General features: G+C 39.6%; 1 protein-coding gene across 6 annotated transcripts; it reads right to left on the bottom strand.

Annotated features, from left to right (window-relative positions):
- Positions 1-14839: 14839 nt before the first annotated feature.
- On the bottom strand, positions 14840-109516 carry PPP1R12A (protein phosphatase 1 regulatory subunit 12A). Of its 6 annotated transcripts, none has more exons than XM_079991814.1 (25): positions 109087-109514; positions 82010-82140; positions 68364-68482; positions 56871-57030; positions 56173-56317; positions 53354-53428; positions 51749-51837; positions 50999-51156; positions 48326-48444; positions 43298-43510; positions 42152-42369; positions 40786-40953; positions 40202-40375; positions 35768-35858; positions 34771-34968; positions 34192-34342; positions 33029-33147; positions 31738-31803; positions 30352-30368; positions 28094-28220; positions 26971-27075; positions 24362-24409; positions 23165-23215; positions 21336-21466; positions 14840-16985 (listed from the first exon to the last, which is right to left on the bottom strand). In XM_079991814.1, exons 1-25 carry the CDS (start codon positions 109321-109323, stop codon positions 16970-16972), a joined length of 3126 nt encoding a protein of 1041 aa, XP_079847940.1. In that variant the 5' UTR covers positions 109324-109514; the 3' UTR covers positions 14840-16969. The 6 variants fall into 6 exon arrangements, with proteins under 6 accessions (XP_079847940.1, XP_079847942.1, XP_079847944.1 ...); XM_079991816.1 differs by lacking the exon at positions 21336-21466 and adding an exon at positions 23879-23909 and having other exon boundaries at positions 109087-109513; XM_079991817.1 differs by lacking the exon at positions 14840-16985 and adding an exon at positions 23879-23909 and having other exon boundaries at positions 21351-21466; positions 109087-109513.
- Positions 109517-111085: the final 1569 nt, after the last annotated feature.

Here is a 111085-nt window from a genome sequence, read left to right as displayed (position 1 = left end):
TTTTAAAGTTTTATTAATTTTGTCTTTGGTTTTTTAATGATGGTTTTATGTATATTTGATTTGAAATGGTTGGTGGGTTTTAGTTATGCTTAATTTGTAATTTTATTTGTACACCACTTGAATAATTTTGTTGTGATCAAGTGGCTGATAAATTTTCTAAATCAATCAACCAATCAATCAATCAATCAATCAATAAAATTATGGACTGGCTAGTTATATAGTTCCACTGCTGAGATTAGGGTGGACTGATTTAAATTAGTAAGGGGGGAAATCTATTGTATAAATCTTACATTTCCTAAGCAAATCATGTATGCTAATTGGTTGCTGTAGCAGGTAATTTGCTTGCCACTGAATAGAGTGTTTATACAACCTAAGTATAATCCAAAAACGTTGGACATATAATCCACATACTTTTTACACTATAGAACTACATGCTTAGAAGCAAGACAAACAGACAATTGTGAAACAGGGCAATTTTTGTTTGGCTCTTTGTAATAATTAAATGTCCAGAACTTTCTAAAAATAGACACGGGGACAAAAAATTGTTTGATAACAAGTTGAAAAGTTAGGGCATAACCCAGTCAAAGTGAGTTTAGTAAGACTAAAAGATGTGCTCAAATGACTGGACTGTTTGGCTGATTAGTAATAAATATTCAGAGTTTACTACAATATCACCTATGATATGTCAATGTGTAATTTTAATTGCTTTACTTCTGTCAATATTTTATCATAGATAGAGCCATGCCAACCTTTAACTCAAGCATTTGAAAGAGGTTCATTTATTCAGTTTTAAGATGGTTAAGTATAGGTTTTTTAATGTAGGTCAGATTTCACTTTAACAGTATAATCCTATGCATGTCTACTCAGAAATAAGTCTCATTGTCTTCAGTGGAACTTACTCTGAGGTAACTTGTTATAGGATTGCAGCCTAAAACATTTTTTAAGGCTATGTAACTGATTTTTATGACATTTTAAAAATCACATATATTAATCTAAAATCACATATCTTAATCTAAAATCTAGTGGTTCTTTCCTCTCTCTTGAACTAAAAGAAAGCAATAGTCACAGAAAAATATTTCAAAAAGTAAGATGTGTTTAAGAGGGCAATCCTGTGCACACTCACTTTCTTATCAGTAAACAGGAACAGTGATCTACTGCTTTTGAACTAATAGCGCCATATGTTGTTGTAAGTAGGTATTTCCCAACCCTTAAAAAGTTATTTTTTAAATTCCAAAAATGCTCAGTGACCCCTATAGTCTGTTATTGATTAACTCAAGTTATGCTGTGGTGAGGTTGGTTTAAGTCCCCAGTGCAAAAATGCTGACATGAGATGTTTGCATCTTAATAGAGGTAGCACTTACTGAGAGCTTTCGGGGATAAAGTCCTAAATAAATGTATCATTTTGCATATTTTCTTCACCCACATCTTGGAACATAATAACACTGGATTTTTTCCTGCCAGCCCTTCTTAGTTATTTTTCTCTCTAAACATTTAAGCAGAAGTAGGTTTTGTTTTGGTTTTGTTTTGTTTTAAAAAATGCTAGGAACACTTGTGTTGCCATTACTTATGGGCACTTCACAGATGACAGGTTAACTATAAAGAGGGATTCTTTGTGCAGGAAGAAGGAAAAAACCATGTCTTCAATCTGCTTTCGTAGTCCCGAAGGCATATGTTCGGAAGTAATGTTTCATAATATAGTTAGGGCATAATAAATATATATGGAATATGGACAGTGCCTCTTTCCAAGCTTGAAGGGTTGCTGCATCTAAGTTGAGATACACCAATTTATATTATTCAGTACAGCAGACTGTAGGATTTGTAGGATTAGTGCAGGTGGCACTGTTCATACAGGGCACACGGCACAAACTCTGCAATGTTCTACCTCATTAGTTCAGATTCTGCTTCCCATATGTGTGGTTCAGTGCTGACCTAGCAGCATGGAAAGCCCCTAATTTATAACTCCTCTTGGGAAAGTAATTTGTCTTTCCACAGTTTAGAAAGACTGTGGCTGCAACTATTTGCATGCTTACCTGCAAGGAAGCCACACTGAACAAAGTGGACTTAGTTCTAAATAAGCAATTGTGGGCAAATAGCAGGTGGCGCTGTGGGTTAAAGCCTCAGCTCCTAGGGCTTGCCGATCGAAAGGTCGGCGGTTCGAATCCCTGCGGCGGGGTGCGCTCCCGCTGCTCGGTCCCAGCGCCTGCCAACCTAGCAGTTCGAAAGCACCTCTGGGTGCAAGTAGATAAATAGGGACCGCTTACCAGCGGGAAGGTAAACGGCGTTTCCGTGTGCGGCTCTGGCTCTGGCCAGAGCAGCGATGTCACGCTGGCCACGTGACCCGGAAGTGTCTCCGGACAGCGCTGGCCCCTGGCCTCTTAAGTGAGATGGGCGCACAACCCCAGAGTCTGTCAAGACTGGCCCGTACGGGCAGGGGTACCTTTACCTTTTTAGCTTGAAAGGGTAATGCAATCTTGCTGAAATATCACAAACATAGTGTAAGTGCATGTAGCAGAATAGGATGTAGAGTGATCAGGATATTGCTGTTCATAACACTATGTCCCTCCCCTTGCCTGCAGAAGCAAATTAAAGTATTCAAAGCAACCATTGTTGTTGTTGTTGTTGTTGTTGTTGTTGTATTTGTATTTCTTTATATCTCACCTTCTTCCCTGATAGGGACTCAAGACTGCTTACAGATAAAATGGGAAGAATTAAAAACATGGGGGGGGGGACGACTCGTAATCAAAAGCCAATTGAATGTAATAGAATTAAAACAATGTTTCTCTCTTTGTGTATAAGCATACAGATCATTACAATGAAAACACCAGCCCTTTCCTTAGAAACAGACAGTTCCCAAAAGCCTGTTGGAACAGGAAAATCATCACCTGCTGGCAGAAGGACAGCAGAGTTTGCATTGTGCTGCTAAGATTACCATAATCTCAGTATAGGCCACTTTTGGAAAAGGAAATATAGGATGACTTGCAATTTAGCATACAAAAACCATTACTTGTGAATTTGCAATAGCCAAATAATGTGTTCAAGAATGCATATACTAGGGTACTATGTGTAAATATATTGGTGAAAATAGCATACAAAATGCATTATGTTAGGGGGAAATGCTGTGCAAAAATACAAGGAGACATTTGCACTAAAATGCTGAAGATACTTCGTGAAGACATTTTTTACATAAATTTGCAAACTGATGTGCAAATGTGGAAAACTGAACTTAAGGGTGGGGAAAATGTCTAAACCAGAGAAACTGAAATCGACATATTCACACATCCCTAGGAGAAAGCAAGTGTGCTGATAAGCCCACTGTTTAAAATTGCTCTGTACTATTTAAGCAAGTAAAGATCTTGTTTTGAGACAGAGGTTTGTTGGGACTTGAATATATACCCTGAGCTGTAACGCCTTGCACATGTGCTGCATCAGGAAGATTGTGGGCAACATATGGCAGGCAGTCTCTCAAAGAAAGATGTGCTCTCACAAGCCCACATTCCCAGCATGTTTGCATTCCTGTCTCAGTGACGTCTACGCTGGCTTGGTCATGTCCACAGAATGGAAGGTGGCAGGAGGACATGCTCTGCTGGGAGCTGATGTCAGGCACCAGGCCCATTGGCAGACCAACTCTGCATTACAAAGATGTCTGCAAACATGACATGAAGGCTGGCAACATCTCCCCACCATGTGGGGAATCCCTTGCGGACGACTGAAGTGCCTAGAGACAATCATAAAGGCAAAGACCCCCAAAGTGGAGAGCTGCTTATCAGGGTCTGGAAACGTCATGGGGAGGTGCTCCCCTGTGACCCTGGTCAGTGAGGTGGTGCCTTCCTTACAGGCCTCTGGGATGCTTCCAGAGCCCTCTTGCTTACTTCCTAGAGGCTGGTAAGGAAAGTGCCACCATGCTTTGGGAAGGTGGCACAAGGACTGTGGGGTGCTTCCAGAGCCCTTGCATTACCTGCTCAATGCCTGGTAAATGTGGAAAAGCCACTGGGTGGGTTTCTTCCCGCTCTCCGTTTATTTATTTATTCATCCCACCCACCCATGCAAAGCTGAAACCATGTAAGTAAAAGCAGCCTAAGTTGCGGGTTTACTATGTTTCCCTTTCTTTCCTATAGAGTTTATATCCACTGGTTCTCTCCATTCCACTAGATTTCTGTTACCATCACTATATCAATTCCGTCCTCCAAGACAAAGCACTCCAGTTTTTCCCCCTTGGCTCGTAGGCTTCTAACATTAGCATATAGATGTTTATGCACTGTGTCTCTCTTTGAGTGTCTTTAGCCAGCCATGCTTTGATCTCTCTGAGTTGCTATCCTGTGCCTGTGCACTCCCAGTGCCTTATTTACCATTAAAAAAAAAGAAGATTCTGGGGGGCTTTCAACATTCTATCTAGCAATCTAAGTTTTGCTTCCAGGACCTCTCGACTACATTTTTGCTTGTCATTGGTGCCAACATTCACTTCTGACCCCTCCGCAGCATTATCTACCAGACAATCTAGATCAGGGGTTGTCAACCTGTTCCCTACCGCCCACTAGTGGGCGTTTCAGGATCCTAGGTGGGCGGTAGGGGGGTTCTACATCACAAGCTGAATCCTCCTTCTATCGAGCACTGGTGGGCGGTAAGGGAATTTTACCATCAAGAAAGATGCATTAGTGGGCAGTAGGTATAAAAAGGTTGACTACTCCTGATCTAGATACCGTATTTTTTGCCCCATAGGACGCACTTTTTCCCCTCCAAAAATGAAGGGGAAATGTGTGTGCGTCCTATGGGGCGAATGCAGGCTTTCGCTGAAGCCTGGAGAGCGAGAGGCATCGGGGCGCACCGACCCCTCTCACTCTCCAGGCTTCAGGAAGCTGTCCACAAGCCTTGCAAGCCCGGCGGGAGTTCCCGCAGGCTTACAAGGCTTGGGGCGGCAGCCTGCAGCCCGAAGCACGGGGAGCCCTCCGGAGGGCGCCCCGTGCTTCGGGCGGGTGTGCGCAAGGCTTGGGGCGGCAGCCGCGGCTGGGGGGGAATATATATATATATATATATTTCATTCCCCCCCCCAAAAAAAAACCGAGGTGCGTCCTATGGGCTGGTGCGCCCTATAGGATGAAAAATATGGTACTTGCACATACTTCTTTAGGGGGGTTATCCTTGGAATGAGGGAATTGCTACTTATCCATAGGTCCCTTATATAAGGGATCATTTCTCTCTTTCTCAGAGATACATATTTCTAATCTGGCACAAATAATAGTTTTGTTTTGAGTTATTGGAAGACAAGCACTTTAATTTCCTTTTATCGGGTTGCTTGTCCATATTGCTGAATGCCCAATTCTATTCCAACAATTCCATCGGAATTGAACAGCTGTATAATTTAATGTTTTTGTTAAGAAACAGTGCCTTGAAGAGGAATTCATTTTCATCTCTACCAGGCATGCGAGACATTATTTATCTGTGTTCTAACTTGTTTAATTGGCTCAATTTTAAACACAGCATTCCAGCTGTTGCCACCTTACAGCTTCAAAGGGGAACATACCCAAGATATTAATATCCAATCTAGCAGTTACTATCTTATTGTCTGTTTCAATCTGAATCATGTTTTTACTAGTTACTAGAAACCTAGCCTTCCTTCTCTTCCCATCCCCATCCCTCCCAATTAACCGCTCTGAATCTTTTCATACTTCACTGTTCTGTATTCATCTTGATCTTGGAAGAAGATTGCTGAGACCGTTTTGTATTATGCTCCTAACAGTTCATTTGATCTTGGCTATCAGTTAAAGCTTAATCAACTATCATTCAGACATTGTAATGCTCACTAGAATAATACCTAGCACCCCTAAGCAAGAACTAGCTAAACAATGAAGCCAGTTTTGGTTAAACTTCTAAAAACATAATTTTAGAAGGCAGCCCTGTTCAGGGAAGTTTTTAATCTGTGATATTTTAGTGTATTTTTTGTTTTTATGGAAGCCGCCCAGAGTGGCTGGGGAGACCCAGCCAGATGGGCGGGGTACAAATAATAAATTATTATTATTATTATTATTATTATTATTATTATTATTATTATTATTTTAGCAACTTGATGGTCTGTGCAAAAAGCTTCAGAAATACCCTATTATATTCCATGCATCAGTCTCATAGAAAGATTCTCCAGGCTTGGAAGGTGATTACTTGCTGCATAGTCTTTTCTTTCAGCTTTTTTATTTTTGAAAAGGCCCTCATAGCAATTCTAATCAGACAGGGAACTAGGTTGTGTTGACTCTAGCCCACACAATGAACTAATCATTTGTAGCAAAGTGGGAAGTGCAATACTTGTGTAGCTGGAGCTTATAGATTAAAAATACTGCATGGGAAACATTAAAGTGATTGCATGGCTGCAGTCCCACCTAGTGCACCTCTACCTATGTTTCCCCTCCTGAAAACTGTGCCTTGGTGTGGCCAGGTAATTCCATTACAGAAGCACACTATACTGCAGAACACGCACACTTCTTTTAGAGCTGAATAGACACTCCAAAATTACAGTGCCATTCTTTAATACAGTCTTGGATTCTGCTTTATGACTTGGCTAATTATTGCTTTGCCAAGGATTTTTTTCCAATTAAGTTTGGGAATGTTTCTTCAAAGGATGCAACTGACCTCTGCTTTGCATGCAAAAGTCCCAGGTTCAATTCCTGGCATCTTCAGGGTTGGGAAAGACCCAGCCTTGGAGAGTCATTATTACTTGGTGTAAACAATACTGACCTCGATGGACCAACTTTGTAGGCAACTTCCTCTTTTCCCACTTTGGCAGAAGCATCTACATCTTTTAAGCAGTGGCAAAGTCTTCTTCACTCCTACAAATGCCTTTGGATGAAATCAGTGGTTTTTTTCTGGGGGGACGCAGGGTTATGCATACCCCTAAACATTTTGTGAATCTAAGTTTTGCCTCATTGAGGGGCAGTCTTCCAATATGAGTAGGAAAATGAGAGTACCGTACCCCTAAACATTTTTTTTTAAAGAAAAAAAGCACTGGATGAAATAAAACTAAAGACAGCCCCTTCATTTTTATATAGTTTGGAGCCTTTGAAATTAAAAGGACATTGGTTTTAGTAACGGAGCGTACAATGAAGTAGTGGCTCCATTAGGGGACCTGGAATATGAGCAATGTTGTCAAAAGAAAGAAGGAAAGAGAAAGGATAGTAAGTGAAGATTCTCAGTTACAGTGACTGGTGTACTACTTATTTACATTAAAGCAATGGAAGCAATATGATCACCACTCTGATAGAAGGGAAGTATCCTGGTTACACCCAATGGCTGGCACAAGCACTCACAATTCTTTCAATGACTCGGCATGGAGGTGAAACCACAACACTGCCGTTGTAACCAGAACTCTTCCATTATAACCATATCCTCTAGAAAGCTGGATCGTACCAGCTGCATTGCATAGGGGTAAGTAGGTACATCTCTTTTCCTTCAGGGGCTCCTCTGAGGTGGCTAGCTTTATCAGATGGAGAAAACAACACAACACATGAACAGCTCAGTCAGCAGGCAACCTGTTTCAAACACCAGTAAAAAGCATAAAAATCAATATGCTGCACAACAACCCAACAACGATTTAGAGCTTGAGAAAAGTTTAATATGTAGGTCAGGTTACCCAAGGTAGACTGAACTGCTACAAAGCTTATTCTTTTTTTTTTTACTATTTGTATTTATAGACTGCTTACTGTCCAAATATCTCAAGGCGCTACTATTTTTCTCCTACCTTTGTGCACCTGTCTCTCTGTGCTTGCTTTTCTCATCAGCTAGCCCAACCCATACACTCAATATGCCAGCAAGTTTGGAAAACTCAGCAGTGGCCAGAGGATTGGAGAAGATTAGTCTACATCCCAATCCCAAAGAAGGGCAGTGCCAAAGAATGCTCCAACTACTGCACAATTGCACTCATTTCACACGCTAGCAAGGTTATGCTTAAAATTCTACAAGGCAGGCTTAAGCAGTATGTGGACCGAGAACTCCCAGAAGCGCAAGCTGGATTTCGAAGGGGCAGAGGAACCAGAGACTAAATTGCAAACATGCGCTGGATTATGGAGAAAGCTAGAGAGTTCCAGAAAGACATCTACTTCTGCTTCATTGACTATGCAAAAGCCTTTGACTGTGTCGACCACAGCAAACTATGGCAAGTTCTTAAAGAAATGGGAGTGCCTGATTACCTCATCTGTCTCCTGAGAAATCTCTATGTGGGACAAAAAGCTACAGTTAGAACTGGATATGGAACAACTGATTGGTTCAAAATTGGGAAAGGAGTACGGCAAGGCTGTATATTGTCTCCCTGCTTATTTAACTTATATGCAGAATTCATCATGCGAAAGGCTGGGCTGGATGAATCCCAAGCTGGAATTAAGATTGCCGGAAGAAATATCAACAACCTCAGATATGCAGATGGCACAACTTTGATGGCAGAAAGTGAGGAGGAATTAAAGAGGAGAGCGCAAAATATGGTCTGAAGCTAAACATCAAAAAAACGAAGATCATGGCCACTGGTCCCATCAGCTCCTGGCAAATAGAAGGGGAAGAAATGGAGGCAGTGAGAGATTTTACTTTCTTGGGCTCCATGATCACTGCAGATGGTGACAGCAGTCACGAAATTAAAAGACGCCTGCTCCTTGGGAGAAAGGCGATGGCAAACCTAGACAGTATCTTAAAAAGCAGAGACATCACCTTGCCAACAAAGGTCCGTATAGTTAAAACCATGGTTTTCCCAGTTGTGATGTATGGAAGTGAGAGCTGGACCATAAAGAAGGCTGATCGCCGAAGAATTGATGCTTTTGAATTATGGTGCTGGAGGAGACTCTTGAGAGTCCCATGGACTGCAAGAAGGTCAAACGTATCCATTCTTCAGGAAATCAGCCCTGAGTGCTCACTGGAAGGACAGATCCTGAAGCTGAGACTCCAGTACTTTGGCCACCTCATGAGAAGACTCCCTGGAAAAGACCCTGATGTTGGGAAAGATTGAGGGCACAAGGAGAAGGGGACGACGGAGGATGAGATGGTTGGACGGTGTCCTCGAAACTACAAACATGAGCCTGACCAAACTGCGGGAGGCAGTGGAAGACAGGAGTGCCTGGCGTGCTCTGGTCCATGGGGTCATGAAGAGTCGGACACGACTAAACAACTAAACAACAACAAGCCCAATCCATGGTCCATTATGGGAAATCTCAAAAGCAACATGGCACATTAAAAAACAACCAGCTGTCTTTTTTGTAAAGGAACGGCTTGAGACCAATATTCTGATATTACAGGTCTCTGCATTGATGAAGAGAGTAACCACTGCTAATGTATCTATTGTTTATGAAGCAAGTCCATGCCTCTGTACTCCCTGTGTAGTGCTGTCTCCAAAACAGCTTAATGTTGATGCAGGATTGTGCTGAAATAAACCCTGGTAGTTGAAATGGGGCTCAGAAATATGTGAACATAAGGATATGAAACAACAGTATTATTCTTTTAACAGCAAAAAATATTATGACATTTCTAAGCCTGCTTCATCATATGTATGACAGCAGGCATATAAACTTAGGCTGTAATATTGCAGCATATATCAAGTAACTTTCCAGTGAGACTTTATAAAAATATTTTCAGAAGAGGATCATCAAGGAGTGGGATAGTGGCACTATATTGATTCTGCATCTTATGTTTGCTAGAGGGTATATTATATTTCATTGCAACTACTTTGAAAGCTCAGTAACCTGTTAATGATCCATTAATTTCAATACATTCAACCTGGAGAGCTATATTCATTAAAAGCTGTTATTGAGATAAACTATTTTGTTATTAGATATGCAAATACAGTGTAAGGTTTTGCTTAGAAAAGGCCCTTGCTGTGAAACTATGACTTGGAAAGGCTCATGGGTGCCACCTGCTGTCTGAATTTAAAATTACTTCCCAAATCTTACAGGAATTAATACGAGTCCTAGCGAGAATGCCTTGCTGTAACATGACTATTTCAGCCCTGCTACAATTTGAAGCCAAATAAGCACTTTCACTTAAAAACAAACAAACCAAACCCTACCAGCAGCAGTTAAGATTTCATCCACTGTTAAAAACAGACAGGAGCAGGAGACAAACATAATGTCAGGTTTCTCAGACTCCTTCACAGCATACATAACATATTAATCCAGGGAGATTTAATAGGAAACAGCTCGTTTTCAAAACCACACAACGTTCCTGCAGTGACCACAGCAGTGCTGACTTAGAAAAGTGTTTGTTTTTTTTTAAATGTAACTGGCAAGCTGGAACAGAAAAGGTACTCCATACCATGTGACTAGGCAGGACATCACATCTACAATATATTTTAGAAAGTTGTGTGTTCTCTGTAGCTCAGTTGGTTAGAGCATAGTGCTGATAATGTCAAGGTTGCAAGTTTGATCGCTGTATGGGAAACTGCATATTCCTACATTGCAGGGGGCTGGATCATTTGGTCTACGATTCTACACATTTTAAAGTCAGGTATGCAAAACTACAAGCTCCTGCTCCAGTTTAAGCCTAAAACCAAGACTAATCCAATAAAACATTAATCACATACTGGTTTTGCCCAACTAGGACCATTTATTAAAATTCACGTGTAAGTTTCACAATTTTTGGAAGATGGAATTAAAATTCTATGCCATGTGGCTACTCAGTCCATAGTGGCTGTAGTCCAATAGAAAGACCATCATTTGTCATCACCATCAGACTATGGCATAAGTGAGAAGTATTTCTTCACCACTCACTTCCCAGAGTGTCACCAGTTGTAGTGCCAGGGGAGTTTAAATGGTCTCTTGGTTAATGGTTTGGAGATTCCTTGTGCTCTTAACTGGTCCCTCTTCACTATTAATATACTAAGAGTACAGTACAACTGAAGATTTAAAAGAAGTGGGACAGTTTGCTGCAGCATCCGGGTTACTAAATGCAACATATCTGATTTCAAGACACCACATTTGATTGGATATATACTATTTATATTAGATTGTCTTAACACCAAAATGGACTGTTGAATTCCCTCCTGCTTATGGACCAGCATAGCTGCCTTTGAAAACCATAAAAAGCAAAGGCACTGTGGATTAAAAATAAATAAATCATGCAATAAAATTTGTGTTCTGGTTTCAACGTATTTCCATGCATCACATTTTAAGTACAAATGAGCTTGTCCTCCCAAGGCAAAATGAACTTCACATTAGCCTTGTTGATGAGCATTTTATGCAGCAATATAATATACAATGGATAGTAGTTCTTAAGTTAACTATTATAACCCCCAAGTCTTCTTGGGAGATGAGCACCAATTTACGAGGGCTGCAAAGCCAAACTGTTCTAACTTTCAACCCATCCAACAGGTGACCACACAAAGGTAGTAAGAGTGATATACATTTTTTTTTATCTGATCAGCACTAGCTTAAAATGCAGGGATGTCATAATTGGGATCAGCTGGTTCAGTGATTGTAGCAGCAGCCCTCCCCCCTCCCATTCATTGACAAAACTTGGATTCCTTTAAAATTGTGTGCCTGACACTATACATTCATAAATGTTGCTTATGGTATTACCCTAATGCTCTCTATTTCCCCCTCAGCTTCTCAAGACTGATAACCTACACATATGCACCCCTCTTCACAGAAAAGGTTAAAGGGAAAAAAGTCGCAAAATGACTTTTGCTCACTACTGCACAATAAGCAATGGTATTTAAGAGAAAAGTTAGTTATTTAAAGACCAAGTTTTTCTTACAGTTAATAATTTTAAAAATGGCAAAATGTAAAGTTTCACTTAAGAACGTGATAATAAGAACGGTCTTTCCTTCTTTCTGGAGCTCTAGTGTGGTGCTTTTAGAAGCACTATTTGTTTATTTGATATCACTCAAGGGTTGCTAGACTGGTTTTAAATCATGGAACATTCATGCCTATCAACTGTTTTTCTCTACATAAGGCAAGAGCTTCCCTCCACAGAAAAGTTTATGACCTTATGTTCTGAGCATCTCATTTATCAGCAGGCATACTGCCCAGCATAACATTCCCACATCACACAGCAGCGTGTGCGAGACTTCTTGTCCACTTCCGCTCCACTGGAATACTGTAATCACTTTAGTTGGTATAATAATAATAATAATAATAATAATAATAATAATAAACACTAACCCTGTGTGGGGAATTATGGTTCAATTTGCTTAGAAAATGAGCAGTTACTCTGCTCTGGAATGCATTGCTGTGCATAATGCACAGGTGCAATCCAGCTGGTTTAATTTCTTTGGAAAATGCAGGTAAGATTCCCCACCGTGAGATTTTCAGTCCTCTTAACATACACAGTGAAACTAGATTATATGCTCTGTTTTATTCTGAAAATGTCAGTTTTTGCTCCATTACCCACATTCTGCAAATGGAATAAATTGTGGATTGGGGAAAGTCAACGAATGGGTCCCTTCTGACTCTATAATTCTACAATTCTTTGAAGTGGGTGACACAAGGGTGAAGCAGCAGCAGGATATGGACAATGGGACCACAGACAAGAGCAAACTGAATGCAACTCACTCTAAATTAAATCCGCATAGGAATTGGTTACTGGGCTGGTCACTTGTTATCTCCCATTCCCACAGAAGCATGTTCTACAAGAGACGTATCAAACACTTTTTCAGTCTAAGAGATTAGAATGTTGCTTCCTTTTTAAATGTGAAAGGGCCAATAAACATTCAGATGTAGTTTAAAATATGCTCCAGGAGAGAGTAGAAACTTTTATGCCCAAATTCCAAGCCTAGAAGTCATCAAAGCAGGAAAAGGGCACTTTATTCATTCTGATAAAATCCCTTCAGCATAACCAACACAAATCTGTAACTATAAGCAGTTCTGTGGCTATCAAGTGAGTTGCCCTATTTGAAGAGCAAAAAAGAGGACACATTTGCTGACTTCTACTTTTAACTATGGATCACTATGATGACTCTAATTTTACATATGGTACCTATAAAAAAGATGATGTGTCCTGGAAAAAGAGAGGACATATGGCAACCCTAAAAAGGTACCATACCCCACAAAAAAAGGTTTTCTTTGAGAATATCAGATACGTATTACACATGGGAGCACACAGTACTTATGTAAGGAGAAATTTACAACTCTTTACACTGCTTCCAGAGTTGGTGGGTGGGTGTTGCATGTTAATGGTGGGTATAAGTATAAATAAAAGCATACTGGATTAACTAATCCAGAATCAAGACTGCGCTGTTTCAATATTCACAATAGCTGTCTCAGATTAGAACTCCCAATAGTGGGAAGTCTACTCAGAAGTAACCCCTACTGCATTTGGTGTACACCAAGGGTTGTACCCTGCAAGGCCCACTTGAGAGGGCTGAAAACTAGAGGCACAGCGGTCACAAAATGGTGATGCAGGGGCACAGCCAGTCACAAACCAGCATCAGCTGGTTGACATTGCTTACTACTGATAAATCCATTTTTCGAAATTGCTGACTTGTCATAGCCTTTTTCCTGCAGCAAGGAGTTCCGCACCTTAACTTTCAAGTGAAGTACAGGCAGAATTTGCTTAAAGGGGTTTTCCATTCCAAACTCTAAATGCCTGTCAAAGTATCTCCTGAAATTTCACATTCAACTTGTACCTTACTTCCCCACACTGACCCCCAGCAAAAAAACCTTACCAGTTTTATCCATCCCTCCTTCCTCATCCTTTTACATTCACTTATTCCGATAACTGCTTTCCTCGCTTACCTTTCTCTTTTTCTCTGTTTATTGATAACAACAAATAATATTAGCCTTTTATCTTATTTCTTTCAACTCCTCCTGGTCCTTTCCCCTCAGAGAAAGGAGACCTACCTACCTATCTTCTGTCCTTCTTGCTTTTCCATGTCCTTTGTGACTTGAGCACACGTGCGTGCGCGCATGCACACACACCCCACACCCACACACCAGAAACCCACAAAGAGGGGCTTCTTTTCCCCAGGTTCTACAAGCAGGAAAAATAAAATATTCAGTTATTCTAAAATTATATAAGAAAATAGGAAAACTAACATTTAAAAGCCAAGAAAAATGAGGAAACAAACAGGAAGAAAGGAATCTTATATGGTATTGAAGAGTGACGTTAACTCAGGAAGTTTTGCAGGTGCATAAAACAAGGACAGGGGTAACATTCAATTACTAGGTTTCCCATAGGTTAAGACAGATTATGAAACACAATGCTTCCTTCAACCCATTTTGCCTCAAGTCCTGTTTAGATCTTGCCATTATTCTAATGTGCAGCCAAATCCATGTAGTTAACATCTCAGCTATGTTCATTACTGCTTGAACTCCAGAACAGTAAATGCCCTCCATCATGGGATAAACTGACTGCATGTTCCACAATTAGCGTCCTCAAACAAACAAGTGACAGTTCTCTGATGATTCAACACTTCTTTCATAGTCCAGTATCCAAACACCACAAGCTTATTTCCAGCAGGGATCTAAATGAAAATCTGAACTTAACATTAAAACATGTGCTGGGATGGAGGAGCAGTTGCTACTGTAGCTAAAGGAATTTATATCAAGCCTCTGGTATGTTCAGCTACAAAATATTCTAGTGAGTTAAGCAACATTCTAAGATCATGCATTCTTACCATGGTACAACACATAAAAAAACTGGTTTCCATGTAGTTTCTCCATGCAGACAGGTTTATGTAAAATATATAAACATTTTTCAGTTTTGTTACAGATTGCATAAATATGGCATTTTTACTGTTGCATTTACAGCTGTGCAAACACAATTTGATTACAATCTCTGAAAAGTACTTTGCATCCCAGTGAAGCAATAAAAAAATGCCCACAAAGAATTTAAATACCAAATTCACGTTTAAAATGTCTTCTCAGTAAAATCCACACATTTAAAATAGTTTTATTCATTTTATTTGTATATGTCAAAATACATTTTTTTTGCAAAATAGTGGGTTTTGCAAGTAGTTTCATGCAGATGCAAGGTCTGCTCAATACTACCAATAAAATCAACGTAACACAGTAGCCATTCAGTTTTTAAAGAATAAATAACCTATATATAAAACACTAAAATATTAGATACACATTTAATCATTCACAGGCATCCAAAACTTGACCAAATATAATCCACAGTATGCCTAACAATTCAACAACACTATGCAGTGTGTTGCAGCCATTCAGATGGATATTTTCTCTGCTTGGTTTGTATTAGCTTAAGACCATGAAATATGTCCACCTTCAAACTTATGACTCATACAGACCTACTGTAACAAGATATCCCAGAACTAGCCTTGTACCTTTAAAATCAAGAATCCTGAGCTTGGTAGTAAGAGCAAAACCTTACATCTTCAAAAAACCTCCCTCCCCCCTCCCCAAATCACCCAACCCTATGAAGGGGACTCACGTCCTCCTTGCCCCAACAGTTGTTCTCTTTTGCCCACCCCAAAATGAAGTGAGTCCCATCCCCAAGAAGTAGGAAGTAGAACACAATGACCTTTTAAAATGAAGGGGTACAAATTCACATTTAATATAGTATACAATATAATCAATAATACAATAGCTACTACAAGCTTTACAATATACAATTTATTTTAATGGCTGAGCTGTTCAGTGGTTTTTAGGCAATAGTCTGTAGGCCAGAAGATGGTTATATTTAGTAGGTTTTAGTGAAAATATAAAAGCTGTTTGTTTTCTAACAAAAGCTATCTTCACTGGAGTACTTTTTAAAAGGCCACTGAAATGTATAAAATGGTCTGAACGTGGTGGTATCAACTTAGATGCCTCTTCACATGGCATTAGCAGTGCACGTAAATGAATAGGTTAGGGCTTTCAAATGACTTAAAGATTACTTTGGCTAGCACAACAGTTTCAGACAGCACTCAAACACAGATATGTGAAATGTAGTGAAGAAGTTATACTTAAGTTTTATTATGGGTGATCACTCAAATAAAAAATGGAAGGGGATAAAATACTGTTTTTAGTTTCAATTTTTTTGTAAAGACTGACTCCATACAAAGTAGAATTTATAAATTTAAACCAAATGGACTTTGTTAAACACTACTGTGGAGCAGCCTATTTTGTTTTAACACACAATTGCAATAGGGAAATATATTCAAGCATGTCAAGTGGTGGTCTGAAAACTCCAAACAATATACATTAATATATACAGCATCACTTAGTACCTGCTAAAATGAATGTGATGGTTACAGGATCTAACAATTTGCACTACAAACCTTTTTCTTTTCTTTTAAAAAGTGACCAATAAAGGCAGGAGACAGGAGTTTTAAAATAACCAATCTACTTGCAACTGACTTTTAAAGCAACTTTTATAGGAAATAATGCATATTGCACAACAGTGAAAGCAAAGGTTCCACAAAACCTCTCTGTTTTGGGGTGGCTGGCTGGACAATACAGGCTTAGTTAGCTACATGTTGCATTTTTAAAGGGGTGTGTAAATGTAAAGCTGTGAAAATACTGTACAACAAAAAAATCTGGTATATGAATAATTAGAAGGAAACACACACAAATCCAAACTTAAGATGTAAGAGAGAAAAACTGCAGGATAGGAAGGGAAAAAAAACCAGGAACCGTGACACAACAAAATAAAAGTAACTGTCTGTGGTAGCAGAAAGCTTTTTTTGATGCATGTGTTTATGTACAACTAAGGCTTACTGGTTAAATATCTGAGGCTTATCTGGCCTTGAACACTTTCCTTATATGCAGTAGCTGTAAACAAGATTTCTCAGTCATTATGTCTTCTCAGCAGCTGCTTTAACACATGAAACAATGATCTTGGTTAAAAAAACACACACACCCAGGTAAGAGGGCATTTGGCAGAATATCTGAAAATGACAGTCTCCAAGAAATCTTCCCAGACTTCCAGTGACTTCCATGCTATGGTCCACTGGAGATACTAATTATGTGCAATCCCATGATTTGCAGCTGGAGTAAACAATTTTATTTGGAAAGCTTGCTGATAACTCTGATCAAGGCCCCATTTTCATCTTTTAGCCTCTGGTTATCGGCCTTCAGGTCTGGTAGCATCTATCAGAGAAAAACAGAGAGTAAAGTGTGCAACGCTTGACAAATAACAATATACTAAATACAAAGTCTCTTCAAAGACAAATAGTCCTCCTTTCCTGCAAACGCCAAATGGTTTGCTTATTTAATACCATTTATAAACCAATTGATATTAAAATATTGCTAAGCAGGCTAGTGAATTGAATATGTGGCTATCTGTTTAGAACTCAAGGTCCATCCGCAGCAGCAACTTACTATTTTATAATCACTGAGAAATGAAATATAAAACAAACCCAACCATATTTAGTCAAGTCACTCACATGGGGTAGTGGAAGAAAAGGGTTTTTCATAGGTGCTCCTCTAGGTAAAATAAGCATGCATATATTTACTTAATTTGTAATTAGCTTTTTGTGGGGTACAGTTCACACAGCCCTGGGTATACATTAACTGAAGCAAGATTCACCAGACCTGGGCACTGGAACCCATTTTGGATGTCCTGCCTCAGGTTTCAGAGTTGTAACAAAGAAAAGTGATTCAGAGAATGCGTAGAGAGCATTCTTCACAACTACACCCTTGTCTCCAAACATTTGGGAGTAAGGGTGAGAGGGTGTCGAGAGAAGTGACAGTTATACCACAGGACTTCACTTCCAGACAGCTCTGAGCATATCTTAGAAACTGACATGTCCACTATTGCAAAATCCAGCATAGACACAAAATTGTGTGTTTTGTTTTTGTTTTTTTTAAAGATAAGACAAGTAAGTTATAAGATATGCCGATATGTGGCATTTGTGCAAACCTGGCAATGTTACTGAAATAAATAGGTATTAAATGCTCACTTAACTGACAATCTGCTAAACCTCATCATGCCTTTTATTTCTAATCCTATTATATAGTCACTGCTTTGTTCCAAGTGGTATGATAATGCTCTTACCACACCTGCTATAAGTTTATGAAGTTTCAATATGCATCTAGTCAGCAGATAAATTATCATCTAAGTTTTAAAGAAGTCATCCTTATAGAACATTTTACTGCCAATCCACTCGGGAGCTGAAAAACTTGTCTTTTAAATTTCCCCCTAGAAACCAGAAAAAATAGGCTCAACATCTTCCTGTGGAACCCATTATATTACGTTGAAAAATACTGGTATGTTGGATTTAAAATGGGACAAGAAGCACTTGGAATGGCACAATACTACAGTGGTGCCCCGCAAGACGAATGCCTCGCAAGACGGAAAACCCGCTAGACGAAAGGGTTTTCCGTTTTGGAGGTGCTTTGCAAAACAAATTTCCTATGGGCTTGCTTCGCAAGACGAAAATGTCTTGCGAGTTCCTGCGGGGGTTTTTTCCTCCCCCCCTTTTTTCTAAGCCGCTAAAAGCCGCTAATAGCGCTAATCCGTCAATGGGCTTGCTTCGCAAGACGAAAAAACCGCTAGACGAAGAGAATCGCGGAACGGATTCTTTTCGTCTTGCGAGGCACCACTGTATTTCTGCTCTTACTAAACTCTTGAAGGTAAGGGAAAGCTTCAATATCAAGTCCAGTTCCTAATGAGGTAGGTACAATTGTAAGAGTGAAGAACAGAGCCAGGGTTTTGAGTATGGAGAAAGAATACAAGAGTTTAAATACTGTTTTCTTCTTTTTTGCATCATGGTTCCCCCAATATTTTTTACAGAACTAGAAAGGGCACAATGTGGGGAGCGGATGGATGAGAATGACTGGCACTGATGTGATGCCACAAGATCAACTGTTAAGTCCAGGGCACAAACAAGCATCTGGCCAGAAAAAAACACACACCCAAAGATGGAAAATTGCCTTTGCTTAACCAAGCACTTTCGACATGTGACCTCAGAAATTGGAAGCCTGACAATCAGACCCACCATCTTGAACAAAAGAGATGTTGTTAAACTACAAAGACACTGTGTGGCTAATGGTCAGGGACGATGAGGGGCTGTAGCCCAACAACACCTGAGAAAAGTTGGCTTAGAGGCTTCTTCCTTTTGCCTATAACAGGAAGTAGAAGAGGATGAATGTAAACCCAGACAAGATGGAGGTACTATAGGCAGGCAATACTGGTACTCAGGTTCACCAGCAGCATTGTTTTCCTGAAGAAATCAAACATGGTCCAAGACATTGATGCCAGAGGCTGCAATCCTAACCCTCACTTATCCGGGAGCAAATCCCACTGACTTAAATAGGACTTACATCCAGGTTGGTTTACTGTAATGTACTTTATGTGAGGCTACCATTAGAAGCTTCAACTGGCTCAGGATGCTGAGGGCAGAGATTTGTTTGGGCCTGGCAGGACAGACCACATCAGGTCAGTTTTCTCAATGTCATTGGCTTCCAGGCAAAATTGACAGTGATCACTGTGACATCTAAAACCTGAATAGCCAAGCCTGGGCAAGGCCAGCTCAGGAATTGTCGCCTCACATGAATTCTGCACTCCCTTTCTGAGTCCTTATTGCATTTCTATTGGCAAATAAACAAGAAAGGGGATGTTTTCAGCTGTGGTACCCTGACTATGGAACAATTTCCCCAAATAAATTGAACTGGCTCCACCTTAACCTGCAAATGGGTTCTTGTTTACACTTAATAATACATTTTCAATTTGGCTGTTGAATGATTTTCAGGATGCTTTTTAAAGCCCTTTGTTATTCTTAGGGTGGTTCTGGATTTTGTGCTTCATTTCTTATTTGTAAATGCCATAAGTTTGAGATTTTTTTGTATTGAAAGGAGGATATAAATGGCAAAATAAATAAACAAAGGAAAAAGAGTTCTTGCAAGTCGCTCAAATAAGCAAGGTTACACCATGCATAATATCAAAATACTTTGTATTAAAATGTTTTGTATTGATTTTTTTTGCAAAGCATCAAATGCCAAATGTTAATAAACATATTCTTTGAAAAATCAAAACTGCATTTAAAATAAATTATTATACACATGTGATCTGTTTGGATTGGGTCTTGATATGTATATGATCATATTCTAGAATGCATGAGGTATCTCTAATAAGGTACATTCACAATAGTCATTTTGATACCTGCTTAAAGTATTTTTCTTTAGGCAAGCCTATTCAGACATGTAGAAATTACATGTGTTTTATTTCTTTTTAGCTACTGTTGATTGCAAAGGTAAATTTTCAGTTTCACAGTAATGAGACTTAACTTTCAGCTATAAAAGCTCATGCCTCCTCTATGGCATTGGCATGGCACATGTTAATCACTTGGAGGAAAATCTAGGCTCATATAAAAAAATTAATTCTGGTGTATTTACGAGCTGCCTCAAACAGTTAATGCAAAATATTGCAACTGATCATTTCTTCTGTACTATTATTATTATTATTATTTCATCTGACACATTGTTTTTCCAACCACTCACTAGAACTTGGTACTGATGCTTTTATTCAATTAAGTTTTACTCAGAGCAAACCCATTAAAATTAATGGAACTAAATTAGTCATGCTCATCAACTTCAATGGGTCTACTCTGATGGACCCCGAGTATACAACAATGTTAATTTTTTTTTTAAAAAAAAGTTTACTATGACAATTTGGGAAAGATAACACAACCCTGTGACATTTTCCACTTTAAGTAGTCAGCTGGTACCAGAGGTTTCCAATTAGCACAGATGAGTCTTATGTTTTTCAGTAAGTTTATATTCAGATGTAGTACTTAGCTTCCAGTGAAGTATCAATTCAACTATTCAGATTAGGGTTTAGTTTTTCAGCTCCTCAATATTCTAATACATATCCAAGGAATGGCGCATCTCTGAACTGTGGTAGGTAGTAAGGCCCGCAGATTAACATCAAAGTAATCTGCCAACACGGATGCATTCATCATATACATATGCCATGCTAAACCACAGCACAGCGTGATAAATGAATGTATCGCAATAAGCCTCAGGCTCAAGCACTCCATCCCTACCCTCTCCTCCCGCCGTGTGACTGGGAGGAAGTGTTTGGAAGCTTTTTGCTTCACTACAGTTTGCCATGTCATATGCCCCTGATAAACTGTGGTTAATAGAAACTACAGCTAGTTTCAAACAAGCCAGTTTCAAATCATAGTTTCTAAAGCTGGCTTATCTAACACTTGCCATAGTTAGGATTAATCAGTTCTTGGTCCAGACAACATGGAAAGCTGTGGCTATTCAGAAGAGGAAGTGAAAGTTTCTGAACTCCTTTGCAACTAAACAGCATCAATATATCTGTTAGTAATAGGGTAAAATTGGAATACTGGAAACTGTATTTAAGCTGCACTTATAGTCAAGCAATAAGCCAGTCTTCAGACACACAAGCATTAATAGTGAGAGATGCAGGCCATAGCACTCACTGAAAGTCAACACCTGCCCAGCTACAGAAAAAAGAAAAGGGGAAATTACAAGTCCACAGAATGCCGATGCCTGCAGGCACCTGACAGCTTGGTAACCACTCTGGTCAAGGCCCTATTCTCAGTCAGCAGTCGCTCATTTAAATGCCTCAAAGCCTGAACATGCTTTACTTGAAATGTATTCTGCAGGAATCAAAGAAACAGGAGCCAATGAGAGAAATGCAATTGTGGCATGTTGAAAAGGTATCACAGGTGAAGACAACTAAAAGAAAAAAGAAAGAGATGTAAAGATAATCCTTTCTTTGGCAGCAGATTGTTCTGTGTGAAACTAAGAAACTACCTAACTATATATAGGGAATCAGTGACTGTGCAAAGGCTGGTGCCAAATGTGTTGCTCTGCTTTCTTTTAGATCACATCAGTGGGCTGAGAGTGGGGGGTTGTCGTCTGGGCAGCCCAGGACCTCAATACACAGTGCCCAGGCTTGAGCCCTGGAGAAGTCACTTTGGTGCAGCAAAAACAATGCAGGAAGCGCTGTGACTTCACCCCGGAGAGGCTGCTGGTAGCATTTCAAGCATTAAACAATCTGGGCCCAAATCCCTGTGTCCCTATATGACTACAGTGGAACTTCTGTTTCGAGTGTCTCAAAAGCCAAACGTTTCGGTTTTCTAACGCCAAAAACCTGGAAGTAATTGCTTCCGTTTTCATATGTGCCTCAGAAATCGAACGTGTTTTCAAATTTTCTCAATGGATTTTGCCGACTACTCATTGCGTCTCGGTTTTTGAACGTTTTGGAAGTCGAACGGTCCTCCGGAATGGATTACATTCAAAAACTGAGGTTCCACTGTACTAAGATCCTCAGATGACTGAGGAGTTTTTTTAAAAAGGCAGGAAACAAGAGAGAGCTCAAAGAATCCTTTTTGAAATTATACCTATATTGGTATCTGGACATCTATATGCTATAATTGCTGATGGGTGCCATTTCAAGGCTGCTGAAATGACGCAGAAACTAAGACAACTATCTGTCTTCTCAGTCTGGTTCTCCCCTATCCAGGAGTGGGGAGGGAAGGAGAGCCTATCTGCCTTGTTATACTGAGGCTTCCTTTTTTATTAAGCCAATCAGCGTCTTTCCAATGGGGTGTAGGAAGAAAGTCATATTGTGCCTCAGGAATCAAACATGCCCATCTCTAATTTGCATGTACATATGTGGTGTGTGTGTGTGTGTGTGTGAGAGAGAGAGAGAGAGAGAGAGAGAGAGAGAGAGAGAGAGATGGAGAGTGAGATGGACATACAGACAGCATATTTCTTCATTAGGTCCCTGTGAATTAAAGGTTGGATAAGAGAGAGAAAAACCAAGTGATAGGTTTAGAAATTTTTGTGACCTTAACTTCACTCTGACTGTAGCCTAAAGGAAATACTACCCTTGATACGAAGACTGTCTGATAGCAGAGGAACCTGTATTTTCACAAATCAAAAGGACTTCATTATTCAATTTAAAAATGTTTTGCCTATACTTTAAACACACACACTTGGGAAAAGTATAGCCATATTCAACCAATATAGGCTTTTGTTTTTTAATAGAACCATATGTCTCAATAGTATCTGAACCAACTCAGACAATCTCAGGTAAAAGTCCTCTACTACTGTAAACAAAACTGTATGGCACAATATTCTATCCTTTACAAAAGCTGCATTCTATTAGACATCTTTCACATGAGCTGTGATTACATGGCTGACCATGTAATAAAAAGACATTGAAAATCAGAATAATGTTATTCTGTAATTTGATGCACTCCTAATCAATACATAAAAATAAGAATGTGCACACTGTAACCTATAAACAATGCTACTGCCCTAAATAAAAATAGTTGAAGCACGCTTACTTTGAGTTCCTCTTCCATTTCAGATATCCGCCTTTCTAGAGCTCTTCTTTCCTACAGAAAACCATTTGCATTAATAACACAATTTGGATATATATTTTAAGCATCATCTCTGTAGAGCAATCTCAGATTTTGAAGATTAAACAACCATAAGCACAGTGAGGACAAGAAACTTGCGAGGCCAGTGATGTGTAAAAAAATACTTTGAATTTAAAATCAAGACAACAGAACTAATTTCGGTCAAATTCTACCAGTTAAATACATTCTTTATATAAAGTTGACCAGGCAATAGTTTTTGTAACATCAGTTGGGTATTACTCCTTTAACTGTATTTTGTGGTAGTTTAGCATACAAGAAACGCAGAAAAGATACCAACTGCCTTAAGGAAAAGGAAGCACAAAGCATTACGTTCCACAGACAGGCAAATGTTAGTTTGCATTCTGTACTACACCCAAGTAATACTAATTGTGTGTGTGTGTCCTAGTGCATATTCTGTTATCATTCATTGGACAACAGGTCTTAAAGCTAAAGTATTGCTTTGTGTTAAGACAATGCGGTGAGTCTCATTAAAAAGCAGTGGCTGTATCCAGTATCTGACATTCAAACATTTTCAAAGTGTGAAAGACAAAAGCAAATTGCTACAAAGTATACATTCAACAGTGTTATGCAAAACAAGCAGCATCAGCTGAGGTGTGTAAAACTTTGGTTAGATCATACCGCTGCGAGGATACTGACTCTTGTCGGTCACCTTTCAGATACAAACCATTTGAATTTAGTTTAATCATAGTTAAGTGAGTTCCTAAACATATTTTACCCAGTTTTAGCAATTAATTTCAAGAGCTTAGTACAGTCATAATTCATTTTGGTCAGTCTGTCATTCATTTAACTCTCTGTGATAAGAACCAAGTTTCGTTTAAAAAAAAACAACCGATTTAAGCCATTTCCACCAATCGTATGTTTTTTAAAAGTTGCCAGACCAAATCCAGCAAAGAATTTTAAATTTAACTATTTGATTATTATTGCTCTTATATCAATACATAAAGTGCATCCCTTGTGCACACACAGACTGTCCAGAAATCTAGTTGCCTAACTAAATTGTTGCAGTTTGTTCTTTTTTGCATACTGCTTCCCAATTCAAATTATTATTTTATAAGAATATTATATAAACCTAGAGGACCAAAAGCCCAGGAAAAAACTTACCCTTTTTTCCATTTCTAGCAGAGACCTATCAGCAAATCTTTCCTGCCTCTGAAATAGATAAGTGATCACACGCAATGTCACTCACAAGAAAAATAAAGGAGGTAAATGGACGTGGGGAAAATGCAATTTAGAAAAATATTGTTGCATTACTAGTGGTGGGTAGAATCCAGATTAAATTTGACAGTGAAAACGACAGAACCAACTCATTTCTAAGGGAATTAATGTCCGCTGTGTCTGAATCCAACCCAATATTTATTCATTTTTTTCTGTAACGTGAACTTCAAAGAGTGCCTGAAATTCATGGGCACTCTCAGATTCATAGGTTTGCTGAGTATAATCTCAACAGGAAACCATAAATACTTTTTTGGGGGGAAATAGAAGATACAGAAAACTATGTGGTAGGCGCCAGAAAAATGGTATTCAACATCACAAGCCATCCTTTAATAAATGGCTACTGATGATCTATACACAAATTTAATATAGATTTCTGATACAGGGCCAGAGTTACATTTACTAATAATTTCAAATAACACTATAACACAGAATATGGCCCATCTAGCTAATCAAATCAGGTCAGATCTCCAATGTCAGAGTGAACATGAACGAATACACTAAAGGGTCTTTATAAGGATATGTGCACATTCAAGCCTCTCTCTGCCTGTTTTAGTAGTCATTAATCAGGTGGCTGGAATAATCACTTAACATTTCCCATCCTGCTTCTAAACTTGTTCTCAGGAAGTTTCTGCCATCATATATCAATTTCAATTAATAGAAGTTGCTGCTCAAGGACAAACACACTGCTCCTTTTGAAGGTATAAGCTTAAAATCAGTCTCTATCAGCAGCAACTTCCTTACACTCCATGAACTCACCACCTTACCTTTTACCCATATAAGTTAATGATTATTGTTCACTTCTATGGAACAGTAATACTAGGGATAAAACTTGACACCTAACATTAGCTGTCCATTGAGAAGGGCCAGATGGTTTGTAGGGGGAAGACTTCCAATTCATCTCTACAATATCAAGGACACTGTCTTCCCATCATAATCACATAAATTTTGAAGTCGTTTATGCAGCAATGAAAGCAGAAATGTTCAAGGGTTAAAGACTGGGCCTTGTTTGGACATAATGATTAACTATGGTATAGTGTTGAACGAGCCTGCTATGCCTCCACCTCCAGTTTTCACTTCCAGCTTTCACTAACCACAGTTTATCATCAAATCCAAACCTGGGCAAACAGCGGTTAGCATCAACCACAAGTCTATCGAAACAAGCCAACTTCAGACCGTGGTTATTAAGAAAATAGCAAATTTCCCCAAACCATTCCTAACAGGCACCTGAGTGATCATTCTAAAGCTTTCAGTGTCAAGACAGTGAATGAGCTAGATAACTTTACTCCAGATATAATAGTCCTACATTGCCTCATTTTCTTCACATGGTAACATATACTACTTCCTACTTCACCAGCTCCACAGATAAATTTATGTAACCAGATCCTATGCATATTTACGAAGAAGCAAGTTCCACAGTGTTCAATAGAGCTTATCCAAAGTGTGTGTTAAGAAAGTAAGAGACAGAGAGAGGGGAAGAAATTACTCTGGTTGAATAATGAGCTTTTTCAGATCTTTCTTTCAGGTTCTCCCTGTTTTAAAGTAGACCACATTTGCTGAAGAACAGTAGTCTCTCTTGTATCTATTTTGCCTTCGTTATCTTTTGCTGTCTACAAAAAGAGCTGAGAGCCATAGTGAGGCCCGTTTACTTTGCTGCCCAAAGCTGGGATCCCAACTTGGAATTCTCTTGAGCACTTGGAGGACCCAAGGAATTGGGGTTGTAAAGAAGGATGAATTAATTACTCCCCAGCACCTTTGTTTCACTCTCTTTACAATCCTAGGCCCTGCATCCACCAGAGGCAGAAGGATGCACAAATCAGTTTGGGCTCACTACCTCCTTCCCTGTGCCATGCCATTAGTGGACTCTTAGCAACCCAAAACCATGGAGAGAAAGGCAGCAACAGCACAGCAACAATGATGAAATGTAAAGTAACAATTTACAACTTTGCCCTATGCAAGTTGTGTATGAAGTACAATTCTGGACACTTATGACGTTTAAAAGGAACTATTAAAAAACTGTTTTCCATATTTTTGGAAAATGCAAAGCTGATCCTTGGTGACACACATTTTACTGAACCTAGCCATGCTTCTTCTGTGGTGGCGCCTCATTTATGGAACTCCCTTCCTAGACATTGGACTATTGGCCAGCCTTCAAAATGGCTTTGGAGACCCATCTGTTTTGTTTGGCTTTTAACAATGATGATTTTATTAAGGTTGCTGCTAGATTTCAGAGTATAGAGTTAAGGCTGCTTGTTACTAGATTTCCTGATAAAATATTTTTCAGGCCAGCAAAAATCTGAAGGGTTCTCTAATTTGTACTTACTGCTCTGCCTATTATTTTGACATTTTATTGTTTGTAATCTGTTTTAAACTGTATGAGAGAAATTTGTGATTTTATTTGTTATATGTCTGTAAGCTGCCTAGAGAGGATATCATATAAGGCTGCCTGAAGAGCCTTTGAAGAAATAAAATTAAATTGAGAGTTTAGAAATACAAACCTGAGTTGCCTTTTCCAACTGTAGTTTGAGATCCGTCAGTTCCATGTTGGTATCATGCAATTGTGCTTTCAATTTTTCATTTTCAGCTACAATCTGTTCATAAAGCTAAGAAATATGCAATACTTTTATAAATCACGCACTCCTTCAAACTTCTATCATAACTGCATGTATAAATTGATAATTGTAGAGACATAAAATTTAACTCCTAGGATTAGAAGAGCAGTAGGCAAGGAGCAACTGTTTAGATTTCTGGGTTCTGTGTATGGCTGAGCAATATATGGTTTTCAACATTGTGATATATCACCAACTAAACACTGAGATATTCCAATATATCACAATGTCTGAAATAAGGATTTAGCCTAACTTCTATCCTCTATGCTCTGGAAACCTCTAGGTTCGATTACTGCAATGTTTTATACGCAATGCTGCTTCTGAAGATAGTTCAAGAACTTCAGCTGGTGCAGAATTTAGTGGCCAGGTTGCTCACTCGCACAAGACGGCTTGAGCATATTACACTGATCCTGCACTGATTGCCAATTAGTTTTCAGGCCCAATTCAAAGTGCTGGTTTTGACTTATAAAGCCTTAAGCGGTTCAGGACCACAATATCTCAAAGACCACCTCTCCCCATAAGAACCAAGCTGGACCCTGCAATGATCAACTTTCCCCATACACCACAGTCACCTCTCTCCATTCAGGCAAGCAAGAGACATTATACTGGTTCAAGGACAAATTCCAGTTAGGCAAAAGCACTAGAGAAGGGTGAAGGGCTGGTGAGGGGAGCATCCTAGGAAAGGGGTGTAGCCTGGGGAGAGTCCAATAGGTGACATAGGGTGGCCTTGTGGCTCACATTCAGTCCTGGGCCTGAGGTTCCCCATCCCTGTTCTAAATGAGAAAGGAGGTGGGGTAAAGTGGCCATGCATTTGAAGTTGCTTTACAAATAGCACCTTAACAATGGCCTCAATCAAAATTTACCTCAAAACCAATACTATAGAGCTTGAAATTGCAGTCCCCTTATAGTCCCCAGAGTGTATGTCAAACTGAATTAAGAGAACCATACAGAATGACTTCACAAACTTGTAATAAAATCATCTTGTTAACACACAACTCATAGGGTCAGATACCTTTTTAAAATCTGTTGTATCTTCTTTTTCTAGCTTGCTGGAATATGATTTGCGATCTTCCAAGTAACTGTATCCAGTCCGTCCTAGTACTGAATCGTAACGATCTCCTGATGATCCTGTGTCATATCTTCCAAAAAAGAATAAAAGTTCAATGTCTCACAGCTCTATTCAGAATTACAACAAACTATGGTCTGAGATAGCTCTAATTTAAAAACTAAGTCACAGTGGCTTCATTTGCACATCAGAACTGTCTGCAGTTAATTGTTTAGCATGATCATGCAGGTGGCTCCTCCCCTAGCGCGAGGGACAAATCACAATCTCTGGTGTATTGTAATGTCTGAGCTTGGGATCATGATTTGTTTCACTCCAAACAAATCAGAATGTGAAGCCAATATTTGTTCTTAGCTTACCAAGGTGGGGATTGGGGCAACGAAACAAGCCTGATCCCTCGTTCAGATATAATGCTACATGAAAGATCATGGTTTGCTGTTCCTGCTGGCACTTTGGAAGGAGCAAAGCTGCAGTGATTTCCATGTTCATGGGAAACTAATAATGATGGTTTACTGTGACATGCAAAACTCGGCCCTACATGCAAAAAACAATTTCTACTATTTTTCCTTAGTTGTCTCCTCAAAGGGTTCCAAGATTCAATTATAAACCACTTCACCTTGTTGTACCTCCGGCAACACAACCACAGATATGCTGCCTTGTTGCGATCAATCAGTAATGCTAAAAAGGGCAGCACAACTGAGAACATTCTTCTTTTTATTTGCTCTTAGTTGTGCAGCACAATGCTTTCTCAGCCAGCTTTCTGCCAAGGAGCATTTCCCTCTTCCTGATGTCTCTGTATTAAGAAGCGTTGTTTTTTTCAGTCCAAGTTGAGCAAAGATCTAGGGGGTGGGACATTTTTCTTCCTGGCTTTGTCAACTCAAAACCACGGCCCACACTCCAAAGCAATGTTCCCACCAATGTTGCAGTTTCCATATCTCTTTTTTTGGGGGGTGAACGTTGACCAGATAAATGTCCCAAAAGAAAGAAGTCCCTCTAAGGGCACCCATAGCTACTCTCCATGCAAAAAGGGAAAGCATCATTTCATTATTGGCAGTGCTACCCCATCCCTGGCACCACTTTCCATTTTATCACATCTCCTGGCTGCTATTTTCATGACCTACATTCCAATTTTCCTCAATTTCAGCCACTAGTGATAATTGCTACCTTTGCTTTTCATAACTCTGTTTATATTTTTTTAAAAAATCTCACTTTTCTTTATAAAACAGAATTCAAAGTGGCATACAAACAAGTTTTAAAACACCAGTCTTTGGGGAGAAATGGGAGACCACAGGTTAAGGCTAAAAACCTGAAAGTTATTCATTTGATTCAGTTTCTTTTATAGAAATTGTTCGATAAATAAAAATCATGTAATCCAAATGCCTGCCTTTATTTTGAATGGAAACTGGTTTAACACACAGGGGCAGAAAGATCAATAGAGAAATCATGGCTTTCGGGTAGAATTCAGCAAGACTGAAGACAATAGAGTTGGTGCTCTATTTTTGTCTTTCTCATATTATGGATTTCTGTTATGCGACACGATGGCTTCAGAGGGTGGAATGCCAACTATGACTTGTAAATTGGGACATTTCATTAACTTCATGGTTTCAACATTCTCAAACTATGATTTGTCAAATTTGAACATTGTGACGAACGATAGTTAAGCTCTGAAAATGATGATTTGACATGACATCTGAATTAAGTCACTGACACATTAATATTATAACTCAACTAAAGATACGGTGTGAATTCAAATAATGTGTATGCAATCTTCTACTTCTCTCCATTTTATACAAAAGCAAACGTGAACTAGGGTATGATATTATCAGGGAACATCTCCACTTGGGGACTTCCCAAAAGCTGAATCTTACAGATAAATGGTTAAAATCCCCTCGATTTAGGTGTGGCAAAGCATACAACCTTCATCATGTTTGTAACCAATGAATCATATTGCTTGGCTATGTCATGGTGCTGCCATGCTGACGGTCAACATGCTAGCATAATAACAACTGTTGAAACTGGATGTAATCTTCTACAGTTTTGGTATTTATGGAGAACTGAGCTGTGGGCAGCTTCTTGCATCGCATCATTTGCAAAGTGCCTTTTTCCATAAAAGCATGCTTAACCTCTCATTTCATTAACAACATTAAACAATCAAGAATGTTATACTTCACATCATAAGGAGAGGTAAACGTGAAGAGTACACGTACCTTGAAATGCTTTCACCCTGAAGGAGGAAGAGGAAACAAATATTTTAAAAGACTGCACCTATGTTTAACAAGCAAATTATTCACAGCTTACTAGACAATTAATGAGAATTTAAAGTAAGCTCAGCAATTAAAATAAAATGGACCATAAAATATACTGTATGGCAGAGGTGTGGAACCACCAGCCTACATACAGGTCCATTCAGGTCAGCTAGGGGTTCTAATTTGCCCTGAGAGGCCATTTTCCCCAAACCACTCAGCTGCCAGATCCCTGATGTCATATGTGACATCAGGTATATGGCAGGTAAAGGCGTGTCTGCTGTTACTTTGAAGTCCATTTCCAAGCCGTGTGTATTGAAACTTATCGCAAAACAGTCTTCAAAGGAAAGTTCTTTTCAAGTTGTCACCCAATGTCATAACAACATCAGGTGATTGATAGGTGGGCAGTACCACTCACGGGTCAGAATTGATACTTGGGATTGAGGGGAAGGAAGGATCTGGCTCACTGGCGGTATGCAGTTATCTACCCCTGCTGCATGGAATCATAGGCTAGAATCCAAATAGTTAACTTAAATACACCAAGGGATTGGGCATGCCCAAAGGCATTTTGGACTTCTTTCTTTGAATAACAGACCTTCCAAGCCGAAGAGCATTTCAAAGACTTCTATTATTTCAAAAGTAATTTGCAATGCAGCTTAGGGAACTGCTGTTTGAGTGATACAAGCCCAAAGTCTCCATAGCCACATGAAAGTAACTGCATGTTTGGATCCTAGCAACAATTTGCAGAATCTTCACAAGAACACCAATATTAGAAATATAGACCCCATGTTATGACAAAATTCTAAAGAGTTAATGATTCTGTCTTCCTGTTCTTTTAGTATTCTATGTATTCCAACTGCTCTCTCATTTTTCAATGTGGACAGTCCACTATGTGGTGATTTTAAATAAACCTTACACCATTCTTTTGTTTGAATGTATTTTGTAGGGTCCACTTAGAGCTTATTCAAGTGACATGTTCACATGAAACAGGTAATGTTGGCATTATCACAGCAAAATGTATGCAATCTCAGTTAATGCACTATTACTGAATTTAAACAGGATGCAATACCTGTGGGAGTGTAGCTTTTGTAAAATATGGCACTCAAATGAGAATCAAAATGAAAGAGAACAGGGGAAAAGATACATGGAACAGCACTGCAATATGAAAACAACTTTGTGCGCTATGAAAGATAATCAACAGGTTACGCTTCTATGAAGGCCAAATAAAATTATCACATGATCTCTGAACTTAATGTTTTAACCCCAGAAGACACAATTTTCTTCACAGAACCTTGAATAAAATCGTAGCATGAGATTATGTCTTTTATGCAAGGAAAACAGAACAATTACCTGTGTTTCTTTTTTGTTTGTTCCCTCTTCTGAATCAGATGGGTGTTCTTGTTCATTTTCATCACTCTGAGGGAGGAAACCCATTTAAAATCAGTATATATTTACATTCTGGCTCAGGACAGAACAACTTAGAAGGAGGGCTTCCTCCAAACAACATTTTCAGCCTTCAAACTGCTTCAAACAAGCAGATATAGTTTGTCAATAACAAAATTCTATCCTAGTTGCTCACCACCACTCACACATTTATACTGGAATATAATCTATATTTGTACTCTTCTAAAACAAAATTTCAACTATTTTTGTCCAATTCTGGGACAACTTACTGTAATCAACTTATTTTTTTAAAATAAAATGATAGACACCCTTTCCCTATAAATAGCGGATACGCAGAATCTGTATTTTCAGATTTTATTGGGGCTACTGGGTAGTTGTTTTTATTTTTATTAGGTATTTAGTGGTTCTATATCTTAATTTTATTTTGTGAACTGCACTGAGACCCCTGGGTATAGGCGGTATATAAATAACAACAACAACAACATACAAACAGCAATTTATGGGTGGCAAGTCCATATTAATGTTTAAGCAGTTAACTTACATACAAGAACTTTTACTTAACTACTTTATAGCATCTCATTGCAACATCTCATTCATCTCATTGTTTCTGATTTAAAGTCACACAAATAATCATCCAAGCCCTAATTAACTAAAATGCATGCTTATCCAATGTATTATGAATTATGTATGCATTACAATTAATGTCACACATTTTCCATATTACAGGGGGGTATAGTCAAAGCTTGCATTGAGTAGATCCACTGAAATTAATAGCCATGACTAACTTGGGTCCATTACTTTCAATGTGTCTATTCTAAGTAGAACTTAGTTGGGTACTGATTTTACTTTAAGGCAATAACTAATAACTGAATTCATTAATTGTCCAAAAAAGCTGTGATATCAGCGATGAAGAAGTCTGTTGTCTCACTAATAAAAAAAATCATGTACATATTGTGGATGGGTTGGTGATTCATGAAACAGTTTGAACGTCTAGATCTGACAACTGGGTATAACCACCACACTTCTAAAACAAGATTGATAGCTGTGTTAAGCGTTAGATCAATAGCTTTAAAATACATGACTCTCACCTATGTCTGAAACATAGATCTGCAATATGAAAACAAAAACCCAATTTCCACAGCTTGTTTTATCAACTATGTTGCCTCAGTTCATTGAATTCTCCCTGAACTGTTTCTAAATACAGATCTATATGCAATTTAAATGGGTTTTTACTTACATCCTGAGTCCAAAAAGAAACTCCTGTAGATCTTCGTTTTTCTCTTGGCCGTCGCCTTTCCCTTATTGATTTTGTCTGTGATTTATCTTCTTCTTTTTCTTCTTCTTTCTTCCCTGTTTCTATTTAAATAGCAATGCATTGAGATTTTAATGAAGTCCAGTAAATATACTAATTTGCAACACATTACATTTCTGTTGTCATTCCTGAAGCAAGACATTCAGGATTCATGTTTATGAAAATCCTAAAATGCTTTTGAGAATATGGTAAATGTAGTTCACTTTTAACATGCCATTATTCTCTTTATACATTGTTCCATCATTTCTAACTATAATATTTCATTGTAGTGTTATATGGATTTAACCTTAAGAATCAAAGCCTAACACATATGCATACATTATGACATCTACAAACACATATTCATCAAAGCAACCAGAGCACACTTATTCAGGTAAGTATTTGTTTAGCCAGAAGCATCAAGAATTCAGCGTGCAACAGACTCTTTCAGAGAGATTTGTGTTCAAATTAGCTAGATTTGCTTTTCTTTGTATGGTAATGCACTTAATGAAATCCAGCAATTTTCAGACCATGGTAAGGTGCCACTTCCGTAAACTAAGATTTAAAGTAACATGTCAGAAAGATCAAAGTTTAACCTTTCAAACTGATTGTTCAGCTCCAAAATGCTTTTATTAACTTATATAAGAATTATTAAGCAGGGCTGCACAAGCATATAACATTCCTTTGCTATCATGCACTTTATCCAGGTGTTTACCCTTGAATTAACATAAGAAATCACAAACATCCAGGTACTTGTTAATTCACTGCTCCAGTCTTCAGGGCTGAAAAATGAATCTATATTAAGGCAACACATACTCAGCCTCACTCTAAACTTTTTCTTTTTTAAGAAAAGTTGTTCCTATAACAATTCAACATTAAAATTTAGAGCCCATGGAATTATGGGAACTGAGGAGAAAGTTTAGATTTGATCTACAGAAAGCAATTTAAAAGTATAATTACTGAGGAATTGCTGAAATACTGATTCTGCAGGAGGATTCCCAACTGTTTTACCAATTACTCATCTAAAGTATACCAAACTTTCTTGAAGGGGGCAGTGGTTTATTTGATAACACCAACACAGAAAAAGAAAAAAATAAGAGAAGCCTTACCTCTCTCATTTTCTTTTGCTCCACTTCTGGAGTAAGCAGAAGTTATACCTATAAGGCTGTTTGGTCTGTTTAGTTGGCTTGAAGAACTAGATGTGGCAATTGAAGAAGTTGATGAAGTAGTTGAAGGTGTAGTTCTATAGCGATGATATGGCTAGTCAACAGGGAGAAGTCCATATCAGTTTTGAAATATTAGGAAGCATAGAAATGCAAATTAAATCATTTTCATCAAGTATGCTACCTCCTACAATTTCAGAATGGCCGCCTACCCTGCTCCGCATGAGTGGCAGTTGCAGCCCCTTGCAAGCTGCCCTTCATTCCCAGGGCAGTTAGGAGTCACATCCCCAACAGCCAGCCATTGTAAATTCCCGGACCAGCTGCATTGCAGGGTGTGATAGCTCACCAAGACTAAAGTTTAAATTGCCCAATCATGGGCAGCCAATGGGGCGGAGCCTGGTCGGTGGACCTGAGTGCAGAAGCTCCCACTCTGATGCATTAACTGGGGATAAAATCCAACTGTACCTAGCATTCGAAGCACAGTTGGCCGATTCATGCCTGTGCAATAAGAGAAACATGAAATACCTCCTCTATGGTCCTTGTGTATCTTTGTCTATAATCATCATCTTTAGATTCAGATTCTTTCTTTTCTTCCTGTTTTTCTTTGTCCTGTTTTTCTTTTTCCTCCTTTTCTTTTTCTTCATTTTCTTGCTCTCTGGTTCGTGTACCACGACTTCTGCCAATAGTTTTTTCGGCTTCTTGAAGATCAGTCAGCGTTACCCCCTTTAGAAGAATTGCACCCCAAAAAAGGATAACATGTCAAGTCTCCAGTATCTAATTTGACTTCTGCTGACATTCAAACAATAACTTATTAAAGGTAACTGGTATTTTGTAAAAAACAAACAAACAAACAAACAAACCAAACCTGAGGCTACACCCCATTTCCTAATCTCATAGTTCATTCTTTCTTGTTTGTTTTGTCCTCATTTTTCATAGCATCTAAAAGCTTTTCCCTTGTATTTTTAATGCTGTTTCAAAACAACTGGAAGGGACGGTATTTTATGTGATAAAAATAAATGGATGCTTAAAAAAAACTTTCCCCCTGATTGCATGCTTTGGGGAAAATATATTTTCCTAGCCCAGAACTAATTGTGTGCATGTGAATATGTAGATTAAAGTCAGAATGCAAATACTTAACTTGCTTTTCTGAAGAGGAGCTGTATTTCGCTGTTGCACTAAAAAATAAATAAATGATAATACTTGCCTCTGGGAAAGTTGTGTGAGTGTCCTGGAACATGCCTAGATCCTAGTGAGGCAGAGGGAAAGGCCTGTTCCAGACAGGCATGCAGGGATGAAGAATTCTGGGGGTTTCTGGCTTCACATGATTTTGGGTTTACACATGAAACCCTGGAACCAAACCCTCGCATAACCTGTGAGTTGCCTGTATATTATTACATACTTCCATTTTCATATTTTCATTCTCTCTCTTCCTCTATGAACAGAAACCAATTCATAGGTATTGTACCGTCAGTGTACTGGACTAACACATATCCCCTAAATATAACATATATGATCACTGTACCTGAGTGGATCTTCTGGACTGCCTTGCTTGCCTTGATCTAGCTTTTCTTTGGGATTCAGATTCTTCATCCCGAACTGGAGTGAGGTATGACCTGGAGTTAAAAGATTTGCTAGCTAGTAATCAATGTATAAAGTAATTGCATTTTTTGAAAATAATTTGATAGAAAAAGGAGCAACCGAAGCCTCTCGGCTAAGTCACAAATAAATTAGGAAACTGAAGTTTTCAAACAATAACAAGGTTCTTTTGTGGCAACAAGATCACTGCTTGCGTTTTGGTGTAATTCTGCACTGAGCACATACAAGCTCTTCATATTCTGATAATACAATTACATTACAGTATCAAGTCAGCACTTTAACCTAAGGATCAGCAACAGAAATACCCAGGATCAAACTGAGCCTTCTGAGAGGTATTACCTGCCACTTACTAATACAGATGCAACAGTGCTTTTAATGAGTTCATGGTAACTGGCTATGGGATGTAGGTGTGGGAGGGCCCTGACTGGGAATCTTTATTATTCCCTCCAAATGGTACTCCAAGTGAACTAGTTGCTGATGAACCATACTAGCAAATGTTTTTATTTTCAACCAACTTGAAGTGTTGCTGCTTTACAAAACTGGTTTTAAAAACATCATTTCATACTATTAGATCTCTCAACACTCAATCAAGCAAGGATTCCACGGCAATGGCCTAGTTTAGATGCAATGGGATACCATGATTCCCAATTACAAGAAGGTGTTGCAACAAGCTTGCTCCTCATCTCTCCTTTAACCGTAAGAAACAACTGGACACTTCCTTTGGGTTTTTGAATAAACCATAGCTATGTTCAAACTCAGGAAACTGGTTCATTCTACATGTACTTACTTAACAAACCAGAACCCAATTGTGATTGTAGGTCAGGACTTGTTGAATCCAACCTGCTGGAACAGACTACCCTTTCCTGACTTTAAATTTAATGGGGAAAAGCATGTCAGGGCACTAAGCTAAATAGTAGAAAGAGACCTCATTATTTATAAAGTAAACATTTCTCGAATTACCCCAAATACCACCTTCAAATTAATGTCTAACATAAGGAGAATACATCTTGATAGACATTAACAAAGTATTCAGCTCATCCAGAAAGCTTATGGTATGTACATTTCTGAACATTTTGCTGTGCCACTTCCTTTCATTGATTTTCTGCCCTGCTTTAGATGAGATATCTTAAAGATACCAGACACCCAAGTGTTAAGTATACTGCACTAACATACATACATAAATGCATTAAGCCTTACAGTTAGCTATTATGTTTATGCCTCATAACCTTTGCCTCAGCTATGACCATTTAAAGTATGACCATTTAAAGAAAGTGGGGAAATAGGAAGAGCAAACAAACACTCCTCAACATATTCTTAGCAGTAGGCAATTTTGTCATCCTAGGTTATTCTAAGCAGCCAACAAACTCACATAATCAAACACTGAACTCTGAATGAAAAAACTGAACTACTTTGGGACCATGTAATAACTGCCACTATGTACAGTCATTGGAAAAAGAAAGTGCACCCTCCTTGAATTCTGTGGTTTTACATATCGGGACGTAATAGCAACCATTTGTTCTTTACCAGGCCTTAAAATTAGGTAAATACAACCTCGTATGAACAATAATTCATGACCCATTACAACGTGTCATGATTTATTTAACAGAAATAAAGTCAAGATGGAGAAATCATGTGTGGAAAAACAAAGTACACCCTTACTGCTGCCATAGCAATGAAGAGGCTAAGTAGCAGACAGGGGCTGCTAATAATATACCCTTGCTTATTTGAACAGCAGCAAGTGTGCCCACCTCTATAAAAGCTGGGGTTTGGGCAGTCTGTCGGTCTGGAGCATTCAGGTGTATTTTAACACAGTGCCAAGGAGGAAATATGACACCATGCTCTTAGAGAAGCAAGTGCTGCTGCCCATGAAACTCCGAAGGGTTCCAAGGCCATCTCCAACCAATGTTAAGTCCCTCATTCTACAGTGAGAAAGATTTTCAAAAGTGGAAAACATTCAATACAGTTTCCAATCATTTCAGGAGTGGACGTCCCAGCAAATTCACCCAAAGGTCAGATAGCGCAATGCTCAGAGAAATTGCAAAAACCCCAAGAGTTACATCTCAGGCTCTACAAGCCTCAGTTAGCATGTTAAAAGTTCGTGACAATTCAATTAGAAAAAGACTGAACAAGCATGGTTTGTTTGGAAGGGTTTCCAGGAGAAAGCCTCGTCTCTCTAAAAAGAACATAGCAACATGGCTTTGGTTTGCAAAGTTGCACCTGAACAAACGACTAGACTTCTGGAACAATGTCTTTTGGACGGATGAGACCAAAGTGGAGATGTTTGGCCATAATGCACAGCGCCATGTTTAGCCATGTGTGGAAAACTACGTACACCTTACGATTCAATAGCTTGTAGAACCACCATGGTTAGTTTTTCCACACATGGCTTTTCCATTTTGGCTTTATTTCTGTTAAATAAATAATGACATGGCACAATATCATGTGTTGTTGTTCATCTGAGGTTGTATTTACCTAATCTCAAGACCCGCTAAGGAACAGATGATTGTTATTACATCTTCATTTGTAAAAACACAGAATTCAAAGAGGAGGTAGGCACTTTCTGGACAACACATTTTAAAAATCAAGGTAATTTAGACCACCAGCAGAAATCTAAATGTGTTATTTCATCCTGTGCAACACACATGCAAAACCTTGACACACTGGTGAGAGTGAAGAAAGAAACTGAATGCCTGAATTTTGAACTTCCTTGCTTTTTCGGCTCCTCTCAGGCTTTTTAACTATAGTATTTTATTTTATTTTATTTTAAAACCCACACTTGTTGCAATAAAATTTAGTCATCACATACACCTTGCATTTAATCCTAGATATATTATGCAACTTTTAATGAATAAAGTTGCCTGGTTCGCCAACTTTATTCCTATTATTTCCAGACACGATCCTTCTTCAAAGCATACAATGTGCATTGTGGCAATACTTGATTTGTCTTCCACATTAAATTGATCTTTAAAAGGAACTAAGAATGCAGTCTCAGAGCATTCATGTTTGTGTGCATTTATGCCAGAACAAACTAAGAACATTGCCACACCTTAAAAACATAATAGGTTAAAGGGCATGGGCTTTCAGAATAACAACCTACATCTTCAGATGAATGAAACAGGAAGATAAGCTGGTTTGTGTATATACACTTTGAAAAGGCCTAGGTTTATTCTAAATTCTGGTGTCTCTTCTTCTCCACACCAAAATATACATCCTCTTCTCTCCCTCCCTAGAATATTTTGTGAGGTCAGTGGACAAGCAGGTTTGTTTGTTTGGCAAGATCAAATGGTCCCTAATATGACACTTTGGGCTGCTTTGACCATTCTTCAAAATAGAATACTTGGCTCTCTGTATCGAAGGCTACTTCCTAAAGAGATATTGTGCGCCACTTTCTATATCTAGAGTACCTGATACATCTACTGACATGTATTTACAGGCATTACAGCAGCCTTTTTGCCTTCTTTATTTTTTTGATGTATCATAGTATTTTAATATTCTTTTGGAAGCCGCCCAGAGTGGCTGGGGAGGCCCAGCCAGATGGGCGGGGTATAAATAATAAATTATTATTATTATTATTATTATTATTTCTGAGAGGGGAAATGCACAGCAAGTTCAAACCACAGCATTTTCCTTAACACACAAAGTCACTTGGGAAGAAAGATGACAAAAGGGATTTGGGGCCCAAACGACACATTTCCACAGGAAAAACCAGAAAACATAAAAACAGCAATGTAGAAGAAAAGGTGCTCTCAGACACTGACATGGACAACTTGTTGCATTTACGTTTATCACGGTTTAAATACATATGGTGTTTCCATATTGACCAGAATCTTATATGTTTGGAAACAGTTCTTCCCATCTAAACAGCTGATAAATTCTTCTCACAATTCATGAAACTGAAAAACTTTTCTCAATTCTCTACAGATAAAGAACTGCTGTAAATGTGGAGACACTGAACATGCATAGCATACCACTCTTTACCTTAGTTGTTGTTGTTTTTTAAGTGGCATAGAACCATGGGAACTAGGTGAACAGGGAAGATGAAAAATGACTTCCCATTTTTAAAATTGTATTCCCTGTTTTATTGTATTTTTGATTTTTTGTTGGAAGCCACCCAGAGTAGCTGGGGAAACCCAGCCAGATGGGTGGGGTATAAATAATAAATTTTTGATGATGTTGATGGTGATGATGACGATGGAAGCTGAGGATTGTCTACGTGTTTCCCATCACATATATTACATGTGGGCAAAATATCAACGGATCTACAATTGTATTGATGCATCTTTTGTGAGTAGGCATTTGTTCACCTCACACTAATGAATCACAGCACAAGTGAAGTATCATTCTCAGAACTTTTACACACCTGCGTCTCTCCCTGACCTCTGAAGTTGAGGACACAGTGCCAGAAGTAGTTGTAGTCAAGGCTGTGGTAGTCGCAGTATTTACAACTGATGGTGCAACAGGAACGGTCACTGCCGTAGGAACATTGTCTTTGTCTCTCTCAGTACTATCCTCAGCCCATAAACGATTTGAGGTACTATAGCATCATAGCAACAACACAAAAAGAGAAAAGGAAACAGCTAAACAATGAAAGCACTTTACTAAAACAGTGTGATACAAAGGGATGGATTTTTTCTTTTTTAAAAAACATACAAATTTGAGATTGGTTTTGCTACAGAAGTATCTACATAGCTCCTGGGCAGCTTTACTAAAAGTAAAGCTTTGACGATATTTTCACCCCATTCCTATATATTATTTTTTACCTGTTTACAGACATGCATAGCTATTGCTTTATAATGCAAGCTTCATTTTAAGCCAGATTACATACTGACCACAGTTAACAGCAAAAATGAAAAAAATCCAGAGCCCAGTACCTTCTACACAAAAATGCATGCACATACATAAAGCACACAGTGGACATAACACAAACAACATTGATGGTCCCACCTGCTTTGTATGCCTGCTGTTGCTGAACCCGTTGTAACCTTTGTAGCAGTGCTTGTGCTGGAAAGCAGGCTTTTCTGAAGACCAGCGGGGGAGGTAACTGTTGATACTGACGTAATACTTGGAATACTAGAACTAATCAAGTCATCTTGTCTTCTACCAAAGGAACCACTGAAAAGTCATTTGAATTTTCAAAAATAAGCACTGTGTATTTATTAAGTTATAAATCACCATCCATTCTTCTACCAGTTTGATGGACCCCCGATTTCCATCTACTGAATAGCTCCAGATATTTGTAAAAAAGGTAAGCATAATTACAAGAACTCTCATTTCCCTCTCATTTCCATAAAAAGACTACAAAGATTGTATACCCAATTTTAACATCATACCAATATATCTGCTTGCAATCTTAAGGTAAAGGTACCCCTGCCCGTGCGGGCCAGTCGTGTCCAACTCTAGGGTTGTGTGCCCATCTTACTTAAGAGGCCCGGGGCCAGCGCTGTCCGCAGACACTTCCGGGTCACGTGGCCAGCATGAAAAGCTGCATCTGGCGAGCCAGCGCAGCACACGGAAACGCTGTTTACCTTCCCGCTAGTAAGCGGTCCCTATTTATCTACTTGCACCCGAGGGTGCTTTCGAACTGTGCTAGGTTGGCAGGCGCTGGGACCGAGCAACGGGAGCGCACCCCCGCCGCGGGGATTCGAACCGCCGACCTGACGATCGGCAAATCCTAGGCGCTGAGGTTTTACCCACAGCGCCACCCGCGTCCCGCTTGCAGTCTTATGGCACACTTAATAGCACTGTGTTGTTGCTATTACAGCCCATCACTTACATACAGAAAATCTAATTGCTGATTAAAAGTATCATCAACTAAAATATATGAGCCAAGCTGAGTCTTACGACATCACTTACTCACACCAAGCATGACCATCACTGAAGGGAAAGGATGCTGCCACAGTTGCTTCATGAACAGTTTAGCATTAAGAGGCAACAAGGAAGCTGTTATAAGAACTGACAGTGCAACTTTTCTGGAAGCAAATAACTGAAGAAGCTGTGACTAGCAGTCTTCATCCATTTGGGATTGGAAAACACCAGAACCATAATTCCCCAAACACTGATTTCCTCTTTTAGTTGATGGCTTTGTAGTGTTTATCCAATGAAGCTCTCGCCATTTTCAGGTAAATAGCTAATGTATAATACACAAAGCAACTACACCTAACCTTCTTTTAAGAACATGAATATTGATGTCCTTTATATTACTATTTGAAAATGAAGACAGTATAAAATTCATTATGTACCACCATGCATTTCTATAAAAATACCTGGAATTCTTTATACTTTTAACATCTACAAAACATACACTATTTACCTTCTTTGATAGGTTGTGTTTAGTGGTGAAGATCCTTCATTTGAGATATTTTTCTTTGCATCTTCTTCCCATTTTCTTCTTGTGTAAGAACCACTACCACGTATTAAACTGGCTGATGTATCCCTGTTTTCTTTCTCTTCAATGTCAGATGTACTGGCCAGCCGTCTCGGAATTGTAGGAGCAACATATGCAAGCCTAGTTCCTTTTGTATCTTTATCCTGCAAGAGACATTTTTTAAACAAAGTTTACAAGTCTGACTTACGATTACGATTTTTGAAAGGTCAACTGCATGTGTAGCCAACATGACCCCAATTTTAATTACATACATACATACATACATACATACACACACACACACACACACACAACTTGCTCCCATCAATTTATGGGCCATATAGTGAAAAAGTGTTAAAACAGGCACACTGTTTCTAGAGGTTCTAGTTCATGTGTAAAAATAAGCATCTAGCAATAAATATTCTAAAGGGAGGTTGCCACTTACGCTTTACATATTTTACTGTAAACAATGTCGAATAGAAACTTTGGCATTTGAGAAAACAAATAATTAGTTGTCAAACCTGAACTAAATTACACAGAGCCTAACACACATGACTGCTAATTGTACAGAATTATGCTTCCTACACAAGTTGTGTGGAAAGTCTGGCCTTCCCATCACTGAACTACACTGAAAGTGATCTACTGCAAAGAAAGAAAGAAAGTAGTTAAACCTTGTACACAGAGTAACCACACATTAGGAAGCATCTCCTATTTGAAGGATGGAAAAAATGCCACACCATTCTTGAAAGCACATCCTTTCCCCCCGGAAACTTTGCCCAAGGAACTAGATGAAAAATGCAGAAAGACATACAAAGATCACTGAACCCCTGTCTTTGATGAACGGAAATCTTTCATGGTACACCACATACCAACTACTAGTGCCTCTTAAGACTTCACCAGGAACTAGGCACATAAGTTCATGATTTGTCTTCACAGCTTTTAGGAGTAGAAACTTTATTCCATGATATGTGGAAGTCAGAATTTGGTAAGGAATTCATCATCTTCAGACACTGGTCTTTCTTTTTTAAAAAATAAAAAAAACCATCACCATCCATAATTTAATTACGTCGTGTGTTCTGGAAAAAATGTTACCTTGTCTTTGTTGTCTAATGAAGAGGACAATCTAGGGCTTGAAGCTGATCGCATAACTCCTGTCGAATCCTTTTCTTTCTGAGTTTCTTTGCTAGCTGTAATCTCTGCCAGTGCCCCATAACTGCCAGTCTTTCGAAGACCTAGTCTCCATGAAGCAGGAGACTCATCTTTTCTCTCTTCTTCTTTGGGAGAAACCTTAGTTGAAGTTGGGAACTGTAAAACACAGGGTTGCTTTTCTGTAAGTCTTGTTCTTCCAAGTGTCCTCTGTGCAGTCAAACATTTGGAAGTGTACATACACAGGCCACAAAATGAGTAATTCCACAACTTTGACAGGAATGGAGTACGTCTGTGCCCTTCTCGCTGACATATTTGCCCTTGTGAGCATGAACCATGGGGCTAATATATTTCTCCGCAGTTCACATGAGATCACCACTGGTAGCAAACCACAAGTAATTTTTAAGACAAGTTGAATTTCTATGCTAGAGAAGGAGGGTAGGATGTGCAACTGCACAGAGCACACTTGGAGAACAGGGATTACAGGCAAGCAACCCTGTTATCTCCTTTGTGATCTTTGTGAAGTCCCACATTTGACAAGCAAGTAAGCAACATGGTCTAGTACAGATTTATCCACCATGGACTCTAGACTCAGGGAAAGCAGTAATGGGCCTTGGCATTGCTTCACTCCCTTCTTATTGAATTCCAACACTGCCCCAGATGCAAAGTCACTTTTGGTGTGTTTAGGTATTGGGGAAGAATGCTAGCCATTCATCTGAACAGCTCTCTTTTTACTTAGCTTTGTACTCTAACACAATGGTTGTCCATTGTGATACATGGTTTAGAGCAACATGAACTTTGATTTCGCACAGCTGCTACAGAAATCCACCCTGAACCTTGCTGCTTACCACTGTGTTCTGTTCAGCAGTCACTAATATTCCTTGCAGAAATGTGCTCTGACCCAAAACCTAAGTTCCAGTAAGCCTCCTTCATGAATCCTTGATTAAATCTGCTAGTGCCCAGGTTGTGGCCTTCCTCAAAATAGAGGCAAGGGAAGGAATTATCTTTACTACAAGGTATACACTTCTTAAAACCTGCCCTATCACCAAAAGTCATTTAATTTAAACTGTTAAATAAGATAGCAGGGGAAGGGGGGCACTGGGAGAAAGATAAACAGAACCTGCCAAGTCATCCAAGGTAACACAATGCAAAGCTTGCTAGCTGCAATATTTTGTGGCAGTTAAAGACATTCACCCAACCTCGGATTATGTAGATGAGGGCAAACATGGCTGCCAAGGTAATAGGTACAAGCAAATGACTTCTGTCAAAGCCTAAGAATTTCTACATGGTGGCCTATGTTTGCTCACAGCAGAAAGTGGGACTATACAGAGGTCACAGAAGAAAGACACATTCTCAACCTCAGTATTATTTTTAATTCCAGGATTCCATGCTTCATGGTATATTTCAAAATGAAATTCCCTATGGATGTATATTGTATGTATGTGGAAAAGGAAGCAAGACCTCACACAATTTCCTGGACAAGTTAATAAATTCCAAACACTTGGTAAATCAACTTTTCAAAGGTTAGCTTTGTAAACATTACACTATAAACTACAAATTAACAATGAGATGCAAAAGAGACACACCATTTAATATCATGCAGCTACAGTGCCAATATTTGAATTAACACTTGTTATTTTGCAACCTGGAGGGGGAAACCACACACAGAGCCCTCACCAGAGACTTTTCACCTTTACTGGGAACAAGAATAATGCCAGTTTTACGTAAGCCCTGCCTCCATGATGCAGGATCTACAGAGTCCACCACAGGCATGATAGCAGGAAGAAAGTCATACTAAAGCCAATTGGGACAAGACATATAAAAGAGATATAAAGATTGAACAAAAAAATATGTTGGCCTTTAATTTAAAATTCTACATGTTTTAATCCCTATTTACTTTTTACAGAACTGCAGTAAAAGCAGTCAGCTTTTTTCAGCACATATTCACAGAATTATAGCCATATATGAGCAGAGATGTACAAAAGTCAGAGGAGGTCCTATCTCTGACCTTTGAACAGGGAAGCAGGAAATTCAAGAGGGATACAGCTCTAGCCCTATGTATTTTTTCTCTTGTGAAAGAAAGCAGCATGGAGATTGGAAAGGAAGAGAGGGGTAAAAGCATATGCACTGGAATGGAGAAGCAGAAGGAAAATGAAGAAAGGAAATAGATTGAAAGATAGGCAGTATGTTTGTTTTGCACCCATACTTTAGGCACCAGAACTCTTACCTATGCTTGTAATTTAAAAAGCATGAAAATTAGTACTTGTGCTTAAACAGGTGGACACACCTCTGTTCCATGACTACTTTCCTTGTTAGTCCTTTACATGATTACTTTAAGACAGGGTGAGGGCAGAATCAGCTGTGCAGTACATGAGTAACCTCACAACTGTTTATACATTTTCTTACAGGCTTTCTTTCTCAAAAATCCCAGCCAGACACAGATTAGGGGACCGAGGAGAAGGACTTTCCGGTAGCAGGCTAGATATGTATTTGTGGTCATTTATGAGAATGTACACATGTGTACATTAGATAGGTAGGTAGGTAGGTAGGTAGTAGAATAGATAAATATATATAACACCAATGGGCTATACTCAATTTCTTTATGAGTAGAAATCTGCTCTCACAGTGGGACTTTGCTACTCATGAAAAGCCTCTCCAGATGGTCACAGGATTTTCAGAAAGGGTCCTGGTGGAAAGTGGAAGCTGCCCAAAATCAGGTAGAGGCAGGTTGCCAAGTAGGAAGTTACTTGTATAAGCTACCTTCATCTGATTCTGGCCAAGTCCTCTTTCCTACTGCAGTCCTTCTCACCACATCCAAGGTGTTTTCCTGAGGGTCCCCCAAACAACAAGATTTTTGAGGGATTCCAGAAACTGTAGTGTGAGGAGACGTGTGAAAGACCCATTTTATAAGTGGACTTTCCCTCAGACAGGACTGACTACAATTCCATAGTTGAAATAAAAACATAATTTTTTCACATTTAAAATGAAAATACAGGAAAATCTATCAATTTAGGTCAATGAGCATCTTGGCTTCTGTAAGAATATTACTCATTATATTGAATTGTGCTAGCATTCCTCTAATCACATATATGGTGGTGATTCACTGCTGTCTCCGTTTCAGAATTGGTATTTCACAACAATATTGTAAACAGTTGTTACAGCACCAACACTCATCCATATCACGACACCTCATCCCACCAGCTCCACGCTGCTGCCACCACTTTCTCACACAATCAATGTGGGATTCTCCTAGACATTTGTCCAATCAAGAAAAAACAGCAGGAAAAGAAACATACAGCCTCCTCTGTGTTAAAAAGGTGGCTACATGTACAAAGCTGCAGTCTTTCTTTAATGAAAGCAACCGGTTGAGAAGATATACCTTCAGGGCTTTTTGATTTTTTTTTTATCATCTATGCACACCTTTCTGTAGAAAGATACTCTACAAGGTGTTCCATAAAAATATCTATTGTGTGAATTTGTTCCTTGAAAGACTCCCTTATTCCTTACATACCTGGCAGGTCACTGCAGGGAGAACTTCTCCTGCAAGACCCAAATATCTCAGAAACCCACTCAACAGTAACTCAGAGCAGGGTTTTAAGTGTGGCTGCCCTTGTTCTGTGGAACAGCATTCTTGTCGAGATACGACAGGCGCTCACTATCTGTACTTTCTGGAAACAATCAGATCTTTTTGTTCCAACAAGCCTTCTCAGCTGGATGAACAGGTCTCTGCCACGGGTATCTATTTGGTGTTTCCCCCCCTTTTAATTCCTTTTTAATACTGTTTAAAATTGTTTTAGCTGCTTATATTGCATTCTCTACAGCACCTTGAGACATATATGGAAGGTGAATAATAAATTAATAAGAATGAATTTTAAAAATGATGTCTCAAATTCTTATTTGCAATTTACCTGAAAATATCAATTTGAGGCTTTGGGGGGCATTAACTCATATCTAGTACTTGACCTGAAGGTGCATCTTAGGAGGAAAGCATTGCAGGTCTTAAAAAGAGAGAGCTCAAAATCACAGTGTAAAAAAAAAAAAATACTCAGGCAACAAGTATTAAAACTAGATCTTTCTCTTGGGATAACACAACAAGCACAGGTATTTACTGACTGTTCCTCAAATGAAGCAAACTAAGAACTTTTGCAGAATTGACATCATCTCTATGTGTTCTAATACAGAAAGCTAACAAAGTAATTAAAAGTGACCAACTCTGTTTATTCTACATGAAGTTTGCCCTCTACATTTTAACAACCTTCCTGACTAAGCCAAAAGGATGAAAACCACATTTGTTTGAAAACGCACACCAACTTCATGAACGGCTACATGTAGACTACAGTAAACTAAGGTGGTAAGGCCCCAATCTCAAGCAAAAAGAGGTGTACAAAAAAAAAATAAAAAATGATGTTTTTATTAAGCCCAATGCATTTAAAAAAAAACAAAACCCTCTTCTTCAGGGAACTTAGGAACATCAAATCTGAGCCTGGTATCTGGAGTTACAACTTGCTCCCATTTCAAATGAACATGCCATGGATTATATCCAATAGGCCCCCTCTTTGATTGGAGACTTTCACAAAAAGAGAATGAAGCAATTTTGCCAATTCCCGTCACCTTCTATGCTGTTCCCACCCAACTGTCTGAAACCGATTTGGGGGAAAGATGGAGGGGGAATTGGAATTGGCAAAAATGACCTCCCCTCCCATCCGCTGAGGAAAGCTTCCGCTGGTCAAAATGCCTTCAGCAACACCACTGGATACAAGCCTATAATCTTATTTGGCTTAATATCTGAAACCTTGAGAGCCAGTGTCAGTCAGTGTAGGCAATACTGAGTTAGATGGGTCAATGATCTGACTCAATGTAAGGCAGCTTCCTATGCAACAGTTGATCAATCAAGGCATTTTAATATTGCGAAGAGTTCATGATATAATGTGTACACTTTACTCTTAACTAAACAACCGAAACAAATTGTTTTACCTTCTTAATGGGGGATGTAGGTGTCACTTGACCAGTAGTAACTGATGGTGTTGTCACAGCTATAGGAGCAGCTTGCACGTTGGTGGTATTTGAATTATTTGTTGTAGGTTTGTTCTTGTCTGTAAATAAATCATTTAGAGGATAAAGTAATTCAAAATCCATTTAAAGATAACTAATACTTTTTACATTACAGAGGCCCATTCTGCACAATAAAGTTTACAGGCACCGGGGGTGGGGGGTGGGGGGTGGGGTAGACACTGCCCAGAAGATACACCAAGTAACTTCAGGTTTTGTTCCAAACTATTTGAAAGTATACTTAAAGAACACTAGTAGTTGGAGAAGATGATCAGGCTATGCATCTAACTACAGTGGTAAAAGGTAAAGGTAAAGGTACCCCTGCCCGTACGGGCCAGTCTTGACAGACTCTGGGGTTGTGCGCCCATCTCACTTAAGAAGCCAGGGGCCAGCGCTGTCCGGAGACACTTCCGGGTCACGTGCCAGCGTGACATCGCTGCTCTGGCGAGCCAGAGCCGCACACGGAAACGCCGTTTACCTTCCCGCTGGTAAGCGGGCCCTATTTATCTACTTGCACCCGGAGGTGCTTTCGAACTGCTAGGTTGGCAGGCGCTGGGACCGAGCAGCGGGAGCGCACCCCGCCGCAGGGATTCGAACCACCGACCTTTCGATCGGCAAGTTCTAGGCGCTGAGGCTTTAACCCACAGCGCCACCTGCGTCCCTAAACTACAGTGGTACCTAGGGTTAATTACTTAATTCGTTCCGGAGGTCCTTTCTTAACCTGAAACTGTTCTTAACCTGAAGCACTACTTTAGCTAATGGGGCCTCCCGCTGCCGCCGTGCCACCAGAGCACGATTTCTGTTCTCATCCTAAAGCAAAGTTCTTAACCCGAGGTAATATTCTGGGTTAGCGGAGTCTGTAACCTGAAGCGTATGTAACCAGGGGTACCACTGTACATTTGTTGTGGAACACTACCCAAAAATAAATAAATAAATCAGTGTTTTCCTGATATGAGAACAGTAGCTCCATAAAAGAGCACTGAGAAGCATGGACTTGAAACAAAAAATTCCCAGCTATTTTAGTTTTAAAAATGTTTCTAGTCATTATGGCTATAGACAAAATTGTAAGGCTATGAGAATAAAAAAAATCACATGAAATATACAAGAACTGAGAACCATGATTCCCCATCATCTCTGAACCTGGATACAATTTCATTAGCACCACTTAAGGCAGTACTAAATATATACCACAATGAAAATAGTTTTATAAAATCATTTTAAAATACAGAAAATCTCCTGCAATAAAAATGCTTACAAATTATGGGGACAATACCGTCTGACACCTTGTGCACATCCTCACAAGCCTAACATTGCATGCAGTAGAAGCAAGACTACCAGGGCTGGTGGGTGTTGACCATTTAGGAGCCTTCCTCCTTCTGTTTTATTAAAAATATTTTCACCCCATCTTTCCATTAAAAAAAATACACACTTGGCACATGGAAGGGAATGGATGTGGAGAGGGGCTGGAACTTCCCCAGTGTCTGTTTAAAAATATAGAGCTGTGTTTAAATAACTGTACTTTAATAACAGTTTCCCAAGAAAATGCAGTGGTGTGTTTGCTTTTTAGTATTTCTCCACTTCAACAAGGGAAATTTAAGCCCTTTTAACAGTCCAATGTTTATTTCTCAAATCATTCAAAGCTCCTTTCATTTAAATATTAAATTTAAATTCACACTACACAAAATATACACCAGAGCAGGCTCTACTCCACCTAGAATATTCCAGGTTCCAAAACATTTTATTGTGAATCCACCTTTAAATGAGTAAGAGGGAAAGGAGAAGGTACAAATTTGGAACACAGAGATTCAGCTCCAGGGAAAAGCCTAAGTTCTCTAGCATGCCAAATAAAGTATGATGAAAGCCTTGTTGATATTTAAAAACCTCTAAGTTTACATAAATTAATTCTTGTGTCACAGTCATATTTTCCTGGCACAAGACTGCATAGTAGCAACAAAGAAAACAGAGTAATGAGAGTCATATAACTCAAGAAATGCTGAAGTGATGAGTCTGAAACTTTTAAGCTGTTAGTGGAAGACATGCATATATATTAAATTGTGCTCCTCCAGCTTATAGCTGTTATTTAAGTGAGATAAATAGATCCCTTTTGATTCACTATTTTAAAATTAACCTTAAAATGTGTTTTAAAAAACCATGAATATGAGGAAAAGGCAAGGAACAGGGGCGTTTCTAGACATCTGCATGGCTGAAATTGCATTGTCGTAGTGCTATTTAGCTTTCTGATGCAGAATCTGAGTTTTTCACAGCTAATTAGCACATTCTTGACATCTTCCAGATAAGATATATATAGATTTATTACATATTAATTCTAATAGATGTACTATGTGTGAGTTTGCTCTGTACAGTTTCTAGTTACTGTATTACCACGTTAAGGTTTCTGGACAATCAAGTGACATAAATATAGTTAATTTTGTTTAAAATGACGTATCTCGTGGTTTGCACATTAATGAATTTTATACTTGTCCCTAAATGACCTCCAAACTTGAAGAAGCATGAAGCAATGAGGAAGTAATCCAATGGTGAATTAAACTAAACTGAATTTAAAAGCAATTGTAGAGCAAAATTGTTGTTCTATAATACCTGTTTCTGCTTCAGATTCGGAGTCTTCTTCCTCATCTTCTTCACTAGAGCAACTGGACTCATCTTTCTTTCCTTCTTCCTCTTCATCAGCTTTTTCTTGCTCTAGAGACTCAATGTTTGATGCATTCTTATCTTGCTCAATGATCAAAGTCTCTTTACTGGAACAACATTGTTTTGAAGCATGAGATATTTATTGCATTATTGGCTTCAGAAAAAAAGATACCAGGGTGGGCTGTGACAGGAGCACAGATATGGACTCAGTGTTATTATTACAACTCCACTTCTTCCTATGTTTCTTCAGTACAGGTAACTTGCCTCTTACATTAAGGTTCAGTTCCAGGGCTCCATGTACATATGCAAAAATGAATAAAGACAAGAATCCCCAGGACACACTCCCTCACCGCAAGGTGGAGGGCTGTCTATCTGGCTTCCGGAAGGCGGTATGAGGGCTCTGCCTCCTGCTGCCTTCTCAAAGCCCAGTAAGCACTTGTCCAGCTTTGGGAAGAAGGTGGGAGGGCTCTAGGACCCTGCTAGAGCCCTTATACTGCCTTCCCAAAGCCAGGTAAGTCTGGGACCACAGTTTTGCACAGGTGTGTGGGGGGGATTAAATAAATGGAGGGTGGGTTTCCTCTGCAAAGCTGTGATCAGTAAAATAAGTGTAAGACCAGTTACCTATACCTTCTCCAAGTAAACATGTAACCGTCTTCAACATTCCCCCTACACAGAGTTTATTTTAACTAATCTACTTACTTTTTAAACGGTTTTTGAGATTGATTATTGTCCATGTTTGCTGTAGATTCAATAAGGGGTGATTTCTTCTCCTTTTTTTCACTATGAAGCTTTAAGAGATATGAAAAGATTCAATTAGATTTCTACAAGTGCTGATGCAAACACAAAAATATTTCAAGTCACCTGAAGCAGTATAACATAAAAAAGCATTTACAAGATTAAGATCTCAGGACAAATGTTAAGTGACAAATATTAAATAGCTATGTAATAAACTCCTTTAACATTTCAACATTGCTAACACGTTTTAAAGACGATTAATAATAACAGCTGTATTTGCACATCACACTAAACTATAGCTCCAGTTAACCTTTGTCTCCCCCTCCACATTACACATGGCTGGGGAAGATGACTTTGGAAGCTGTTACTTTCAGTTTTCTTTCCTGGCCATTTGCCATGTTTCCTGCACTCTGTACTCAGATTAATTATAATTATTGTTAGTTTAAACAAACCAGGCTCAGAAATGAAAATGGCTTTCTTGAAAATGACTGAAGTAAATGTTAAAACACAATTTGCTACACCAGATGACATAATTAAAAAATGGATAATTAAAGCCCAAAGTAGAAGCTACCTAAATTCTCCTCTCAGTAACTTGGGGGCGGGGCGGGGTGGGGCGGAGAGAACTCTTTAAGCTATGGCTCATGTGATATACAAATGTGGCCAATGTGTTTCAATCTTTGAACATTTCTGAATTAAAGCATCAGAAACAAAATCTGCAATATCAAAGTAACCACATCATTTGATACAGTGTAAGGCTAGGTATACTGCATAAATTTCCTTTTCAGTAAGATTTATCATTTACTGTGTTTTCTTCATCATAAAAATTAGCACAAGGACACAGAAATTGACTGTGTCCAGGTTTACAAGGGAACATCCTCAGTTCATTCACACTTCTGATAAAATATGGACTCAACCATTGAACATATGCCAACTATTTTTTAAAAGGCCACCACCAGGACGTTCAGAACTACTCATCTGCACTTCCATGAATGGGAGCGCATGCAGGAGCAAAATTATGTCACAGTCACTGTTGCTTAGCATTCAAACTTTTAAGTCCCCGAGAGATGAACAGTTATTGCTAGGCATGCAGAACCATCACTTAACCTTCTTATTTGGAGGGAATTTTATAGCTGCTCATTAACAGCTACAGTAGTGCTTCCCTTCTTATGTAAAGTAATTGTAGATTTTTAGTATGAGAATCCTCACGCTCAGAGTTCTGGTTACTACCTAACTCTCTGCATAGTATGGGAGAGTGGTAATGGGAAAGAACATCAGTGCACTATTCATGTTTTAAAAAAATACCAAGCACCTATTCCATAAAGTGAAATACACATAAAATAAAGATTATGGTCTTTGGCTAAAACAAGACACTTATGAATTGAACATAAAATAAAGAATAGGCTTAGTGGTAGAGCACAATGCTTTGCATTCAGATAATCCCAAATTCAATCTTGGTATCTTCCATTAAATATCCTCAGCTTAAGACTCTGGTAGTCAAGAGTAGACAATACCAGGCTAGACAAACCAATGATCTGATTAGTTTGTTCTCACAATACTGAAAGAGCTCACCATATTTTGTTTCTTTTGAAGTTCTTCTAAATATCCTAAAATGTCTTCATCTGCTACATCAAATGCTGTCTGACCCTGCAGGAGAAATAAGCAACAAAATTAAATTATGGTACCATTAACGTGTCATACAGGAAGGGAGTATGCCACCAAGCTAAGCCCAACACAAAGAATGGGCATGAAGTGTGCACTTTGGGGGCATGAAGGGAGAAGAGTTTAATGTGAAGACTGACTTTTATTATTTAGACAATCAGTCTAAAGTAGACCATGGCACTACATAGCAATTCCCTTCTTCTACAGTTACTAAATAATGGGAACCATGGGGACTGTTTCAATCAAAGGGCCACAAATACAGTCAGTTTCAAGGTGATCATTCTATTGGCATGTGTCAAAATTGTTCCTTTTGTGTGTGTCCTGCAAATGACTGTGAATTGGACAATAGTTTCCAAGTCACAGGAAGTAACAGCTCCACATTAGTCCAGTATAAAGTAGACTGTCACTCCTGGTGATTCGGAAAATTTAATTTCTGTTTAAATTCCTGTAGACGTTCAGGAAGTTAAAGAAGGGGAAATGATTTACTTAAAACACTTTGTTCATGTCCAAACACTGAGTTATAAAGAATTCTCCAAATGAGTAAAGGAGTAAGGCAAACATGTTAAGAGTTTTCTTGGCTACTGCTTGTTTCTCTTATGTGTGAGAGCCTTAAGAGAAAAGGTTACAGTGAGCAACTTTGAATTTAGATATACCTTTAAGATAGAGATCTTAAATAGAAAGTCATATGTTGGAAATAGTCCTCACTGAGTTAACTAGAGTGGAATACACTTTCTTTGCCTATCCCATATTTATTTAACCTTCTTGGGAAGAAAGTTATTCTTCTCGTTTCCCCTTTATACATCACATTATACTCTAATACAGTACAACTTACTACAAAGTCTGCCAAATTTGCACACAACTTTCTTATGCCACACCTCTAGCAATGTTCTGTTGTAGCTTGTCACTCATCTTTCAACTCAATGCCTTACATCATACATACTGCTTATGGTTGATTCGTTTTATCCAATGGTGGCATTGCCTCTGCAGAAAGACTTCCACTCACACAAGGACAAGACAAGCGATTTTTGCCAATTCCTCAGCTGATTCTCCCCCCAAAAGCTGTACTTGAAGATTTGCAACTATTTTATAATAGAAGGGACATGCCAAGGATTGCAATAGCAAGGGGGATTGGTAAAATCTTGGTGTCCTGAGGGGTGAGGGCAGTTTTATGATATAGCTCACAAATCATGAGTTCAAAGGAAAATAATTAGAGCTGCAACTCTTTAGCAAACCTTAGAAGCTTATTTGAGTCCCAGCCTTTAGAGATGTAAAACAGTTCCATTAACAAAATCTACTAGTTGAATAATGTCAAAACTGCTCATAGACAGATAAATCTCCTCAAAACTTAAATGCCACCCTCTCTCTCCCCTGAGTATGACAGCACTGTGATATGAGTGTCTAAGCTTATTGCAAACTTTGTAATCGAGTGTAATGCTTTTCAAAATAAATCTTCATAAAAAGTTTAAGATACAGCTCTTCTCTGTAAATTTGGCTGGAGTAGCAGTTCAGAAATACTTGTTTCCAAATAGGCCCATAGGGTGGGGAAACAAGATAGGAGATTTGGCAAGGGGCTGGAAAAGCTTCAGCAAAAGGGAGAAGAAACCAGATGGTGCTTATAAGAATGAAAACAAGACAAGACATGCCATCAGAATTCATTCAAAAATCTAGCTCCACTTGAAACCTTCAGCCAACAGATCTTTTACTTTAGCCATTCAGTCCTTATATTCTTCCCCGCGCAATCACCTACATTTGTTTTAACACATTTTAACATAAAAATCATTGGGGAAAGATGTGTACTTTTGTATTTTAAAATTAGAACTACTCAAGATACAAAAAGGACTTTCTGGAATTATGCAGTTGTTTCCTGAACAGTATGTTCCCCTTAATGAAGTAAAAATGTGTATGTTTAGTAACTGTACTTAAATTAACTGATTTCTTGCATTTTATTAAGGATTAAAAATTGGTTGCATTCACCCAGGCCTGTCCTTCCAAGCGGAATATATTAGATCACCTGAAGAGGCAAGCTACTACTAAATTTGGAGACATGCTAGGATTTTTATTTATAAGCTAACTAAGATACGGAAAACATCTGGCCATGATAAAGAATGACTTCAGCCATACTGTATTCTCACACTGATACACAATACAGTCAGCAATTATGTAAGGACATTAAGAGCTGCATCACACAAAGCCCTATACAGCTTGGGTCACAAGTGTGTCTCCCAATGTCTCCCATCCTCAGCTTTAAGATCTGTGGAGGGGTGATTGAGAACTGTTTTTGTATACATTATGGCTTTAACAGTAAATGCAATGATTCTAATACCCAATAACTCAAATTGTGTACAAACTGCTTTATAATTATAGCTAAACCATGATTTAAATAAGTACTTCAAACAATAGTGAACTAATAAAGTGACTTTTTATTTCATTATTCTTTATAAAGTATTTTTAAATGATCTCACTGCAGCTCAGATGCACATCTGAACTGCCAATGGTCACATTAAGGTAATCCCTTGGTGAAATTCAAATATATTTTATATAGCAACTAAAAATAGTTCAAATTTCAAACCAGCATTTTCTTTTTAGACAGCTAGGATCATTATAAATTAGTTTCACTTGTTTCTAAGATGTACAGCTAAGTAGCAGTAGCAAATACAGAATTCATAACCCACTTTTAATCAATAGATCAGTAACAACACATTTTGACAAAGATTATGCAAAAGTCCTACCACTTTGTTGACAGTCTCCATATCGCACAAGTTTTCCACTAATATTCGACATGCTTCTTCTTTACCCCAATGAGCAGCCGCATGAAGTGGTGTCCAGCCATCATAATCTTTAATATTTACATCATAGCCAGCCTGTATTAAAAGCCTGAATAAATTTGATAAATTAAATTAAAAACAGCAAAACAACTGAAATAAAGTGCTATAAGAATTTTAAAAATTGAAGGATTTGCTGGCATTTTCAGAGCATTGAACCATGTGAAGGGTTTAATGAGCATAGAAATTGCATTACACTGGTACCTTGGTTCCCAAACAGCTTTAGTGTTGAACAAATCAGCTCTTGAACACCACAAACCCAGAGGTAAGTGTTCCGGTTTGCAAACATTTTTTGGAAGCCAAACGCCCAATGCGGCTTCTATGACTTCTGCTTGAGTGCAAGAAGCTCCTGCAGCCAACTGGACGATGTACCTTGGTTTTTGAACAGTTTTAGGAGTCGAACGGACTCCCAGAACAGATTAAGTTCGAGAACGAAGGTACCACTGTATTTTCTCACATGGACCACCATATTGACTAAAAAGGTTGTACACAGAAAGACTTTAAAAAGTCACAATGTTAACATATAAACCAAGGATCTGCAGAATAGTCTAAACTACAAAAATTTGTAACTACAAAGTGTGAATCTGCATTAGAAATTAACTTACTTTAATACTTCTGTATACCCTTTAGCAGCAGCTACATGGAGTGCTGTGCCACCAGATTTTGCATGCCGAACATCATTTATATGACCACTGTTAAGCCACTGTCTTGCATCTCTAAGCATTATTCGTTCTTCTTCTTTACGAGCTGCCTCTATATCAACCCCTGAATGGAAAGAAATATTTTCATTTCTAAATATGTACATAAATTCTTATTCAAATGACATAAACACTGACACAAGATATCACAGGAGCCTCGCCCAGCATTATGGAAGCTGACTGCAATAATCAGCCGCCTCTGCTCCACTTTGGAGGGAAAGAGAAATGAGGAAGGGCAATGGTACTCCTTCACCCACTGAACCATTTCAATACTGTATTCCTTTTCATAAAACAGAATATATAATGCCTTGGCAGAGTCATGGGCTCAAAGTTCAGTGTGGAAACAGGACCAGTAGCCAAGCATCAGCACACATTTTAATATAGCAGAAAGCTAGCACGGAACTACAACCGGTATTCAAGTTGAGCCACCTAATGATTTCGCAGCATTCATGGGATGTATGTGGTGTGGAAGAGAGGAAAGTAGGGGCAATGCCAGTCTGTGCCATACACTGCTGGAGGTGGCATTCCCCCCAGAAGAGTCAGGGCATCTCATGAGAAAAAGAAGACCTAGATTGGTTGGATCCTGTCCAGCAAACTGGTTGAGCCAAGACATCCAGCATAAAAGCAAAGCAGGTCAGAGAGACAAAGGTCATAAAAGGTAGTCTAGATGCGTATGATATTGGTGGGAGAAACAGGTAAAAAAACTTGTGTGGATTAGGACCTGAGAATTCCTTATTTCCATACTCTTCATTTCCAGAAGATACAGCTATCGTCTTCAGTGTTCTCTAGTTTCCATGGCTAGGCAGCAACTCTGAATGCACTGCCTGTGAAACTAAATCACAATATAACAGTTCTGGTGGTCTACTTTAGGGCATCTCCCCCACCCCTGGAATGGGAATTAGTTCCTTCACCTACAGGAAAACCTCCCATGTCCAGCACAGGTTAAATGGGACGGCGAAATGTATTATAGATTCATTCGTATTTAAAATTATTTAATGTTCAACCCTTCCATGTAGTGGAAAAAAATATGGCCATGCCAGTTTAAACAGGCAAAAGACATAAGACACAAAGGAATACAAAGGAAAAGTGGGTAGAGAAAGGCACAGTATCTCAAGGACTGTCTTTTCCCACATGTGCTAAACTGGGGTTTGCATTTGTCATCCAGGGCCTTTTCCCATTTGCCGTCTTTTCATTGGTGCCCCCCCCCCCACGTTCTGCAGGGAGGCACACCTGGCAATATCATTATCTATTTTTAGGTGTCAGGAAAGAAACATTTCTTTAAACCCAAGCTTTCGTCCTTAATTTGGAAAGTATTGTGTGTATTTCTGGCCTCTTTATTTCTGGCTTTGTCATGTACATTGGTATTGGTTTTATACATAGTTTTAATGTTTATATTATTTTGTAAGTTGCTTCAGGTCACTTTTTATTTTAAAAAAGCAAATAATAAATGCAATACAATGATTATTGTTATTGTTACTATTATTTTCAAGCGACATCCCTCAATCAATTTATGCATGTAAATCGGCGTAAGTTAATAAGTAACTCCAAAAATTCATATATCCATTGTGCATTGAGAAACTCATATTTATATATTTTAATATTTAGCATTGTTTAAGAATACAAGTTTAAGGTACAAAGTACATTCTAAGAAGGGTCCACAGATGGCAATATTGCATCTCTAGCTCAGTGTTCAATTTATTCCTTTAAAAAATGTTATTTGCTCTCTCTCTACACTACAAAATCATTTTACATAAATGTTTTTTGGGGGGACTAATTAGCTACCTTTACTAGTTAATCAGCTGAAATGTTTTAGCTTAATTCTAAAATATATTGCTCAGGATGCATTTTAAAACATTTCAAAATTCTAATTCTCAGCATTTGTTAGCCTGCCAACAAGTATTGCTGTGTCACAAGCTCGGGCACTTACCAACCTAGCATAATCAATCTTTAATGCTTAAAGTTGGAAAGAAGAAAGAGTTTATATACTGACCAGTGGCAAGTGAGTAAGTCAGCTATGCTATGGTTTCCATTATTTCTAGAAGTAAAATTCAGGACACAGAAGTTGGTGAGCTTTTGGGGAGGAACTGTTGAGCTTTCTTTAGGCAGTCAACCTCAAAATCCTGGACATTTTGCCTATTTTCCTAAATTCCCCCCGGATGCTATTTTCAGCAGTTAAATCCCAGACATGTCCGGGAAATTCCAGACATATGGCAAACCTAAGCTATGCAGTTACTCCTTTAAAAATCCTCTCCAGACCCAGAAGACTGTAATAACCCAGTCATATCACTTTGGGGGCAAGATGCTCAAGCAAGTGGCGGTTGTCTAATGTTAATCTCCCTTGCTTGAAACATATTATCTAGATCCATTTCAATCCTGTTTCAGGTCTGGATTTGGCACTGAGAGCCTTAAATTTCCCTGATGCATGACCTCTGTAAAGAGACACAAATGGGGCTTTGATCATTCTCTTCGATCTTTTGGCAGCTTTTGATACCATCAACCAAGGAATCCTTCTAGACAGGAGACTCTGTGACTAGGAGGCATTGCTTCTATTTGTAAAGTCAATTCCAGAAGGCAGCATTGTGGAACTTCTGCTCAACCTCACCATTGCTGCCACCACCACATCCTTTTAGACATCCATATAAAGTGGCTGGGTGACTTCATCCAAAGATTCCAGCTCACATGTGATATTCCAGTATGTTGCCATTAACATTCTGTCCCATATCAACACAACAGTCTATATGCAAGCGCACATCCACAAACACAAAATGATGCAGAGTTGCAGTACTTGCTACTGTTTTGGACAGACTCTTGTCACTCAGATAGCTTCATTACCAGCCAACTAGTACTGACCACTTCCAGTGCTTGGAATGAACTAGCTCAAAAATTTCTGAACTACACCTAAAAGTAATCGTTGAGTGAATTGCGTTCATTTTGAGGTAGAACCTGGACACTCAGCTTTCATTTAAAGATAACTCTCTCTATATATATATGGGTTACACCACAGAGCCTAGGGCTTGCTAATCAGAAGGTTGGCAGTTCAAATACGCGTGACGGGGTGAGCTCCCGTTGCTCGGTCCCAGCTCCTGCCCAACTCACAGTTCGAAAGCACGTCAAAGTGCAAGTAGATAAATAGGTACCGCTCCGGCGGGAAGGTAAACAGCGTTTCCGTGCGCTGCTCTGGTTTGCCAGAAGCGGCGTAGTCATGCTGGCCACATGACCTGGAAGCTGTACGCCGACTCCCTCAGCCAATAAAGCGGGGTGAGCACTGCAACCCTAGAATCTTCCGTGACTGGACCTAATGGTCAGGGGTCCCTTTAGCGCGCGCGTGTGTGTGTGTATATATATATAAAAAACTTAGAAAGCAAATGTGGAGCCAAGGCTCCAAGGTTTATTAGGCAGATGCTGCTGTTGCCAATGGCAATTACTCACTGTTGCTAAGCAATCAGAAGAATGGAATGTGAAGCATTTCCTGTATCTTTCCTACTGAAGAGATTTACTCTCTTCCAATGGGAGAAGCCTGCAGCAAGAAGCACAGGTACAGAAGCAAAGCAAATGATGCCTTGTGCATGGCTGTGTTGCTGACATAAATGAAACAAGTTAAGCCTCTTCTACAACTGAAATACAATTATATGCAAAGCTTTACCTGTGGCTATTCTGGCACACATCCTATTACTTGTGCGTGGCCCTTTTCTTTCTTTTTCTTTTTACTTTTGGACCCTACACTCCAACACAGCTTCTATGTATATTGCCCAAAGAGGATTTTTTAAACTTGGTTTTCAGGCTATGTGTATATATACATATTGCCTTTTCATTCTGCTTCATGAATATAACCAAGATGGCTTTTGCCTACAAAAGTTCATTCCAATGAACTAACTCATACTCGAGGTATCACAGCATTCTTGATCTTTTAACATGTTTTATGGGCAACCACAGCTACAGTAAAACCTTTCATCTGGCTATTTTGAGGTTCAAACAACACTAACACAATTCTGTTTCTAAAGACCCCATCGAGGTCCTGCATTCCTTAGTATTAATAACCTTTGTAAGTTTAAATGCATCCCACAAGCCTACTAATTCTATTTTATATCTATGATCATATAAATGCTGACATTTTCTTTAAAAGGTCCTCATCTTTGCATTTCAGAGATCTTATTTTTATTTATTTTATTATATGGTTATCTGCAGAAATGGCATAATAAGTGACCAATCTCCAAGAAGGGGCCGCTGTGTTACCATGCCTTGAGGTGACTATTCCTTGAGGCTGCTATTCACTGCGTAGACCACTGCATTCTATTCTAGCAGGCCTATTCTGTTCTACCAGGCCTACCAGGGAATCAATATTACACACCAACACACAGTGGTCTATTGATATTTGTTTTAATTTTCTTTTTGCTTTTAACTTGCTTTTAACTTTTTATTATTTTATTGTTTGGCTGTACATTTCTGATACAGTGGTATACAAATATTTTTAAATAAATAAAAATAAGTCCTTCTTTCTTTGGTAATCATTCGTAGCTGTGTAAGATCGTCCTTCATGAACACGGTCTTATTAGTGTGTCTGTAAGTGACTGTGGAGGCCAATTCTGGATCCACACGCCCTTGCACAGTGGGTACATAGGTTTTCGGGCAGGAGTTGATCATAGTGAGGATTTGCCAAATGTGTCTTCCTCTTAGCTCATTTCTCCCTTTCGTCCGGAGTTTGTGCTTCTTCAAAGTCCATGGTAAAGGCTATTCTCCAATTGGAGTGCTCGCAGTATAGTATAGACAGACATAGCTGCTCTGTCTGTCAAGGATCAGGACTGTTGCTATACTATTTATTTTTACAGTAGATACATATTTAATGCTCTTATAGAAAAAAGGGACCCACTAGGAACCCTTTTCTATCTTTCTACTTTTACAGTGATGTTTAGTCTTAATGAACTTGATATTTGTAGATAGTCTGCAGAAAAACCCACCCACAGTGAATCAAAATGTTTCACTTAAAACAGATGCACGTATTAAGGCAGGTCACTGGGAGAAGGGATTTGGCAGTTACCGTATTTTTCGTCCCATAGGACGCTCCGTCCCATAGGACGCACCTAGTTTTTTTGGGGGGGGAAATAAAGGGGGGGGAATTCCTTTATTTCCCCCCCAAAACCAGGGAGTTCCCGCAGGGCTCCCCAGGCTGCGGATGTCTGCTTCAGGGCACCTCGTGCACTGGGCGGCAGGCTGCTATCCGCAGCCTAGGGAGCCCTGCGGAAGTTCCCGCAGGGCTCCCCAGGCTTGCTGATAGCTTCCTGAAGCCTGGAGAGCGAGAGGGGTCGGTGCGCACCGACCCCTCTCACTCTCCAAGCTTCAGCGAAAGCCTGTATTCGCCCCATAGGACGCACACAGATTTCCCCTTCATTTTTGGAGGGGGAAAAGTGCGTCCTATAGGGCAAAAAATACGGTATTTCCTTAAGAACAATCAGCAATTATTTATTGTGTAAGATGCTTTTAATAGCTTCAACAGTAAATGCTATATGTGCTATTGTTAATGCCACATCGATGTACAGAGGTACCTCAGTTTTTGAGCGCCTCGGAAGCCAAACATTTCAGAAGCTGAATACCAAAAACCTGGAAATAAATGCTTCCATTTTTGAACGCGCGTCAGAGGTTGAACAGCTTCTGTTGCGTGTTTTTCAATTTTCTCCACTGAACTTGCAGCCAGCCCTTTGCACCTCGGTTTTCAAACGTTTCAGAAGTCAAACGGTCTTCCAGAGCAGATTACATTTGAGAAGCGAGGTACCACTAGACTCTGTTACTTAAATTCCCTGGATTTAACAGTGCATATATTAAACATAGGGCCTTACAACCTGAAGCACAGTCTCAGCCCAGAGCTCATCAACAAAAGTGCAGGGACATCCATTTATTAACTCTGATATCTCTGTTTAAGCACACTTGCTGACCAGCAGCGTTATAAAAGCAAAATGTGTACAAACACAAACATCTGAACCAACTATAGAAATCTAAAGGTGTACCTCACTTCCCATCCCTGTCTTGATTACAGAAGAATCCATTTTGCCTCCCTTGGTGGTCGAGCCATGAGAGAGAATGCATAGAATTCTTAAACCTGCTCTTCTAGATTGGCACTAGAAGCTCTCTGCTCAATTATCTATGTGTCTTCTCAACACAGACCTGAATGATTTATCAAAACATGTCAAGTCAATTCTCCCACTTTCAAATCAGAAGGACATATTTCTACTCCTAATAATTATTCAGAAGCTACCAACAGCTGACTAGCAAAAAAGATTTGAGCAGTAATATCATCTTCAAGGGAGAAAAGATCAGAACTAAAGATTACCTAATACTTGATCACATTATTCCACTGAAAAAATGATTAAATATATAGGTTTGACTCCTAGGATAGGCTAAAACAATTAAGTTTATGCCAGGAAAGCTTACTGTCTCTTCACCTATGCAGCCAACTGCACCTCCCCACAAAAGCCTCTCCAGAGAGCAAAGGGGTGCTGAACCATTTGGGATAGGGTGGGAATTTTAATTCCATTAGCTTTGTTAAGTCAACTTATCTTAGAATTCAAGTCACAAGATTCATTCTCACATTAAGGTTTTATACAACCATAGCCAAAATATTGTATAGGCAAGTGGATGATAACATTATGATGCCTATTTTTAAAAACGAACTATAATTAATTAATTCTGTTCTCTTTAAGATCTGAATTGTCTTCATCCTTAAAGCAATCACTAAGACTACAAATTAGGTAAGGTAAAGGTAAAGGACTCATGGACGGTTAAGTCCAGTCACATTCGACTATGGGATGAGCCAGATCTCACAGAAACACCATTTACCTTCCCACCACAGCAGTACCTATTTATCTACTTGTGCTCGTATGCTTTTGAATTGCTAGGTTGTCAGGAGCTGGGACAAAGCAACAGGAGCTCACCCCATTATGCGGATTCAAACTGCCAACCTTACGATCAGCAAGCTCAAGAAGTTCGGTGGTTTAGACCAGAGTGCCACCTTTACTAGACATTAGATAAGACATGGGACCTTACACAAGACATGCAACCTTACATTACTATAGTTCTGTATCTAGCCTAGAATAAATGACTAAACAACAACAACGCAAATATTTAATAAGTATGTTTGCTTCAGACATGAATCTTAGAAAGCTTGCAGAAAGCTTTAAACTTTAAAGCTTTAAACTAGTATTGGCACAAAAGAAATATTTTCTTTTACTTTTATCAAACATGAAAGACAAAAGCCCTCTGAATAGTCCTTTCATGATATATATTACACAACGAAGGATTCTGATTTAGAACAGCAGTAGGCAATTTGAAATACTACGCATGATTTTCCCCCCAATGCATTAACCACTGAAAAACATTGTCTGCATTTTCTTGCACTGGAGCCACACTTGCATGTTAAGCAGCAAATGTTTTGACTATTTTATCAGCCTAGATGAAAATGTATTCTGATAATCTCCTTGCATTTCAGCATTACAGTACTCAAAGATGCCTTGCTGGAACCTGAAGATGTTCTTTCAATTATTGCTGATTACATACTAGCTTATCAGGTTTGATAAGATGGTAAGGGTTGAGATGTTCCAGTTCTTTCTGCAAGTCCACAGCTCTACTAAATATCCTACCCTGCTCCCACCCAGCCACCCATTCAATGAAGTCACTGCCTCAGTTGAAACAAGAAGCTGAGCTAAAATTGCCTTCCCAAAGGTGTCCAAACCTAATTCTCCCCAAGTAAAACACTGCACCTAAGAACAGTTCTCTTATTAGTCTGACTCACACCTGACAGAAACTTAGAGAAAGTTTCCCATCTAGATACAAAGCACACTAGAACATATAACTTAAAATCTGACAATAAAGAAATAGAAATATGTCAATAATCAGATTTAAAAAAAAAAAAAACTTCGGCTGTAAAGTGAACTGAATGAAGTTGAATTTTAGGGAAAATATTTGCAGGAGTGTTCTATTAAAGTCCTATACAAAACCTTTCCTTTCCCACTTCTTAGATAAATGCCCCAGCATCTTGGTTTCTCTACCGGCAAACCAAGTTTAGGCCTGAGCTATCTCTGACCTCTACCACTTTTACAGCCTTACCTGGAAAAGGCACAAGTTGAATGTGGAACATTCTGCATTCAAAGCATGCTCTCCGCTACCTTGCTGGGTTCTCCTCTATCAATTCCCCTTTCAGCTCATTAAAAAGCTGCATTTTTAATAATGCAGCAGAAATTTCATCAAATGAAATTTTTAGATTTGTTCATCAATCTTACTCAGTTATAACTCTGGACACAATAAGAAAGGCCCTAGGGTCACATATCCATATAGTAGATCCTTAAGAACCTATGATCCTTCCTGCCTTCTTCGTACAATTCCTTTAACCCCTTATAAATATATATACGCATGTGTGCGCGCACACAGAGAGATTATTATACATGATGAATTAATATCAAACGAATATGTAATTGTAATCACTTTCGGGGAGAAAAAACATAGCCGACAAGCATAGTGCCATATTTATAATATGGGAAGAATGTGTATAAAAAGTGCAGCTCAGAACTTCCGGGTCGGCGCCATCGCCGAATGGCGGACTCCCTCCGAGCTCCGGAGGGAGTCGGCTGGGTAGGGGTCGGGTCCTGCAGTGCCGGCGACGCGGGGACCCTCAAAAACCATGGGCGGAGATGCCCATGGACTTGGTGACTCGGCGGGCACCATTTGCGCCCCCCCGACCCGCGAAGGAGCCTTTTTAAAGGCTGCGGAGCGGGTGACGGGGGGGTGTGGTGCTGTGAGTCCAATGCTTCCCCTGCCCAGCGAAGCCGCATGCCATTCGGTGGAGAGCAACGACTTCTTCTTTGAAAATTTCGGATTTGGACTAAAAGGAACAACCCGTGAGTAAATTGATTGGACTTAAAAGGGAAATTTGATCTTTGAATTTGGAGCGAGTGGGGGGAGTGCAAAAAGGAAGTCCGCCCCCCCCCCCCGTTGTAGATGGCTCAACGCAAGGATTTGACAACTAAGATCGAGAGATGAACTTGTTTACCTGAAGAAAAAAAATTTTAACTTCACGAAGGGAAATTACAATAATTGTGCTGGAGGAGAAGACTGATTTGTGGGAACTAAAATGCAACCCCCCCCCCCCCCGGGAACCGGGAACGATCCGCTATGAGAGACTGGTGAAGAGACACAGAAACTTTGACAGCTGTTAAAGTAGCTGTCAAAGCAGGAAAATAAAAGAGAACTTTGTTACGATGGCTTTGCTGGTTAGATTTGTTACAATTTGGACATAAATTATTGGAAATAAAGGCAACAAGTTATTTGACTTTTGGGTCTGATTTTGAAAGAAATTAAGTTACCATATTCCCTCTAGAGGGAGGCTGGGACATTGCAACAGTAGCAGCAAGTGGAAAAATACTATGAATTTGAGCAGGATCTGTTATCTCTTGGGAAAGCTGCAAAAACGAAGCATTATTTTGTCTACAGAGGTTTCTATACTAAAGGAGACAATGGATTTATCTATTGAAGAAAGGAAGGGACTTGACGCAAGTTATGTTCCTGAATAACAAAAGCCTCTGTGGAGAACAAGAAGTTTCTGAATTAGAAGGTTTCTGCAGCAGAACAGGAAAAAGCAACCTGAGGAATAAGAGCTGGACCAAATTTGAAGCCGGAGTATTTGGAACATCCAGACTTTAAAAGGACCAAGAAATAGAATTTAAGTTAGACTCTTAAACATAGAGGTCTGGATGGAAGAACAATGACTTTTTCTGAGAGTTTTTTCGAGATTGGACTTTCTGAAATTAAAAGCTATCAAAAGACGGCAAAGTGGAGTTGAGATATAGACGTGGATACACCAGGCTGGCAGTAGACAATGGATGAACTTTGGGGATTGGAACCGGGGAATGGGGGGGGGGGAGATTTGGAATCCAAAGGCTGTAAAATTATATATTATTTCTTTCTTTTCTTTTTTCATGTTTGTTGTTTGAAAATAGGGGAATTCGTGGAAGGGAAATGGGGTCGATCTTAGGGAATTATATAAAATATAAGGAGAAATGGTTCATTAAGATAAATAAGATAAATTAATTTGGAATAAATGGGTTATTTAAAATTACAAATAAGGTTTTAAAATTTGGGGTAAGAATCTGTGGAATCAATTTAAGGGAAATGGAATACAAGAGGGGGAGGGGGGGAAGTCCGGGAAAGATGCCACTGAAACCAAGTGTAAATCATATTTGTTTTTTCTTTTTTTCTTGCTATCTTTCCTTTTTATTCTGGAAATTTTTTAATAAATATTATTAAAAAAAAAAAATAAATAAAAAGTGCTGCTCAGACAAGAATTCAGCTCAGGAATCCCTTCAATGTCCATAATGAAGATTTTGTTGGTTTCTGCTCTCTTCACTGTGCAGCGAAATGCTTGTCACAAGACAATGTTTACATTCCAGTCAGAGTTGCTGTTGGGTTTTCCCACGGGAAAGGAGACTGGATGTGACGTACACTGGTTTCCTGTTTTTCACAGTTCTCTCCGTGCTTCAGAGGAGAGAGGATGCTTTCTCTGCTCCGGCAGAGGCAAGATGTTTTTCTGTAATCTACCAGCTTTGAAGTGTAAATAAAGTAATATAGAGTATGTGGCATGTACTCCTCATCATTCCGCTGTGCTTGGGACACTGCAAATTCAACAGATTTATACTAGCAAAAATGTAGCAAAAATGTAGCAAAAATGGAGACACAGTTCATTCTACTTTCACTTTGTTACTTGCATCTTAAAATGCACAGATAATGCACAGATAATCCTCACTAACACTGATATTCATGAATATTCTCCCATACACCTGTAGTTTCCACTGAAGCCTGTTGTGGTGCTTGATCATACTGATTCACAGATATGAACACCAGCAATTGAGGCACACAGTGTTTTATTAGTTTGGCAGGACATTTTTTTCACAAAGGCATCCACATATGGCAAACTGCAAGACTGAGATAAACATAACATAAACTGGCTTCAATCTGGTCACTAAAACAACTGAAAGGCTCATCATATGCAAAAGTCTTTTAAAAGACAATGGGTGTTTCTATCATGTTCATTTTGGAAAACACATTTATGTTAGATTCAGTTCTTTTTCAGATGTAAACTCAAACCTAATCAGCACACTTAAATAAATGGCAAATTCTATAAAAATACATTGTCAACACATATTTTATTGAAAGTTCCATTTAATTTTCCAGAGACATAATTCTTCCTATTTCTACGGTGTATTTTCTTACATAACCAGGGGTTCTTAAATTCGTATTCAGAATTAATTATAGTTATATGGCATTTTTTAATTGCATATGGTCAATCCGATGCAACATTTTGGTTTTAATACATATTCTTTTTATGCTTTAATTTTTTATGCAGTAAACCTTTAAAATTACCTTGCCGGTTCACTTCATTTTGAAGCAACTCTTCCATTGCCTCTTCTTCAGCAATATCTAATGGAGTGTCCCCTTCACTATTTACAGCTCCTACATGTGCTCCTTGACTAATTAAATATCTGAAACAGAAGAAATAGCTTGTTGTTAATATGAAAGCAAACCTTTTGATACAAGTACTAAATACATTTAAATATAAACCAAAGCCTCACACACACTAAAGGGATGGTCTCTGATAGCACCACCTTCAAATGACTTTTCCTAACGTGCTGTCAATCATACAAGTTCTTAATGTTTTCTTTAAAAAACAACAGCTCTCCAAGTGCTTAGTTTCTAACAATAAGCTTCACATCAATTTTTGAATTATTTCAACTGGATATACTACAGTAGTACCTCGGTTTAAGAACAGTCTGGTTTAAGAACAATTTAGTTTACAAACTCTGCAAAACCGGAAGTAGTGCCTTGGTTTGAATACTTTACCTCGGTCTAAGAACAGAATCCGAACAGTGGAAGGGCCTCATTGGGGAAAGTGTGCCTCAGTTTAAGAATGGTTTTGGTTTAAGAACGGACTTCCGGAATGGATGAAGTTTGTAAACCGAGGTACCACTGTACTTGAGTTGATCTACTTGGCATTTTCTGCTGCTGCCCCGTGTTATGGAATACCCTTTATTCTGCCATACATGAAGCCGCAACCACCAGTTGTTTCAGCTATCTTGTAAAGACTTATTTGTTTGGGCTTCCTCCGACCCAAAAGAACAGAACCTGTTTTATGTATATGAATCTTCTTCCTATTTGTTTTTATATGCTTTTATGCTGCTGCTTTACTGGTTTTAAGATGCATTTTATATATTAAGAGAATTTCATAAGATTAAGTGATTTACCTCTTGCTGCCAGAAGGCCTTTTAACAGGACATGCCAAGAATGGAATCTGGTACCCTCTGCATGCAAATCAAGTGCTATATACCCTTCTCAACAATAAAAACTTAGACCAAGATCAAGTGCTGCGAAGAGATATGGCATCACAGTGTAATGTAAAAATGTCTTCTTGGGCCAGATGGAAGAAAAGATATGTGATCATGTGATGGATAACAAACTAGACACTGAAGGGGGATGGGGTAAAGAGAGAAATAAAAAAGCTGTGTCAGCAGTAGAAAATTGCCTTCAAAGCAGAGACAACTAGTTTGGAACACACCTCTTCACAGCAAAAGCAGCTCTTTAGTAATTAGCCTGTAATTTGTTGAAGTTGTATGCAGTTTGTTTGCTCAGTTTCATGGCATTAGAATTACTTACACTGCTAATGCCAACTTCAGAACTAAGAGTAGAGAACAACCTACAACGAATTATTTCTGTGATGCTGCAAAACTGAGTAAACGGAACACATATATATGTGTAAGCAGAATGAAGGTAAACAAGTGAGCAATGGCACTGTGCCAAAATTTTCAAATGGCAGCTATATCCTCCCTTTCTAAATGAATCTAGAAGTGAATGTTACAGATAGGTAGCCGTGTTGGTCTGCCATAGTCAAAACAAAATTAAAAAAAATCCTTCCAGTAGCACCTTAAAGACCAACTAAGTTAGTTCTTGGTATGAGCTTTCGTGTGCATGCACACTTCTTCAGATACCTGAAGAAGTGTGCATGCACACGAAAGCTCATACCAAGAACTAACTTAGTTGGTCTTTAAGGTGCTACTAGAAGTGAATGATACTCTAATTTCTTTCTATACCTACAGGCCAACTCACCTTAGAAACAAAGATGCCATTACTGAGCCACATACAGGGGGGCTGATGTTGACAAATGTGTGATGTGGGATCAACACTTATTCATGCATCAATTTTATTTTATTTAGTTTTTTTCAAGGAAATACAAATGTATACAGACAGACAAACATGCAAGTCTGGAGAAATAATAGTTTTTCACTTGAAAGATGGGGGTTGTGGTACAGTAAATAGTCAAACCATCTATTACAACACAAAAAAAGAATGCAAAAGGTGCTGCATTGACGCCAATTCATCCAGAGAGTAAAATAAATGTATCTGTATCCTGTTTCAAGATCTTCTCTAAAGAGTAGTAAGAGGGATCTTTTATCCCTGATCTTAGCGCTAAGCACCAAAGCACTGAGCTTGGAGATGAATCCCCCTGTCCGCTCTTTTATGAACATTGCCTTTTAAACTTTGAACAGATCCTTGAGTGTTGGAGTGGGAAGAACTTGAATGGTGATGGAGCGGGTGGAAGGGAGAGCTGTCTGACAGCATGTCTGGTTAGCAGACATTGTGTGTGCTAAATGTGTGTGTGGCAGGTACATATGTGCTTATATGCCACACCAATCAATTTTTATTGCAGTCAAAGACCAGACAGCAAAGACTAGCCACACCCACCATGGGCATGTGGTCAACAGACAGGTGGGAGACCATCACTGTGGCCCTGGGGATTAGTCAACCCTGCCTTAGATGCCTTTGCTTAAAGATCAGATAAGCACCATTTCAAGAAGTTAACCTTAAGGGATTATACATTTCAAGTAATCTTCCCTCTCCAGGAGCAAGCCATACATGACATGGGGTTTCTCAAAGTTCCTTGAAACATCAGCACATCAGAAGTTAAACACAACAGAAGTATGTAGACTAAAACAACTATTAGGCAAAACATTCCCCCTGTAATGTCATCTCAGGGCCTTTCTGACTATAAGATCTATGATTTTTATTTTTATTTCGCTGACTATACTAAATTAAACTTTGAATATATTAAAATAGTAAGTACTCAGTTTGGTATATTAAAATTAAATCTAATAATGAAAGATCTGCCCTAATATTGTTTTTGCCATTGGCATCCTTTCGTTGTTACTAATGAACTTAAGAAATTGAAAAAATTCATTGGAGAACACAATTACTGGAAGGAATCAAGTTGATTCCCTGTCTATGTATATAAAAGAAAATAGCAACTTTTGTAAAATCTTCCTGGAGGTAATCCATAGTCACTGCAGGCATCCAAGTTACCATATTTTTCGCTCTATAAGACGCACCTAGTTCTAGAGGAGAAGAAGAAAAAAAGTTCTCTCCCTCCCTGCACAGCGCCCCTTCAGTGAAGCGGCAGGAGAAGCAGAGCCCCTTCCATTTCTCCTCCCGCTTTGCTGAAGGGGTGCTGCACAGAGAGGGAATGCTGCACAGCGGCTCTCCAGCGAAGCAAAGCCAGGAGAGCAAGTGGGGTGAGTGCACACCAATCCCTCTTGCTCTCCTGGCTTCAGCGAAAGTTGTGCAGCCTGCATTCGCTCCATAAGACGCAAACACATTTCCCCTTACTTTTTAGGAGGGGGAAAAGTGCATCTTATAGAGCGAAAAATATGGTATTTAAAAGTCTGTCATTATAGGAACCTGTGGTGTATCCACATTTAGAATACTATTTAAAGTTGAGGCTATTCTGTTTCCAGAATAGTATCAGAACTGGAAGTACTACAAAAATTATTTACTATCTTTAAACTGAGGCTTCGTCATCTACATAAAATAACCTAAGCTGATAAATTATAAACATTGTGGAGACTAAAGTCCTCATGACAATTTTAAAAAATTCACTGTGATATGAATAAAAGGTTTCTGCTATGACTGATCCTAAAAGTTCATAGATTATCATAACTGATTTCATCTTGTTTCTCTGCGCATCTCTTCTGTCAGCTTCATGTTAAGACGGCAGGTCATGAAATACATCAAGAGTCTGAGACAGCATTTAATAAACTTAGACAAGGGGAAGCCTTCCAGATGCCTTGAACTGCAATTCCCATCACTCCCAGTCAGCACAGTCAATGCTAAGGAACATTGGGAGTTTTAGTCCAAAACGTCTAGAAGACACTACATTGGCTCATCCTGGTTTAGACATATAAGTGGAATATAAAGTCTATCAGAAGCTTGTTAATTTTAAGTAATATATAGAAAATTCATGTCCTGAGGCAATACCTATGAATTATTGACATTGGTGATGAAAAAAAGCAGGAGGGAGTGGCTACTTCCATGAGGTATGACTTTTGAGCTAATAATAATAATAATAATTTTATTTATACCACATCCATCTGGCTGGGTTTCCTCAGCCACTCTGGGTGGTTCCGAGCAGAATAGTAAGGTAAAGGTAAAGGTACCCCTGCCCGTACGGGCCAGTCTTGACAGACTCTAGGGTTGTGCGCTCATCTCACTCTATAGGCTGGGAGCCAGCGCTGTCCACAGACACTTCCGGGTCACGTGGCCAGCGTGACGAAGCTGCTCTGGTGAACCGGCACCAGGGCAGCACACAGAAACGCCGTTTACCTTCCTGCTAGAAAGCGGTACCTATTTATCTACTTGCACTTAATTGTGCTTTCGAACTGCTAGGTGGGCAGGTGCTGGGACCGAATGACGGGAGCTCACCCCGCTGCGGGGATTCGAACCGCCGAACATGCGATCGGCAAGTCCTAGGCGCTGAGGTTTTACCCACAGCGCCACCCGCGTCCCTGAGCAGAATAGTAAAAACAATAAAAAAATTAAAAACTTCCCTAAACAGATGTCTTGCAAAAGTCAAATAGTTGTTTATTTCCTTAACATCTGAAGGGAGGGCGCTAAAACCAAGGAGGCCCTGTGCCTTCTAAATTCTCCGCAGAATATTCTCCACAAACAGTAAATTCTAATTTAAGAACCAATTTTATAATCCACATTTTAAAAATCTAGTAAATAATAAGTCAATCTGTGATATTGCCAGTGTAAGTAATAAATAATGATTTTTTTGATCAAGTTACATTACTGGGCTTTGTATCATTCACCGTTGGCACTTCTGAAATGTGAACTACAGAAAACATTTTTTGTTTTGTTTTAAAAATGCCATTCATTTAATCTGATGAACATTTGAATTCATATGTATTTCAACTATATGTAATAGCCTTTTTTTCTATTTTGGTGTGACCTTATTCCTAGCAATTCTATACCCTTGGCCATACAGAAAATAGCTATAATGCTTTATACACTTAAAGTACCTAGACCTATACAATTATGTGTAACGGCATGTGAGGTGACCTTGATTTAAACAGTTGACATTTCTATATTTTTATTTAATGCCAGTAACTGGTTTTTGCAGTGCCATTCAACAAGGTGCCATTTACCAGAGATTGACATTGTGCAGACGAAGATGGTGACTTATTCTCTTAAGATGTTTGAGGAGTCAATATAAATTTATAATCATTTGAGACTTGTTACTTAAAGCCTAGGATGCAAGTGGCGCTGTGGTCTAAACCACAGTGCCTAGGGCTTGCCGATCAGAAGGTCGGCAGTTCGAATACCCGTGACGGGGTTAGCTCCCGTTGCTTGGTCCCAGGTCCTGCCCAACTCACAGTTCGAAAGCACGTCAAAGTGCAATTACATAAATAGGTACCGCTCCGGCGGGAAGGTAAACAGTGTTTCCGTGCGCTGCTCTGGTTCGCCAGAAGCGGCTTAGTCATGCAGGCCACATGACCCGGAAGCTGTACGCTGGTTCTCTCGGCCAGTAAAGCGATATAAGCGCGGCAACCCCAGAGTCGTTTGCGACTGGACCTAACGGTCAGGGGTCCCTTTACCTTTAATTAAAGCCTATTTTTAAAACAAATTTATTTCTTGTGACAATTTATCAGTTATAATTTAAATATATTGTGTGTTTTCTTACTTGTCTGAGCAGATAGTAATTTGCATTTCTGATGTTATGTAACTTGTCATTACTGGTTATTTGTGTTTTATTTTCTGGAAAAAATAGCATTTATTTTAAACATATAAATTTTATTAGTGTTGCACTGAAAATACTGTACCATGTAGATATGCTTACTAAAGAATGTACTCTTGTAGCAGACCTGAGTCTTTTTTGTATACCTTTTACTTTAAAAGCTACATTTCATACATACAAAACATAATTAGAATTCAAATTGATGGTAAATATATGGTTGGTGACATGCTTAGTGATTAACGTGAGTCATTCACACTGAATTTTCAATTTCAAGTTTGGTGCAAAAAAATCAAAGACTGGTATGAATTCACTGCATTGCCCCATTGAATTAAAGTATCTGTACAGTTTTTTGTTACTATCTGAACAGGTTTACCCATTAATAAACATGTATATTGAGGGACGCAGGTGCCGCTGTGGGTTAAAGCCTCAGCGCCTAGGACTTGCCGATCGAAAGGTCGGCGGTTCGAATCCCTGCGGCGGGGTGCGCTCCCGCTGCTCGGTCCCAGCGCCTGCCAACCTAGCAGTTCGAAAGCACCTCTGGGTGCAAGTAGATAAATAGGGACCGCTTACCAGCGGGAAGGTAAACGGCGTTTCCGTGTGCAGCTCTGGCTCGCCAGATGCAGCTTTGTCACGCTGGCCACGTGACCCGGAAGTGTCTCCGGACAGCGCTGGCCCCCGGCCTCTTAAGTGAGATGGGCGCACAACCCCAGAGTCTGTCAAGACTGGCCCGTACGGGCAGGGGTACCTTTACCTTTACCTTTAAACATGTATATTAACTAATTATATCATTTTCAATGCAGTAAAATGAATATTCTCTTATTTTAAATGAAAATTCTCTAATATTCTCATTAATCGAGAATATTCTCCAAAAAATTATTCTTAAGAATTTAACATCACTAGTCAGAAGTCCCATTTTGTTCAGTAGGTCTTATTTCCAATATGTATGCCTAAGATTGCTAACTTCGTTGCATGCACAGAGAGCCAAAATGCCTCACTTGTATGCTGATAAAGTTCAGCAGATGGTTCTCTTAAAAACAGTTTAAATCATTGTTACATTGGTGTGCACTAAGGAAATGCAAGTAGGAGCAGCAACAAATTGTTGCAGCAACTGTTAAACTTAACACAGGCTTTAAAATAAGGAAGAATAAAAATTGGAATAGAGAATGCTAGAAGTAGAAGTCATATCTTTATGTATTTAAATCCATTCTTTTCAAAGAAAAGCATACTGTACAAAGCTAAACTATCATCATCTATGGAGATCACTCGTAGCCGAGTAAGTTTGTCTTCCATGAACACAGTCTTAAGAACCACAGTGATTTCCTAATATTAAATGAGTAACAAGGTAAAAACAAAAACCAGAAAATGCAATCTTATGAATACCTTGAGTGATCCAGTATTCTATAGTGTCATCCTAGTCAAAAAATATTCAGTGTGGGAGGCATCTCAAAATATGTTCTTAGATGTTATGCTCATTTCAACCTATTTAACATCTGAGACACAAGCAAATTAATCCATTGATAGTGTCCATTTTTTATTGACCTTAAGAAGCCACTCAATTAAAAAGCAAAGTACAGGAAAAGGAAGTGACTATTAAAACAATGAATGATGGTCAGACCGTCATCACCACTACCATAACAAACTATGGCTGCCAATCCCCTAGACTTTTGTTTCCCAGCCAATACTTAATCATGGAGTATCTATGATAGTCTGCCCCATCAGGTTACTAACATCAGCAGCACCAGAAACTGAGGCCCAGAATATCTGTTCAGCACATATCCAATACAAGCTGTTTTTCAACATTAGAAAAAGTATGGTTTCTCAATTCATATGTATGCAAAGCGAATATAGCACTAAATAACATCTGTTTCAGGAATGTCATACCTCCTTTCATGAGCTGAATACCAAATTGGAAGTAGAACTATGAAGGAAAGCACAAACAGAATATGACACTAGGCTAGTTACTTTCTTAATTTTACCTACAGGAGAAAAACATCCCATAAAAGATAGAACAAGACCAAAGTACAGTGGTACCTCTGGTTACGAACTTAATTTGTTCCGGGGGTCCGTTCTTAAGTTGAAACCATTCTTATCCTGATGTGCACAGCTTCCCGCTATGTGCGCACCTCTAGCATGTGATTTCCGTTCGCATCCTGGGGCAAAGTTCACAACCAGGAGCAGCTACATCCGGGTTAGCGGAGCTCGTAACCTGAAGCGTTCATAACCAGAAGTGTTCGTAACAAGACGTACCACTGTAGTTATACTATACCAAAGCAAGGGGGAAACCTGTCTGAAGTTGAAGATTTCTGCTCCATTCCCCACTAAATAAACTACAAATCTAACTGGTTTGCACGTCATCTAAGCAGAACAGCAAACTGAGCTTTTCTCTATGAACTGTCTTCATTGAGTCAAACTGCTACTCCAACAGTACGGACTGTATTTCTAAGATCAGGGTAAGAAGCAGACACACAGTAGTTAGTTTAAAACAAAAACAAAAACCCTCCTTTAGGGGGGGAAAAAACCCAGGCATTTTCCTGCAATCTTTCTGTCAAGGGCTTCTAAAACATCAGGCATAAAACAATACAAAAAAGAAACCTTAACATAATTTGAAAGGTGAAAACAGGATGGTTCCAGTAGATGCAAAGATCACTAATTTCCTTCGGAAGAACAAGAGTGTCCCCAAATAATTACATCTTCCAGATAAGAATGAGGTTTCAAAGTCCACATTCCTCTCTCCAACCTTTCAAAAACAGAACAGTATGTTGCCTGCAGTGGGACTAGAGATTCCTAGAATTGCCCTTCTTAACTTAAGAACCTAGATGGTTATTCTCCGAGTTACCTCTAGAACTGCTCCAGAAGCAGCACAACCCCAGAATTTAAGGAAAGTAAAGTATGCAGAACTGAACAAAATGGTCTCTTCCCATGGACTTACAAATAAAGTTTCTAACAGTCAACTGTGCCATCTAGTCATACTAACCGGCAACATTATATACACTTTCAAAGCAGATTCAATGTGAATGAAAATTATGTATTCGAACTTATGAAGGTCAATTAAAACATTAAATTGTTTATTTTAACTTTAACAGTGCAATGCTATGCATGTTTACTTATATGAGAATGAGAACACATGGTCTGCATGAAGAGGATCCTACACAGAGAAGATCTGGCATCTCAGATTGAAAGAGGTAACAGGTGATAGAATCTCTGCCTAAGAGTCAAAGTAGGGCTAGATGGATAAATACAGTCTGATTTAGTCGTTCGCGACTGAACTTAATTGTCAGAAGTCCTTTACCTTTACCTTTTTAGCCTCTTACACTTGACTTTAGTAAGTGGGTTAAATAAATTTGTTGTTAAATAGCCTTTGATTGCTTTTTTCCCTTGCTAATTTTAACCACCACCACCACCACCCCGCAAATGTATTTATTAAAAGCTGAAGTATTAAGTTGCTGTTGGCATCCATCTGTCTTGGGAGACAATGGAAGTGGGTACCACTGGGGTAAAGTCAAACCATCAGAGAGTTACAGCGCCAACTGTGGCTGTAGAGACCAATATGGGAGAGACATGTTTTATTGAAGCTGGGGCAGATGAAGGCATCCAGTTGTGCTGCTGCAGATTCATGACGTTTATTCTCTCTGTGCTCCTCCCAGCAGTCATTCCTCCTCTGGTCACTGCTATGGATGCATGACCTGACTGCCTGTTTCCAGGCACTGTGCTCATCAGCAAGGAATTCCCACATGGCAGGGACGCGGGTGGCGCTGTGGGTTAAACCACAGAGCCTAGGACTTGCCGATCAGAAGGTCGGCAGTTCAAATCCCTGCGACGGGGTGAGCTCCTGTTGCTTGGTCCCCACTCCTGCCCACCTAGCCGTTCGAAAGCACGTCAAAGTGCAAGTAGATAAATAGGTACCGTTCCGGTGGGAAGGTAAATGGTGTTTCCATGTGCTGCTCTGGTTCGCCTGAAGCGGCTTAGTCATGCTGGCCACATGACCCGGAAGCTGTACGCCAGCTCTCTTGGCCAATAAAGCGAGATGAGAGCTGAAACCCCAAAATCGGTCACGACTGGACCTAATGGTCAGGGGTCTTACCTTTTACCTAAGGCTAATGTTCTCAGCCTTCATGTCATGTTTGCAGACATCTTTATAATGTAGAGTTGGTCTGTCAACAGACCTGGTGCCTAAAGGCAGCTCCTTGAAAGCATAATCAAAAATCAATTTTAGGTTTGTAGCTTGCAGGAGCCACAAAGCAACTCACTCCCTCCACCTGACACCATTATCCAAGCATATACTGATTCAAAACAAAGAAGCAAATATTGTTCTTCTGGCCACACAGCGCAATTTCAGGTACTTTCTCCCCATGTAGCTTCACTCTCATCTTAAGCAAAAAAGTAGCTTTATCTGGTGAAAGGCAGGTCTATGCCCACATGATCCAAACAAAGCATTGAGAGCTGGAGTGACCATAGGAAGCAGGTGGAGACCGACCACACCTCTTCAAGGTAACAATAACTATTATCATTTTAATTACAAACCCAGCAGAAGGAGAAGATAGTCCTAAGCAGGTTTTGTCTCTCTGAGCCAAAGAAATAGTGTGACCAACTATTCAGTTTGGCAGAACTCGATAATGCAAAGGATATGAAACATCAGTTGTGATTGAAGTATCAATTAGAAGATCTTGCCTTGAGTCTCACGTGTCTTACAAGTTGTCAACTTTTTACAAATAGTCAAGCCAAGTCCAGCACGTCACAAAAATAATCATAATCAAATCAGCTGTTCACTTCTATCACAATGCAGATCAAACTTTCAGTATTAGGGTACCTAGGGAGCACTGTTCAAAATCCCCCAGACACTAGGCATGTTTTGCAACTGATGCGAGTCAACTTGCAACCAAGGGAAGATATCATGTCATCAGGTTTGGAGACTGACATCTCCACCATTTGGCTGGCGTGCAGCAACTTTTTCTGCTGCTGTGCATGCCCCCACGTTCCCCAGTATCAAAAGATATTGTTGCGCACCAGCCAGCTTGTCGATTTGTAGAGATCTCTTGTTGCTGTCTGGTTTGCTTTATTTGATGTTTTATTGTGTTATATACTGCTTTTTTTCTTTAAAATATAAAGCAGTACAGAAATGAAATTAATAATTACAGTAATAATGATGATGATGATGATATAAATTTCATATAAATGGCAACCCAGGTTTAAGGTGCCATTTGGTGACTAGCTTATGTATCTGAGTGAATCATAGGCATTTTATAGCACAGTGATATCTTAGCTATACTATGCTGTATACCAGATGGCAGTCCTGACTGTCCAATCTAGTAATGAGTGAAGCATATCTCTTACAACACCAAGGTCTTAAAACAGCTCCAGACTGCATAACCAACAGTCAGGGATGATGTGAGGAACATCTGGAGGGCCACAGATTATCCATCCCTGTCTTAAAAGAAAACTAACTAGCCTATTATGTTTAGAAACATGAAGAAAACAAAAATGATTAACTTCAACCAAGAATGAAGCTAGACCACACAGCATAGATCAGATGGCCAGGTTCACAAAAACTTTTGTCAAGCACTGAGAAAACGTGGACACTCTAGCAATACATGATGTTTAACAGTTCTGGGAATGCTGCAAGACAACCAGTCAAGAGTCGCCCTGCCCCAAAAAGGTATGGATGAGTTTGGACCCTGTGTCTTAATCCTTAGCCAAGCCAGGAAAACTTCCTGCTTACAACTCCTAACATAGGCATTCAACCGTGAGTAAATTATTTGTTTTAGATCAGGACTGCAAGAAGGGACTCCAAGGCTCATCTTGTCCAGCCCCCTGCAATGCATCAAAATAAAGCCCCATGTAGGCAGTGACCTAGTTTTAAGGCTACTAATGTCTGAATCACAGTGGCCAACCCACTTGTCTGATCAGATAAAAGTTTATAGAATGAGCTCCCAGCTGCAGAGACCACTTGAGCCCCAAGTGATAAAGAGGGACTCAGGCACATCTCCAGGCTGTGAACCTGCTCCATGAGAAAGAGCTCAACCTCTTCCAGAACAGACATTTTGCCACAGGATTCAAACTCATTATCCTGGTCTTCATCCAGCCCACTAACTGCATCCAGGCCCTGGTCCAAGGCTTCTACAGCCTCACCCAATTTAGATGCAAAAGAAAGCAGGTTCAGTTGTGATCAGCATACTGAAGGCATCCTTCTTCTAAACTCCTAATGCCTGCTTTCAATGGTTTCAGAGAGATCCTAAAAAGCTTTGGTATCATTTAGATCCCAAAAAACTTTAAGGATAAAATGTGCCCCTGCAGGGCACCATAACAAAAACACTATGGGGCCAATGAGCATTTTCTCAGTGTAACTCTCTGAACTTGACACTGCAGAATCAGAACTATTGCAGTACAGTGCCTCCAATGCCTATCTCACAGAGTTGGTCCAGGAGGATACTATGGACAATGGCATCAAAAGCCACAGAGGAATAGGGATGGGGGAGAACACCTGCAGTCCCTGTGCTGTGCCCGCAACAAAGGATATCCATTAAGGCCACTAAGATTGATTCATTCCCATCACCAAGAAAGAACCCAAATCAAGAAAATGAGAAACCTCCAGGAATGTCTGCAGCTGCTGTGCCCCTACTTTCTCCAGCACACTCCCTAAAAAGCATTAACTACATTCTGAGCTTGCTCAGTCACATCCTCTTTACTAGTTTTTGTTTGGCAAACAATTATTTCTTTCATCTTCAACAAGAGTGTTTAGGAGGGTGTGCTCTGGATGAAATGCCTGTTACCTTCATACTTGAAAAGTGAAACATTTATGTACAACTGCTCTGCAAACATAAAAATGTATTTTTATGACACACACACACACAGAGAGACTCAAAAGTAGTAATATGTTTGTATTTCCTGATTATAATTCTTATTGATATATAGTAAGTTATTAATAGATTATATATGTACACATACAGACACGTACGTGTAATACATAAAGGAGGAGTATGAATGTGTGTGTGTACTGATGTACAGTCTAAGTACTGCTTATTCAATGGAATTACACACATTTATTCTACTATAACAGGCAAGGTGTCTTTAAATCTTAGCAACACCATGGGCAAATAACTATTGAAACTTCAGTCCCACACATGAGAGTAAGAACAAAGAAGATACGAAAACCATATACAATACTCATGTACCCCTTAAAAAGTTTCAGCTGCCACATGAAAAAATTACTGAAATTTACAGCTGCTAAAATGCCATTCTAGTTTATATGTTAGCTCAAACAGAATTCTGACACATACTGCAGAGTCAGAAAGAATACAGCTAGTACTGCTTCCTTTTAAGGACAAACAGGATCCTACGTTACTATATGCAATGCAAGAGGTGTCAATGTATAGCCTGGACAGGTTTAGGTTTCTCAAGCTCAGAGTTCTTCCTCATAAGGGCACCCAATACATCAAATTGAAAGGTTAAAGATTGTGGAGCGCTATCCTTAAAAGCTACAGCCACCCTATTTGTAAACTTCCCAGAAAATTCTATCAACATCCCAAGATAAGACAAGACAAACTTTAGCTAAATGCAGCACTTGTTCTTTAACCCTAGATATAATTAAGTATCAACAAAAGGTCTGGTGCTCCAGTGTTGACTATTTCACAGGGAAACAAAAAACACAGGCTTCAAATCAAGTATCAAGCACTCATTTCTAGAATATATGTTCAGATATATGGCTTTGTTACAAGATGATTAACAAATGTAGACTGCTGCAAATTTCAAATTCACCTTTCAACGTAATTTTATTATGAGTGAGGGAACTGCATTTTTCTTCTTGTCATAAAGAACCCAGTTCTGATCTCATAAAATATGGAATACATTGCTCGAAGTATCCTGTCGTTAAACAGCTTCTTAGCAATGGTTGCATCATAAGTCTACTAAACATCAAGGTAAGTTATGTTAAATATAGGGAAAAAATCCTTACTCTGCTATATCAAGATATCCACAGGAAGCAGCCGCATGTAGAGGTATCCAGCCTTCATTATCAGGTTGATTAATATTGGCTCCATTTTCCACCAGAAATTTCACCATATCTACATTATCATCTATGCAAGCCTATAAACAAAAGAAAAAAGTGTTAAGGTGGTTTTAACAATTGGCCAAAAGTCATTCTATGACAATAGATCTAACCGCCCATTCCACAACCAAACAGGCAGCAATAAGCCATTATCCCACATAAAGCACATGTTCACATGATTCGTGCTACACGAATTAGCCCATCGTTTTCTTTTATATATTCTGCATAAATATAAGAATCTCTATTGCCATTTCAAGTTCACTATAGCCACCTGCAACATGTTCCTTCCATTCATGACAAAATGTTCTTCTTATACATGGTTGTTTGGTATATTTCTTCTCTGCCAGCTCGCTGACAGCCTTAGAAGGATAGAAGAGAATGCAGAGAGCATGTCTCTACTTTGTGATATATACAGAACTGTGAGGTTGTATGTCTTATCTGCCATAAGCTAGCCTAATACTCTTCAATTTTGACAGTGTGAGGAACAAAACAGACCCTGCAGAGTTTCTAAAACAAAGACGTAGAAAACACACATCACAAGATATAGCAAACAGCAAATTATGTCAATTTCCTTAGGGTGCAATTCAGTTTTGAGCTTATACTGTAAAACCATGCATACCTGGGTACCTAGATACCTTGAGAAACTTCTATGGGAATTAAGATTTCTATTATATGTATAACTAAAATACAGCTTTCAATTGCCTGAGTCACACATGTAAATCACAGTTTGTCTCAAATAACGGCTTAGTTGTGACTATGCCCCCCTGCCATGTAGGTCCCCACATGGGTTCCTCCTCAACTCAGCACAGTACCCACACAGCTCTAGTATGGCTTTTTGTGCCATCCAAATCCCCCCCCGGGGGGGGGGGAGTATGTTCTCAGACAAACCACAAGCAATAAACCAGAAGTAAACCAAGAACAAACCTTGGCTTATTTATGGTTTACCACTCAGCCACAAACTGGATTCAGAAAACATGGGAAACCATACTATGGCATGTTTGAGCCATGTGGGTGCCATGTGCAAGGGGAAAAGCCACACAGGGACCTCCAACAGTAACATGGAGCTATACAACATTAAATGATCAAAATCCAATGCCTTCACTCAAGGCACGTAATCCAAACACTACAATGCCACATGTTTTTGTCCTTTTGGGTCTGAAGGTTTGCTTTTGTAGAAGCAAAAACTATGTCCAACAATTCTATGTCAGAACTGTTACTCTCTAATCCTAAACATCTTCAGGACTCCAATGAAACCCCTGAGCAAAAGGCCATGACCCTCATCAGAACACAACCTACAGTCTGCAAATTACAAGGTTAACAGAAACAAGTGGCCAACATCACATGCCTTTTCTTTCTCCACTGGACTAGCTACTCATTTACAGCATGGCTCGCTCAGCGCAAGCATTTTAGACTGAGAATTATAAAACATATAGAAAGGTAAAGGTAATCTCATGGCCACCATCAACACATGTACACATGAAAACACTCAAAAAATCATTGTCTTAAAACACACTCAGTGTAACCCTACACATTTCTACCCAAAAGCGAGCCCTTGAGAATTTACACAGCAACAGAGACCTGTACTGCTTGGTGTTTACGGTCATTTTTCATTCATGTGCACTTCATTGACAATTTGAAGACGGTTCAAACTAGCCAGCCCAACATTACTGCAATTTTGCTCAAAGGCTCATAGAAACTGAAACCATGGGGCAGTATTTCACAAAAAAATGAGACTATAATCAATATTCTTTAGGAAGGGGCCATCATCTGCATCCATATAGAGCGCTTGGGTGAAAACCATTGAATTGTGACTACAGACTAAAACTGGACTGGTATATGCACTGAACATGTGGTTCTGAAGGGAAAGAGAAATAATAACTACCAGCTACCAGGAAAATCAGTTATGCTATGGGCATGGGTAAAAGTGTAACTAACCCATTAACCAGAGGCCTTGCAAAGTGGTGATACAGGGTGAGATGGTCCTGACCCACCAACCAGAGGTCTTGGAAAAAGTGAAATTATGGTGCAACCTCATGTTTTGAACACTAGGGACAGGGGGCCTGCTATGGGTGGGTTGGTGGTTTCTTGTGATATGGCAGGTTAATAACTGGGTATAGAAAGCAAATCCATGGTTTCAAGAAATATATCAGTTAATGTCTGAATGTAAGATTATGGAGAGGAGTGTTGACTGGATAATCTCATATATTAACAATAATGCACTATATAGCTGCTCCTACTCCAATATTGTTAATCCCAAGTGAAAAAGTATGCATTGAGTTATCCCATTATATTTTCTCCTGCAGCCTCCTCTCAAGCTCCAACAGTGAGCTGACAAGGCTAGAATTCCCAGTGTCTGGAATATAGGCCATTTTTTACAGAGATCATGGGAGGTAGTGGTGAAACAGTGAGTTTAATGCTTATTGGGCATGATGGTGGCAGCTATCTTATTGTAAAAGAAGCTGATGCAAGTGTGACTTCCTGTGGAAACAAGGAAGAAACAGCAAGTTAAAGAAAAGAAGATGCTGCATTTCAGAAAAGACACAGAGGGATATACTGCTGTCTTAGTTACTAATGGGCAAGAGGTGCCCTTGCTTGTGCATCCCTGGGCAGAGATAGTGAGGGTAAGGTAAAAGCAGCAGGAGGCAACTGATTGTTACCAAAATAGCTTGCCTCCAAGTTTCTTGCCATTGGGAGCAACTCACACAGCAAGCTCAGATGCCTTCTAGGAATTGTAGTAGTGTAGATGAATGACCAGTAGCAACAGCAAAGGTACTGTTCCAGTTATCAGGATGCAACTCTTCAGAAAATTGTGCCTGTATTGGTGAGACACTGGTGACTACAAAGTGAAGACAAAATAAAAGTGCAGAGAACAAAAATGATAGCTTTGTCTGCATTGTTTCTCAAATGGCCCCACCAGGGAAGGCACAATCTACCGGACGTGATGATGTCATCACACTATATAGTCTAATTTGGCTATTTGCTGGTGTCATTAAAGGTAAATAAAAGTCAGGGTAATCCCTATACTAAACATATAGGTGTCACAATCACAAACTGCCAGCTATTATGAAGTCCGTATTTTGCAGTCCTTTTGCTACAATACAGCCAATTCTGATGAAGTTTTGCACAAAACATTTTTTTCTAATCTGTCCTATTTAAGGTTTTTTGTTCATATTTTCCCTAAAACAATCAAGACAATTATAAAAGAAAATTTGATCTTTCTTTCTCTTTCTTTCTTCTTTCTTTCTTTCTTCCTTTCTTCTATGCTACCAACCACCACCAGACAACTGTCACCCTAAAGTATTAAGCAATCTATGAGGTGATATAGAATTATGGGGTCCTGATGGTCATAAAACAATTGCAAGAAAAACACCCTCTTTCTCAGTTCAAATTCTGGAAAGTTGTTCTGTACTTAGTGAAACAAACTAAAGCCCTGAAATTTCACTACTAATTCTACGATGACCCATATAATTCTGTATCTTTAACTTTTTCTCCCCTGAATCTCATAGTGAAACAAGCAAACAATGCCATATGCCACTGTCTTGTCCAAAATTGGTTTTGCCCAATAGTCAACTCTGAGTAGTCAACACTAGACCAGGGTTTCCCAAATTTGGGTCTCCAGTTGTTTTTGGACTATAATTCCCATAATCCCTGACCACTGGTCCTGTTAGCTAGGGATGAGAGCTGTAGTCCAAAAACAGCTGGGGATCCAAGTTTGGGAAATTCTGCACTAGACTAAAGTGAGATGAACACACTCAACAATCACAGCCTAGGGCATTGTATTCTAAGGTTCTAATAGCGGGATCACACTTTTTCTGAATCTGAACTGGAAACAAATTTCACTTCTGAATCTTATAAGATTAAATTTTAAAGTCAGTAACTTTTCTGTCTCCAAAACAGTACATTCCCACCCTCCATAATTCAATATGACATACCTCTTTCAAGATATGTCATTCAGCTACAAGAAACAGGACCATTCAATCACACCTCAAGTAAGAACATGGTCAATTACCAACCACAGCAAAGGCTGAATAGAAGCAAGCAAAGCTAAAGCAGAATCAAGCACGATCACTAGCAACTTATTTTGTGGATGGGTACTTCAGATTCACATAAAACATTTGACTAATGGGCTTATCAATCACCAATTTAGACTAGTAGTTGTGTGTCCCAGCACACAGCTGAAAATTACTGGCAAATGAACAAAGCTTCCATATCACTAGTACCTCCTTGGGGACGAGGATAGGCTGTTCTGAATGCAGGCAACTCCACTAAGAAATCAGAGGGCTTCCCTGTGTGGGTATGTTTCGTTACTTGTCATTAAATATCAACAACAACAAAAAATAAATCAGGCTTTAGGAAGGCTGCAGGAGGCAACCAAAGGTGAACCATGGTCAAAAGCTCATCAAAGTCTCCAGGTTGACTCCTCGATACATTACATAACACATATGTATTTGCGCACCAAGTTGTAGGTTGTATTTTTATTCTGGTACTTTAACACAAAGTAGGGACCTGAATCCTTTGCCCCTAAGAGGATTGTTCCTGTTCAAGGCTCCTGCTAGCCTGAAAAAAGCGCCTTGCAATGCTATTCAGGGCCTACAGGGTGGGGAGGTTTCAAGACAGGGAAAAAGAAAAAATACAACTTTTATGGAGGTCTTAGGGTGGGAAAAAATAATCAATTTTCTCTTTCCATCTCTCCTAAAACCTTTCCCCAACTGACTGGTTTAAAGAGCACTTTTTTCTATACAGCAGTTGAAGGAACAAATTTGTGCAGAATGAGAAACAAAAGTGAGGCACATCCGTTGCTCCCTCCTGAAACCTCCCCTAATAGCTCAGAGAGGGTACTTAACCTTCTGGCATGTATTCCTTCTGACCTTTCCCCCACTCCCAAAACTGTAACCTGTTAGCAGCTCAAGCAAGCCAATTCCCTCTCTTCCCCTTTTTCTTTAACTGACATCCCCCTGGAGGCCACTGTGGTGCTCAGTCTGTGTTGAGCTGTTGGATTTCAAAGAATCATAGAATTGTAGAGTTGGAAGGGAACGCAAGGATCATCAAGTCCAGCACCCTGCAATGCAGGAATCTTTTGCCCCATGTGGGGCTCAAAACCACAACCCTGAGATTGAGAGTGTCATGCTGTACTGTCTGACTTTGATTTCTTTATGCCTAGAAAGTCCCCCCAAATCATTACCTGCTCTGTCAGTTGCCACTTCTTATGCAGACAGGCACAGAACCACCAAGATCAGTATTATAAATAATTAGAAGTCCTCACACAAAGTGATGCTAGCTTTCAGATCTCTACACTAAGCAGCTATAGACTTTGTTACGAACCTTTACTAAAGTAATATTTCTGCTCTCTGAATATATCCAGCTATCAAATACTACCAAAATTAATTTCCACTACCTTTGTAAAAGCCTACATTTAAATTGTTAGAGTGTTAGCTACCGTACTACTGCAGGAGGCCAAGGAAAGGGTACTAGATAGTTAAAGACAATTGGAATTTTTTCCCTTTGGATGGGTGCCTTCAGTTCACTGCAGAACAAAGTTAGCTGACCATATAAGGCTCTGGGATTCCCATGCAAAAGGCTCAAATATATTAACTATATGTATGCTAAAATCAAACAAGCTTCTAAAATGAACCTGAAGTGCCTATGTATTAGCAGATCAGGAATATGGCTCTTTCAAAGATAGTAACAGCAAATGTGTCCACTTTAAATAGTACTTGTGGTGGAAAATTTTAGAGTCTTCAGTTAAGGAACAGTAGATAACTTGTGTCCAAAACAACAGGAGAGGTCTGCTTCCAATGATAGCTGTAAAACTCTATCAAGTCTCCTACTTCACTTTTACTAGATACTCTAGTTTGATTAGATGAAAATCTCTCTCTCTCTCTGTCTCTCTCTCTCTCTGTCTCTCTCTCTCTCTCTGTGTGTGTGTGTGTGTGTGTGTGTGTGTTGACATCAGTGCAACAGCACTCTCCCACTTGTGCTCCCCAGCAAGGCATAACACCTTCAGTACAGGAGCTTGTACACAGTCATGGTTAGTAGCCATTGAAAACCTTAACCTCTGTTATGTTGGTCTAACACAGGGGTTGGCAACCTAAGGCCCATGGGCCACATGGGGCCCATGGGGGTCATTTAACCAGTCCACAAGCTGCCTGCTCGGTGAGTCCCCACATGCTGCACTAAACCGGTGCAGCGCAGCACAGGGACTCATTTCCACGGCACAAGAAATCATTTCTGCGCAGATGCCGGAAATTGAGGGCGTGCTCTGGCCCACAGAGGGATCTCCACTGGAGTGAACCAGCCTGGGCGAGGTAAACCTTGCTGACCCCTGGTCTAACCCCCTTTTAAAGGTAACCAAATTGGTGGCCATTTTGTGGGAGTGCATTCCATAATTTAACTATGTACCGTGGGCTTCCTTTTATCTGTCTGGAATCATCCAAAAGACTGCTTCATTGGATAGTCTCCAGTTTTATGAGAATGAGAACCTACTCCATCTCCACACCATGCATAATTTTATGCACCTACTATATACCTTACTTGTCTTTCCTCTATACTTAAAAGTTCACAATTTGGCAAATTTTTCTCATAGGAGTGTTGTTCAAGCTCCATGAGCACTTGGGTTGCCTTTTTTCTGAACCTTTTGTGGCTCTACACTAACCCTTTTTTGAGGTGTGATGACTGGAACTGTACACAGTATTCCATGTGTTGCCACACCACAGATTTGCATATCATTATATTGACAGTTGTGCTTTCAACACCTTTCCTATTGAACCCTAACACATAATTTGTCTTCATCCAAGCTGCTGCACACTGGGGCAAGATATCTTCATCAAACCATATACCAAAGACTGGTATATGAGGCTGAGTGAGGCAGCTGCCTCAGGCAGCAAATCCTGAGGGGCAGAAAAGGGCTAGAAAGGCATGACTTGTGGTTTGCCCTGAAACCTTGAAGCTAGCTTGCTGCCCTATGAAGCTGCATGAGGCAACCTACCTCGGGTGGCATGCTTCACAGGGGGTGGGAGATCCAGACTGGGATTTGGGGGAGCCAACGATGCAGCTGAAAGCCAAAGATGGGGAGAGCAGCAACACCACCTTGCAGAATGCCCTCTTTTCACCAAGACGCTCAGTGAAAAGGGGATGGTCCTACAGATTGAATGTGTTGCCCCTCCCCCCACAGGGAGCGGGCCTAGATCAGGGGGCACATCTTGCCTCAGGCACCAAAGGGTGTTGGGCCAGCCTTGCTATATACCATGAACCAAAGTTCATTTTTCCAGACAACCACCGCTGGTTCAAACCATGCCAATACATACATGAAGCTATAATTTTTATCCCCAATGTACATCATTTTGCTTTTCCCCCCTGAAGAAATACTTAACCGCAATACAAACACGTACTTCAAATTTCTTGAATCACAGTTTCAAGCAGATGGATGGATATAGATTGATTCCAATTTTAGTATATGTGCTGCCGATGCGCCATAACTACAAACTCCTATATTTTATCCTTCCACTATTTGATTTTGGGTGTTAATGGTGAATTTCAGAATTTCACACATAGAATTCTAGCTACCACAAGCATGTAAAAGTTCATTATGTTATTGCCTAACCAATTGTTCCACATAATGCAATGGAAAGAATACTGGATGAAATTTGCAATACAATTTTTTTTAAATCACTTAATTCCATTTGCCATTGTGCTAGTATGGAGACATACTTCCGAAGCTCCTCACAATCCCTTATTGTTTTATTATTATTAATTCAATTTCTTATTCACCCTTCACCACAATGCCCCAGGGTGGATTATGGCAATTTAAAATGCATTATTAAAATCAGCAGCACATTTCTCCAATACACAGAACAGCTTTTGACTATATAGCACACAGTGACACATAGTAGATATAGATGTGTCCATTATACCATGAAATAGAAGTATTTCTGTTAAGTACAATGGGTTTGATCCTACATTGACACTCGGTTTACAGAAGGACCCTTTTATCAGCACAATTCTCCTTCCACAACAAAGCAATAATACTGGGCTCAACTCATTTTAAAGTGCCTATGTGAACAGATAGACTTTGAATGGAACAACAATTTGCTATTCTCATTCCACACAGAAGTCATTAGCAAAATAGACAGACCCAAGGTAACTGTGCCTACCATCCCCACTAACAAGAAAACAAAAAAGTAAAGAAAATCTAGTTGTTGGGAATGGGACAATTTAACTGTGGACTAATTAAAAAAACACCTGGGGGTGTAATCTCTAAAATGAGCTTTGGGCTTCCACGGTGATATAGCAACACCTCCATAAGACGGTCTTCTACAAAATGGCATTGTATATCATCAAGTGTTGTACCCCTATACCAATAGCCAACATATGTAGAAATGAATAAGGAAATGGGATATGTGCACCTCAAATTAAGATTTGGGTAAATCATATACCCACACACCCATTTAGAACTTAGAGGAGACACACACACCCTTTTCCGCTTCTGCTCCCAACAGATCCTCTTAGTTCTGGGGTCATCATGCATTATTACACAAATGACGAAAATTCCCAGTATAAATATTATCATGTTTTTGAGGTTCAACAACTTACAAGCTTTCTAAAGGAACTTAATTATATGGTAGGCAATAATCAGTAACGCCGAAACAGTGCATAAACATGTGGGGAATTAAGAGTCTTGAAAAGCAGGACATAACAACTGGTTCCAAAGATTTGTAGAACCCCTATCATAAGAGTTACTTCTGAGAACCAATGCTGCTGTGGTTAGAGCAATGATGAGGAAGCTAAGGCCCCCAAGCCTTTTATGCAATCCTCCAGGTGCAGCAGTCTCACTCTTGCTTTCTTAGCCATCCCTCTGGAAATTGATTCTTTTTGCACAGAGGAGGAGGGGGGAGGTGTGGCTGAGCCTTGCAATGACCAACAGAGTAGGAGGAACTAGGAAAGGAAAGGAGAGTAGACGGAAATACAAAAGTAGAGTGTACTGAAAAGGAGAAGCATTTGACAAATGATCATTTCCCATCTGCATTAATATGGAAGGGGGAATGGAGAAAGGCCCAAAACAAAGAGATGGAGATGGGGTAACAGAAAGATAAGATGACATGGAGGGGAGAGTGGGCACTGTGGAGTCCAGCAGAGAAAGGAAAAGAGAGAAAACTCATTCACCACCAGTTTGTGCCCTAGCCACTGCTAGCCTGGAACCCCCAAAAGACGCTCCTCAAGGGAATGTAATCCTCAACTGGAAAAAGGCTCGCAAACCCCTAGGCTAAAGCGTCTTTTGATCTAGAAACTTAGTTCAAATTCTCAGTCAGCATGAAGGTCCCCTGTCACATACTACCAGCAATCAGAAAAACTCATCATTACACTAAAATGTCACTGAGAAGAAGACTGGAAGGAATACAAAAATATAATGAAGAAAATTATGTGCTCATAGTATAAAATTGAACACTTTTAGTTTCATCATGTGTCAAGTTTAGAATTGTTTCTACCTTTCAGACGCCTTTTTACTGTATGACCACCTGCTATTGAACATTCTCTGTCTGCAGCAATAACTTAAGAGCTCTTTTCAAATGGATCTATTTCCATTATTAGTTTGTCAGAAACAGGAAACAATTTGAAACTACTCTTCATAATTATAAACAAGTACATAAAGCTGGGTAGTTTGGAAGCCCATCTATTTACAAGCTACGAGTTGCTGTTCTGGTTTAGCATAAAAAACAATGCTTATTTGCAACTTGGACTGAGTGTCAATTAATGCTTGTAAGCAATGAAATAGATTCCCACCCTACAATTCAATGAAGAATATGTTTACTACCAGTCTCCAAGGTTGCACTTGAAATTTATGATACAGGAGAGTGATGCCTTAGCATCCAAAGATATTTTGAACTGGGGGGAATGACAAGTGATGAATACACAATCTCTCAAGCAGAAACAGCCTATGTGGTTGATAGTATTGTAAGAAAACTGATTTACCCTAACCAAAACAAACATTTTTGGGTATTCAAGGGCAATGACACAGCTCTGAAATAAAACTTTACTGAGGCTCTCATATTAATTCCCATGACAGAATATACGACTTTAAATTTCCCTCAACTATACCACAGCCAAATTAGTCTTTAGGGCCTTAAAATAGGCATACATTGTTTACGCTGCCATTTGTGCAGAGGCTCCTGAACTTTTAAAGAGATTATTAAAACAATATATTCAGGAAAAAGTAGAGAATATCAATTCAGACAATTTAAGCTGTTTAGGTTCACAATTCTTATAGTCCAATATAGGGATTGTCAATCCAGTGTCCATTCATGCAATCCAGTGCCCATTTCTTTTAAATTGCCGGGGGCATTTTTTGTTTCTTTGGGAAATGGAAGGTGCTTCCTTCATCCATGTAGGGTCTTTTCTGAATGGGGGATTAGGCAGTACAGGCATGAGAGAGACAGAAGGATACACTTGGGCAGAGAGAAGAAGAGACATATGTGTGGCTGTATAGTGTGTGAGATAGAGAATACTTGTGTTTGTGGCCTGCATGCTTGCTGCGAGTGGTGAATGCACATGCAAGAGGAAGTGTGGACACCTTGTACATTTTACATGGTACAGGAAATGCTCTCTGTTATAAGATAGCAAATGATACATTGTGGCATAAGGGAGGAGTCCAAAGTGCTCACTGAACAATGTTATCGGAGGCACAAGTGTCTGCAGTGCCCAAAAGTCTTTTTCCAGTTTCAGCTGGTGCACCAAATAAGAGCTGCTAGACAGGGATGTCCGGGCCACAATTATCCATGTGCTGGCAACCTCAAAGCTGGACTACTGTCATGTGATCTATGTGGAGCACACTATGTTAAAGTAACTTATCTGCTGATAGAGTAGCACTAGGAATCAATTTGTTGCTGGGTCAAGTTTAAAATTCTGTTGACGAATTAAAGCCATTAACAACATGCAACCTAGTTACCCAAGGGAACAACTATGCCCATACAGACTAGCCCAGCTACTAAAATCTCAGGAGGGACCTTGTCAGATGTCCCACAACTAGAGCAGGCAGGGGCAGGGCATTTTCTGTGTTAGCACTCAGTTTATGGAACCATGTCCACTTGGAAATAAGGCTGGAGCCTACATTGTAGAGTACTGGTGCCTCCTGAAGACGCATGCATTCATCTAGCCTTTAGGAGTTACTGAGGCTTTGAGAACTGTTCTACCTACTGAACATATGGTTGTATTTTAATTTGTATTTACTGTAATGTGTATTTACTGGCTTTAAATTTTGTTTATTAGATTGCCTTTTAAGGTTGTAAACAGTCTTTATGGAAGGCAGCCTACAGTTGTTTTTAAAATGTCCAGTACAATTAAATATCTCAACAAAAAATGGCAAGTTGCATTTAATATTCAAAATTAAGAGCATGCTACTTATATGAGAACAATGGTTACTCCATAAAGACAGAAAGTCTTAATTGTGTGTTCAAAAATTAGAAAAATCACATGGCTAAAACATATCAAGATAGCAAGCCAATCATTAGCAACTACTCCATTTCTACTTCAGAAGACGGGAGAGTTCTCTCATTCAGAACTCATTATTGTTTTGCTTCCTTTTTAAGGAATGTAAAAAATGTTAACATGCTTTTTATTTGGATTTGCTTTTTATGGACAAAATTAAGCCAAGTTAAAGGGATAAAGTTTGATCAGATCTGATTTTGAGTTAACAATCCCAAGCTTACTTATGGAAGATATATGAAGTACTTATACATATGGTGGTATTCTTTTTAACAAGTGAAAATAAACAACCTACAGTGCAAATGCTGTGTCATACTGCTTTCCAAATTCAAACACAAGTAGATCCAGTCTTAAGCATTTAATATACAATAAATGGCAGGGATTCAATGTTCCATTTGTATGACAAAACCATTTCTACAAAAACGCTACAGCATTACTAATTTTCACATAATACAGAAACTCAACTTGTATAAGATTTTGAAGACAAGGAGCTATGGTATAACAATCTCTTTCCCACATTAGGTCCTTAACCCCACAACTGAACCCTAAAGAGCAATTTAAAAACCCCACACGTTTGGATCCCACACAATACTTGCAAACTTATTCTAAACAAGGCTTCTGTAATTCTGGTCGTTAGTGACAGAAGAGGCAACTTAGTTCTGATCTATTTAGGGACATTCATACACTTAAGAAAAAGGAGAACAGGAACAGAGGTTGATATCATACACCACAAAAATTAGGCAATTATTTCCGGTTACATTTTAACTGCTAACTGAATCACTGTACTGGTTAGTCAACTATCTGCAAAGAACAAAACAAAAACAAAAATGGAGCAACCTTTTTGGCTAGGCAGCACCAATAGTTCAAATGTTAAGGATTAGCATTTATAGATATACTAGATGCAGCTGAAAAGTAAACAGCCAAGCAGACAAAAGTCGTCTAGTACATTGAGAAAATTATTTCTTAAAAATGCAAATACCCATTTCAAAATGTATCAAGACAATATTGCATGAAATCCTATTTTCCCTCAAACTTTAAATAGTCCAACTCCAAGCTTCTGGCTAGACAATCTAAAAGAGGAACTACATACAAGTGTGCTAATGGAAGCGTTTTTTACTCAAGAAAATATAAACTCTTAACATCTTACCATTTCACATGATTTGAACTCAGACAGTTAATGGACCTCTTGAAGCAGTTAATAATGTAATCTTCATTCAAACATAGTTCAGAGTTTATAAAACGTAAGATAAAAGATATAAATAAAAACACTTTTCAACCCTGATTTTAATCAAAGAGGAGTATGCACACTTCCTTAAAAAAATGACCAGAGCAATTCTGTGTGCATCAACTCAAATAAGCCTCATTGAATTTAGTGGAACTTATTCACAGGTTAAGTGTGTCTAAACTTGCAGCCTTAGTACTATCAGCTGGTCATGAAAAATACACAAGTAAATACTGGGAACAAAGAAGGAGAAAATTGGATTTCCTTGATGGAGGCCAGTAGCCCCAATTGGTATTTTCAATTAAAGGGGGACAGTTAATGTGACCTAAATCTATATATATTATATTCAAAGGAGAGGTTATTTGTTGTAACTTGCATGCTAAGATCACAGTGTTCTGTTGTAAAATGAAAGATTCTAAGAGTTTGTCTTAACTGTTTGATTTACATTTTCAGATGAATCTGGGCAGTCACAGAATTCTGAAAATATTAAACAATTATAATTATTTATTATCTAGTCTAAATAGCAATATGAACATGTGTGTTCACTAGCAATTCCCACTGCAACACACCAGATGAATTTCCAGATAGGATGTACCTGTACTAGACACAACAATAATTGCCAAAAAAAAGGCACCAATTCCTTCGAGGAGTAATGTTATTTCAAAATTGTGTTTAAAGTTGTCAGTTGATCAGGTGTGAAGAACCTTTAGCCCTCTACTTGTTGGCCAACGATTATGAGAGTTGTAGTTCAGCAACATCTAGCACCTAACGTTCTCCACAGCTGGTGTAAATCTACTGATAGCGGTGTTACAGCCAGCAGCAGTAGTCAAAACAGGGTGCTCAATGGGAGTTATGTGGGCAGCTTTCAATCCACTGGAATTAAGCCCCCTCATTCCTCCAATATACCCATGAATCAGTCTCAAACCAGTTTGAAGCTGGGGCATGTTTTCCCCTCCACTGACTAAAACCAATGGGTCAGTGGTTAGGGCATTTTTTTCAATCTTTAAATATAAACTTTATCCATTAAACAATCCCTATATTCACACTCCCATACCTCTGACATACCGAGTGGTGTAGCATTCAACAAACGTACAGAATACAAGATTTTGTTTCTTCCAGTTTGAGAGATCTGGGGTTCAATTCCTGGAGAAACACTAGTTCCTTTTTTGAAAATCTCACCTCCGTGCCTAGACACTAATTCCTTCCACTATCATAACAAAGTGCCATTCAATATATGTGTCATCTAGTCATCCTGAGACACTAACTCCCTGATCTGTTCCATTCCCCCAGCCGAAGGAACAAAAACTCTTCAAAACCACTAACAAACAAAACATCAAGAACTCCTCCCTTCCATACCAGGAAAGGTCTCAGGTCAGGAAATCCATGTGAATGGACATAGGTACTTTTGCTGTGGCAAACTGTAAAAGGCAGTAATACCTCATTACTACTCCCCACACCCAGCAAGCAAAAAGGTTTGTTAACTGACCTTGTGACCCACTTATTTATGTTAAAGTATCTGTCTTACCTATCTTAATTGAAAATGGCATAAAATCACTGTGCTAGTTATTCTTTCTGAGCACCAGAATTTGTGTTCTCAGCATCTTGGTGTGGCCTCATAACTTCTTTTGCTATCCTTAGACTGAACTTTCCTGCACCTGACTTTGCTCCTTGCATACTGGGTCTTTGAGGAAACACAACTTTTTAGCCTAGAAGTCTGTGAGTCAGCGATCTAGGTTCTCTTCTTCCCCACTGTCATCTTCATCCACCCATCCAACCCACCTGGGTTTGAGATGAGCAACAGTACTTATTCTTCATTCACCCTTCTTATGGGTCATTATGGTATATGGAGTGGGATGTTCTGGTATACAGAATGCTATCATAAATGATGAGCTTGAATGGATAATCTCATGATTCCTACCTTTCTGAGTTACTTTGCATACTATGTGAAGTGTCTTCATTGCTGGAGCATGTCACTGCTTGAATCATGGTACACACACACACAAATTGCCTGCAACTTTACATCATCTACTGTTCTCACCTTTTGAAGTATGTCTGCTTTGAGGAAGTAGCAAGCAAATTGAGCAATTACATTCCAAATCCTCTCCCTTGGCACCAGCTTCAGCTACAGTCTTCTCTACATCTTGGGTAGTTAAATTTAAGTTGGAGTTCAAAAAAGGTATGGTGTTTAGTCTGAATTTTCTAACGAATCTTGGACCCCATCATATGAATACCTTGGCAGAAGCAATCTTTCAGCCAGATTCAGAAGTTATATTGCAACTGCAAAAAGGGTCTTAATGGCCACCTTGTGTTTAGGCCCAGATTCATTGGCTGTGGTTGTAAATGTTAGCAAGCATACATTCCTTCTATTTGATATTTTGGGACTGTGGACCACCCCACAGCAGATTTTTGTAAAATTGGAAAAGGATCCTGGTCATTATTTCTAACTCTTTCTTAATGAGATCATGCTTTAGAACCCATTGTAGGCCTACTTTTTTCTGTCCAAGCCCTAGGCCCAGCATGCCATGTGGACTTTGAAACATATTTTCAAGTCTCTTTTTGTACTCTGGGATACCTGACTCAAGCTCAGTGGGGTGCTCCATTTCAGGAAGGTTTTCATTTGCATGGATACAAATTTTCTGGTACTTTATGAAGAGTTTTAGGCAGTGTTAGAAACAGAGATATAAAAGCTAGGAGCTAAGTGGCACTTTAACCTGAGGTTATGGACACAACAACATAATATCTAGGTGCTCTTTTTATAACAAGAATACAAAGCTGAAAATGAATGAACTGCAGTTAAAATATTATGTTAATTTTTCACATGGTCTAGTCCTTTCCCTGCTTACCCCCCTAATATTCTTAAGTGGGTCTTTTCTCCAGTATTCAGACAGTAGCTGGAAGTGGTAAGGCAGAAAAAAGTCCATCTTTCCTTCCACTCTGTAGTTTTAATCTGAAATCTTAGGCACAGTGCTGCGCCCAGAGCTCAGAAACTGCTCATGCTAATGAACTTCTCTGTCGCAAAATGCGCCTAGAACAATAGGAGTTTCGAACACTGGTTTTAGGTTAGCTCAGTCATGTCCAGATGATGTCACCAGCTCCTCAGGATGTATGGCTTACTTCACCTCAGACTGAAGGAGAGGGAGACACACACACACTAAACAAATTTAGGATTGTTCTGTTAGTATTTCAAATCGTTGTTACAGGAGCTAAGTCATTACAGCAACAGAATTAGTCACATGACATGTTATAATTTTTATCTAAGTAAATTGCAAACAGTGCACAGTTCTAAGATATATAGACAGTAATAATTACAGAAAAGAAACCAGTGTTAGTGAACTTACACTGTATTGAAGGTTTTATAATGAAAGAGTATAAGCTGGCTCATGCCTTGCTACTCTTCTCTTTCATGTTCTTGTATAGGCTGATGTTGCAAGCTATTTGAAACCTACTATCTGCTATTTGTTCGGAACATACTAAAATACCTTTTTCTACCGATCAAGATGTAGCAATCAGGTTTCCATTTGACAGTTACAGAACCTTTTGAAAACCCAATTCAAGTTTATTCTATTAAAATAAGTCTCACAGAAGTACAACACTACCAGCATTTTCACCAATGCATACCTAATCTATGTATCACAAGGCAGTGAATCTGGCAAACTACTTAACCAGAAGCAATATTATATGCCCTGGCCCCTAGGTGAGCAACTCTAACTGCAAGGGTGTAATTAGAATAACCTACAAGCATTAATACAGCCAACAACTGCTTGGGTAAGCATATACAGTACAGGAAAACAAAACCTTATCTTATTTTTGCTCGCTACTCTTAAGTTTCTTTGTACTTATAAATATATTTAGGTGCAATCCCACAATAATTTTCTGGGAAACTATGTCCCATTGAACTTACTAGGGCTTACTTATGAGTAGACATGTATAAGACTGCAGAGTCAGATCTCTGTATACTCTGCACTGCAAATGCTCACTCTGTGGGACAGAGTACTACATTATAGACTTAAACATCACACGAGTGGCAAAATAAACCAGCAGCAATGAACCTCTATCAATGAATTTTGTTCTACTGAAAAATTACAGCTTATCTAGTCTATGCCTTATCTTCCTTCTTTTATCCAGGGTGACATTGAACTTTTTGGCATATACAATACTTCCTAGATGAATTCTCAGACTTTAAGAAACTATATTTGCTAGCAATGCTCAGAATAACTATATTTATATGATCAAGTTATTGTGAAATAAGCACATTCTTGATATTCATGGATAACATTTTGTTATAAATATGAACCAGTCATATTGCTTTATTGTTCTAACAATACACTAACAGACTATAAGAAGGTGACAGCTGAGGAAAGCCTCCATTCTATGCCACATTTTCCACTGACTGTCATTTCAGGAATGTATCCGGCAATACATGAGAATCTGGAATGTCTCCGCCCACCAGATAGCATCAGACCTTGCACTGCTTACTAGGAGCCCTACTGTTTTGCAGCTCTACTAGAGTTTGCCTTTTTATAGTTAATAAAAATAAAAAAACTCAGATAAACAGAGTTATGCTAATAAGGATTTCATGCATTTGCATGGAATGATGTGGCAGTTTATGTACACAATGCAAATGAAGTTGTGACCCTTTAAGTTAGTGCTATCTGCCTGTAACTCTGCATTTCCTAATATCCTTCCACAGCTTCGTATGTTGAACTATGTACTCAATAGATAAACGAACTCAAACAGGAAAACTAAATTGTCTCTAAACAGTAATAAAGCAGGAATGAGTCCATAACACTTAACAGTCTACCTTCAATGAAAAATAGTCATTTTCATTCAAAAGATGCCCCTAACTTCTTGATTCTCTCTCTGGTGTACTTTTGTCTTATTACTATAGTGAGTTCTGAATAACAAATTTTGTATAGATTTAGTCCGCAGTACTAAACAAAAGTGATTAAAACTTTGCCTATAAACTATCCCTAACCAAAGGACAGAGGTAAAGGGATTTATTTTTTTGTAAACCACATCTGAAACAATTTAGGGCTAGTTTACATACATGTAGAGAAAAATGTGTCCCTTATAACCATACAAGCTGTCTATAACAATGACAGACAAGCAGCAGATTATCTTGCGTATGTGCAAAAAGATACGTGCAGTCTTCACACTCGTATATTCAGCTATACTGTTTTTCCTTATCAAGGGTGTAGGCCAAGTGCAGTATTAGAAACTAATCGCCCAATAACGCCTTAAACCTAGGTTGTGGATGCCAGAACAGTATGTCTAAGCACCATTTCTTCCCCAATGGAATTTATTGTTATGTCATTTCTATACCTCTTTATATTTTAAAGAAAAAATCTCCAAGTGGTTTACAACACATTAAACCATCAAATAAAATACAGAATAAAACAAATTTAAGCTTCAAGGAAAATATTTCAGATCCTTCTCTAAATGACATTTTGCTTTCCCCATATTTACCTACTTAATTTAGATACCTGTCCCATAGCAGAAGTACTCTAAGAAGCCAGTGTTGTGTAATGGTTAGAGCAGAGCCGTAGCTATGGGGGGGGGGAGACAACCTGTGTGTATAAGCAAATGTGCACGGGTGCCAAACTGGGTCTTTGACTAGTTTCAGCCCTGGGTTAGTGTGGCAGCCTAGGACCTGGGAGATCAGAGTTCAAATATCCACTCAGTCATGAATCTCACTGGGTGACCCTGGGCCAGTCACAGTCTCTTAACCTACCTCACAGGGATTGTAGGGATTAACTGAGAAGGGAGGTGAGCCATGCACTTCTTGGACAAAAAGGTGGGATATAAATACAATAAACAGGGGTCTGCAAACTTTTTTCAGTAGGGGGATTGTCCTCTGTCCCTCAGATCTTGTGGGGGCTGCACTATATATATTTATATTTTTTTGGGGGGATGAAAGAATTCCTATGCCCCACAAATAACCCAGAGATGCATTTTGAATAAAAGCACACATTATACTCAAGTAAAAACACACTGATCGCTGATTCCCGGATTGTCTGCGGGATGGATTTAGAAGGCGATTGGGCCAGATCCGGCTCCAAGGCCTTAGTTTGCCTACCCATGACAATAAATAAGCAATTCTGCTTACCTGCTTAAGAAAGATCGAAGGGCCAGCCAGATGGAGATTTCAGTCACCAACCTGGCAGCCAGAGATCTCCACATGGTCACAACTGAACCTGCACCAGTTGCAAAACATGCCTGGCATCTGGCTAATTTCTAACACTGGCCAGTTGAACCTTACTTCTGTTACCAAACCAACACATATCAGCAGAATACAATTTACCACTCTAACGTATTGTCTTTCCTCTAGAAATGTCCATTTCAAAAGCACTAACAGTAAACAAGCAGTGAAATGCCGTGAAATATCTGTCAAAAACTTCAGCTATAAGAATATAAACGTAACTTTTTCTCCTGAACACATAAATCCATCTTTGGCATAAAGTAGTTTTGGAGATGTATACTACCCATTCTCATGTTAAGCTATGTTAAGGCATGTTGCAAGTTCCTGATTCCCACTTCAGGAAGATGTTCCCCTAGAGCATTTGATACTCTACAAAGGAACTGAGATGCACTAAATCAGATATACATTTTGTGGCTCTCCCCACACAACCCTGCAACATGCATGCATCCATGAATGTACACACACAATATGAAAAGTCAATAGCAAAAGAATGATACCAGCCACAAATACATATTAAACCAGGATTTTATTAAATCAGAATATGCATACCTTTCCTGCTTTTTTTATTCCTTCACGCAAACCAGGAAGTTGCAATGAACCATAGATTTTCACTGCACATGAACCAAGAATTATGATTAAAAACTTCCAAATAAGGAAACATCACAAGTTAAACTTAAAACATCTCCCATTCTGACTTAAAAATTGTGTGAACACAGCCACTGCGTGTGACTTCACAAGAGGCTTGGAGAAAGACCTACGGTAGATTTCAACAAACATCCTGTAAGTTACCATTTATACCAAAGAGCCAGTCCCAGCAATGTGGTAATGAGGTTTAGGTTTCTCCAATTCTCCAAGCCAGAATTTTAAGTAGCCCTAAAATCAAATAGGTATAATTGACACAAATAATAGAGTACACCTGCAACTTATGCTCACTTTACAGCACAATCACACCTTGTGGGGGGAGGGTGAAGAAAGAAAGAAAGAAAGAAAGAAAGAAAGAAAGATGCCATTCCCCATTTATTTGTTTTTCCCCCACCCACGCACCCAGCAGGTTTTCCTTGCTTATCAGACTCTGGGTAGGCTGTGGGAGGGAGCTCCCAGGGCACTCCAGCAACCTCCCCAGATCCAGGTAAGCAGCACTCAGCCTTGCGGGGAGAAGCAGTTCCAGGAGTTCCAGATTTTGTGCATTTCTGCCTTTGTGCATGGGATCCCAGGAACCAAGCCCTTGTGTAAGTGGTGAGCCAAACATACTTTAAAAAGTACATTTATATTCCTCTGATTCAAATGGGAGCATTCTTGGATATCTTTCTTGAATCACTATCACTAGAAAGTGCTAAACATTTGGTTGGATTCTGCCCTTTTTTTTTAACCAAAGCACAAATAAATTGGAATGTAAGGTGTACTGCAATATAGAAATATAAATTTTACTTCTAAGTATTTTATATAAGTAAATACAAAATATCTGTGTTAAATTCTTGAGTTTAAATATTAATAATGTTTAAAAACGATAAAAATAAATGCACATTCCCAAAGGTGGGCTATCTACACTATGCCTCCATTAAAATTAGAATTACAGTTGAGCTTTAAGACTACACCGAACAGGAAAGCTCTATACTCACATGTAGTCAACCTCAACTCACCAAACAGTAATTTCTTTTTTTCTTCTTCTAAAGGAACCAAAATTCACATAAACCATTCAAACATCACAAAAATACATATTGGGGAAAGGGCTCTCTGCACAACTTGCATTTTTAAGACAATAGGGATAAGCAGAGAATAGACCATTTTTGGTTGGCCTTGCTCACCAAGCCAAAAATTTCAGTCACTCACCCACCAAGGATTAGGAAGGCAGGGAGTTAACTTGGACACTGCTGCTTGAAGATACCTCAAGCACCCAAGGAAGACCCCTCCTACCAGTCTTTGCCACTCCTAAGGTCAGCAAAGGGGGATACTGGCTTGGTCCAATCCCAAGTATGGGGGCGGAGGACAGGGATCCTCACCCACCACTGCAGTGTCAAAGTTGGAAGGCTGATTGGTAATCACTCTCACCAGAGGGCAGCACCTGAAGATAAACAACATTAAAAGAAGCCTCCAGTCCCTATAAATATTTTGGTGACTTAGATTAAACTTGCTTTAACTAATGGATTTAGAACTTTTTCAAAGTTAATGCAGACTCCTTCTTCAATGGTTCATGCTGCGCTACCACTACAATGTTAAAAAAATGGCAAACTGTACAGGTGTCAGAAGTTTAAGAGCAATGATTAAGGTTTCTAATTTGGCAACATCTATTCTTATATTGACAGATTCATGAGTGTCAAAATGATAAAAACAGACAACAACTGCCACTAGCAGAAATGGCTATACAGTACACTGAGAGAACAGGCAGAACAAGGAATCTGGTCTTCACCAGTCACGTGATTATCTCCAAGTTGTCTTTTTACATGCATCTGGTCGCACAGCAGACTTACATGGTACCCAAGCTTATGGTGAGAAACATATATATATGTTTGGTTACTCTAACTACCTCTCTGTGATACACTATTAATTTCTTCCTAGCATCACAATTTCTGTATGTTTTACACCAAAGGTATCACAATGAACAAGTTCATTCTCTTGAACCAATACAACAACAACTAAAGCAACAGAACAAGAACTCAATGTTTGTACTGTTGGCATAAAATCTTGCAAGCACACACTAGTATACTCTGTAGCTTATCTACACAACTTTAGCCAAGTTATGTGCCCTGTAGTTAAAAGCTTCTTAGACTTGATACTTAATAACATTTAGCATCAAGGGTTACTATCCCCAGTTGATTAACTTGTACAACAAATAAAAGATCTGCTGAAACCCTAGCAAGAGAGCATATATATAATTATGTCCATTGCTTCAAATTATACCACCCAAAAGCAAAATCATTTAGCTTACTTGATAATGAACTCTGGTCAACTGAATTAGTATCACTGCACTACGAAATAACTTCTTTCAAAATCCTAAGGAAAAAATGGGGGGGGGGGTCAATATACAACTCTATCACTCAGTTTTTGTTATTGTATTGTTTTAATTTCTATACTATCTTCCTAATACTAGCTGCTCAAGTCAACTCACAATAAAACCAAGTTAACTGATGACTGATAAACCACTGGTTTTTGAAAATACTGACAACTGAACTTTTTAGAAAGGTAAAACTGACAAATGGAAAGAAGTGGGTTTAAGGCTCAGCCTACCACTGTTAACGTACTCAATGCCCCAAACAGAGTTCAATTTACTGGTTTTAGTGGAAGACATTTAAGTCTCCTATTGAAACCAATGGGATTTAAAGACATTTCGTTTCACTGGAACATACCCAAAGTTCCAGCCAAACACCTCAAGACACTTTTCCAAGTCCATCCTGAATCTGTTTCAGGTTCTATTGACTTAGCGTTAAACTAAGCCTTGTAATTTCTCATCTTGCTAATTAAAACCCTCTACATCATTATTTTAAACTTACTTCTCAATTGTGAAGTACTAAACAGGAATTAGTGCAAACGGAACTGTTCATTATCCTGTCAATGAACACACTAGTCATATGATTTTTACAAAACACCTTTGTGTGTTGCTTGCAGCATGTGTGAAGAGGGTATTCTCTCAAGCTGTGTTAGAACAAAGCTAGCATGTCTATCTTACCATGCTGATCCATGTTTTTGTAGCTTCCAACCTAGCCTAATGCAGTACACTGTAAATGGGGCTGCCTCAAAGAGGACTTGGAAGCTTCATCTGATGCAAAAGTGGCTGTTTGCTTTCTAACAGGTGTTGCAAGGCACACCCACAAACAACTTGTGCTGTGCAAAAGCTGCCTTTGTGCTTCTGGTGCAATTCAAGGTGCTCATTTTAAGATTTAATGTCACACCATGGGACACACATAGCTAAGAGACCAGCCCTGCTCTGTATGCATTATCTATGCCAAATAAATTTAGTGTTAGCAAGGGGAGGAGAGGGCCTTTTCTGCTGAAGCCCCATTGTTCTGGAATGCTTTGTCCATTCAGGGAAAGAAATGATCTTCTTCAGTGTTCGGTTGATTGTTTTTGGCATGTTCAGTGATTATTTTATTTGTTGTTCCAATTCACTGGCTAGCATTTCTAACTTAAATGTACTTTTATTTTTGTAACCTGCATTGAGCTATTTGGAAATGCAATGTTGTATCTAACTAAAGCAATGTGCACGAAGTCACAGCCAGAAGCACTAGCCAACAAGGCATTTTAGCATGCATCAAAACAGCTTTTAAATGGAAAATTAAGTTCATACGCCATAAATGCAGTTCATATGAATACAGTGGTACCTCGGGTTAAGTAATTAATTCCTTCCAGAGGTCTGTTCTTAACCTGAAACTGTTGTTAACCTGAAGCACCACTTTAGCTAATGCAGCTTACCGCTGCCGCCGCACCGCTGGAGCACGATTTCTGTTTTCATCCTGAAGCAAAGTTCTTAACCCAAGGTACTATTTCTGGGTTAGCAGAGTCTGTAACCTGAAGCATATGTAACCTGAAGCGTATCTAGACCGAGGTACCACTGTATATATTTTGAATCTATATGAAGATGAGCTTTAGAAGGCAACAGGTTTTGGAGGTCATTAATATTTATTTACCTAAAAAAAGAGACAGTAAGTAAAATGTACCTTTCTTACACAGGAAGATACAAGTTTTGGAAAGAGATGAAGTTGTATTCTAGTTCATCTCAGAAAGAGTGATACTGCTCTGTGCCAGTTATGTTTGATTTGACATCAAAAGACCAGTAAGTATATGGAAAATGGCCTCTGCAGAACAATTTCCTACCTAGGAAGTCACCAAAATTCCAAAATATTAATAACTGCTATCAACTGACAACAGTGTTCACTCTTTCACTCTCATTTTACATCAGAGGAGAATAACGCTGAACAGCTTCTTCTTTCTTTCTGCACAAATATACAAAACTTATTCTTCTCTTTAAACCAAAATCATGTTACCACTACAGAAGACTAAAGAATAAGCAAAGTAGTGATCCATAATAGGTAAGTCTTTCCACATTAAACCAGCGTGGCTGGCCCTTACTTAAAAACACTAAATCACATAGCTGCATTTAAAATTGTTTTGAATGCTGACACAGAGAAGTAAAATAGCTTTTATTCCAACTCTACAATTCTATGATTCTATGCACCATATCATGTTGTTGAGCATGTGCATTCAGAACTCAATCTTGACAAATGATGTGTATGCACCAACAGAAACTGATCCAGCCACCATATATATTTTGCCCAGCAATGGCAGCAGCAAGTTTCAGTTTCCATTAACAGTACAGACGGTCCTAACAGCAGCTGAGTGACATTTCCTTAGTATGAATAAGTTAAGTTTAAGAGCATATTACGGGCTCTAAGTAGTCAATGAAATTCCAGATTTAAAAACCTATTTGGGGGATACAGTTTGACAGATGCAGTATACAGTGGTGCCCCGCTAGACGAATGCCTCGCAAGACAAAAAACCCGCTAGACGAAAGGGTTTTCCGTTTTGGAGGCGCTTTGCAAAACAAATTTCCCTATGGGCTTGCTTCGCAAGACGAAATGTCTTCCGAGTTTTTCCGACTTTTTTCCCCTCCCCCCCTTTTTCTAAGCCGCTAAGCCGCTTATCCGCTAAGCCGTCAATGGGCTTGCTTCGCAAGACGAAAAAACCGCTAGCGAAGAGAATCGCGGAACGGATTCTTTTTGTCTTGCGAGGCACCACTGCACCTTGGAAAGTTAACAATATTTTCAGTCACATTATATCATGCACAAAGTTACTGAACTCTGGTTTTCCGTGGCTTACATGTTGACTCAGAAGTAAGTTCCACTGTGTTTAATGGGGCTTGCAGCCAGATAAGCATGCTCAATGATTCCTGTGTGAGATTCTTATGGCCCACTACACCTAAAAAAAATACACCCAGTAGAGACAGTAGCAATTCCTTCCACACACCAAGTTCTTTATTCTTTGTCAGTCCCAATATGGAACTTCTTCAGAGATTCCCTCACCACATACATGAGCCTATGGTCAAAGTTTTATGCATACTTTGAAAATTCCGCTAGGATTTGCTCCCAAACATATGTAGTCAAGCACACCATTAAAGCATTGATTTTTCTTTTCAACTACCTACATGTTCACAAAGCCTCCAAGATGCCTACTGATATTATAACGTAACCAACTTTATGATATTAAGCTAAATGACATTAGTCTAAGGGGACAGAAGAGGAAGTTTAACATGGACAAAGAACACATTGTTAAATTATGCTACCAAGAATGTGCAGTAATTGCTAGCCAATGAGGTACCGTTACCTATAATCTTGTGATGATCATTACTTCATTAGCACTGCAGTACCAACTTTTTAGTATTGTGACAAGTAGTTCTATGAAGTTTGGATTTTCTAGTACTTGTAAATAGATTAACATCTAACCCAATAAAATGCAGCCTCATCAATAAAGCCATTTCTTCAGGATGAAGAATCACAATGAAGTCAAGTCTTTAGAGTCTTGTCATTTTTCATCCTAACAGGTTTTAGTTATTCTTTGGTTTCTTCTCTCTGTAATTTATTCTGTAAATAGTACACATATGAATTCTCTGAACCGACTGCAACCTGTCAACAGAAGAATGGCAGGTTTTATTCAGGAGACACAACTGATTATACACCTTGCACAATAAAAAAGCAAGATATGCACAGCATGTAAGCCATCCTCAGCTCTCTTGAAGCAACACTACAGAGAAGCTTTCCTCATATTCATTCCATCATCATAAATTTTTAATACATACTAAATTGAAATCTGTATTTCAGAGATTAGTAAAAGACTCCACACACTTAACCAGCCAACATACTGCAAAGAGAATTTCTACCTGATTCAACAGGAGATACTAATTACCATATCTCTATGATGCTACCAAGCCAACTGGAGTTGAAAACCAAAATCAAACTGTCAAAGTGATTATACTTGCTTTTCTGATATTCACTGACCCTAACTTTGTTATTGCTTTTGGCCTGCTAATAGAACCTTAACGTATTCAAGCAAACCCACATTATCTCTGGATTGCCACAGTCTTTCCTTATTTGGCTAACATTAGGAGATTCCAATCAGACTCCTATAAAACTTTAACATGCACAAAGCTTCCATTTTGAGAAAACCTCGCAAGTGGTATTCCTTCTATTTTCACTAAAACGTTAAGTTTCAAGGAGTTGACCAAACAAAAACAAGGTAAAATCGCTATAACTATTTAACAACGGGGGGGGGGGGGACAAGCAAACCAAACACGAATTTGAGTTTGCCTTTCACACCGCAAAACAAGTACCGTTCAAGACCCGTAACAAAAGTTTTGTTTTGTTTTTAGAGAGAGAGCATGCGAACTATTTAGGATTATTCGGGAGGAGAGCGAGCCTGAGCAGGGAGTCTAATCTTTTGGAAGGGAGACGACAGCGTTCACACCGGGGGCAGGAAAGGGCAGCCGTTCAAACTGCGGGACAGGCAGCCACTTCCATCACTGCCAGAGGTTGCCCCCTTTTCTCGAAGGTAAGGAAGGGAGCTTATTCTCTCAATTCCTGGGGACGAACTGGGGACGAATGGGGGAGCCCTCGAGCCTCCCTCCCGCTAGTCGGCGTCCCCTTCCCCCCTCGGAGGAGTCTCCCCACCCCACGCCTCACCTCAACCCTGCCAAGTGCAAGAGAGGAAGGAAGAGGAGCCTCGCAATTGTCACTGCCTGCCGGGGGCGGGCGAGGGGAGGCAGGCAGGCAAAAAAGCAAGGCCCGGCTCCCCGGCCTAACCCGCCCAAGCAAGCAGGGAAGCACCCTCCTCCTCCTCAGCAAAACACCACATTCCTACGGCACAAACAAGGATGCGCGCAGCCGGCCTGGCTCCTCTCTAACGGCCGGGAGGCGGGAGAGAGAGAGGGGGTCCTTCCCAACGTCTTCCTCGTTCCGCTCTGAGGGAAGACGGGTGTTCGTTGGCATTTCCCACCCTTCCCACAAGCACCTCCGACGGCTGCCTCCTCTACCCAACTCCCCGGGCAGTGGAGGGCTCCTTCCCAGCTAGGCCCCAGCAGCCCCCGGGGGCCCGAACACAGACCTGGTGCAGCGCGGTGAGCCCGTCCACATTGGCGTAGTTGATGTCGGCGCCTCTCTCCAGCAGCCGGAGCACCTCGTCGGTGTCTCCGCTCGAGCAGGCGGCCAGGAAGACGGCGCCGTCGTCGAACTTCACCTTGGTCTTCTTGCGCTTCACCACCGGCGGCTCCTGGTCGGTCTCGGAGCCGATCCAGCGCTTCAGCTGCTCGTTCCGCTTCTGCTTGGCGTCCGCCATCTTCATGCCCTGCTCGGCTCTGGTTCCCTGCTTCTCCCGCTCCCTATCGCCTAGCTAGCTATCACTCGCCCGCCCGCCCTGCCTTGCCTCGCCTGCCTCCCTCAGCGGCGGCGCTCCGCACCCAGGAGGAGGAGGAGGAGGAGGAGGGGGAGGCGGGGAAGCCCAAGCGCCGCCTGATTCCCACACAGCACCGCGCGGCCGAACGCTCCCTCGCTAGCTTTGCGCGCGCGCGCTCCCTCGGCCCCGCCCACAAGCGCCCCAAAGCGCCGCCCGAGAGGATCCCCCGCGCGCCTGCTCTTGCCTTGCCTTGCCTGCCTAACTAGTTACGCGCTGGGCGGGGCGGGGGCGGAAAGAGAGGAGGAGAGGAGCGCCCGGCTTCTTCCGCGTAACATCTCGCGAGAGCCCCCGACGAGAAGCGGGCGGCGAATGAAGTCGGCTCTTGAGGGAGCTCCGGGCGGTGATTGGAGGGAAGAGGCCGGCGCTGATACGAGCGTGCCGCGGGAAGCGGGCGGAGGCGCTGCAGTAAGGGCAGGAGCTGCGGCGAGGGTGTGAGATGCCCGCAGCTTCTATCTTCGCCTTTGCAAGGCTTACGCGAGAGCAAGTCCCCGTTGAAGTGGATGGGATTTAGTTGCTTCCCGAGCGAAGGCTGCATGGCGAGCCTGTGCAATTCCCTTGCGGGGAAGCAGTTCCATTGACTTCAGCAGGGTTTTACCCCTGAAGGAAACGCGTGCGCTTTAAATTGTTGCAAAGCCCCCGGGAGTGAGGACTTGCAGAGGCAGGAAGTGCCGGCTTGTGGGCGATGTTGGAAGCGGAGCCGCTACTACGAGCCTGCCTCTGCCGGGCTGTCTCGGCAAGCGCTGCTTTTGCATCCGTTCTTGTATAATACCAAGTGCGACAAATTCCGGAGCAGCAGCAGCAGTCCTCAGCAAAGAAACAAAAACCAAAAAAAACCGGGGGGGGGGTAATAAATCTGTTAATTACACAGTATATCGGTCTTTAAGGTGCCCCCGAAATGGATGGGTTGGTTTTGTGTTTTTAATCGAGCTTTCGAACAGCGTACATGATGAACACAGTAGTCAACAATTCACAAAGAGGTCGCCTCCAGTTTTGAGACAAAAAAAATTGTAAACAAGCCCTGTGTGCAGAAGGTTGGGCTGCAGTCTTCCCTGCAGTTAAACCTGGGCGTGCCCTGCCCTGACCACAACATACATAGTCATAGCTAAGATTAATGCTCTTGAGGTATGCAGACTGACACTCTGGATGTCATTTAGAAGTCTCACTGTGTTTAATGAAGCTTATTCCCTTGTAAATGAGGCTTACTCTGGTATCATCCAACTTTAAAACATGAGATTATATATTCCTTCTTTCGAAAGGTACCAATGTTCAAAACTGCCTGAAGACAGCAGGAAAGGGGTGTTTATGCAGGGATCTCATAGTGTTGAATGGGGTTTTACCATAAGGCTACTACAGTCCTTTCAGCACTTGTGTGAGATTACGGCTTCAACTATTAACTATTCCATGGGATTAACTTAATACCTTAATAACTTCTTGATAAAGATTCTCTTTATTTATTTGTAGTCGTTTTATGTTGTTGTCATTTAGTCGTATCCGACTCTTCGTTACCCCATGAACCAAAGCACGCCAGGCACTCCTGTCTTCCACTGCCTCCCGCAGTTTTATACCCCAAGCCAAAAAAAATACTACCAGAGCTGCTTACAGAGACTTGGTGAAAAGGCAGTCAATTTTGTTCTGCCTTTTGATTACTCTG

This window comes from Podarcis cretensis (assembly GCF_951804945.1).
Source record: "Podarcis cretensis genome assembly, chromosome: 10".
In the NCBI taxonomy this organism is placed as follows: domain Eukaryota; kingdom Metazoa; phylum Chordata; class Lepidosauria; order Squamata; family Lacertidae; genus Podarcis; species Podarcis cretensis.
The sequence above is the reverse complement of the archived record's forward strand: the minus strand, read 5'-3'. Positions and strand labels throughout refer to the sequence as shown.

Bases quoted from the DNA above. Each gene is read 5' to 3' on its own strand.
- PPP1R12A (XM_079991814.1), bottom strand. From the start codon at position 109,323: ATGAAGATGGCGGACGCCAAGCAGAAGCGGAACGAGCAGCTGAAGCGC. The intron at 82,141-109,086 runs GTCTGTGTTCGG...TTTTGTTTATAG, and splicing joins GGCTCACCGCGCTGCACCAG to GCTTGCATAGATGATAATGT. The intron at 21,467-23,164 runs GTAAGCGTGCTT...TGATTCCTGCAG, and splicing joins AAATGGAAGAGGAACTCAAA to AATACATTTCAAGTAAAGCA.